This window comes from Drosophila hydei, unplaced genomic scaffold (assembly GCF_003285905.1).
Source record: "Drosophila hydei strain 15085-1641.00,03,60 unplaced genomic scaffold, DhydRS2 tig00008125-arrow-arrow-pilon, whole genome shotgun sequence".
Classification (NCBI taxonomy): domain Eukaryota; kingdom Metazoa; phylum Arthropoda; class Insecta; order Diptera; family Drosophilidae; genus Drosophila; species Drosophila hydei.
In genome coordinates, this window is record NW_022045835.1 from 697,249 (window position 1) to 829,228 (window position 131,980).

The 131,980-nt window shown below is 36.8% G+C and overlaps 4 protein-coding genes across 11 annotated transcripts; 3 read left to right on the forward strand and 1 right to left on the reverse strand.

The window, feature by feature from the left end:
- The first annotated feature begins 4,434 nt into the window (after positions 1–4,434).
- On the forward strand, positions 4,435–37,570 carry LOC111604617. Its single transcript, XM_023322733.2, has 20 exons — positions 4,435–5,333; positions 23,117–23,208; positions 27,544–27,611; positions 27,708–27,843; positions 29,332–29,403; positions 29,485–29,629; positions 29,688–29,743; positions 30,110–30,352; positions 30,411–31,035; positions 31,108–31,553; positions 31,618–32,649; positions 32,713–33,305; positions 33,371–33,484; positions 33,547–33,662; positions 33,763–33,879; positions 35,463–35,530; positions 35,597–36,363; positions 36,530–36,604; positions 37,293–37,409; positions 37,467–37,570. The coding sequence occupies exons 1-20, from the start codon at positions 4,535–4,537 to the stop codon at positions 37,516–37,518; spliced, it is 5,733 nt and encodes a 1,910-aa protein (XP_023178501.2). The 5' UTR covers positions 4,435–4,534; the 3' UTR covers positions 37,519–37,570.
- A 9,532-nt stretch (positions 37,571–47,102) lies between these two features.
- On the forward strand, positions 47,103–59,139 carry LOC111604601 (protein Wnt-2). Of its 2 annotated transcripts, none has more exons than XM_023322712.2 (5): positions 47,103–47,369; positions 57,725–57,942; positions 58,050–58,318; positions 58,391–58,578; positions 58,651–59,139. In XM_023322712.2, exons 1-5 carry the CDS (start codon positions 47,314–47,316, stop codon positions 58,952–58,954), a joined length of 1,035 nt encoding a protein of 344 aa, XP_023178480.1. In that variant the 5' UTR covers positions 47,103–47,313; the 3' UTR covers positions 58,955–59,139. The 2 variants fall into 2 exon arrangements, with proteins under 2 accessions (XP_023178480.1, XP_023178481.1); XM_023322713.2 differs by having other exon boundaries at positions 47,309–47,369; positions 57,730–57,942.
- Positions 59,140–62,006: 2,867 nt separating this feature from the next.
- LOC111604618 (plectin) lies at positions 62,007–106,334 on the forward strand. 7 transcript variants are annotated; one of them, XM_030225233.1, is made up of 22 exons: positions 62,007–62,096; positions 65,444–65,796; positions 69,126–69,242; positions 69,331–69,504; positions 70,217–70,473; positions 70,542–70,788; positions 70,851–70,906; positions 88,160–89,650; positions 93,572–93,661; positions 93,723–93,968; positions 94,025–94,513; positions 96,097–96,135; positions 97,113–97,229; positions 99,955–100,137; positions 100,249–100,569; positions 101,713–101,901; positions 102,188–103,939; positions 104,147–104,386; positions 104,446–104,888; positions 105,392–105,526; positions 105,586–105,649; positions 105,723–106,334. In XM_030225233.1, the coding sequence occupies exons 2-22, from the start codon at positions 65,664–65,666 to the stop codon at positions 105,756–105,758; spliced, it is 6,819 nt and encodes a 2,272-aa protein (XP_030081093.1). In that variant the 5' UTR covers positions 62,007–62,096; positions 65,444–65,663; the 3' UTR covers positions 105,759–106,334. The 7 variants fall into 7 exon arrangements, with proteins under 7 accessions (XP_030081093.1, XP_030081088.1, XP_030081089.1 ...); XM_030225228.1 differs by lacking the exons at positions 62,007–62,096; positions 65,444–65,796; positions 88,160–89,650 and adding exons at positions 66,957–67,155; positions 75,367–75,420; positions 98,151–98,171; XM_030225229.1 differs by lacking the exons at positions 62,007–62,096; positions 65,444–65,796; positions 88,160–89,650 and adding exons at positions 66,957–67,155; positions 98,151–98,171.
- Positions 106,335–117,322: 10,988 nt separating this feature from the next.
- LOC111604608 lies at positions 117,323–118,976 on the reverse strand. The gene is made up of 2 exons (XM_023322721.2): positions 118,371–118,976; positions 117,323–118,301 (listed from the first exon to the last, which is right to left on the reverse strand). Exons 1-2 carry the CDS (start codon positions 118,510–118,512, stop codon positions 117,463–117,465), a joined length of 981 nt encoding a protein of 326 aa, XP_023178489.1. The 5' UTR covers positions 118,513–118,976; the 3' UTR covers positions 117,323–117,462.
- Positions 118,977–131,980: the final 13,004 nt, after the last annotated feature.

Below are 131,980 nucleotides of genomic sequence, written 5' to 3' on the forward strand. Positions count from 1 at the left end.
CCAACGAACGCCGATGGTTGCCCCTGTGGGGTATGCAACGAAATTTGTATTTCGCTTCTTTCTGCTTACGTTCTGAATCTATCTGTGAGCCAGGTATTTTAGCTAAGCTCAAATATATAACTGAGTTATGGCTATGGAAAAAATGTCCTGATTTAGAAAATTAGCTTCAACTGAGCCAAATCCTTGGTGTGCTTATATTATAAAGCCTAACTGTATCAATCAAAATTAAATTATTCTGGAGCTCTCTAAGGATCAAGGTGTTATCTTTGCATAGATTAATGCTGTAGCATTACGTATCCTTTAAGTGCTTATAATGCATTTAATATTCTTTAGTTCGTTTGCGTGTTTAATGAATTTTTACAAGTCCTTCATTCTTAGAAGAGCCTCATAAGTTTTGTATTGAATTGAAGGAGCTGATCTTTTTATTTCCAAAGCCTCTCAATGCTATAGACTCGAGGTCTTTGATTTTTATTATGTTGAACATTTGGACAGATTTGTATATAGTTGAGATACTACTCTGCAGATTATGTCTTATGCATAAATAGCTTTCACTCTGCCAAGTTCTTAACTAATTTATCTATCCATAATGCTCTAACAACCCCTTGACATATTTTGTTTAATAAATCAATCAAAATATTTGTACTATATATAATAATAATATTAATTATTTTATTAATTAAAATGTGTGTTAAGTCCGCTGTACCTGGCACATGGCACCTGGCACCTGGCGTATGTGCAATATGTGCGTGCCACATATTTGCGCGTTGGCGTCTCGCTCGGCACAACATTTGATTAAAAATTCCACTTGGGCAAACAAAAGTTTTGAATGGAGGCCTTTTGCCTGTCGTTGCTGGATGAGTCCGAAAAACAGGAGCCTCCCCCCGTCGGCCCAAACTGTCATTTTGGCTGGCTGCATGCCGGCCACGTGCAGCATATAGCATTGCATTTGTTTTTATATTCTTGTTTTCTTTTTCTGTTTCGCTTTTCTTTTTGTTTGGGGTAGGCACCACTCGTTTAGGCAGTGCGCAGGATCCTGGCTAGGTGCTGGGTTCCTCTAACGCAGCCGGAAACAACCCCTAACTGCTGTCACAGTTATTGTTGTGCAATAGAAATGTAACAGCTCTACTGTGTGTGTGGGTGTATAGGAATGTGTCTGTGTGTGCGTGCATGTGTGTAGGTGCTGCTCGACCAACCCACACAGCGTTAAGCTGGAATTAGGCTAATTGTTGGCACAGCCAGCCAAACCTAACGTATACGAAACGCTGCCTGCCTAATGCTCAACTTGAGCACCACTGTGCTTACACTCACACACAGGCAAACGCTCACACTCTCGCTCACTCACACGCCCTCACACTCTCTCTCACACATTTACATTCATGTACGTGCATCTCGCTCGCACGCATTGGCTGCTGTTGGTAGCCAAACCGACGAATCCTAGCTGAATGCACAACAGCTGCCGAATGCCTTAAGCTTCGTGTCGAGCCGAAGTTGTTGTCGTGCCGAGGCTGAGGCTTCACGGACGCTGCTGCTGCCGTTGCCGTTGTCGCTGCTGCTGGCATTCAGTTTGCAGACCTTGGGCAAACGTATCGGACGTGGCTCGTGTCTTGTCGCGCAACGTGAAACGATAAACGCAACGTAGTTGTCGCCGTCGTTACGTTACGTCTTACGTACTCTTGCGTATCGCGTGCCGCGTGCTCGCACCAGCAGCAATATGCCAATATTTATTATTGTCAATATCAACAGCCAGCAAACCAACAGCTGCTGATGCTGATGCTGATCCTTGGCTCAGCAGCCATTCAGGTTCCCACGTTTGTTTATATAATTTGTTTAACTCTCTGCATATGTGTCTCTATATCTGTGTGTATGTGTGTGTTAACCTGTAATTTCCACCTCTCGTTTATTTATTTACGTTCTTGTTTCAATGTTGCCCACTGTAATTGGTGTTTTCTGCTTATTTTTGAATACCACAATTTACTTTCCCCCACCTTTCCAATTTGAATGTAATTAAATGTAATTCAATTGATGTTGTTATTAAACTATATATTAATCTTATATTGATGTTGTTATCGATGTTTTCCAATATATAAATATAAATATATAGATAAGTTTCCTTAAGTGTTAACTATATGTGTTTCTATGTGTTTCTGTGTCTAACTTTATATTTGTTGTTAACTGGGTTTGAATTTCAAGACTTCACCTGAATATTGAATAACTACGATTTCTGTGACTTAACTTAAAGTTCGTATTCTACAATTTAACTGTTAACATAAAACACAAACTATGTATCTTAATTTTAATTTAATTAACTTGTTAAAAGTGACAAAATGTATTTAAGTAAAGTGACTAAGCAAAAACTTATTATATTTGTCAGAAAAAGATCTGTACAGAAAGTTCGGTTATGTTTAAGGCATCTAGAAATTTTTTATAGGAATGATTAAAATTTCCGTAAGTTTACGAGCAACTGAAAACAAAGCTAAGAAATCTCGAAAAAATTATTAGAATTATCAATTTAGACTTCCACAAAAAGATTTTTATGTAAGACAAAAAAAATTTCATTCACTTAAGTTTCAATATTTCATTGTTAATTGTTTGTCTTTAATGTTGGAATGTATATGGAAAACTATTTTTTTCATAGCTATTTCTTATAGGACATAAATACTGATAAGAAATTTGGTCTTTAAAAGTGTATCTTCTAAGTATATGGATATCATTTAAACTATTTTACTTAAAATTATTTATATTATTTATAAATTATTGAAAAAATGTTTTTTTTTACATTTATAAAAAATATATTTAGAAATATAAAAAGCTTTGAAAAAAGTTTGAAAAAAATATTTTAATATCAAGCTGTTTTTTATAAATTGTATATTTAAATTATTTGTAGAATATAAGGAAGAGCATACACCAAATAATATTTATAAAATAAATCATAAAATAATTATAGAATTAAGGCTTTTACTAGAAAAGTGCTGAACAATTTTAAATTAAAGATCACACCTGAAGAATTATACTTACTTACTTCAAGACTACATATATGCGTTATAGAAATGAAATTGAAGTGCTTAGTGACAATATATTATAAAAAACATTGTGATAAGAGTGAAATCAAAGACTTTGTATAAAAATGTTGCGAATCAAGGAAAAACAATAGACAAAACAAATAAGATAGTTGCAGTCGTCTGTATAATACTCGTTCGCGTTAAGAAAGCAACTAAATTTTTGAAAATCTTGTTGAACTTCCAGTAGTCTTATTATTAAATCAAAAGGTCTATTCTTAGAGCTGATTAATAGTGCAAAAACTGCAAAATTTGATGAGCATAGCTTTAACACTGTGAAATATTTTATATTTATTTATTTATATTTATATTTATATATCGATTTACCACAAAGCCATAAATATAGAAATTTGAACATGGCAGTTGTATATATTAACTTACTTGAAATATAAGGGAAAGTAAAGCGGTTTATGTTTGGAAAAATATAATGTATATCTCGAACTGAAACCCTGCAGTTGATATATGATAAAAAGTTTAGCACTTTATAAGAAGAAGTCAAGAGTAGAAGAAAGTATGTCTAAAGCAAGTATAAAATACAAATATTATCAAATATTTCTAGTCACAATTGAGACGAAATCATGTGCATAGCAAGGACAGACGTAGGTAGAGGCCTTTTTATATTGCATAAAACCTATATGCTCTGCTATCATTTCGTGATGAGTATTTTGAAATAAGATATGTGGAGAAGGAATTACCAATTTGTAAGCCAAAATACATAGGTCTAAGGCAAATCTAGTAAAGTAAACTCTAGTTATATGTTAGGTATAAATATAAAATAAATATATATATCTATATATATGAGCTATATTCCACATTATCTCGACTTACTTTAATCACATGCTGTCAGTTGACAGCTTTACATGATGAAGCAAATAAACGTGAGATGCGTAGATTTTTCTGGTTGTTGTTTTTGTTGTTGAAAATGTGGACAACAAAACGTGAGTTGAACTTTAGTTCAAGGCCATTTGAAAAGTTTTATCTAACTGTCATGTAAGGTAAACATTTATAGTGAGATAAGCGCAGAGAACTCCCAGATCATAAATGTGGAAATTATTATAAGTATTATATATAGCATATATATGTATTTATTGTATGTCTCTACACGCCGGCAACAGTTGCTGTTGTGCAAAGAAAATTAAATTTTTGTCTGTGTTGTGTCGCGTGTGTCAAGATAAGGCAAACGGGAATATGTTACTTATCAGTGACATTATCTCAACTCAAGAACTAAGCCCAAAATCTCAACAAAAAATATATTACTGAGAAAATATATATGTATATATATATCTATATATATATTCAAATTCGTTAAGATTTGAATTTGCAGGAAATAACTTAAAGCGGCGAAGCGAACGCATTAGTTAACAATTAGATTGCAAGGCGCGCAGATGCCAAACAAGTGAAGTGAAAAGGAAAGACTTTAAAAGCGTTAATCAAGTGCAAATCTAGATATATATATATCTATATCTATAGCGATATTTATGGCTGGTTATCGCGCTTTGCCATTGGCGCCAGTCACGCCCACAGCGGCTGCTGCTGCCGTGCAGCCGAGCTCGACTATGGCCTACGCCCACGCACACCATCAATCGCTGACGGCGATGTCGAATAACGGTATTATCTATCAATCGGCGGTGCACGCCTCCATACATAGCTTGAATACAGTACAAAGTCAGCATCTACAACGCTCATCAACCACGCATCATCATATTTTAGCCACGGCAACGGCCACGGCGACGGCAGCAGCAGCAGCAGCGGCAGCGAACGCAGCCACAGCCGCGACAGCAACAGCAGCGGCGGCAACCGCAACGGCAGCAGCAACCGCTGCTGTAGCAGTAGCGCTGCCCACGCCAGCAGCAGCAGCCGCCTTACAGCCGACGGCAGCAGCAACTGCAAATTATGGCCAACAGCAACATATGCAGCAGCAGCAGCAGCAACAGCAACAGTTGCAGCAACATCAACAACATCAGCAGCAGCAGCAACAGCAACAGCTCATGTTGCAACATCAGCAGCAGCAACATCAGCAGCAGCAACATCAACAGCAGCAACATCAACAGCAACTGCTGCCCCATCAGCAGCAACATCTACAACAGCAGCAGCAGCAGCAACAGCAACACATGAGCTTGACGCCCGCTCTGCACCACCACCACCATCATCACCACCACCACCAGCAGCTGTCGCTGCACCAGAACCACCTGTACTTCAATGGCCTGGGCCATCATCATCATCATCATCGGCAGATCTTTAGCCACTTGCAGAGCGCTCTATTGCCGCTCAGTGTTAGTAAGTATGCATGATGTGGGGCGGGCCGTTGGGCGTGGCGCGATCAAGCCAAGTTTGTATAACGATTTTCAAGCATGCTTCAATGTCTAATTTAGCCGTTTTTAGCCATTTTCTAGCTGTTCAATGTTGTCTCTGTGTTTATATTTGTTAAATCTTTAAAGTTTTCAACTGGCCACATTAAATGTCTCCATTTGTGTTCTTCTTCGTCTTCTTCGACCCTTTTTTATCGTCTCATGCAACTCATTTTCATTTTATAAACATTTCATTAAATTTTATTTCATATCTTCCTGGTGCAATAATTCGCACGCCATTCCACAAAACGCGTACGACTTCGCGTTTATTGTTGACACAAAAGGACATGCACTAATACCAATACAATACACACACACACACACACGCACATATGCACACACTGCCTGGGCATGGACTTTAACGAGTTGCGAGCGCCTCAATCTAAACTACAAAACAATTGAAAACAAAAGACACCAAAGACTCAGGTGTTTCCAGCCTTTCAGGTGTGTGCCTGCATGTGTTTAGGTGTGTGTGAGCGTGTGTGTGTGTGTAGCTGCTTGAGAGTGCGTGAGTGTGTGCGATTTTATGCCGCTAACAATGCAAAATATGCCCAACATTTGCGTTTTTATGTCCTAAAACCCATTGAAAATCTATTTCGGGCTGGGTATTTCGGTTCTGTTTAGAAGTTTGTAACAAGCTGGCGAGCTACTAAAGCTACATGTTTTCTTTAGAATTAATTACAATGATATCTTAATTCTTAATAATTCTTAATTAGGCAACCATATTTCATACAAAAATTGGAAATCCAAATCTGATTAAATTATTTTTAATCCAGATATGCTAATCATAGCACCAGCTTGAAGCATACAAAATAAAAATAAAAATAAAAAATAATAAATAAAAATAAACAGGAATAAATGAAAAATATTAAAAATTAATAATAAAAATATATAAAAATAATTTTCACAATATTTTTATGTCTTAACGTGGTTCTTAAAATAAGAATAAATCTTAAAAAATTTCCTTTAATTCCATCGTACTCAAGTACCATCAACCAATAACATCTAATGCAAACATTGTTCAAGAATTTATATATTTATATACCTGTATTCTATATATTATATATTAAATATATATATATCTATGTATTATACCATACAGCAAATCATTTCATTTGGTTATTTGATTTTTAGATGCGTTTTACACAAAAAGAAAACTTTAGTCAAGCCTCAAAATGCAGTTTTTAAGTATATATATCAAGCATTAATCTATGATCTGCTCTCAGTATGTCTATCCTTTAGGCTTTTTAGCTATCTACATTCTTTCATCTAAGGGTATCTGCTAGTCTCATAAGGACTACACCTCACCTAACTCTGTTGTTGTCCACATTACGTTTGTCGTTTGTTTTACGTTTTTCGGTTTAGTTTTTTGTGGCTTTGGTTGTGTCTTCCTTGTCTTTTGTTGTTGCACATTGAAATATGTCAGCAATTGTGCAACGGGGTTTTTCACTGCGTGCCACACCCACTCGCCTGCTCAGCTGCCCCGTTAGCCATTGTCACATTAGATTTTGTTGGGCCCGACGGCAGCTTAACTTTATTATTTTAACTTAACGGCATTTTAAGTGTTTTTTATATGCAACAAACAATGACAATAGAGCTTTATGTGTGCGTGTGTGTGTGTGTGTGTGTATGTGCGAGTTAACATTTCATGCAACAGCAATCGCCCCCATAACAAAGTCGTTTCTCGTTTATGAGCAGCTTCATTATGCGCGTTTTGTAGCATACTTTTCAGCTGCCGCTGCCGTCTCTCTCCCTCGCTCAACTCCACTTAAACACTCCATAACCATGCTCTGGCCCGCCTCTTGCAATCACAGTCGCCGTTTTGTCACTTGGGCACGCTAAAAAGTTTTGCAACCAAAGTGCGTCAATGAAAAACCAACAAGTGTGCTGCATGTGTGTGTGTGTGTGTGTGTGTGCGTGTTTAGTTGTTGCTATATATGTTTGTTGTGGCAGTCAATTTTATTGTCTTTGGCATGCCATTGTTCTGTGTAGCAGCTAAAGTGCTCGACTCTACTCCAACTCTGTCTGTCCCCCTCTCTCTCCCATTCCTCTCACTATATCTCTATCTCTCTTGCTTGACCTCATTGACAGGCTACCTAACTCTACCTTGACAGCACACATTTAATGCCTCTGATAATTCAACTTAAGCTTCTATAGCTCTATGAAAATGATAAGCTATTTACAGTAGGCATTCGATAGGCAGAACTGCCAGTTATTGTTGTTAATTACTTTTGTTAATTACTTTTAATTGCTATTAACAGCATATTTTATATATGAGTTATATCAGTTGAAAACTTAAGGTTCTCTTCAAAAGAACTGTCTACTTAAGAAGAATTCCACAGAATCTGATTTATATAATAATTTAAATAGACTAGAATTGAATTTAGTCGACAGCTTTCAATGTTGCTTTATTTTTTGTCTAAGCCTAATTGTAAATAAAATAAATTTGGTTAAGAGTCAAAAAGTATTAAGCAAGCGATATGAGAAAGACAAAATTAGAATATTTTTCATTTTGAAAATGCAAATGGAATTAAGAAAAGAATAAAGAAAGACTCGAACCTGCACACCTTTGACAATACTAAAACTTTACAACTCCATCGCAATTTCGATTATTTGAATAGAATTTGACTACACGTTTTAAATAACAAAAAAATATTTAGGGTATAAAAAACAAGCAAAAGTGCAGTGCGAATATATTCGAACATGGATACAATTAAATTTTCCGTCTAATTTTTATGGCTAAATGCAAGCTCAACATTTATCTATGACAAAGCTTAAAGCTAAAAATGAATTTCAAACACATTTGACACATTTTACAAAAGTACTCGATACTAATGCATATAACAGTTGCATGTGCGAGTATATAACAGTTTGCAGTAGCAGCAGCAGCAGCAGCAGCAGGATAAACTTCAAGCATTTGTGACATTTTATAAATGTATAAGCCACAATGTCAGGGGAGCCCAAAGTGTGAAAAAGTAATAAAAGAAGAAAAGCTAAGAAAAAGAAGTCCAAGTCGAAGTCGAAGAAGAAGCAGAAGCAGAAACTGAAGTCGCAAGTTGACAAAATTTTAATAAGGCACTTTTGCTGGCCGCCTTTTGCATGCCAAACGAGCCACAGCCAGTTGGCCAAAGTGGGCGCACAGTGGGCGTGCCCAGCTGACCAGCGTGCCAGCAATAAAAAATTCAAAATGTTTCACATGAGGCAAAAAGTCAGGAAATGAAAAGGGATTTGTCAAAGATCACGTACTCAATAAATATTGCCCCATGAGCCGCACAGTTGGCTTCACTTTAGAAACGGACTCAACTCCTTCACCCGCTCCATGTGTGTGTGTGTTTGGTATTTTAGCTGAGCCTTTAATTTCGTATCAGTTATGGGCTACAGCTGTGGGCGTTGCTTTTTCTCTTCTATTTTTTTTGGTTTTGATGTGCGCCTATTAATTTCCATTCGCTGTCGAAGGCAATTCAATTAGTTTTGAGAGTTATCCTGGCTGTGGCTCTCTCTGTGTGTGTGTGTCACGGAAGGACTTTACGTGGCACGTAATATATACGCTCATATTACTAAAAGCTACATAAATCGTGCCTAGAAAATGTTAAGGGCTTTAAGCGTTTGCCAAATTTATGGCCAAAGTGTTTTAAAGTTAACTTTAAAGCAGGCAAGGACCTCTCTCGCCTGCCCTGTGTGTGTCTGCCTTGTTGTTTAGCCTGATCGATGGGCAAATGGTGACAAAATGCAAGGCCTACGCTTGGCATGTTTACAAGCCAACTACGTTGCCTACCAGCTGCCGGCAATGGTTGTCCTGGCTGCCGACCTGCCATGTCCTTGCTGCTGCCTCGGCCTCTGCTGTTGGGTGAAAAGTCGAAAAGTGTTTGCCAATGCCAAAATTCCAAGCAATTAAATCACTTTGATGCTAATTTGGATTAATATGTTGTTGTCTATGGCAATTTGTTTGGACCAGGCCAGAAAGCTGCTGCTGCTGCTGTTGCTGCTGCTGCTGCTCCTCTTCCTGCCAGCTCCTCTTCGAGCCTGTTGTTCTGCTGCCTTCAGTTCAGGTGTTTTCGATTAGCTCGCACGCAAATAGATTTATTGTACAATGCGCTGCTAAACGTTGGTCACACTCACACACACACACACACGCACACTACACGGCCACACACACAGCTGCATTTTTGTTGCATTGGCAGCCAGAGGCATTTGGCTGCGTTATTTATTTGGCTTATCGTCCGTCCCTTCGATTTGTGCGTAACAAAAATTTTGTGCTACATTTGTCGGTTAGACAAACAATTTGTTGGAGGCCCAAAAACCCAAAAAACACCCCACGCAGCTCTCAAACTCCCCATTTCAATTCCAATTCCAATATATTGAATGCCTCTCTCTCTCTCCCCCTCACTCTCTCTCCCTCTCTCTCTAACTCTGTGTCTGTGTGTCGCTGTCTTTATTAGCTTACACAACCATATTAATTTTGTTAGATAAATATTAGTTTTAATACCTGTACTTAATATAACATCATCAATGGGGTATATGACGTTATAATGTGAGAAGGCCAAAAGCTGTTAGCCCTCTTTTCGTATTATAGCTTATGCAGTTTGTCAGAGGTGTTTCAGAAGCTGTATTAACTGAGATAATTAAACTTATTAAAGTTATCAATGCATTATAGAGTTTTCAAGTGCTACCTAGAGAAGGCAGAGAGAAAGAGAGCTCGAAGCTAACTTAATATTATGCTTTAATTAGTATGCTAAAACTCTCTAAGGAAGATGAGCTATTTATAATGTAATATGCTTTTTTGGCAAAATATTTGATGTCTAAAAAGATTTTTTTAAATTGGTAAAACGCTTTGCTCAGTCACATTTCTGATTGAGATAAAGTTGAAACTTTTAACTACATTTTACACTCAAATGTGAGAGATGATTGGGTAAATGTTTTTCGCATTAGGAAACTACAGTTTAAATATGCTTTTAGAATCATAACAAGTGCAATAGAGACTTACAGTTGACTTAGCTGCAAAGGTTAAACGATGAACTGGCAGAGACTAGAGGGACATAGTTGTAGATAGCTAGCCAATATTTTCCTGCATAACTTTAAGGTTTCAATTACATTCCTAAAATTAATATTTAGAATATTTACTATTCACGGTGTTTGTAAAACTACAAATTTGGTTTTATTTTACTTACGCAGTTTCTGCTACAGATTCCCTTCAGGTACAGCAGTCAGGCTCAGTGTCCTGCACATTCATATAACTGAAATTAAAAGTAATTCAAATATAGAGGAAATATAATATAGATTTGTATTTTTAAAATTGTATCAATCATATATATATATTTATGATTGTATCGTATATGTCTGTTAACAGCCAAGAATAAAAAACTAGAGTAGCCCCTAGCACATCAAGTTTTTACATATTCTAAAAATTAGTTTAAACAAGAATTCGAATTTCTCTTCAGTACGTTAAAGTGTATAGTCGAAGTACATAGTATTTCCTGCATATAAAATCCTGTTAACTTGTCTTTAAGTAATTTTTAAAAATTTCTGTATAACTATATTGGGTATTTGGTTAGTCGATCATAGCCTATTTTGTGCCTGCCCTTATAGTTATTAGTTATTTCGGGGCATTTAGATTAATTTGCTTTTCGTGCAACGCAATTTGGGTTTTTATGTATTTTTAATGGAGCAGCGCTTGACTAACTGCTTCCATGTGTTTTTCGCAGCGCTAATTTCATGGCACTTTAAATGTTTAATTTGCAATTTATGTAAAAACCAAATACACAAATATATATATATAGTGAAATGTATGTAGTATATGGATATATCTATACATTTGTGTTTGCCTGCCAGGCAAATACTTGGCCACGTATTTATGACTTCTTGATAAATACTAGCATTAAAATAAATTACACCTTTCGCTGCTAAACAGACAAAAAATAGGAGAGAATGAAGTAGTCGGACGTCACCGACTGCTTAATACTCGTTCAGGAAGCTAACTGAAATTTGATGATGCAATCCAGGCCTAAAACTTGTAAGGCCAAGCTTTTATATATGGCCTTACCTTGTCACATTCAGAAGAGACAGAAATTACTATAGAGCAGAGGTATTCAATCTCTAAGTCTCTGAAAACTCTACTTAATTCCGATTCGGCAGACTCTTAGTAGGCGTGCGAGGCTGTGATGCTAACCCAAAAACTATAAAACATATATAGTATATCCTCAAGATATGCACGCTCTCAATGCGCTTATCTATAAATGAACTTCATATTTTAATGTATAATACGAAAAACCAATATACACGCTTCACTCGCTTTCTGAACGAGTATAACAAGTAGTCGTAGATAGAAGAGATATATGTGAATAAACTATGGAAAAAATATATATTTATTTTAAATAAACACAGAGGTAACCGCAGGCCGAAAAAAATGGGAAACAAATATATGTAAAGCATGAAAAAAATGCCATATTTGTGCAGAGGTGAAAGGGCAAGGCTAAGGGTTGGAGAGGTAGAGAGACTTTACTGAAATTCAGCGACTGCATATTAATATAATTTGCAGCCGCGACTGACCGTATACGAAAAAGTGCCCGCCACAAGAGTCGTAGAGCACCTTGCAAGGGGAAGTCATACGTGTACGTGTACTGCCAAGACGGACTGTAAGACAGAGACAGTTAAGCAAAAGTTTGCAAAGTGCATTACAATTTTTATGTGTAGCTTATGCCATGGGGGGGCTTTAGCTAGAGATGAATTTTTATTTGTATTCATTATGACCTGTAAAGGTCGAAACAGAATGGGGTATATATGGCTGTTAAAGAAATTTGTAGAGATAAAAATGAAGAGGTGGAAGTAGAGGAATGTTGATGGTGAGTTGGAGACATGGTGAGATGGAGAAACTGAGAGATGAAGACACTGAGAATGGAGAAATGTATGCAGAGATATATAAAAATATAAAGATAAGGAGATGTATAAATAGAGATCAATATATGGAGAGATGGAAAGATAAATATGGATAAATTCAAAGATGGAGCTGGAGAGCTAGAGATAAAGAGTTAGAGGTAGGGACAAATAGAGATAGAGAGTTAAGGAGATCAAATTAGGAAATAGCCATGATTCCCTTGATAGGTTTAGTTATGTATAAAATATAATATCTGCCAACTACAGAGTGACCATAAGGCACAGCTTTGCCATTTTTTGCCATTCATATGAAAATCATTTAGGAAATGTGAAATTTTTGCACTGATTTATACAAGGTAAAGGAACGTCAAAAAGAAAAGCGGAAAACAAATGAAATGCGCACGTAATTGCATTGAGCCACGTAGACGAGAAGGAGAGAGTGAGATAGAGAGTGAGGTGGAGAAAGAGCAGACGGGCAAAGCAGCTGCTAGAAAGAGAGAGAGAGAGAAGTGCCTAGGATAGGGCTTAGGTGCAGCTAAGCACTGTGTCTTGGCGGCTTTGACAATGCTGTCTCTGTCACTCTGCCTTGCTCGCTGCCTTTGTCACTCTCTCGCTGCCGCTGCCTCTCCCTCTGCCAAGCCCTCATAAATGTGAATAATTTATTGCATTTGAGCAGAGCTTTTGTTTGGGGGGCCTTCGCCCCTCACCTCCTCAGCTCATTTGCTTTGTTCTATGGCATTTTGGTTAGAAATTCATTAATAGCACTTTTATGACTTTTCGAGAAGCAGACGGAACTCTTGGAGTTTCATGTACTCGCGCGGAGGGAGTTCCATTTCGGCATTTTTATGTTAATCCATGACCTGCCTTGCTTTGGCTTTGGCTTTGGCTATGGCTTGCCATGAAGTCAGTTGAAATCCTTCGCTTTGGCATTTAAAGGAAAACAAAAATTGCATAGCCTTTGGGGTTATTACTAATTATTGTTTCGCTCAGTTGGCTGACACGCTTATTTGCTGTTATGTGTCTTTTAATTGCTGTTGCTGCCACATAATATGCAACATTTTGTTGTTGCTTGCCGCCCAGCAAGAGAAATGGTTCCTTGCAACGCAATCAACAACAATTTACATGAGCTAAACGCGAGTGACATGCGGGCAAAATGATTTTTATCAGCCGCAACGTATCTTTCTCTCTCTCTCAATATCTCTTTCTCTCTCTGTGTATCTTTGTATAAATCATGCCTCGCACATCTGTCATAAGTCATAGTTGTTGTAAATTTATAGAGAAGTTTACTTTGTGCTACTCAAGATAAACGAAAAACGCGTTGCGTCTCGCTTGAGTGTTTCATGAAGCGTGTTTCTATGTGTTTGTATATACGCAGTATACCCTGTAAAATGAGCCGAGTTTGTAATACAAATAGCCAATAAACTATGCCTTGTAATAAAATATATACATGCTTGTTATAAATTGTTTATATTAGCAGCTATATTTCTATTTCTAACTCTTTAATCCATTTGATATTTAGCTTAGGAAATGCTTATTGCATCTGACTTCTATCTATCTTAGATATAACTTAGACTTATTGCCCTTCTACCTTCCGTGCTGCCTCGTTCCTTTCTTCTATCTTCGATCTTCTCTCCACTATATTTTCAATCTATTTTGAACCTACTTTCTATCCATCTTCATTTCTGCCCTTCATCTATTTCTGTTTTTCGCTGTTTATATCTTTGATTTTTCTTATATATCTTCTATCTCACTGCAACACAAATCCAATATATCTTCTATCTAGGTTCTACTTATCATCGACCTATTTGTATTACGTCTTCTAAAGTCGCGACGATGTGATTTCTATCTACTTTCTTTAATTTTCTTGCCTCAAGTAACTTGTCAAGTGCAGACCAACATTAAAGTAAGCTATATTCTACTCAGGACTATTGATAATCCATATCTATTGAAAGATACTTTGTGGTCAATCACAACCTAAATTGCCAACTTCTTTTATACCTGTGTTTATCATTATAATGAATACAACACTTAAGATTGGCTCAGCTGATTTATTAAAAATAAACTTTAGGCGCTGTTTTTAGTCTCGTCTATTAATAAATTACGCCCAGAATTCCTGGAACTCTTTAATATTAGCTCACATTGCTCATCTTTATCAAAGTTGCCACACCAAAATCCCCAACCGTATATGATAATCAGAGTTCCTCATTTGTCTGTATTACTGTTATTATTATTATCTATAAAGTTTCTATAAAGTTTCCTCAACAATGACGTCTGTGGCCTTATCACTTTTTTCTATGTCTGCTTATTGGGGTTTTGGCTGCGACGTCATGTGTGTGTGTGGCATTATCTTATAAGATTCCCACTAAAACATTTCTTTCTTTTTGGTATGTTGTTTTATAAGACATTTTATTATTTTTGTGGGTTAGTTAGAAGCATGTGGCCAAGACGTCATCAAGTGAACAGCCAACAAGCTGCTGAAAGAGGTGCGTGCTGTGATTGCCTTTTTTTTCTTTCTGCCTTCTTCATTTGTTGACCAAGTTTTGTGAGAAGTGAAGTGTATATATGATGGATGAAGGCTTATACATATATGCTCATAGATATGAAATATAGATATAGAAATATAGATGTGTATGTATAGCTAGAGGAATGTTTATATACCAGTATGACCTTATATGGATCTGTTATATATATAAAGGGTGTAAATACATATACGTTTGCAAAGGCAGAGCTAACTTGTGCCTTTTCCTGATCCTGTTTGCTCTTTAGGCTGTCTTTGATTGTTGCAAGTTCTTTCATCTAGTTACAGCTGCCACCTGCAACTGCTAACTGCCACACACACACACACACACTCACACAGACCATTTTTAGCTGCTACTTTTGCTTTATACGCAGACAATTTCTAGCTTTTAATGGCTTTTAATTGTGCAAGTGGCGAGCGGCTACTGTGACAGAGCCTAAACAAAAGTAATTTCACACTCGTTGATTTTCGCGCAAACAATTTTTCTTTGCACAGACAACTAAAGCGCTGAACTTCCCTCGCTTACACACGCTCCTCATCACCCTCCCTTCCTCTTTCTCTTCCTCTCTTTATATATATATAGATAGAGATATTTTTTGGTTGTTGTTGCTGTCAGATATTTATTAGCCACAATTTGGCAGACCTCAAATTGGCAGCTCTCTCAACCGGTGTGTGTGTGTGTGTGTGTGTGACGCGTAACGCGAAATCGTAAAACGAAAATTTATTATTTATGTCAACTCTTTTGTGCTATTTGCGCTGTCAGGCCAGCCAGCCAACCACCTGACCGCCTAACAGCCCCCGGTGTGCCACCTGGCCCCCACCTGGAGATCAGCTGTGAGCTCTGCTCTGCCAACTCGCTGCAAGCTAAAGCCAAATTATGCGAGGCACAAATTCTTTTTGCGTTCTTTTTGGGATGCCAAAGCGCATTTGTCACAATTAAGCGAAGGGACTTGCAAATTATGAGAACTGCGCGTAAAATAATAAAATATCCTTTTGCCACAGCCACAGCCACCGCTCAGGTGCAGCTGTAGAGGAGGCTGAGACCGAGGTCCTTGCACGTTGACGTCGACGTCGACATGGCGCGCCTGGGACATCAGCCTATCCTCGATGGCACCTGAGCTGTAGCGCTCAATGGGGGCTTTCGAATTTTTTGGCATTGTTTTTCGAATGACCTGCAATCAGTGCAAACGGGTATATAGGTTTGTGCACAATCCATAGAGCAAATGCCTGGCATATATGTAGCTATATGTGAAGTGCTATATGTAATCTAGATCTATGCAACTTGAAGAGAGTTGAATTAGTTTATCTGTCTCTTCGAAGTTTTGCTTATATAAAGCGGTTTAACTGGAGAAATATATAAGCTACAGACATATAATGATATATAGGTATTCTAAGATATGAAATAAATTATCTTCTTCTACCAAATTTCTAATATAATTAAAAAATTGTTTTAAACCTATTTTTTTTAGCATATCTCGAGGATTATAAGAGTTAGAGTCATAAATTTTGTTATGTGACTGCTCTGCCATCATGCAAACAGTTAAAAAAGTTCCTTTCTTGGCTACCTTAACACTATTACTTAAAAAACTAGAAAACCTAGTGCTATTGCCTCTTTCCAGCGAAAAGGCAACTAACACATTTGCTATAGGGCATCTAGCAGTCGCGCATGCCCATCCAGAATAGTCACTTACTTATTTTTTGGCAGCTGTAGCTATAGCTGTAGCTGCCACGCCCCAGACCAAGCGCCCCTGGGCAGTCAGTCTATTATATGGGGGCTGTAGCCGTCAGTGCTTTTTTTGAGCGTTTGCCATGAAATATGCAAAGCGCAGTTAAAAACTTTTTATTTGTATTAATCAAACAGACTTTTTACGCGGCTTTCACAGTTTTTGACATTTTTGCCACAACAATGGCAGCGACTGCATAATAAAATATATATACAACCGATTCTTTGCACACTATATATATATACATATATATATTTACGACAATTATCGCTTTGGGGCATTTTAAAGCCGAACTCAAGGCAACTTTCACATGACAAATTAGTTGAGCAATAAAACTTGAGTGTGCTATCAAACTAAAAATATCGCCATCAATTACAAGGGCTCTCTCTCTCTCTCTCTCTCCCTCCTCCCCTCCTCTTTTTCTCTCTGTATGTGCTTGGCTGCTGGCAACGTACGGCATATAAAAAGGTCATAAACAACGCGAACGACAACAACTTGAACTACGTCTAGGACTACATTGACAACACATTTGCCAAAAAGGGGGCTGAACTACATCATCATGAGGCCCCACGCACTGTCTGTGCCACCCTGCTTACGCCCCAACCCCCCAACCCCCCAATACCCCAACCTTCACCCTTCAGCCTTTGCCATTTGCAATTTGGCAACACTTTTTCGGTTACGCGGCTGTGGGCAAACGTTGAGCACTTTATATAAATTCTACAATACTTTTCTTTCTTTTCTCTACGTTTTTTTTATGACCCTTAAGAGTGCATTCTAGAAATATATATAAAGTATATACATATATATCTGTCTATATATCGGCTTTTGATATATTCGTTTAGTTCTTCGAGTGCGCGACGCTTTATTACACATTTTTGCTAAATTACACTTTGGCCGCTAGTTTATTGCGAATAGCCCATTTGTAAGAGCAGCAACAAAGCTGTTGTTGATGTTATTCAGATACCCTGTATATGTGTAGGCAAAGGCGGGTGTATTGGAATTGGTAGGGAAGTAAATGAAAGAAAGGCTGGAACATGAAGAGTAGTATTAGGGGAATGCATGAAATTCCATTTAGTAAAATATAAATGCTAATAGACAGAGAGGTACATATAGGTAAGGACAGAGAGAGACAGACAGAGCATGAAATGAGATAGACATAGAAGAGGACACATGGAGAATATAGAAGCACAGAGCAATATAGAAAGAGAAACAGAGAGGCAGAGAGAAACAAGAAGAAAAAACTGAGAAAGAAAGTGAGTGTGAGCAAGAAGCGGGAAGAAAATGAGAAAGAGAAAAATATACAAAGAGAGAGGCAAAGACAAAAATGCAGCGTGATCTTTTCAGTAGAAGACATATACACAAAAGGATATAAGCTCTAATCAGCATAAAAGAGAGAAAGAAGTGAAGAAGAAGATAGAGGTAGAGCGAAATTATATTCCTCAAACATACAGAACATTGAGTATAGCGCCATCTATCGACCACAAGAGAGTCTTATAAGAGTGAGAGAGAGAGAGAGAGAGTCTAGATTCCAGAGTATCTGCTAGCTGAGCAGCAACAGCCTTAACTTGCAAACCTATTGACATGTTATTATTATAGTTGCGTGGCATTTTAATAAGCCAGAAGCTGAACTGCAAGTAAACCTTAAATCGATTCCAAGTTTTACAAGTTGCAAGCGTCATTAAGTGCGCGTAATTATTCAATGACTCAAAGAGCAATCGCGATCAGTCGTTCGACCTGTAAAGACGTGAATTCGAACAGCCTTCGCTTAAGCTCTACTGCTGCAGAGTTCTAAAAATAGAACTTTGCGGTGCATTCTTCAACGCAACAGCAACAAAAACCGCACACGCAGCGTTTTCTTATCGCTTGCTTCCGCGTAACTCAATTGCTTTAATTGCAATTTACGAAATTTCGTCGCTTGGCGCGAGTGCGCCTGCACTCAAAAGCACAATCCGCGATGACATCTAATGTCAATAACCTCGCTACAGCTGTAAAGGTAAATGCAGAAATGCAAGCCCAGCTTAACGTTGTGATGGCAAATAGGCAAGCCTCCATCATGCCAATAAACTCAAAAATAGATATCGCCTCCGTGCAAGGCATCACTAACAACAAAAACACGAAACGTAAACAGCCAAATTCACCAAAAACCATCAAGAAAAGGCTCATCTTCGACGAACCAAGCACCAGCAATGCAGCATTAATATCAGAAAATCGATTTTCACTGCTCGTAGAAGAAGATGAAGACTACAGCGAATCACCTGTAGCTCCAGAAGCCCCAGTATTGACCGACCAGCAAACTACTCCGAAACCTCGTCCGCCCCCCATATGGTGTCCAAACATCAAGTCTGTGGCCCTACTTCAACAGATAATAGATAAAGTAATTGATGCTAAATCATACGTAATTAAGCCAAAGAAGAATAACATAGGTGTATTAACCCAATGCAGTGAGGACTATCGCAGAGTTATAGACCACTTTACTAAGCTGGAATTGGAGTTCCACTGCTACCAGCTTAAGGAGGACAAACCATATAGAGTCGTGTTCAAAGGGCTTCACTCCAGCACTGATACAACACTAATTAAAAAGGAATTGGAAACCAAAGGCCACACAATTACAAATGTGCACAACCCACTGAGCCGTATGGACAAAACACCGCTAAATATATTTTTTGTTGACGTGGCTCAGGCCCCCAACAACAAAGAAATTTTGGACATTCGAGTTGTCTGCAGGCAACGCTGCACAGTGGAACTGCCAAGAAGATACAACGACCTGACACAATGCCATCGCTGTCAAGAATTTGGACACACACAACGCTACTGCCACAAAGCTCCCAGATGTGTGCGTTGCGCCGGGAAACACGCATCCAAAGACTGCACCCGCGAAAAGGACCAGGCACCAACTTGTGTGCACTGTGAGTTACAGCACCCAGCCAACTATAAGGGCTGCCAAGTATACAAGCGGTTGCGCAAATTGCAATCCCCAGCACAAAAAAGGAGTCCCACACAAACACCGTCTACGGGTCCGAGTACTGCTTCCGAAATTACAAGGCCCCGGAGCATTACCCAAGCCACGAGCTTTGCAACGCCTATTAGTGGTGTTTCTTACGCACAGGCCGCTAGAGGTGGACCGTCAAATAAGAATACCACAAGTGACACTTTGTTCACTGAAATGCTTCAGCAACAACAACGTCAGTTTGACGCAATTAATGCCGAGCTCAAAGCGATGCGAGAAGTACAATCCCAACAAGCAACCATGCTAAACAGTTTAATGGCCATCATAACCAAGCTTGCCTACAAATAATGGCTTTACGTGTGGGTATCTGGAACGCCAATGGCCTGAGAAACAAGACTCAGGAACTGGCTGCGTTTCTCTCACAAGAAAACATAGATATAATGTTAATAACAGAAACTCATGAGTGCCCCACTACACAAATTTTCGGATACGAACACTATCAGGCTCATGGTGAAGGAGCAAACTGCTTTGGTGGATCCTCAATCCTCATACGAGCAACAATACCGCATACACCTTTACTGCCAATTTGCAACGCAACAATGCAGGTCTCAGCCATCACCCTGCCTACGTCTATTGGAGCGATCGAAGTTGCGTCAATTTATCTTCCGCCAAACACTGGTCTGTGTGATCATCACATGGAACAGGTTCTAGGCCAAAGGTTGAATAAGACCCTCATCGGCGGCGACTGGAATGGATGGCACCCATTTTGGGGAAGCAATAGTGCGAATCGTCGCGGAGAAGTCATATTTGAGGCGATTCAAAACTTACAATTCAGCATATTGGCGACTGGAGCCCCCACCCGTTACCCAATTAATGGACACAGGCCCTCGGCAATCGACTTCGCTGTCTACAAAGGCATCTGTGACCGGCAATTGACCATTGAAGAATCCTTGGACCTATCCTCTGACCACCTGCCACTAATAGTCACAATCCACGCGCAGCCACAGCCCTTGCCCATTAGGAAACAACTACTGCCAGCAGGATCAGATTTAGGAGTCTTTAGGCGCGAGCTCCATTACTCTTTGCACATAGAAATGGAACTTAACACTCCTGAAGACGTGGACTACGCAGCAAACAAACTGCAGGAAGAAATAGTCAAAGCTGCGCACCAAGCCGCCCCACCATCTTGCCAAACAAGACAACAGTCTCCGTACAACATCCCCCTCACCTTGGAGGCCCAACACCTACTAATACACAAAAGATGGGCCAGGAGACGCTGGTTAAGATTACGCACGCCTGATGCCAAATCCATGTACAACGAAGCCACGAGGCATCTTAAAGCTGCTCTCGCCCTGCTTCAAAAGAGGTGTATCAGCGATGCGCTGGTACGAGCTGAATCGCCCACTGACGCAGAGTTTCAATTATGGAAATTTACAAGAAAGCTCAAACGGCAGCCAATACGACGTCATCCCATTCGGAGCATTTCTGGTTCCTGGCACATTGGAGACGAAGCTCAAGCTGAGGCTTTTGCAAACCACCTTCAAGACCAATTCACGCCGGTGATTACCGCAGAGGCCTCAGAAATCGAAGCAACAGAAGACATCGTTCTCTCGCCCCTCCCAGCTGAAGACCAGATAACTGGATGTACAAAAGAAGAGGTTCTTGAACACATCAGAAGAGTGAAGGCAAAAAAATCCCCTGGATATGATCTAATAAACGGCAGAGTCCTTAGAGCACTGCCTGACTCCACCATAGACTACATAACTATGGTGTACAACGCCATGCTCCGCATCCGGCACTTTCCAGCCTGCTGGAAGCGCGCCGTGATTGTGATGATTCCTAAGCCTGGCAAACCCGTGGGAGAAATTGAGTCGTACAGACCAATTAGCCTGTTGCCAGTACTCTCCAAAATATTCGAAAGAATATTTCTGGAACGAGTACTGACACATCTGGGACGCCAGGAGGCCATTCCAAACCATCAGTTTGGCTTCAGGAGACAGCATGGAACACCGGAACAGGTTCACAGAGTTGTGCACCATATCCTTGGAGCCTTTGAAGAAAAGATGTACTGCTCTGCCGTCTTTTTAGACATCAAACAGGCGTTTGATCGAGTTTGGCACCTGGGACTGCTGCAGAAAGTGAGGACCACCCTTCCAGCCCCATTTTTCGCGTTGCTATCCTCATACCTTATTGGAAGAACCTTCCAAGTGTCAAGGGGGCAAACAGTATCCTTGACTAGACCAATTATGGCTGGAGTACCACAGGGTAGTGTTCTAGGCCCAACACTTTATACTTTATTCACAGGAGATATGCCAACTCCCGAGCCAAATATAGGAAGTACAGATGCAGTACTCATAGCGACCTATGCAGATGACACCGCCATCTTATCACGTCACGTATCTGCGCAAGAAGCTTCAGACTCACTACAAAAATATCTGGACTCTTTCGGACGCTGGGCAAAACGGTGGTGTATCACCATTAATGCACAAAAGTCTGTACATACTACCTTCGCCACTAGAAGAGGAGATTGCCCAAGCGTTGCATTGGGGCCCACTATTCCCAAAGCCTCAAAAGTAAAGTACCTTGGTATCACTCTTGACAGAAGGCTGACTTTTAAAGCGCACATAAGTCAAGTAACCTCAAAATGCAAAAGCAAGCTAAAAACCCTCGACTGGATGCTGAGAGCTTCAAGCAAGTTGTCTTACAGCAGCAAGGCCGCCATCTACAAGGCAATAGTTGTCCCAACCTTCGTATATGGTATCTCTCTATGGGGCTCCTCGGCGAAGACTACAAGGAACAAAATTCAGACCCTGCAGAATAAAGCACTACGCAGATGGACTGGAGCCAGCTGGTTTGTAAGAAACTCAGTCTTACATAGGGATTTAGCAATTCCCACAGTTGCTGAACTCATTGGGCGACACAGTTCAAGATACGCGGACAGACTTGCAGCGCATCCTAACCATCTCGCAAGCAACCTGGCTATAAACAACAATAGGCGAAGACTGAAGAGATTGCATCCTCTAGACAATATTAGAACTAATTAAGATAGTAGCTACAAGTGCAGAATAATTGGCATATCTGCCCTCCCATTAGTTAAGGTTTAGAGCTAAATGCGCTATAGAGTCTAAGACAATAAGCTGCAACAAAATAAAGAAATAAAAACGAAAAAAAAAAAAAAAAAAAAAAAAAAAAAAAAAAAAAAAAAAGACTCAAAGAGCGAGAGAGAGAGAGAGGGACAGCTTCAGAAGGAGAGACACGCATTTGGCTAGAATGCATTTTCCATAAAAAGAAAAAGAAAACGCCAGCAGCAGCAGCAGCAGCAGCAGCAGACATATGCCAAAAGTTATTCCAGTGATAAATGATTGTGTAGAGTTGTTGAAGAACTGAAGCCTGAAGCCTGAAGACCTGAAGCATTATTAAGTTGACATTTAAAATTCTATAAATCATCAAGATTTACATTTTTGTCGCATTTAGCTGCACCTGTTGGGCAGCCAACGAGGTAAGAGTGGGAGTGGGCGTGGCAGCTTGACTATATGCAAAATTTTATATATATATATATATGAATTTACATTATGCAACAGGATTGTGAATTTTATAGACGTACTTACACTTTCAATGCATTTGCTACGATTTCATTCCTTGCTTTTTTCCAGATGGCGAACCTATCAAACTGCCCGACAATTTGGAGAGCCTGCCAAGAGCCGACAGTTTCCCATCGCAGCGACATCGCTGGAATACAAATGAGGTCAGTTTAACATACATGAACACAGACATATCTATAGATATCTGTATATATATATATATATATATATATTTACTATATATATTTACTATATATATATAGTTTATTTGTGTGTTTGTGCCTCGATTTGCATTTGATTGCACATAAAAAATGTCGAAACTGAAAGCAGAAAAAACAACAACTGAATAAAGTCTTGACTCGCACTTGACAGGCAGGATGAGCCTGCCAGTCCTTCTGGCTGGACACTTTGACAGCGCTAAAGGACACGCTTCCTTTGGCTATTTTTTTGGTTAGAGATTAATAAGACACGCCTCGACCTGCTGTGGACAGCTCTGGTTAGTTTGTTGGTTTATTAGGAATAGTCGCGAAGTTCTTTGACTCTTTTTTTATGCGACACAAAACTATAATACAAATAGAAATTGTTTGGCCTGCCAGGATTCGCGAGGCGCTGCTATGCCATTTGTCCTGGCCAGCGCACGTACGCGCCAAAGTTTCGTTTCGGCTCTTTGTGTTTACAATAAAACTTTTGCGTTTAAAAAAGCAGAACATTTGCCGCCCAGTCGCTGTGGCTGTTGCTGTTGCTGTTGCTGTTGCTCTGTTTTACTTGTGAATTAAACGCAACCGCAAATATTCATTTGGACAGTTGTAAAGTTTTTGCCAAAGAGTGAGAGGCGAGAGTGGGAGCGCGCAGCAGCATTCGGTAAGCGACAATTTACATACTCGTGCGACAAGCTGACTAAATTAAAAATCAAGCAAAACAATGAGATGGTAAATTTATCCTGAGGGTAAACGAGACTTTAATGCTCTAAAGAGGCAAAAGAGCGGGAACAGCTGGGAAAATTTTGGGTGAAAAGAAACAGGTTAGTAGAGATGAGAGAGAAAAGCGTGTAAAGGAGGGAAAGAACAGATAAAGGACCAAAAGAGGACAAAATATAGTGAATAAAAGAATGAAAGAAGAAGAAGAAAATGTATGATGGGCCAGAAGATTTCAAAATAGAAGTGAAGTGCTATAAAGAAGTATAAATGTGATCTATCAGCAGCGAAGCTAAGAAGAGCATAGAAAATCAGAAAAGAGAAAAATTATAGAGAAAAAAAATCCAGAAGAAACTACACCCGAACGATCAGAAGGACCTAAAGAGAAGTACAAAAAGAGAAAAAACGACAAAAGTTGCGAGGAGTTCAGAGTAAATAAATAGAGAACAGAAAAGGCAAGAATCTTTTCTTGAGAGATGGAAATTTACCAAAGAAAAGCAATAAGCAAAGAAAAATTTCTAGAATAATGAACCCAAAGGTAGAAGAAGTTCTAGATCTATATCTAATGTAGGAAAGAAGGGAATCGTAGATAAGGTAAGAAGAGAAGACATTCAATTAGTATGTAGATTATGAAACCAGAAATCTGTGTGGAAAGTTACGTACGTTACTTTTACTTAGGTATATACCTCCTATGAGCTAGTCCCTTCAGTTCCAGGGTATATAAGCAGCATATCTTGCCCATTCCCTCATTATAAAGTGCGCAGGCAGATTTTTATCTACTGAAGCATAATCAGTGTATAAAGCAGACCGTGCCACAGTTTATTAATATAAAGTTTCGCCAGAGAGGGAGGCCTGTGTGGCCAATGGCTGTCGCACTCGTAGTAACTGCTCCCCTCTATAAACCCTCTTCAGTGACCGCTTCCGTCTCCTGCTCCTGCGGTACTGCATCAGCATGCAAAAATTACAAAATGTAACCGTGTACGAAGCATAAATAAAATTACGCACGCTTATTTTAGTCTGCTTACAGGACGAGCGGCGTTGCAGGGGCGTAGAGAGGCGACGCGGGAGAGGGGGCAGCTTTTAAGTTGGTTTTCAGCATTGGGTCTGACCATTAAATGGCCTCGCTCGGGCTTTTGGCTTTAACCACACAGTTTTAATTTGGCGACGAGACTCGAAGCTCGACCATAAAGCAGCTGAGCAATGTAATACCAACTTCTGGCCATGCCACGCCCCGCTGCAAAGCCCCAATGGAAAGAATCAAAACACTTAAATTGATAATGAGACGCAAAGTTCAGTTTGGCTGAGAATAAAAGCTGTAAATAGCTAAGTCTAATTGTTTTGTGTGTTGCAAGCGCCACAAGCTGAGGCAGAAGGCGTGGCAAGGGGCTGCCATGTGTGCGTGTGTGTGTAGCAAATGCGCTGAGGTGCGCATAAATATTTAATGCGCATTTCGCGCAGCTACTCGAACTCGAACGTATGTGCCTAGAATTCATCATAAAAAAAATGAAGAGTTGCCTGTGGCAAGCCAGAGCTTTGGGGCATGCATAAATAAGCAAAAGAGCCAATGCCAAAGTCAAAGGCAATTTGGACCAAAATGCAAACGTTTGCCACTTGACAAACACGCGCCTGTGATTTCGCAACTCTCATCCTCTCACAGTTAGCAGTGCCCAATTCGTATACTACACTGAGAGAAAAGTTGCATTAGGCATTTGAATTCATAGTATTTCGATCTTAGAATTGTAGCTAAAAAGTTTAAATCTTTGATTTGCTAACTAAATCTGAATCTTAAAATTAAAGTTTGCTTTGTGGTTGCCAAACCTTATCAAATTTTGTTGACTACTGTATTTATTGCAACAATTTTCTTAGCTAATTATTATATTAAGTCTTTTAACTTAATTTATTTGAAGTTTTAAAAACTTCTTATACATATTCCAAGCCATCTATTCGCCTCGTTGCCTCTGCTTTTTCTCCAAGTGCAGCTGCTGTGCATACAATTTTTATGACACTCGCAAATGTTGCGATTTCTGACATATGAAATTGTTGCTGCACATCGTCAATGGGCTATGTATGAGGACTGTACGGACCATGGACTACGAGCATACGAAATACGGCGTATGGAAGCATACGAAGCATGAACTACGGGCGTCGCCAGCTGTGCGCGCGCGAGTTCCTTTTTTTTTTTGGCCAGTTGTTGACGGCGCAGATGAATGGGTTCTTCGTCTTTGAATGGGCCCGAATGTGCATGTGTGTGTGTGTGAGCGTATGGCTACTTTACATTATTCATGCAACGTCAAGGCTGGCAAAACAAATTGATAACTTTATCGGCAAAACATGCAATGAAATGCCAAATGGGCAAAAGCTCAGCAAACACAGCCAATGAAACTCTCAAACCCAACTCGATTTCAGTTGCCTGCTTGTGTGATTTGCATTTGAATGTTTTACTGTACTACAGAGCAGCTATCTGCTATTCTCTATTTCTTCAATGGCCTCTTGTGCTGTCACATTCCTTACGCATATTTCATAGTCTTCATAGTCTTTCTGTTACTTTTCACTTCTACTTCAAATTTCATGCATATTCCATTGACGATTGACGATTGACGATTGACGATTGACTACCCAACAGAGTTGCCACCTCATTAGGAATCTCTCTCTCTCGCTTTTTATATCGGGGTCTCTCCCCCTAAACTCTTTCCAACTTCCATAGAACACAAACTCTTGGCTGTCAAATTTTTGTCTTTTCACTCTTATTCCACTTCATATTTCACCTTTCTGTTGACTGTTTATCAAGCTAACGCATTTTAACTACTCACACAAAGACTCTCTCCCCCTCTGCCTTTGACTCTTCACTCACTTCTTTCACAGTCTCTTTCAAACGCCCATTCTGCTCATGCCCAGGTGTCAAGTGGCGACACCTGTAAATTGTGGTCACACTTGGGCATCCTGTGGCTACCTGCCTTTAGCTTTGGCTGTTGCTGTTGCTGCTGCTGCGGTCAAATGAAATTTCTAAAATGTTTTCCTTTGTTTTATGCGCAACAAACCAAAAGCAACAAAAAGGCCAAAGAGAAAAGGCAACTTTTGCCGGACAATGGGGCAGGAAATGCCGCGAGTGCTTTGGCTAGCTAAAAATTTTCCAGTAACTCGGAAATTGTTAGCACGTTCACTTAACTTGGTTAACATTCATTTGCACAGTTCAGAGAAGTTCTCATTGCTCTTGTTGTTGTTGTTGTTGTTGTTGTGCTTTAAAAATTGGTAAACACACGTGACTTGCTGATTAGGCAAACTGAAGGACGCTCGCAGCGAAGAGAAGAGCAGAACAAAATGAGACGAATACTGAATACTCTATAAGCCAAAAGCGCTGTAGACACTTGAAGTCGCGCGATAGAAGTCTTTAAATAATATTTCCTAAAAATTATTTGAAGAAAAAGCCATGCTATTATCAAACTTGACTAGATTATGCACATGGGATTTCATAAATATATATTAAACCTTTTATTAGCGTATTTATAATCGCACTGCTCCAAACATATTTAATCGCTTTTTCAACAAATATTTGTTTGCTTGTTTGTTTTTACTAAAATATTTCAGGAAATCGCAGCGATTCTTATCAGCTTTGATAAGCACAGCGAATGGCAATCAAAAGAAGTCAAAACAAGGTGAGTCACGCTGCTCGCCACCAAATGTTGGCCCACATTTAGTCTACAACGCAATAGCTCAATATTACTCCATCTCTCTCTCTCTCTCCCTTGTAGACCGAAGAGCGGCTCTCTGTTGCTCTACTCGAGAAAGAAGGTGCGCTACAGACGCGATGGCTACTGCTGGAAGAAACGCAAGGATGGGAAGACAACCCGCGAGGATCACATGAAACTTAAAGTACAAGGCACTGAGGTGAGCTATGAAACAATATGTTTTAATTTAGATAGCAGAATTACCTAAGAGCATAGCTCTATGGATTTACAATGTAATAAAACATATTTCTGAATTGGAAGAGAGAATTGAACTAGAACTAGAATTCAAATCAATATTACGCAGCTTTAATCGATATAAATAAATTATGAAAGTATAAAGTTGCCTTACGGCTTAAACTAAATATTTCAAGAAATATACAGAAATTCGAATTCTAATACGAAATCACACTAAAACTAAAAATATAAAGACAAAATCATTTCGTAAAAAATACATTCAATAACGACCAAGTGACATCAGCTTGTAGTTAGCAGAAAAACTTCGACTGAAAAAGGCTTTTCAAAGTGACAATTTCTTTTTTAAGAACTTTCATTGACGCCTGCTGGGCAATTAGTCAATTAGCCAGAAAGTCTTAAAAACTGGACAAGAGTCCCATAAAGATTACCAGATACAAAAAAAAAAACAAATAAACGGAAGGCAAAGCTTAAGTTTAACTGCCTTAACTGCTTGAGGGTTGTTAAGAACACTTTTTTTTGTTCAAAGTGAATTATGATTTTCCGGCGGAAATATAAGTATAACAGTTTCTTTTTTTTTGCCATTGTCCTTGTACTGGGCGTTTGTTTGTCTGCTAATGAAATAAGCTTTGGCTAGGGTTAAGCATATTCCTGTCTGACTGAAGTTAAAGCAAAGAGAACTCCGAACTCTTCATATGTTGTGAGATATATATATACATATATATATATATATTTATGTATATGGAAGAAGAAGAAAAACAGTTGGCAATTTCACGCCAATTTTTTCTGTTTGTTTGTTTTAATTTTTATTTTAATACCGCTTGCACTTGGCGAAGGTTTTTTGTCCAAGACAAGTAGCTGCCGCGAGATTTATGCACTTGGCAAACACACAGCAGGGGTTTTCCTTTGCTGTCTGTCTGTCCGGCTGTTCGTCTGTCTTCTTACACGATAACTAATATTTATAAACGTTGAACACTTTTAAAAAGAAAAAAAAAACAAACATAGAAAAGAAGTCAGCGGCATATCGTTCAAAGGCGACGGCCAACAAAATTTATCAGCGCCAAATAGCAAAAGAAATTGCGCAGAGAACAAAAACAAAAACAAGCAGAGGAAGTAGAAGATGAGGAGGAAGAAGCAGCAGCAGCAACACTAGCAGCAGCAGCAGCAGTAGATAATGTTGTATAAGTCATACAAAAAAGGGTTTGATTTTTGGCACTTGACTCTGAGATTTGCCCTTAGCTAGAGTCTATGCTGGCGCCCCCTAGCGTGGGCGTTTGGTAATTTAATTTGAGCTGCGTCTTTTTTATGTCTTCCAATTAAATCAAGGCGCTGCGTGTTGCTCTGGCTGTATAAATCAATATATATATATATCTCTACATCTATCTTTATCTACACATTTTTATGCTCTTGTTTGTGTTTCTTTTTTGGCTAAATTGTTTTCCCAATTGCTCCACAGTGCATCTATGGTTGTTACGTACACTCGGCCATATTGCCCACATTTCATCGCAGATGTTACTGGCTATTGCAGGTAGGTATCACAGATTGTTTGTGAGGCATACTTACTAAGCTGAACTACTTTAACTTCGTTACAACAATAACACCAAAACAGAATCCGGACATTGTTTTGGTGCATTATCTGAATGTGCCCTATCCGGACGATAATAAAATGGCCGTCATTGCGCCGAGCATAACGCTCTGGGGCGATAAGAAGGAGTGGACCAAAGAGGAGCTGGTTAGTCAACTAAAGCCTATGCGTGAGTATAACAGTTGTTGTAGTTGAAGACTATATAAAGAGACGTTCGTTGCATGCAGTGTCCACAGTGAATTCAGATGAGGACTCCGATTCGGGCAATGATATTGAGATATCGGTAAGTATAACAGTTTGTATAATAGTCTGTATAACAGTTAGTATAACAGTTTATATAACGTTTCTATAATACTTGTAAATAAAAGGTTATAAAACCAAGTAGTCGAGTTGGAATATATAGCAACTGGCAGTATAACAGCTTAGTGCTTTTATAACAATTGGTATAACAGTTGGTTGCACTACACCTATTTTAATTAGCTGACAATTGCTAGTCTAAAATCTAGTAGATCTGTTTTTATAACAGTTATTTAGCTAATATATACATGTATAACAGTTTCTTAAGCTTTCTATGTATATTGAGAACTACTCAATAAACTAGGTAGTATAACAGTTATGCCATTTACTCAATTGCAATTGTCCCCCATAGACGGCCGAAACAGTGGAGTCTATCGTATGCCAGCTGATGGAGAAGCAACGTCTCTCGCGGCAAGCCGCGCTAGTCAAACAACTCGATTGCGGCTGCGGCGATGCAACCTGTGCAGATGGCAAGACCTGCACGCATCCCGTTATGCGACGCACGGGCGGCATATTGAAGAGCGTCTCAGAGAAGCGACCCAATGATGCCTACAGCACAGCCAACGGCACACCCAACGTTGTGGTGGCCAGCAAGGTAAGTGGAGAGGCAGAAAATATGGGGCTTGGGGCTGACGAATCTTTAATACTTGCAGCTTTATTCACGCTGGTCGGAGCGACACAGACAGCGTGATGCGACGCTGCATTTGGACAATCCACACGCGCAGTTTCACAATGCAACGCAGCAGCTGCCGCAAGAGTCGGCGATCAAATTTCAAATCATTCCCCAGCAGCAACAGCAGCAGCAGCAGCAGGCCAATCACAGCGAAGGAAGCTATCAGCAGCAATATCGTGGCGCCAATCAGATGTTGGCCACAAGAAACAATCTGATAATACAGCAGCAACAGCAGCAACAACAACAGCAGCAGCAGCAGCAACAGCAACAACAATATCAACAGCAGCAGCAACATCTAAACTTGCAGCGCTTTGTAGCTAGTCACAATCAAAGCAATCAAAGTCATAATCAACACAGCAGCAACAACAGCAATAATAGCAACAGCTCAGCACATTTAAATCATCGCCTGCAAATTGCCAATACAACAATAACGGCGACAACAAGGGAGGCAGCAGCAGTAGCAGCAGCAGCAGCAGCAGCAACAACAACAGCAGCAGCAAATGTCATGGATACGGAACTAATTGAAAACCAAAGCCAGCAGCAGCAGCAGCAGCAGCAGTTGACCGCAAATAGCAACAAACTGAGCCACAATACAAATAACAGCAGCAATAAGCAATTAACAGCAGCAGCAACAACAACAGCAGCAAATCAAACAACAACAGCAGCAGGAGCAACAGCAACAGCTCACACAAACAACGAATTAAATGTCATAAACAACAACAGCAATAACTTTATATACAATCAACAGCAGCAGCAAGCCAACACTCAACAGCAGCAACATTATTATAAATTGCAACAGACATCCACCCCCAACAACAACAACAACAGTAGTAGCAGCAGCAGCAGCAGCAGCAATCAACCCCCAGTTGAGGCCATGTGCATGTCACCTGAGCATCATAGCAGCAGCAGCAGCAGCAGCAACAACAATCAGCTTGGGGCAACAGCAGCAACGTCTTCCGCTGGCAATACTCCTTCCACATCAGCAACATCATCCACCTCCAGTTCCTTACAGTCGATTATCGATGGCAATCAGCAGCAACAAATTACAACGACAACAGCAGCAACAACAACAGCAGCAACAACAACATGTGATAATTTAATGAGCGCCAATGCGCACGCTGAGGTAAGTTTCAACCGCAAATCAACTGCATTTATGCCTATTTATGTTGATTAAATTTAACTGACAGCTGGACGGCGGCAGCAGCAACAACAGCAGCGAGCAGCAGCAGCAACAGCAGCAACAGCAGCAACAGCAGCAGCAGCAGCAGGCGTCTAGCAACTATAGCGTCAACAATCAGGCAACGGATGCCCAAATTCTTAATGGTTGTGCCAACTACAGTGCTTCCAGTGATAACAGCAGCCAAATTAGTGACAGCAACAACAACAGCAGCAGTCGCAGTCGCAGCAGCAGCAACAGCAACAATAGCAACGACGATGAACCGCAAGCAGAGTCAATGAGCTTCTTTAATGAGACATTAGATCTATCGCACGAGGATATACAACGCACGCTCATAGCCAATATGCCCTACAGCAACAGCAGCAATAGTCAAGCAGCAGCAGCAGCAGGAACAACGACAACAGCAACAGCTAATTGCAATAACAACGAAACAGCTCAGCAGCAGCAACACCAACAGCAACAGCAACACTCAAACGAACGTGAAGATGAGGACACGGCAGATGTGTTTGCCAATTTGGATGCGTTTGATATGCTGGTTGAATTTCCGGAACTGGATCTGGATGATAAGCAGGCCTTGAATAACACGGCGCTCGAGCAGGTGCACAGTCAGGCAGGTAGTTCTTATCTAGCCACGCACAACAACACGACCACCCAGCGCAAGCTGCTCAACATTTGTGACTTCAGTCCGGAATGGTCTTATACAGAGGGTGGAGTCAAGGTGCTCGTGGCAGGTCCTTGGACGAGTGATGGTGGCTGCTATACGGTGCTGTTCGATGCACAGCCTGTGCCCACGGTGCTCGTCCAGGAGGGCGTCTTGCGCTGCTATTGCCCAGCACATGAGGCAGGTTTGGTTACCTTGCAGGTGGCATGTGGCGGCTTTTTGGTCTCCAATGCGGCGATGTTTGAGTACAAATTGTCGCTGCTAGCGGATGCGCCATTCGATGCCAGCAGCTCCAACGACTGTCTGTACAAATTTACGTTGTTGAATCGTTTGTCTACCATAGATGAGAAACTGCAGCTCAAGCTGGAGAATGAGCTCACAGTAAGCGAATCTCCATTTTGGCTATCGAATACATTTTCTCTTATATCAACTTTCCATTCGCAGTTCGATCAAACTTCCCTTTTTCTTGAGCCCAACTTCGAGGAGAAGTTGGTGCTCTATTGCCATCGGCTGACGAAGCACGCCTGGAGCACGCCCAGCACTTGCGCCAATTGGAGCGTTGGCTTGCGTGGCATGACCCTACTGCATCTGGCCGCCGCCTTGGGCTATGCCAAGCTGGTGGGCGCCATGCTCAACTGGCGTGCAGAGAATCCACATATCATACTCGAAACAGAGCTGGATGCACTTAGCCAGGACGTGCATGGGTTTACGCCCTTGGCTTGGGCCTGTGTTCGCGGACATTTGGAGTGCACTCTGCTGCTCTACAAATGGAATCATAATGCGCTGAAGATCAAGACGCAGGCGCAGCAAACGCCACTCGATTTGGCCAGCTTGAAGGGCCATAAGCAGCTGCTGCAGCAGTTGTGCCGGCTTGAAAAGGAACGCTGCCGCAAGCCACAGCCACGTGGTGGCCTGGCCAATCTCTCCATGAATCTGGCCGCCGAGGCGGCCACTGATGAGTCCAGCTATAGTGTCTATGAACTGGAACTGCAGCGCAGGCATGACGGAGTCTTTCTACGACCTGTGGCGCTTCATAGGTAAGCTTGACGCATATTGACTTCATCCACAAGAGGAATAATAATGATTTCCCATCAATTTGCAGCAATCAAAGTCCGCCAAACAACAACAGTCGCTACTCGAAGCGCTCTTCCATAGACAGCGGCATCAACATGGACATGCGCAGCAAATCTGGAAAGCCTTTGGCTAGGCTGCACGGGTAAGACAAATGCAGCTAAGCGAACTTTGAGTGGCAATATCGGTAAAATTTCTACTCTTCAGCAACTATGAGACACATGACAACTATGCTTTGGGCGTGGATTCCCCTTTGGATTCGCTTAGCGGCAACAATTGCTCTGGTTTGCTATCGCCGATGCGTAAAATGGATTTTGCTCTGTGTAAGTTGTGGGCAGCAAGAGTTAATGCTTACTATTAGATATCTCTTAACTGTGCGCGATTGTATATGAATGCTATAAAAATCGAAATTCTAAACACCAGGCGAGGTATCCACGGGCGAATCGAGTCCCATACACGACAAAGACATCGATTGCGATGACAATTCGACGAGCGTGACCGACGCAACTTTAAACAATGAACTCAACGATGCGGTCGTAGGTTAGTCTGAGGAAGCTCTCTCTCTCTCTATGCTAACCACTTAACGTAATCTCGTAATATTGTAACGTAACAACAAAAGGGGAGGAGGGCTGGCAATCATCCAATCTAATATGCATTTTGTGTATAGCTCGCTCGCTCGCTCGCTCGCTCTCTCTCTCTCTCTGTCTCTCTTACACTCTTATATATATGTTTCTCGCTGTCTGTCTCTCAATGTTGTTGTTGTTGGTTGCTGTTGCTAATTGTTGTTGTTGCATACATATATAGAATAATACACACACACACACACACATACACACAACTCGCTCTGAGCTGCAGCCTCTTAAATACCAAATAATTAATGTTCTTGATGTTTGTCATAGCTATGAATATGCATATGAGTGTATTCACAAATCAATTTATGATTTCGATGTTAATACTCTATGAGTGTCACACACACAGATACAGACACAATAACTATATATATGTATTTGTACTTGATTAGAACTAATCTTAAATGTGCGTTATTAACGATGTGTAACACTAACACTAACTAACTAACACTAATACATATTTATACTCACACACACATATATACACGTTGTATATATACTCAAAATGTGTTCATTCTGTAAATATTAAGTGTGTGTCTGTGTGACTATTGGAAAACTCACAAACACATACAAAACATACTCATCAACGAGGGCGGCTTGAAGAAGTAACAGACTCTTAGAAAGTGAAAGCAAAGAATTATCTGATTGATGAATTCATGTTCAGTTTAATGCAAATATCAAATATATATATATATATAAATATATATGTACAGAATATGTATCAAGTTAGCTTATATTAATGCAAAAAAAAAGGTTTTCAATAAAAAGTTCTAGCTATTAAATCAATATAATAGTTATCCAATATTGTATTCATACTAAAACACTTTATGTGATATATTTAGCCAGTATTCAGCTTATGTTTCAATATCTATGAGAAACCCAAATTTTCTAAATAAATTTTAAAATTTTAAAATTCTGTCTATTCATAGAAATATTACATGTTCCAAATACATAAAAATCCTTCCAAAATAAGTGCTATATGAATCCATATTAGTCTTGATAACAAATAGTTGCGTTAAGATCTAATGATCCAAATGATCTATCAGCTTAAAATCATATTGAATGTCAACCATGGTAACCCTAATTCAAATATTCGCCTATTTAAAAGAGTTAAAATTTAACAAAATTTAATAATAGCAATAATAAATCATGAATTCAAAATTGCTTCAAAATTAGTTTATTTCTTTTCCAGGTGCACTTTATATGAGAGATAGAAGCATATTCAAATGGTTTAAATAGACAAAAAACATTTCTAAAATCATTTTTATGCAACAGATTTTCTTATAGAGGAGCTTCAACATATTTAAAAATAAATGTCTTTCAATTAAGAATCAGCAGCGCTAACTTCTCAAGCTACCCTCGCCAACTAACTGTGGTGCTTGTCGATGTATATTTAAACACAGCATTATATGTAGACTCGTTAATTGAACTGTGTAAAGCCTAGTTAAGCAGCCCAAAGTTTAGCTCAATTCATTTTATGTGGCCTACTTTCAGGGGATTCCGATGCAAAAGTTTTAACGCTAGCGGAACATATTATAGCAGCTATGCCAGACAGAATCAAGGTGAGTGAGATATATAGAGGAGTATATAGACATTATATAAGCTAATGCATTGCCTCTATTTTACAGAACGAAGCGCACGAAATGATGGTGTTGGGCAGTCCTTTAACGGAGCCACTCACCTCGGAGTCATCGGCTCTGACAGATAGCTTTATGGATCCGCTGCTCGATTCTTTGCCCAATACGCATTTCGATAGCGATTTTAGTTTTGATTTTCATGACCACAGCTATCGATATCATGATGTGAGCACACCTTGCTCCAGTTTGAGTCCCGCCAGTTCGGGTCCTCTGCAATCGCCGGCTAGCTACTCAATTCTAGGCACAGATCCGTCAGTCAGCTCACCCAGTCCGCCGCCTTCAACAAAACAGTTGACGGAGTTTCTGCATGCCTCCAGCATTTCGCAATATCCATTCGAGGCAGATTTCTCAAAGCTAACGCTCACAGACACCGAACAGCGGGAGCTCTACGAGGCAGCCAAGTGCATACAGAAGGCATATCGTTCGTACAAGGGCCGCCAGAAGATGGAGGAGCAGAACAAGGAGCGTACCGCTGCAATTGTCATCCAAAACTATTACCGTCGCTACAAGCAATACGCTTACTACCGACAGATGACCAATGCAGCTCTAGTCATACAGCACGGCTATCGCTCGTATCGACGCAACAAGCGCTTCAAGAAGTCCCAACTGGGCACAGCCAGCGAACAGGGCAGCGTCAGCAGTAATTCCCAATGCCTCTCCAGCTTCTACGATCACTACAAGCAGGATCAACAGCAGCAGCAGGAGCTCAGCTCACAGCCCAGCACGCCCAAGGAGACGAGTCCGTCGGGTCCTCTGAAGTAAGTGACGCTTTCATTACGGCACACAACTATTTATATATATATATATATATATATATATATATATCTGTTTCTTTATCTGTATCATTATCCATATATCTACCTCATATTATCTACTCTTACTGTAACTGATCTGCATCTTTATCTATGCTCTCTCTATGCGCAGGCGTACATATTCCCAGTCTACACAAAATCAGGCTGCCAGAAAAATACAACAGTTCATGAGACAATCACGCATCAAGTAAGTTCTTATGCCCAATAACTTCTCTATGTATACCTAAGATTATATAGAACTAAGTCAAGTTTGGATACTAAAAATTGTAATTATATACAACAATTTTGCACGCTAGCATTTGGGATGGCAACTTGACGACTTTGGTAAGATCTTAATGGAGTAGTATTACAAAGCTCTCGATTAATGAGTCGATTATCGATAATTATGATTTACACGTTTCACTATTATCATTATTAATTTTTAATTTTTCTTACGACTGAAAATTTTTAGCTCCAATCTTATCGCTTATTTTGCTAGCATTGAAATAGATTAAAATGATTGAACCTGATAATAAATCGATTATTATGTGTTCAATTTTTAAATACAAAAAATAAGGACTCTTCCATGGGTCGATAATAAAAACTTAGGGACTGTCGTTATACCAATAAGTGATCGATAATGCTATTGAATCGATTAATATAAGTTTACATAAGTAAAATAATTGATAATGAAAACAAATTGATCATTATTGGGTGTAATCGATAAACGATAGGAGAGACCGTAATCGTTTTGAATGTATAGCATGATCTGTTTTTATAAAACAGGAACCCACCTAAGTTCTCTCTTGTTGGCTAGATTATTATTATTTGATTTATATTAAAAATGTTAATTTTATCTTTAACATTTATTCTAATCTCATCTTTTATCGATATAGACTACAGAGAGAGCGAGCCGAAAAAGAGAAGCTGGTGCACCAACGCAGGGCGGAATACCTTCAAAACTTGCAGTATCAAGGGCAACAGGAAATGTCAGTATGCCATAGTGAGAATAGGTAAGATTTAATTATATACACATCTTTCAAATATATAATATATATTTAATCTTACAGCAACAACACCAATAACAACAACAATCTGCAGCATATGCAATCCAATCTATGAGAGAGAAGCGATAAAAATATATTATGTATATGAAGAAAAAAACTATGTTCAATAAGAATTTATTAATAGCTTTAACAACTGAGTGAAACTTTCTACTTTCATAATTGTTTATTAAGACACGCAGCACCTCTTGTAGTGGAACTTTTCGTTTCTGACTTGATAATATACATATATAAAGAAATATATATATATAAATGATATGTAGTAGCAAGATCTGCACTTTTATTCATTTGCATAACGAATTTTAATATATATATATAGAACGATTGATTTTCTGAAACTTTGTAAAACGTAGTTTTACTATTTTATAAAACAACAACAAAAGCAACAAAAATTCTTCGCAAAAGAGATATAGAGAGCTCTACTTTTCCATTTGTCAACTCAAAAGAACTTATTAACGAAGCCTTCGAAAAACTTTTTAACTCCAAGTGTAGCAAAAGAAATTTAGTCTAAAATACTTTAAAAGCGATATAAATCAATACAAAATATAGATATAAATCTATATATATATATACGCTATATGCTATATGCCTAGTAGTTCCATTTGTATGTATATAAAATTAGCTCTAATTCGAAAACTTAAAGAACTTTAAACTATTTTATTGTAATTGTATTTAAATTTGAGCTCTGCTTGTTTCTAAAACAGCGTGTAATAATATCTAAAGCATTAATTCTCGATTTTAAAAACATATAAAAGTATAAATATATCCTAGCTATATATAGTATTATAAATTATACTTAAAGCTCAGCTCGAAAGTCCAAATGTTGTTGTTGATTTCTAAAATCGATAGAGCGAAAACAAAATATCATGTTAAAAACATTTTTTCTTTCCTTATTTCTTTATAATTTTTAATTATACTTTAAGATTAAGTATGCTCTATATACGCTACATATATATATATATATATATATTTGTTTAACGCAAGTACTTAAAGCCAAGTCTGTCAACTTTGTGACTTTTGTAGTCTAGCAATAAAAAATTAGCTATAAAATTATGAGAGAAATAATATCCTATGCATGCAATCGATAAATCGCACTATATATATATATATATATGTGCATATATATATATATAAATAACTGTTCAATCTTTAATCGAAAAAGAGCGAAAACTCGTTTTTCGCCATTCAAAACTAAATGTAACAATACAAGAATTTTTGTAAATTATTTTTGTCCGTCCACATTGTTAGCTTTCATAAACAGGCATATATATATATAAATATATATACTGTATATATATAATAGAGTTTTCTGAGCAAAACTCGTGAAACTTGACATACATACAATTTATATAGACATACCTCCAGCACGCCTCAGAAAAAGAAACAGAAGAAACATTGAAATAAATCTTGTCATATATCTATAATTAAGAATTGATACACAAACACAAATACACACACACACACACCACACTTCAATTTCTACGGCATGTGCAAAACAGAACTCATTGCATTTGGGCTGTGAGTTAATCTATATATATATATATATATATATATATATATATATATATATATATATATACTATATATATATATATATACTCTATCCCTACGCATCTTTGTTGTGGGCTTACAGCTAGAGCCAATTCTATAGATCGATTATCAATTGTTAACTATATTAAAACTTACCAAAAACAACTTCATTTTCTGCACCTACTCTTAAAACTCTTCAATTGCATTTCTTTCAATATATGTACTATATATATATATATATATATATATATATATACATATATATTTATATATATGTAACTGAACTACTTTATGTACTTAAACGAAACTAATCTGAAATGAAGACTAATTAAAGATTTTCTCTACTTAATGACTTAAATATATATAAAACAAAAGAAGAATTGCAATCAATTTTTAGAGTTAGAAAATAAAAACTATCTAAAGCTCTTTTGTTATGTTGTTGAAATGTAAAAATAAAAACCTTTGCAATATTTGCACATATATCTATATATAAATACTTAAAACTAATACAACTACTACTACTACTACATACACACAAACACACACATACACACTCTATACTAAACTCTAGTAAAAAAGAAGAAAGAAAAACTTAAAGTACCTTAAGCCAATTGGCACTAAAAACTTAAAACTAATAAACAATTTAATTTTAATTATAAAAATAAACATAAAAATTAAAAAAATCTATCCTCTAGCAATTTTAATAAGTAAATGCTAAAAATATATAAATATATATTAAAATCATAAAAAATGCCCTAAATGCTAGTTTCATAGTATCCACATTACCAAAAAAAAAGAAAAAACTGTTATATTATAAAAAGAAAACTCTTAACTCTTAAAAGGAAATCTAAACTAAACTAAACTAAACTAAAGTAAACAACACCAATTGTTGATATTCGATTAAACATTTTATACTTGCAACTTTATTCTAGCTAAAATTGTTTTGGGTATTCACATATCTGTTAAAAATGAATTGGAGGATCGAATTCTTATAGCTAGACTATATCCCTAAGAACTTTCCAAAAGTCTTTAAGAAAAAGCAAAATGATAATATAACTTTAATTGAAACACCAACTAAATTTATGTTCGCTTTATACTATATATTAATATATATATGTATATATATATATTTATATATATATATATTCTAAATTTCGCACCAGACTTTGTAGAAATCTAAAAAGAAAAATCAATTTCAAGAAGAAGCAGCAACAGTTAACTGTTAACAAAAAATCAACTTTTATGTCACATACTAAACGTATATATATATATGTATATATATATATGTATATTATATAACATACATAACTACCTTATTATGAGATATTCAACATGCAACTATATATATATATATATATATATATATATATATATATATATATAAATATACTATATATATATATATAACGACTTTCCAGTTTATGTAAAATTGTAATTAAATTCAATAAAGTTTAATTCAACACTTTAGTTGAACTGAATTACAAAGAATTTACTTTCTACAAAGGGTAAACCATCAACAAAAAAACACAATTTATGGTCGTATAGACCTGAGTCTACTGAACTCGTGCAAAAATACAAATAGGGGACGCTCTTTAAATGAAGTATACTCGTCGACGTTTGGTGACTTGAGCTCTTTAAAAGTGTATGATATGCTTAAATACATTTTGTTATAGATTTTAATCGATTTCATTGATGTGGAAAATATTATGGATGCTTGAAATAAATTTGTTGTGCTCGTACTACAGGAGAACCTACGTGGAGTGCATGCTCACTCTTATATTATTAACACTTATACTCATAATGTCGTTAACTACGTCTATACTCGGTACATACAAAGATACACATACTCTTTACTCTAATGCTCTTATATTCTTACGCTTATACTTCACTCATACTCTTACAATTTCTCTTATACTAAAAAACCCATGTGTAGTAGATACTGTTTACTTATACTCACATACTCATTCGCTCTTATATTCTAATAGCCTTATTCGATTCTACTTTCACACACGTGCACTTAACCTTTAGGATCTTATTTTTACACTCTCTTATACAGTTCTATATTGGCTCGGGGCTGTCACTTTTGGTCAAGGACATCTAGACCTCTAGGAAAGTCAGCCACACAGCCTTTAAATTATACCCTGTTTACACATTTTTTAATGGGCTCGAGGCATAAAAAGTGAACTTATCAACGTCATGTATTTCCTGTCACACCTCCCATTAAGGGCCTAGACCCTAAGATACCCTTTTTTAATTCCTGATAACTTAATAAAACCAATTAGTGAGCAATTTGTCTGGCGCCTTTAACCCTTGGCGTATCGCCAGGGTGAAAGTGAGCAGACGAGTTAAAAGACAAACCTTGCAACATGCTGTCGATAAGCGGTAGATTTTTACCTGCACCTAGTTGCAGCTGTTGCCAGATAGTTTCTTCCACTACTCCATCATTCCCTAGTTCAATTAACACCTGAGCATCTTTGAGCCTGCTTTTTGTATCTGTTGGCTGCATTGTTGTCTAATTACGTAGACAATGCCAAATGCCAAATGCATTCGCAACGTCTTGTTAATAAAAATCTGTTTGCCTGTAATTGGATGCTGACTTACGCCCGAAGCCTTCCTGCCTTGGCTCAATTTACACCTGTTTTGCTGCCAATCACTGTTTAGCCCAATTTACTTCAAATACAAACAACATATCAAATGTTCTCTCTCTCCAGTTCTATGACAAATGCGATTTGTTGCAGTCATGTGGCATTAGAGATGGCAGCGTGAGCAAGGCCATGGAATATGAGCAGAAATTTATGTGAAATAAGCTGATTAAAGATGGAGTTTGAACGACTTTGAAATACTGTGGAAGTTTCTGAGAGCTGTTATAATATGAGAGTATAAGAGTATGTTGTACTTCTAGTTTATAGACTCAAGAGGCTAGCAAAATAGAGGGTGGTTTAAAAAGTTGATTTTATTTATTCAGAATATTATGGTTTTACACTAAACTTCGCTATGGCTTGGAGGTTTCAAAGTCTTCACAATTTCTTACTCGATATACACTCTCTTGATTTATGTTAATTTAGACTTGCTTGGAGCATCAATTTACCCTTTTATCAACATAAACCGTTCGTGTTATACAACGCCTCGTTCGTGTCATGTCACGCGATCCACTCTAACAGCAATAGATGATGTGATTTGTTATCGTTACGTGTCCATTCCGGCCAATGGGTCTGCATTGTGCCTTTTAGATTGGATCGTTCCACTGGCTGTTGCCTGACACAACGGAAGCGGGAAATGTGAAACCAAGCGTTTCTCTATTGAAATTCCCGTTGCTACAAACGACGACAACAACAACAACAATAATAATCATAATACCAGCTATATATGATATAAAAAAAATATATAAAGATTTTATTACGCCCACAATTTGTTTTTTGTTTGCTATTTGAACTTAAAATTTGTTTATTAGCTGGAAATTTTGGAGTTATTATTTTATTGTTTCACGCTTCTGATTTTTCTTTTTTCATATGCCCTGAATCCATTCGAAAGAGGTTCATGGGGTATAATGTTTTTGTTGAAGTGAATGTCAGTATAAGAGAATTAAGGGAGTATATATCTATAGCTTCTCCATTTTGTGCTTGCATATAAGCTAGATTGCTGCTACACATAGAAGTTAGGGTATTTTATATTCGGTCCCTCCCACCCGCATCTATTTTTTATGTGCCCTGTGGCCAGGTTGCAGTTGCTTTTATTGCAGTTAGAGTACGATTTAAATACCCATCAATTAAATAGTTCCACAAGCTGATTCTATTGAAACACATATCAAAAGACTTAAGTTAAAAACTTGATTCAAATGATAAAAATATTTTTTCAATTTTTTAAAAATGACTTAATCATACGTCTAGAATCTATATAAGAAAGAGCTTAGTTACTGCTGAATATATTCAACAGCCATTCACATAAATAAGCTAAAATTCCTCATCAACCAGCTCTTAAAATAACTAACTAATCAAGAATCGATTGGCTGTCATAAAAAGACGTCTTTGCAATTATTTTCCCATAAAACAATTATATTGTATCTTTTTTCTTCTTCTTCACAATCTTAGCACATAATAAAAGTCATCGTAAATACTATTAGCAATAGACGCTACAATATGTGGGTCATATGACATATGATGATCAATATATCAAATTTAATTGAAAGTTTTATACGTGTGGAATGTAATCAATGGACTTGATCGAATATGCGTTAATATACCCTGTAATTAGCAGGTTTATTGTACCTTGAGTTACTTATGCCTTATGGCATTCCTCATCACTCAGTCTGCGCGAAGTTATCATAGATCTACATACATAAATCTAAATATTTTATATATGTCTGACTCAGTTCTTCAGTTATTTCTCCTTTGCAATTGGTACACACACTCGCATCACTTTGGCAGTATTTATTGAAATGCCGCGGCTGTCACGACAATGAGCTGTTAATCTAAGCACTCCATGATTACCAATACAATTGGCCATTTAATATATGGGAGAGAAGGACAGAGAAAGAGAGAGCGAGAGTGAGAGCCCCGCAGGGCTTTTGCGAATTGTTGATTTGGCTCATCTTTCTTGGAACCAAATTACAGTTAATAGCTGATAATGGGACACGTTTGCCAATACAAAAATCTCACAAGCTTACAAGCAAGTCAGCAAGTCAGACTGTTCGACTATGAGATATCCTAAACAACATGACGAGCGGCTATTATAAGCACTCGAACTTATAGCTTTATATTAAATGAGAGAGGAGGAGCCTACTCTTATATCCTTAGACCCTTATACTCTCGTTATTGTCTATATACTCTCTATATACTCTCTAAAACTGGTATAACTGTATAATATTTCTCTTATACTTGTGTAATTTCATACTTATATTGACACTTGACATTTTTTCACATTTATACTCTTATACTCCATGTACTCAAATGTTTCTGTAATCTTAAATTTGTCTTCTCTTATAGACTCATACAAGCGATCTATGTTCTATATCAAATCAGCTGTTATTACGGATAATAATTTATGTAATTGTTCAAAAATTCTAAAGCTTGTTACATGAATTTTAACAAGAACAATATACCCTGCCATCACATTTTCAAGGGTTATAAAAACGTTACTAACGTTCGAAACTAACTCGATGCCAGACAATGGGCCATGACAAACACACTACATATATCGCTGTTGTTGCTAGTACAATTGTCGTTGTTGTTGTTGGCGGCGATTTGTTGAGTTATGAACTGTGTTATTGGCTGTCAACGCTTGTGAACAAAATTGTGTATTTAAAGTTAATTACATTTAATGAGACAAACTCTGCTTAAAATGTCATCAATTACATAGACAGGCTAAGATCGCATTTATGTATATCTATGTATATATGTAAATAGAAATAATGTATGTATATGTAGCAAGAGATTTATGCAACACGAAAGCCAAGTTCAAATTTGCATAAATGGTAAATCAATTAAAAGGCGACAACTCGTATCCAAGAAATGCATTAGAGTTTAACACACACTGAGAGAGGGAGAGAGGGAGAGAGAGGGAGAGACGTTGTTACTGCAGTAGCTGTTGCAGTTGCATTTGGTTGTCTTGGACACGGCAGGTAGCATTAATTGAAGCTCCCCCAACCACTTTGCCCTCAACCTGTTGTTGTTGGCAAATGTCAAGCTGTTTTGTGACTACTGTGGCAGAAGCGCGTAGCGTGGCGTTTCACAACTAGGCAGTAAATAACCGACAATAAATCACCGCACAAATACAAAATACAAAGCAAAAACAAGAGAGAAACAAGCATTTTTGTAAAATAGTAAGCTGCTAACTGCTGTAATCTCTGAAGTGTTTGCAAATTTAAACAAGTTGTAAATTTGTAAAAACAAAAACCGAAAAGAGAAGAAAAATTATGAAAAACACTTGTAAATACACATTGATGAACATGATGTGCGAGTGTGTGTGTGCGTGTGTGAAGTACGCTGACAAATCATCTGTTGGCCATTTGATAAATGCTTGAGAGTGCCTGCCCCCTGCAGCCGCAAGCCACAAATTCTTGACATTAACCCACTGCAATGTCTTCTCAGTCTCAGTTAACACGACTTTTACCCGCATCGATAAATAATTGATTTGATTGCCGTGTCACAATTTAAGTGAGAGATAGTGAGAGAGAGATGGGAAGTGGGAAGTGGGCAGGGAGAGCGCGAGAGAAGCTTTCCCAAGCCATTATCAGCCAACAATAATGGGCTTTAATGGTACCCCGAACTGACGTCTCAGAATGCCAGACTTGGACTTAATTCACGTGCAAAGGATCCTGTAACAGAGCGCTAAGCAACGATCGCTTGCAACATGTTGCAGCTGGCAGCAAACATTGCTAAGGGCAGTTCAACAAGTTGGGCTTCAGCAGCTGCCTTCAGTTTGGCTGCGATTTATCAGTTTGATTCGAATTCATAAGGAACTTCATTTCCAAAAGTTGGATTTGTTCTAAATGAATTTTCGACTTTTATGTGAATGTATAAATACATTTAAAATGGAACAAAATATAGAATATAACTAGACATACCCCGCAGTTATTGGATTCTTCTTCAATGTCAATCTGTAAAATAGAAAAATAAAATAAGATTAGCTAATCAAAATTAAATTATATTTCTTAGAGGACTCTGTAAAAGGTAATTGATATATGCATATAAATATTTATTTATAACAAAGTAAACTGGCATTTGAGCTTATTGACTTAATTAAACATATATTGTATACGCTTCTCTTCTATGCGATTCACATAAATGCAATTATGACTTACAACTTTTCATATGTCGTTTACTCCTGCTCTCTGTTTTTCGTTTTCTCTATGTCTCTTTTTTTCTCCGCTTATATTTCTGCATTCTTTCTTCTTTCTCTCTATCGATTCAACAATTTTTCCTTCCCACAACCTCTCAATTTATTTCAAATAAGAAGCATTTTCCATTCAACTCCGCTTGAACGTTTCATTAACTCTAATAGCGAACCTCGCCCACTCGCAGCTTCCTCGAACTCAGCTCAAACATGTTCGCTGCGCCAGCTGATTGAATAGTTTTTACAAATTTCATTTCAACTGGCCGTCTGCCAGTTCTTATACGACAAGCGCGTTCAACGGTTGACCCGGCTAACCAAAAACAAAAAAAAACTCCAAAAACAAAATAGAAAGAAAAACCCCTAAAGCTGAAAAATAATATTGAAACTGAAATCGAAACCGTGTGGCGTCGCGTGTTGGGGATCGTTTTGCATTTTGTCGGCTCAGCTCTTTAATTGTGTCACTAATGAGCCGCATTTATGTTAATCTCGGCACCCGGGCCGAGCCCATCTAAGCCTTTCAAGCGGCCAAGCCGACAACGATGCCGACGACGACGCCGCTGATGCCGACTCCTGCGGCATCTTTATCGCGCGCTGTGTGAATTAACATACAACATTCGAAATACACTCACACGATACAAAGATTTCAAAGTGTCTTCCTCGCTCTCTCCGTCTCTCTCTCGCTCGCGCTCTCTCTCTCTCTTTCTACCTGTTGAATTCTTCGTTTTTGGTAGTTTTCACCTGCTGCGCCGTTTATGGTTATTGCCGCAATTTGGTTGTGACAGTCGGCAGGCGCTTTATCATAAATTAAAAAGTCGTGTAGTCGCAGAGTCGCACAAGTCTCTCTGCTGCTTGATCAGTGCGAGTGGTGCAAGTGATGCGAGTGGTGCGTGTGGTGCTGATGCTGATGCTGATGCTGCTGATGAATGATGCGCTGTTAAAGCCAAGTTATTTTGCATGAATGAAATCGCAACGAGACGAGACGGGACGTGATAAACGAGCTGCTGCTTCATCAACTCAATGCTCTCTGAACGATGACTTAATTTAAAATGCCGCTACACAGAAGGTGTTAATTAGCATATGAACAAATCCAACAACAACAACAACAGCTATTTCGGCAATCTCAAACACAAACTCAAATTCAAACTCAAACTCAAACTGAGTCTACGATCTGCAGCTTCAGTTTGTTTATTTTTGCTGTCGTCTGCTCTTTGAGCTCCATAATAATAAAAGCGATCCAATGTCTATAATTCATCAGTAAAAAATCTATATATATGTATATATATACAAACGATAATAATAAAAAAAAATATAGTGCAAAGCTCGACAAATTTTCTATGGAGAGCTCTTAAGTTTCCGAGGCGCGCATTTAGCATGAAAAGAATATGAAGAATTATTGTATTTTTATTTGTTTTCCTGTTCGTGTTCGTGTTCGTGTTCGTATTCGTGCCTGTGTTCGTGCTTGTGCCTGTTCATTTTCTTTAACGACGTAGCCATGTGGAAAATACACAACAAACTCTTAATATACTTACTCTGGATTATGGAAATAAGGTATAGTACAAACCAACCAAGAAAACGAGCAGTTAAACAAATCTTTATAATTTTTTTTTTTTTTTTGGTCATTTGGCTTCATTCCTTCAATGAAAGCCGTCTGACTATAGAAACGATCGCCGAATGTTTTGTTCTTATGCTAAATAGTTTTCAATCTTATTTGTCGACATATCGACAAAGTTGTGTTCTAAATAGCTTGAGAACTCTTTTATGGGTTTAGATAAAAGAGCGGAATTAGCGACCAGAGAACAGTGGCTAAGAACAGTGGTCTAAGCTTATGATTCTTAACATTTAAACTATTTTTTAAATCAGTTTTTTCTTAAGCAAAGCTAATATATCTTGTTTGCTTTGAGATTAGTTTATAAAATATATTCTGGAGTTTTCATTAGATTTACAGACCATATTAGAGAAGTTCTGAATATTCAGCTGTGAAACTTATATACGTTGACTTCAAGTTGGGCATAAAGCTAAGGCCATAGATCTTCATATCTTCTATATAACATGCAGCATATATATTTACCTAGATAGTTTTTATATAAGTGCATTTGTAAGGAGATAGTTAGACATATTTCTGCATCTTTATATCTCTATATATCTCTTTAAGCCTCCATCTACCTCTCTATCTCTGCCACATTCTATGTCTCAAGTTTCGTTCCCTCTATCTCTATTTATTATCATAATTGACTTCTGAAGCTCTATTTTTACTGTAATACCAAGGAAATGAAATATCTGTTTAAATTATTTTAAATTAGCTCAGCTTTCGGCAAGATCCACTATTTTTCCTATTCAAAATTGAATGAACATCACAAATAAATAATTGCTCAGAATATTGATTTGTTACTTATTAATCAAACTGAATTAAAGGGTATCCAAGGTTTAAGAAAGATATGAAATTAATAATGATAAGCAATTTTTTAACTCATAGACAATAAAAATTTGTTGTTGCTTATTCAAATTGAAATCGCATCTGTAAAAAGATCTGCTGATCTTAGTTGCACATAAATACCTCTTGAAAACCCGCTCAAAAAGTACAGGGTATTCGCTGTGTCTGAAAACACTGTCACACTCAGAGAGCTTAGCTTTTTTTTGCCTTACTGTTTTCTTTTTTCTTTATCAATATCAAATCTTGCGCCGTTGTTGACAACTGTTTCCTTTCGATCTCAACAAAGCAACAGTTAAGATCGCATCGAATCGCTAATTTTGATCTGTGTAAAAAGGCGAGAGAAATCAGAGAGCGGGAAATTACAAGGAGTTGTATGTAAATTGTTATCTATAGACGCCCAAACACAATACGCCCAATCACAGCTCAGCTGCTGATCTCGTCGATCGTCGATCGTCGCGTCGATTCTAGTGGAAAGCAGGCAATAAAAATAACAACAACGGCAACAACAACCGCAAAAGCAGCGGGAAAAACGCTGAAAAATCTCATTAAAATGGGCAATTAAATGATGGCAACAGCAACTAAAACAAACTGACAGACGGACAGCATGACAGACTGACAGACAGACGGACAGACGGACGGACGGACGGACGCGTGTGAGGCAGTAACGAATGCCATTTTCCAAAGACAAACACAGTTTGCCAATCAAAAAACTTGGCTAAAGCAGGAGCAACGGGAGCAGCAGCAACAACAACAACAACCACAGCAACGACAACTGGAAATCAATTTTTGCCATAAACTCATCAACGTGCCCGACTCTGTGTGTGCTGTGTGTGTTTCGGCTGCTATCTAATTGCCTTGGCGCAGTCAGTTGCGAATATCTAAAAGATACAGTGGGCTGGTCTTGTGGGCAGCTACGCCGCCGCCTTGGCGGCCAGCAGAACAACAATGCGCATCGGCAACAGCAGCAGCAGCAACAACATTAAGTGTACTCTACTCAAGAAAGTGCCAGGCTGGCAGATATCCTGCAGATATCTTATGGTTCCATTTATTGTAATTAAAGAACAGGATAAGATTGTGCTCAGAGTACTTTATGGGAAAATAGATCATGCTTAAGCCAACAAAATACTAGACTCAAATAATATCACGTGTGTCAAAAATGCAGCATTAGCAATCGATATTAATCGATTTGTTTTTAGAAGTATGCATGGCAAGATTCTCATCTCATTGCAAGATTCGAATCCTCAAACTTCCTTGAGCATGCACAAAAATAGCTGACTCCGATATGCCCACCTTTTGCCCAAACTTGTAATGAGTACAGGGTATATAAAGGCTTGCTGACCAGTTAACAGGTTGCCCACAAAAGGGTCTTAACCCAGAAAAACTGCAGCATCGCTTGTAATTGGGGTTACTGCACAATCTTAAAGCGCTCCAAATGGCATGTTGTACAAACAGGAAACACAGACAAACAGAGAGCGAGGCAGAGACAAGGAGAGATAGAGACAGAGAGAGAGAGAGAGAGAGAGAGAGGGGGGCTTGTTACATACCTTGAACAATTGAAGCTCATGAGCTTGCAACGTGCAGACAAACGCTCAAATTGTGATCAAGATCGTCGTAAGTCGTTGCCAGTTACAAGTCCAAAAATGGCCTTTCAAGTGGTTGCTGCAAAGCAGGCGCGGGAGCTGTTGGCGGTGGTCATTGGTTGCCTGGCGGATCGTTTTGTACTTTTAGATGAGTGATCGACTCGAGCACAAACAAAACTATCTGCGCTTGATCTGTCTGTTTGTCTGGCTAGCAGCTGGCTGGCTCTCGGTTGTGGCAGCTTGTTGTGGCTGCATTTGCCAATTGCCCATGACGAACGATACGTTTGGCCTTACCTGTTGCCATTCGGCTAGGGAGACCCTGGTCATACGTCTTTCGCGGCTCAATTACGTCGTTCGTCGTACGTCGTTTTTAGCCTTAGCTGTTCGCCAGGATTGAGCACAATTGTTGCCATTTGCTGTGGCAACGACATATATTTTTTCTCTCTTTTTCTTGGCCAAGGCTCGCTTTATGCATTGTTGTTTTTTTTTTTTTTTTTTATTTTTATTGATGGCATGTTGAACAGCTTTTATGGGTTTTCTTTTAGTTTGGGCTTGACTCTGTGTGTTGTGCTGCCAGTGCCCCGGCACCGCCCACTTTACATTGCAGCTGGACACGAGGCCACAAACTTTCAAATGCCTGGGCAAAACAAAAAACAGAAACAGCGCAGAAAACTGAGACCAACGTTGCATTTTGAACTGAACTCGGCCTCGTAGTCAGTCGCATTGTTTGAATTAATGTGGCTTTGTGGCTTCCGCCTCCAATTGGCGCTTTATTTTGGCTGCACACTCGTAAATTTTCGGCCAGCGGGCAGAGCGCCACGAACATGTCAGCGTTCCATGTAATTACCCACGGCCAACGCAAGCGCCAGGTTCAGGTCCACAACAACAAAAAGAATGCAGTTAAAGATGCAGATGCAGATGCAGATGCAGATGCAGATACAGATAGAGATGTAGATACAGATACAGATACAAGCATGACACATTTGTAACTACAGACACAGCTACAGATAATGCTACAAATGACGTTTCAGCTTTAGATATTCGAACCTAAAGAGAAAGAAGCAGCTACAGCTAGGGACATGGCTAAAGATACAGATATGGTTACATATCTATATACATCCAGATGATATATGTCCGCGCTGCACACATCATTTGAAGGCTGCAGCAGCAGCGGCTACCAGAGATACAAAATAAAACCCACCGCAGCTTTCACGACAAGGCAATTGGCACAGCGGTGGGTCGCTTAGACCTAGACGTTAAATATGCACGTGAAAAAATAAATGGGCCATCAAAATAGGTTCAAGAAAGGGGTGTAAGAGCCTGATGAGTGGTATTACCTCAAAAATATTCCATTCTACTAAAATGTGAAGTTTTAAGTAGAACTTTCTTTACATGAATTGTGAGTGAAGTAGAAAGAACGTATCTATGGCTTGGTGTACACAAGTTTGTTATACTTACAGGGTATTCCAATATAATCTGTGCACTATAAGTATGTATATGGAATGATTACTTTAATAAAAGCGTTTTGAAATACTTATAAAGCGTGTGAATCCTGTATTAATTATTTTATTCCAAGAATAATTGTTTAGCTAGTCTCTAAGGCTCTATAAATAACAACGTCCTTTTGTGAGAAAACTTGAAACAAACTATAAACAAATGTAAACAGCGTATAAACGCATCTATATATAAATTTTAGTTTTGAAGCTGAATTTTTGCTCAATTTCAATGCCTCAGTACTTAATCTTTTCTCTCAGTGTATGCCAGGCTGCCCTTTTTGGTATCGCACGTTGCGCTGCTCCTGCTCCTGGCCATAGTTCCGCCAGTTTGCAGGCCCAGTTACGCGCTTTTTTTGCGTTTGTCTGCGCGCTGCTCTGGTCTGCTCCGCAACGCCTGCGCGTGAAAATATTAAAGTCATATTTTTACGAGCCTCCGAAGTGCGCATTAAGAGTTGTTGTTGCTGTTGTTGCTGCTGTTTTTTGGCTTGTTATTGACTCGCTGAGCGCGCTTAGGCATTTATGTTTATATGCTCTGGAGACGATATATAAGTGGTTAGGCTTTGGGAGTCAGCTTCCAGCTTCAACTTCAACTCAAACTCCAGCTCCAGCTCCAGTTGCAGCTGTTGTTGTTGTTGGCGTTTGCTAATTGGCGCTGTGGCTAAATTATGCGACTGGCCTAATCCATTTTTAATGATAGCTGCCCCACGAATGCAGCAAATCACATATTCGACTCATTTCAATGATTGGCCAATGATAAACCAATGGCCCAAAAATATATATAAACGAGTCTCGAGCATTTTCGTAAATGCCATCCATGCGAAAAGTAATGGAGACAATAAAGATGAAATACCAATAATAATTATTAACTGCATGGTTAGCGCAGAGGCGGAAGCCAGCTACTGGAAAAGCGAGACGTAAAACTGGAACTACGCTTTTTAGTTTCGATGTATATGGGGTTTGCATTGCTTCTTTGTTTTCCTGACATTTTTATTTATTTATTTGCTAAACTAATATATTAAACAAGTTATTTGGCAAGCAGCATTGACATCATCTGTGCCTTAATGATTTATTATATTGAACAAATATGGCAAAAGTATCAAATGTGATATATTAAACAAGATTTTCTCTTATAATTTTATAAGCTCAATATATCACAGTCGATGATAATCTCTAGAAAAATACCATAAAAGTTTGCCACTCAACAAAATATTTTTAAATACTACAAATATTCAATTTAATGTATGCAAAACAATTGACCTCTAAATATTAGAAAACTTCCAAGATAAATGACTTAGGTTTTATACTTTATCATGAGAATGATGTCGTGAATAATGATAATATTAATGATAATAAAAATGATAATAAAAATGATAGTAAAAATGATAATGATAATGATAATGATAATGATAATGATAATGATAATGATAATGATAATGATAATGATAATGATAATGATAATGATAATGATAATGATAATGATAATGATAATGATAATGATAATGATAATGATAATGATAATAAAAATGATAATAAAAATGATAATAAAAATGATAATGATAATGATAATGATAATGATAATGATAATGATAATGATAATGATAATGATAATGATAATGATAATGATAATGATAATAAAAATGATAATAAAAATGATAATAAAATGATAATGATAATGATAATGATAATGATAATGATAATGATAATGATAATGATAATGATAATGATAATGATAATGATAATGATAATGATAATGATAATGATAATGATAATGATAATGATAATGATAATGATAATGATAATGATAATGATAATGATAATGATAATGATAATGATAATGATAATGATAATGATAATGATAATGATAATGATAATGATAATGATAATGATAATGATAATGATAATGATAATGATAATGATAATGATAATGATAATGATAATGATAATGATAATGATAATGATAATGATAATGATAATGAGAGTAACAATGACAACATTAATGCCAGTACTAATATTTTTTCTAATACTAATATGACTGGGTAATGACACGGCTAATAATAAATTAGATTGCATTAAGCGTGTAAAACAATATTCCAATTGCCAATTGAGCCTTCGTCTACCCATTTACACTTATACCTTTGTCCGCACAACCCTGGCAACTCTGGTGCAATATCATTGATATCAAGTTCATGACAGGTCCTTGCTCTCTCACGCATCACACGTTAAGCTGGGAATAAGAATCTAAATCGTCGCAACAAAGCAAAAACACAAAAACAACCAGCGGAAAAAAGGGTCACGAAATGAAGGCGTAGACCCAAACGTAAAGCCTGTGCCTCGATCTAGAGCCAAAGATAAAAGAGACGAACAGCAGCAGGAAGAGCCACATAGTTAAGGTTAGGGCAAGGTAAGGCCATCTAAAACAAAAACAGAGCAAAAAAAACCAAAAGCAAAAGCAAAAGCGGCGCAAAAACACGAAGCACAAATCAAGTACACGTGACTCGGACGTCGGTTGACGCTGCGTAAGTGCTGCAGAGGCTCGGAGGATGGGCTCGGTTTAAGTTGATGATGAAATTGTCGACGTTGACATGCAACAGGCAGCAGGCAGCCGGCAACACAGAATGGAGCAACGTGGAATGGGGCAGCAACGCGCTTCAAGTGGCAACGACAAATTAAATAAGGCACGGCGGAAAAAACAGCATTTCTGGAACAAAACTGAACAAGCTGCAAATAAAAAGCGAGGCAAAAGTGCTCGACTAGAAGATACCCTCACCTGATATTTAAAGTGAAGATGGAATTTAGCAGTGCAGAAAATGTGGTGGAAATGGAAAAAGTTTTCGATGATTTGACAAAAGTTTTAGAAAAAAACATTTGGACTCGAATACTCATACTAATACTATAATAATTTAATATTATAATACTTTAATACTCCTACGTGTGATACCCAAGACATTTATGCACCTGAACGATGATACTCTTGTATTCTTTAACTCTTATACTTTTTAATTTTAGGCGCGTAAGCTTATACTTTTATACAGTTTCTCTCTTATACTGCTGCTGTCCTATACAGTTAAGCTCATCTACTGTTCTAGTCACATACTTTTACTCATATATTTTTATGCCCTTAAGCACTTGTATATTTAAGCCGAAAACTAGACATTCTTGACTATATTGTCTCACCTGTTCATTATAATGAACCGTAGAGTATATTGTACTCTATAGAAAGTCGAAGATGCCTTCTTCTGCGTAACACTGCGTAACAATATACCCTCTTTACCCATTTCCAATAGGTTCAGGGTATATAATAAAAAAAAAAACAAAAGGCCACGATGAAAAGAGAGCGATAGCTGTTGCCCATTTGTTGTTGTTGTTTGAGTGGTGGTTGTTGTTGTTGTTATCGAGGTGGGCATGACGGTCACGCTGTGCGAACGCACGAAAAGCTATTGACTGACTGACAAACGGATGCGCTGACAGATCGATCAACGTAGTTTAACAAAGTTAAAGTTGAAGGTTGGCAACGGTGGTTTTGGTGGTTCGATGGTTTGAAGCGACGGCCACTGAAGCATTGCAACCACACAACGGCCAGTGGCTCATTGTTGTTGCTGTTGCTGTTGTTCGATCTGGTGATCGCATCCTGGCAAGCCGCGTGGTCGTGCCTGTTAAACGAGCCTAATTATTAGTTTACTACCAATTTTGGTCTTCGAGGCCTCGACTGCATGTTAACAACATGTACAACAACTCATGAGCACCAGCAACAGCAACAGCAATGAGCAAGACTGTTGCGATGATGGCTGCTAACTATGAGGATACCCTGTAGACTTATTGCAGGTATCCTGCGTCAAGCATTGCCTATGGAAATGTTTAGCTCTTGCATCAAAGAAATCTATATGGGTATAGGCTTAGAGATTTCTGTCATGAATCGATGTCTCCCAATGGTAATCGAGTCAGAAGAAACTTGTAACTGATCATAGTAGTTCTACCTCACTACACTCTCTACAGGGTATATTACTGCAGATTGAACTGAAAACGATCGTCGATTGTTGCTGTTGGCCGTTTCCAGTTTCCAGTTGCCAGTTGCCAGTTGCCAGTTGAAGGGTTAATTTGGGCGAGGACTTGGACTCGCTCTGTTCATCTGCCTTCCCTTTCTTGCTCTTGCTCTCTCTAACTTACATGTTTCTTGTGTAAGCTTGTAATTTCTGTAAATTGATTTAATTGGTCCAATTAAAAATGCGTTGTTAACATGGGCGAAAGCAATGGCCAAAACTTTTGCAGCCCATTGACAAGCCAGAAATGGAATTGGACTGACAGCAACGAGTCCATGCCCTGAGGATATAACACAGCTGTGTATCGCTTTATACTATATGTATATATATATATATATAGTGAATATGCATAGCTGTTCATGTTTTGGGCGCCTGCGCAGCTGTTTGATTGGCTTTTTTGTGTTGGCCAATCGACAAGTAGACAATTGCTCGTTATGCATCCAATGAATGCGGCTATGGAATGCTACTATATTCTATGTGAGAGTGTGATAATGTGTGTGTATGAGTGTGTGTGTGTGGGAAGTGGCTACACATGCCATTCACAAATGCTCTTCCTACGACTTCAAGAGCGTTTATTGCTTATGACTTGCTTAATCTTTAGAAAACAAGCTTCAAGAAATAGCTGTAAAGTTTTTGTTAAAAGACAGGTATTAGATAGTCAAGTCAACTTCAATGAAATTATATATAATTATACACAAAAAAACGAAATATCAGTCAGATATATATTAACTGGTTAAGTAGAGCAAGTAACTGCTTTTGAGATCAATCTCAATATGTATTTTTAACACATTTTTTTCACATTTTTTAAAAATTATAAAACTTTATAATATGTTAAAAGTAGAAGTAGAAGATTTTAGAATAATTTTTAAATCTTTGTAATTTTCCCTAATTGTAATTTAAAGTCTTTATATCATAGACTTGCTTAACATTGTTCACCGTTCTAAGAAGTTAAGAATTTAGTAATACAATTTGAATTAATTTCTACTTTCAATTCCGTTCGTAACTCTGCATTTCCGCGTGAAATTTGATATTTTATAAACAATTTTTATATTCTACTCAGCTAATTTCTGAATGCTGCAACATCAGCAGCAGCAGCTAATATTGCAACAGCAACCGCAGAAACGACGTCGCATTAAGTAAACAATAAATTAAATATGGCAAAATATATGCACAAACAAATGTGGAGCGATCAATGGCTATAGAAATAAGAAAACAAGTAAAAGCGATGGGAGTACACGGCTAGGAAATGCCCTGACCTATGTGAAAAGCTACAAAAAATATCGTAAAATATCGATAAAAAAAAAATCAAGTGTTTCTTTGTACGGCATGGAAACATATATTTTCTGTATAGTTGCACAGATCGATGAGTTCAGACAGATGCACGGACATAGAAACAGGCAAGCAAAGGGTTACAGACAAATGCAAAGATAGTTAGAAGCACAGAGGAATACGCGTACAGACGTGCAGACAGACCAACAGTATACAAGCGACTTAGCTTTTCGATCTGAGCGTGAATACATCTCTGCTCTCAAAAAGCTGTACCACGTCTCCTGCTGCCTGTTACGTACATTGTCACAAAAACATAGGACCCTCTACTACAAACATTTTTCAATAGTTTGAATGAAAAAAAAAAAAACAAAAGTCGTGCTTACTGCTCAATAAATGCCGCCAGCGATCAATTCATTTCCATTTCAGTTTGCCATTGCCAGGGAAATAGCAGCAGCAACAACAACAACAACAATTGAGAACTGGCCACGAGTCAACGTTTAAAAAAAAGTCACAATTGGCCAGTGGAAAAAGCAAATGTGCCGCATTCAAAGGCAAGATTAATGCGTTCAAATTGAAGCTGTAGTTGTAGTTGCTGTTGTTGTTGGGTTTTTTAGCAGTCAGGTGAGTGAGTGGCATGCTTTTAGGGGGCGTAGACAGTTTTACTGTCAGTTTTAGTCAAAATAATGCCGCCAGCTATATTATTAGCCATAATTACATATGCATCTCAAGCATCTAATCATGCAGAGAGAAGCTTAAGCCAAACCAAATCAAAAGCAACAACAAAAACAAAAGCCTCGCATGTCTAATCGAAGGCTTTAAATGCCAGACAGTTCAGAGCTGCTGACATAATCCACGATAATAAGCAACTCGCTTTATATAGCTAATGCCCAATTGGATTAATGGAGTGCCTAATAAATGACTTGCAAATTGCCAGCTATGCTGAGGCTGTGAAATGGAGACAAGACAAGAAAGGCTTAAGATCAAATGAGCAACATAAGTAGTAGAAGATATGGGTTATAAAAGAGTGTAAAATATAAGTTATTTACAGGGTATCATTAATATAAGAATTTATGTTCCGCTTTCTCGTCAGATTAGTATCCAGCTTTACGTCTGTCATGCTCTGCGGCCGTATACCCGGTCTGACGATGGGTCAACGTCAGCTATGCAGCGAGATGCCCGATGCGTTGATCGCACTAGGTGAGGGTCAACAGCTCGGAGCCCACGAGTGTCAGCATCAGTTTCGTGGCCATCGCTGGAACTGCTCGGAGGTGTGGCAACGCAATGTGTTTTCACATGTCATACCAATAGGTGAGTAGCAGATGAAAGAGTATGGAGTAAGGAGAGTAGAACACTGTCTGTTATGCTATCTCTGAAACTTCTCTATCTTCTATGCACTAATTTGCTCTCTGCTTTAGCTTCTAGAGAGGCTGCTTACACCTATGCAATAGCCAGCGCTGGTGCAGCCTATTCGGTGACTGCAGCCTGTGCACGAGGCAACATTTCGCTGTGCGGCTGCGATGTGCGGCACAAGACGTCGCCGCCGCCGGAGCCCTGGAAATGGGGCGGTTGCTCGGCAGATGTGGAGTTTGGTATGCGTTATACGCGTAAATTTATGGATGCACGTGAATTGGAACGAGATTCGCGTACGCTTATGAATTTGCATAATAATCGCGTAGGGCGCACGGTGCGTATGCATAATATTTCAAATATGAATCAATTTGTAGTAAATTTTATGTACCCCCACCGGCTCCATTAGCTGGTTAAGAAGCTGCTGCGCACTGATTGCAAGTGCCATGGCGTGAGCGGTTCGTGTGTCATGAAAACCTGCTGGAAAAGTCTGCCGCCTTTTCGCCTGATCGGTGAGAAGCTAATGCAAAAGTATCAAAAAGCCAAAACTGTGCAGGCCCTGAGAGGCAAACGTGGACTGAGATTAGTATTAAGCAGGTAAGTAAGGAATAAGGCCTATAAGCAAAGTGGTCCCATCTCTCTTTAACTCTCGCTCTAACTGACTTTCAGAAAGAAGCAGATGATGGCCCAGAAGCCTTCGCTGGTGGCACCCAAACGCATGGAGCTGATCTATTTGGAGGCATCGCCCAATTATTGTGAGCGTAATATTCAAACGGGCACAGTGGGTACGGTGGGTCGCATTTGCAATCACACCGGTCATGGCCCACAGAGCTGTGATCTTTTGTGTTGTGGGCGTGGCCATAATACACAGCACATACAGCGAAGTCAGCAGTGCAGATGTCAATTCCACTGGTGCTGCCAAGTGGAGTGCGAGGTGTGTGACGAGAGTTACGAAGAGTTCACATGTAAATAGAAAACAGTTTGCCTTGTTCGTTCAGACAAACAGACAGCTAAGCCAGTAAAAGATGCAAATGTTGCTAGTATTACTTAGTTACGATTAGTTCTTAATGATTCTAATGTTTCTAGTATTATGCGAAATATAATGTATTACACACACACGCGCGTACACACTCTAACTATAAGCCACACTCACACACATTCACGAATAAATAAATTTAATAATGTTAAAAATTTATATACATTTATATTTGAATTGAGGTCTTTTCAATAAAGGATTTTTATTTGCATGCGTAAGTATACAAGTATATGAAGATAGAATGATAAACAGTTGAGTAGTTACAATTGTCTAAAAAATTGTTTTCAATCTCTTATTTTAATGTCCACACACATTGAAATAACGAACCTAATAAACTATATATATCTTTAATATAGTTCAGCAAAAAATTTTGAACATTTATATTCAAATTTTATTCAAAAATTTCTGATAAAAATTATAAGTATATTAATTTCTATTTGAAATGTTTCTATTTAAAAAGTAAATATATTCAACAAATAATATTTTTATTTTTGCAATATTTATAATTGTAACAACCAATTATTTATTAATAAATTTAAAGAAATACCTTAGAACGCCACTTAAATTATTTTTACATAATAAAAAAATCATAGCATACTTTTAGGACGTTAATTTTAAGTTCAAGCATTGCCAACCTAAACAAAAAAGCATGCAAAGGAAACGTAAGAATTTGAATGCCGTTACGTTTAGTGTAACAGGACTCAGATATACGTAAGGCCAGCAGCCGAAAACGTAATGGACGCCGTTGCAAAGGAATTTCGTATTTTACTATTGGAATTTTCATTTAGCCGCACAATACAAAAAGCAAAGACAATTAACCACGAGAGAGTGTGAGAGAGAGAAAGAGAAAGAGTAAGAGAGAGAGAGAGAGAGATGGACTGTAAGAGAGTAAGTGTGAGAGTTGAGAGAGTAAGGGAAAACTGCGCGAGCGCGATAAAAATTCATTGATTGCAATCAGGAAATGCCGAGCGAACAAACGCCAAATGCCGAATCTGCTCTTCACTATAGTTGGCAGCAACAACAACAACAACAATACTACGAAATTCACCTCGCAGCAAAACGGACTACGACTACGTTTACGTTTCTGGCCACGGCTTATATGTGTCGACTATAACAGCAACTGGCACGAGCGAACAGCGCTCAGTACATTGAGGGTAGTTGTTAGTTGGACAACGGCGTTGCCGAAAAAACAAAATACCAAAAAATAAATTACATATACATACATACATATACATATGTGAAAACGGGCCCTACAAGCTGCCGCACAACAAAATTTTTTGGGTTAGATTATACACACTCACACACACGCACATCAATGCATATATGTGTGTGTGTGTATCTGTAAAAGTATCTTTTAGAAGCAATACAAAAAAAAACGAAAAAAGCTAACTTAAATGCCAAAAAAAAGGCTAAATAAAAAAGCTACATGAAATTTTGTGCGAAAAAAATGTGAAAAAAATTAAGAGAAAAATTTGTAAAAAATCACAAAAAATTAAATGTGTACATGTGTAGGTTGATATGTGTGCGTGTGTGTAGGTGTGCGTGCGTGTGTGTGCGTGTGTGCGTGTATAGTAGCAATTGTGCTTTAGGCCGCGACGGCACCCTGGATACAGAAAACTGATTTCCTGCAAAATTGTGCGAAAAGAAATGATTAAACCAAGTAAAAGCTAAAAGCATCAAACATACATCAAGCATACATCAAGCATAAATAAATCAAACATATATCAAACAGAAAATAAAGTCAAATTTATTGGCCCAGCTATCACCAATATATTATATTGGCCATGTTAAACGCATATCGATTGATAGAAGAAGAGAACGAAAAATTTATTATAAATTGCTTCAACCTACATATAAAGCATACACACACACACACACGCACAGCAATAAGCTGTATAACAGTAGACACACACACACATACAACTGTGAAGTTGGGGTTAGACGCGCGGGGGCGTGTAACATAATGTAGCTAGCGTAGGGCGAGGGGTTGGGAGCAAGCAATGGGGGGATGGGGCCTGGGGTTCTGGTAGCCCTTATGTCGTTAGCTTCGTTTAGTGGTTCGTTCGGTTCGTTACGCTAACGTTACGTAGGCGCTTACGTTACAACGTAGCGCGCGCACTCACTCCGGCAACTCCGTGGAGCGCACAACTCCCACTCTCACGCGCTCAACGCTTGGTCTCTGTGTATGTGTGAGTGTGTATGTGGGCGCAAATGTGTGTCAGTAGCTGAGAGAGAGAGAGAGAGAAAAAGAGATTGAGCGAAGTGAGTGCGTGAGTGAGAGAGAGAGAGAGAGCGTATGGCAGTGTTCTAACCAACTTCAAAAAACTTCGCACAGCCCTTACAAATCACTCGTTGAGCACGCAGCACTCAAGCAACAATGCGAGCATAAAAAATTAAATATAAAAAAAAATATATATATATATATATGAATATGTACATATATGTGTATAATAAAGTGCTTTAATTAACTGTGAATAAGGAGAGAATATATATATTTATATTGAATTAAAAAAGTTCAACAGCTTAACTCAAGTGCGGTTTGCGTGTGTTTTTTATTCCTACCTAACAGCCATGTACATACATAAAAAAATAATATATATATATATGCATTAAACAAACAAGCGGCTATTAACAAAATGCAATTAGTCAAGAAAAAATAACAGAAAGAATTTAGAAACAAATTTAAAAATCAAATATTGAAAGTGAAAAAAGTGAACAAAACCAAATTTTGAAATTCAAATTTAGCGGAAACGGAAATGCAAAAACAGCAACAACAACAACTACAGCAGCAACAACAACAACAACAGCAAAAAGCCTATATACACACGCACACACACACACACACATAGGCAATGTATGTGTGTGTTAAACATAAATTTGATAGTAGAAACAAATTGTTGAGCTAAGGGCTAAAATTGAAGCTGGATCTGGAACTGGAGCTGAAGCTGGAACTGGAACTAGAGCTAAAGCTGGAGCTGCAGCATATATATATTCATAAATCAAATATATACATAAAATAAATTTCATACGCCGCGTGGAACCTTCAAAGCATTCAAAATTCATCGTCTAAGCAAAGCGGGTAAGCAGCTATAGCAAATATATATCTATATTTATATATATGAGAAACTTTCGATCAAGTCAATACACATACACAGACAGACACACGCACACACACACACGTATGCATTGTAAGCTCTATTGATTTTCTGCGATTGTCTTGAGTAAACATAAAACAATAAAAGTTCCCTAAGATCAGCTAACTAATTTCTGCCTGTGTATAACTCTCGTATATCTCGTATATATTTCGTATGTCTCGTATGTCTGTGTATTATGTATATTGAACTTATTTTTAACATAAATTTACCTACTTTTCATAGTTTTCTAGTGTTTGTTGTGCTTAGTTTTAAGCTATTCGCTCTTAGACTTAAGTAGTTCTTAGTTTAATTACGCATACGCCCCGTAAACTGTATTTATTTTCTCTATAGACCGACATATATATATATATATGTGTATATATATGTGACAATATGCCTAGGCTCATATTTAGACTAGCTGTCAAAGTTTTTCCTCTTTTTCAATTTATTTCGATTTTAATTTGATTTTTTTATTTATTTTTATTTCACACGAAAAGCAATTTTCAAGTACTTTGCCCCCAAAAACTCGTACTGCCCTAGGTTACAAAAATGCCTGCAGTGGCATATGAATTGTCATGCGAGTATAGACACACACACACATATATATATATATAGACACGCAGACAGCGAATTGACAGCGCATATATAATAATGTATTTCGCCTTTTTTTATACATATAGAGATTGCCTACAGCCACGCCTACTTGCAAGGCTGTGTGTTTGTTTTAATGCTTAAGCGAGGGTTTATGGGTTAGGTGTATTTGTGTGTGTGTGTGTGTAGGGTTGCTTGGCATTGCTTTGGTTTTAGTTACAAGTCGTCATATCGTCATTTGCTGCTTGCCTTTTGTCTTAGGCTTTCTGTTCTAATTTTAGACGGGTGGAATAATTTTTATTGATTTCAAATTTTAACCTTATTTTATGTGGCTGCGTGTGTGTGCGTGCGTGTGTGTATGCCTGTGTGTATGTCTCGCAGCATAGACCACAAAAAAAAAAAAACGAAAAGAAACCAAATGTAAGAAAGCTAAAGAAACGCCGCCAAATGCGGCAAATGCTTTACGATGACGCTATTGTTGAATCGTCACATGTGTGCGTGCGTAGCGTGTATGTGTGTATGTGTGTGTGTGACGTGTGTGTGTGTGCTCGCGTCTCTTGCTGAGCGCCGCAGCTGCGCAAGCGAGTGTGGTGAATAAGCTAAGACGAAGCTGCAAGCTGCGAGCCCACACACAGTTTCCACATGTTTATGTGAAGGGGCAACTGGCGAGAGGGGGGACGGGGCTGCATGCCACACGCAGCGATAACTCGCAAGCTCTGCCTGCTGATAACACCTAGCTAGTGTCGACTGTAATAGCCGCAAACAATTGCACACGAATTCGCCAGCAAATGCAAGCCGGAAGTGGGAAAGAAAAAATGCGAGCGCCTGAAAGTAGGCAGCAAAAAGCATCTAAAGAGCTGCATAGCTAAACAGATGCAAATGCAGTTGCAGATAGATATTGATATAGATACAGATATGGGTAAACAGATATAGATATAGATAGCTACAGTTGTGCGCTTTGTTTGCTTAGCAAAGTGCTGAGCCAGGCTGAGCAGATGTGTAATCGAAGACGAGGTCCAGCTACAGCTATGACCTCATCTTGATAGCTGCTTCTGTGTGCCATGTGGCATGTGGCATGTGGCACGTTGTTGTTGCTGCTGTCACGTAAATGGGCACTCAGGCGACACACACACGCACACATACACAAAAACACTTTTGCTGCATTTGCTCAGGCATGCAAGTAAACATTTGAATGGTCTTCCGGTCTGCTGATTCGTTTAGCTTTTATTTAGCCGCTGTCGCCATTGCAACCCAACAACCCTTCAATCCTCCCTCCTTCCACTGGTTTCCTTTTAAGCCATTGCTTTAGCCCATTCATAAAGCGGCGCTGCCTGTGCGCGTCTGCACTTCATTTCTGAGCCCTTCCGCATTTGAGCCTGGCAAAAACGTGCAACTTGTCTTCTACCTTCAATGCAATGGCGACTATCTTGTGGCTAACGAGGGCTGCTTAAAACGTTTTTATAAATAATTAAAAATACTAAATTCATTTCTTTACCAATATATCTCTAGTTTTATCAAGAGTGCTTAACCACCTAGTGTTATGCTGAGGGTTATGAATAGAGGTCTATATATACAGAATGCTATATATACTTAAGAATACTTTGGCGTGATAATGACTCTAAGAGGAGTAGCTAATGTATCTAATACTTTTTATAATAAGTTCTTGAATTTGGCCATTCGCTGTCTGAACATGGGTTTAGAAGCAAGATCAAATGCCACTGATTCAGCGTCTTATTAATATAGATATTTTTGAGGAAATATATTAAGTTCATTTCTCTATTTAATAATATTATTTATGCTATTAATATTTGAACATCAAGGAGAGCATAGAACATAAAAGAAGAGCTAAAAGATGAATGAAAAGTGGATTTACTGAATATATATCATCTAAAGTTAAAGGAATACGTTTGCCAGTCTGAACGTTCTTGTTTCTTTATATTAATTTATAATAATTAAAATTCTAAATTTCCTATAAATCAAAAGTTTTGATGCATTTATGCATCTAATCTAATCCACCTCAAATTAATCCAAAGCATCTCTTTATACATAACTTTAGTATGCCAAAGGTTCTTTGTTGATTTTGACTATAGTTGCCCCATGAATATACTTATATAATCTATATAAGATCACCAGAGTCTATAAGAAAAGAGTGTATCACTGCTAAATACAAAAATCTTGGTTCATTGAATACCAAAAGCTAAATATCCTTTAGTAAAGTCACCCTCGTTGTCATTCATATGAAGCTCTAGCTGGGTGCAGGTGTGTGCACATACAGCTGAGTGCGACTCCTCTTGGCAGAGACTTGGTCGAGTGGCAATTTGCATGCAATTTGTTTTTGTCTAAATAGAAAACAAAAAAGGAAATTTGCATAGAAAGCAAACAGGAGCTGCCATAATGCAAAAGCCACTCAACATTTTTCTTCTCCTCACTCTTCGCTCAGAGAGGCTGAGATTTAGGTAAAAAGGTTAAGGATATGCTAGTTGATGTAGTCTAATTTAAATGCAAAAAGAATCACGCTAAATGCTAAATGCTTAAAGTTTACAAACGCAAGATGAGGCGTATGCGTAATATATGTATGACCCGAGGAGGCGTATGCTCAATATGATATGTTTATGTGTGTGTGTGTGTGTGTGTATGCTCTCTCTCTGTTCTATCTTTATTTTGTACCATGTTTGTTCTCTTCCACTTCTTACACTTGCAGATGCAGCCAATTGAAAGAATTTAACATAGAACCAAAAATAAAACAAAATAAAACGAACAAAAAGCCAATCAAAACGTGCATATCAAACGAAAAACAAATAAAACCAATCAAACGAAGCATTTAACAGGACAACAGGACAGCTACAACAATAACAACAACAATAGCAACAACAACAACAACAACAACTGCGTGGGTGCATGCCGCGGATCAGCCGCGGATTATGTCACGCGACGATTATAATCCAGTGAATAGCTCTGGTGTTCGCAGTCCGGGTCGCGTGCGTCGACTGCAGGAATTGCCAACGGTCGATCGATCACCATCAAGGGATTACGGCGCACGCGGAAGTCCACTAGGTGAACAAACAAATAAACAAAACAAAAAACCAAAAATATCTATTATAGTTTGCTTAAAATTAGTGGCAAAGACTAAGCACAAACGTAGCCAAGCACCCCAAAGCTAAAAATCAATTTGTCTATCTGAAAGATACAAAAAAACCAAGTACAACAACAACAACACAGCTGCTCACGTTTGTGCCAGAAAAAGAAAGAGAAAGAGAAAGCTAGTGCAACTCGAAAATTTATTTTATTTTTTAATATAACTTCAATTGGCTTTTAAAACTTATTCAAAATTTATCTACAACACAAAAATTTCTTGTCTGCATAAAAACGAATTGATAAACATTAATAAATATAAAAAATTCAATATATATATAAAAAAAAGAAATTAAATACAAAAATTATATTGAAATTTCAAAAATATAAATATAATATATACAAATTAAATATATATATAAATATCACAAATATAAGTACCGAATAAATAAAATATATTTTCAAAATAGATAACTTTCTAAAATATAAAAATGTAAAAAACATATATAAATTATAAAACAAATACATTTTAGGAACTGAGTAAATACAAAAACAAATATAAAAAATATTTAAAATAATATTATATACATATAAACAAATATAAAATTATATATACTTTAATTTAATAAATAGCTTATATAAAAATACTACAAATTTGTTAGTAATAGTAATAAAAATTTCGTTTTTATGCAGCTTAACAGAAAAAATGAATTGGCTCAAGCATATTTATCGAAATTGTCATTTGTAAAGAATATCATGAAATGCTTTTTAGTTTGTGCTCTTCTTCTTCTACTTGTAGTTCTTAAATACAACAAATACTAATCAACAAAAATTGTATACTAAAATCTATAATTTCTGTCGTTAACATCACACGCATGCGCATGTTACATTTTGATTTTACGTTTTCGCTTAACGCATCTGCAAAACAACAAATTGAAATTCTGTAAACATTTCAAATTATTTCTTACCTTAACAACCAACAACTACACAACACACACATCTAACACTCACACACACACACACGATGAATTGAAATGGAATTGCATTAAATGTAAACGCATTTGCATACTGAACTTTGCAAAAATGAAAAAAAAAACTCAAACGAAATCAATTTTTTTATTAAATTAACTCGAGCTGCAGATTCAGCTGACTTGTAAATTGCATTGACCTGGCAACTCTAGCAAAAACATGGCCAGCAGTTGGCATTAGCTGCCCCGACACCCTTCTGCATCGCACCACGTTGCCCACCAGCATCAGCATCAGCATCAGCCACAAATCAAATTTTTAATTCCTGCTGAAGCGTTACACTAAATCAAAGCCTCAAACTGGATTACAATTATGGTTAGCAAGCAAATTCACTTTATTTTCCACGACATGTTCACATTCCCAACATGACAGCTCACAAAGTCTTTAACTAACTTAGCATTATGATTAGCTAGCAAACAGTTTAGCGCATTTGCTTACCCACGTCGTGCGAGTTTACATAAATGTAATAAAAATTACGAACTTTGCTACGACTGCGTAATACTTGTTCATGATTCGAATAACAGATACACTTAAAAAAATTTATGAATATATGAATCTGAGCAGACTATATAATATAGATTCTAATTCAATGCTACGATCTACAGTATAATCTTTGATCTATAAAAACAGAGATTATCGCGGAAGAACAATAAAAGCCATAGTTAAACAAGCTCTAAGTGGTCAACAGGCAAGTCAAGACCAACTAGCAGTACCTGGCTAAAGCTTGTCAAATTCGTAGAGACGCAAACCGGATATACTCTCTCTGCAGCTCGCTGAACGAGTGTTACAAAAAACCTTGACGGCAGAGAAAAGTTCTCCAACCAGCTTCAATTTATGGTCAGCGCAACATTCACTTTGTAAACCTCCGTCTCATCGCTGTCCAACTTTTCAACAAGCAAAGTTTTTCTATAGTTTTTATTCACTTTATTTAATAGAAAACTGCTTAATTGACCATCATTTTTCACACATGCTTAAATAATATAAAAGTTGCTAATTAGCGTTTTAGCTTGGCTTAAATTGATGGCCATTATTGGCCTCCGCACCTCGAGCTGTGGGCAACTCACTATAAATAGTTTTTATTTTAGAATTTATTACTTAATAATGTCAAGCTAAAGAGCTGGCAGCTACGAATTATAGCAGTTGGTGGCCTATAGGAGATATGGAATTGTTATAATAAATTATAGAATGCATAAATATATATAAAGATATATTGTTGGGTCATGTTAGGTAAAAGATTTCTATTAATAACAATTTTACATTAATCGTATTTAATAATAATGTATTAATATTTAAGGCTTATCTGGCTGCAGTATTCTTATATTTCGCAATTTACTAGAGTTTTTGACTATTAACTATTAACTACTAAATACCTACAGCTCGAAAAAATCATTTGCAGCAGATAACGCTGCAATACAAGTCAACATTTTTCCCAATAAATATTTGACTTTAGCTATAAAACCGCTAAATGCTAAAAAAGCCAACAAAAAATTTCAATTTGAGTTTACAACTATGTCAATCAAAGTTGAGTTCTATATGCATTGAAGAATTCATAATTATACGCATATAATATATGCTAAATAGTTAGCTATCAAATAGCTAAAAAGCTGAAACCTCAACACTCAAGCGCAAGGACACTGCACAGCAACAAAAGAGCCACAAATTAAGTTTTCGTGTGGCTTAGCTTGGCTTGGTTACGTGCAGAATGTGCAGCTCGTGTGGTTGGCGAAAAAGTTTAGTTTATGCGCTGCACAAATCACACAACGTGGCTAAATGTAGCAGGTAACAGTTGGTAAGAGAAACGGAGAATAGTCCACAAAGTAGCTACTTTATGAGCCATTTTATATGGCAATATGAGGGAGGAGCTTAGCCACGGGCTGTGCAAAACACGACAAAAACAAATTTTTCGTTGCAGCTTTAAGCATTTTTAGTTTCTTGCGTTCCTTTACTACTAACCCGTACTTTTTCTACATCTTTAGTAACTGCATAATTCAGTATGAGCGACACAAACGTTAGATTTAGTGCAATAAGAAGATGTAAAAGTCAAAAGAAAAAAACAACAACAGAAATCTTTCACTGCACTAGTTTTCACCCAAAAACAAAAAATTGAATAAAAGAAAAACTAGTTCAAGCTCTTTGGTTTAACATGTGAACCAGTTCATTTATGATTTTGCTTATCATTTCTATTCTCATTCAAACCACAAAAAATGAAAAGAGAAACAAACCGAAAACGAACCCAAAACCTCATCCTCATTTGATCATCGTCATGAATTCTATGTGAATTTCAGCAATGGGCAGTCCATACTACCGCGACATGGATGAGCCAACAAGTCCCGCTGGAGCGGGACATCATCGCAGCCGCAGCGCCAGCAGACCACCGATGTCACATGCCATGGACTATCCAAGTAATAACCAAAGTCGAGCTAGCAAACATCACCAAATCAACGCCTAGTTATCGCCCATATTAATTGATTATCTATGCATTAACTTTAGGAACCCGCTATCAGTCGCTCGATCGTGGTGGACTTGTGGATCCGCATGATCGTGAATTTATACCTATACGAGAGCCGCGTGATCGCTCCAGGGACAGATCCTTGGAAAGGGGCCTGTACCTGGAGGACGAACTCTATGGCCGCTCGGCGCGACAAAGTCCCAGTGCGCTAGGAGGTAAGTCTATCGAAACTAAAAAGTCTAGAATATGACTAAAACTTTCTTTACATTCGTTCTCAAAGGGGCAAAGTAAACTTAAGAGTTTACGCGTAGTAAATTTAATTTAGAAGAAAAAACTCTTTTCAAAAATTTAAAAGTTTCTTTAATGGCACATGAGATAGAAGTTTTCAATTGGGAAACTTGCGCAAATTTCACTTTACGGTTAAATATAAATCGACTCTTGTTAGAAGATAACTTTTCTGTTAGTTAGTGCTATTGGACATAGTAGGAAGCAATTTTTGAGTTAGTAGACTATGTCATTTGTATAAAAAAAATAAGTAAATTTAAATGTTCATTTTAAATTGGCTTTAAATTCAAACAATAAGAAACTAGAATTAGAAACACAAAATATATAAATGACAAAGCTTACCAGATTTAATGCTTTTCACGCCTGAAAAGGAATGAAAATTTGGTATTAAAAATGTGATTTAAATACAAATAATAAAACTATATAATAAATAAAAAATATATAGTATTTATAACTTTTGAGACTAAATTTCCAATTGAAATTTAATATTTACATACATGATTAAGAACTTAAAAAATTAATAGAATTTTATAATAACTGGAATAAAATTCAATAACATTTAAATAGCTCCAAAGTAGCTGTGCTGACAATACTGTCTTCAATTTTAACCAACTTTACATACTACCCCTAATCTATAAATAGGCTATAATACGGGCATGCCAACATCGGATCGTGCCTATTTAGGTGACTTGCAGCATCAGAATACGGATTTGCAGCGTGAGCTAGGGAATTTGAAACGTGAACTGGAGCTGACGAATCAGAAATTGGGCAGCTCGATGCACAGCATCAAAACCTTTTGGTCGCCGGAGTTGAAGAAAGAGCGAGCGCTGCGCAAAGAGGAGAGTGCCAAGTACAGTATGATCAATGATCAGCTAAAGCTCCTTAGCACAGAGAATCAGGTAAGGCAAAGGAGCACTGGACAGCCACAGTAGATACCAGCTATAACGAGCTCCAATTGTGTATGTAGAAACAAGCGATGCTCGTGCGCCAGCTGGAGGAAGAGTTGCGTCTGCGAATGCGTCAACCCAATCTAGAGATGCAACAGCAAATGGAGGCCATCTACGCGGAGAACGATCATCTACAGCGTGAGATTAGCATCTTGAGGGAGACCATCAAAGATCTCGAGTGTCGAGTAGAGACACAGAAGCAAACGCTAATTGCACGCGATGAGAGCATCAAAAAGTTGTTGGAAATGCTGCAAGCCAAGGGCATGGGTAAGTCGAACTCACTCTCCCTGTCTCTCTCTCTAATTGAGGGTATATGCGTTCACATGCAGGCAAAGAGGAGGAACGGCAAATGTTTCAGCAAATGCAGGCGATGGCACAAAAACAGGTAAGTCCTCCGACAAAACCCCTCTCTAACCCCCAACCACAAAACCCCACACACACTTATCTTGAGTCAGCCTAAAATAAAAAATACCAGGCCTAACTCAAAACACAAAAAAAAAGAAAAAGAAAAAGAAAAAACAACTCTAACTTTCGTTTTGCGGCAAACAAAATGCTCTAGTGACAATGATTTCGAAAAAAAACAGAAAAATACCAACGTTAAATACCACAACAACAAAAGAATATACAAAAAAAAAATAGCAATTTCTTTAAATCAATTTTAATTCATTTATAATTTTTTCCGAACTTTTGCGACTGCAACTGCTTTAATTTTCGTTTAACTGTTACATTTACTAAGTACCAAAATAATACTAAACACACACACAAACACACGCATATATGCTCTATAATGTAGTGCCTAGCATTGATCGAAAAATAAAAAACAAAAAACAAATTTTTGCTTCGTTTTTTTTTTGCTTTTAAACTTAACTGCCAGTTAAAACAAATTTAACGTGAACTTAAATCTTAAATATTAAAACTCTTAGCATTGCAGTTTGTTTGTAGTATTTTGTTTACGAGTTTTTTATTGACATGCCAAAATATACACACACCAACACACGCACACACACATTCTCTACTTTTCTATCTCTCTCTCTCTCTCTCTATCGTTTGACATGTTTTTGCTAGCTAGTTTCTTGTTGTTGTTTAATTAATTTGAAACGTTTTTCACTTCGGTCCCATGCCAAAGAGATAAAACACTGTACGTATTGCAAATGAGTCAGATATAAACGTTCTTTAATACACTCACACACACACACACACACAGACACTTATGCTTACACTCACTTATTGTTAGTCATTTCATCAGTTGCAATGTCTTTTGTATCTGATAATTCCCTTTTCCCCTCTTTCTCCCTCTCTCTCACTGTATCTTTCGCAACTTAATGTGGGGCAAGCAATAAAATTCAATTTGTTGCATACAATATTCGTACATCTCACAGACAGTTGCCATTGTTTTTGGCAATACCCCCGGCATTATGTCGCCCATAAGTTTCTCTATTTCTTCCATGTATCCCCACCCGTTGACCCTGTTTTTATGGCACTTTATTGCTAGCACAGTTATGCAACAAGCAAAATGCATTCGATTTGCATCATATTTCACACTTATTGACACCCTAAAAACTCGACTAATGGATACGCTATAAGTTTGTAGGAAGCGTAAATGTTTAACCTAGAATCTTTAATGTCGTAGCTATTAAGAGATATATATTTACTAGTAGATACCCTTTAGCGCTCAGAGCTGGCAAGCATTGTGCAGCTTCTTAAATCTTCTATTACATATCTCTTGCTCTTATAAGCCAGGCATAGAAATGAAGAATACTCGACTAGTAACACCCTATAGTTAGATATTTAACAGAAGTACCAGACAAAACTTGAGCTGTACTTGTATTTTAATGCACATACAGGGCATAAAAATACCCCAAACTGTGAGAATAAAACTTTAAATCACTCGACTGCATCACGCAGTGCATACAAAATTGCAAACTGGGTGATTTATATAAAGACCCCATAAAATGTGATATATAGGGTATACATAAAAAAGGAGCTCAAACCGTGCAAGGAGGCCAGTTGTCTAGCCCCCATTCAGGATAGATGTGTCGTGCCTCTCATGGGAAATCTAACTGAAAATTTGCCCTAACCAGTTTGACAACAATTTCTGACTCATCTGTCCCCAAGGACGTACCAAACGGGGCAGCTGCTTATTATACTCACACACACACACGCACACACTCTATAATTACTCGCATGCCTGGCCATAGATAACATGCGTATACATAATGCCATGTATTAAAAGGCAGACACTCTCTCATTTACCTCACTTCGGCTTGTTCGTCCTACTTCGTGTATAAAGGCTAGCCATAGTCCGGGGCATGTCAACAAAAGCGTCGGACCGTATAAAAAGACTGCACAGCACGCACACACACACACACACACATACACACAAATATATATATATAACCTTGATGCCATATGATATGCTACTTATTTAAGTCAGCTCCACATTCGAACCAATTCCATTGCTCTTGGCTAGCTGCCCACTTGGCAATTTATTCACATTTTATTCACGCATCAACTGGAAGCTTGAATGCTTCCATTCAAACTATTTCAATTATATATATATATGTATATATATACATCTATCTATCCCTATATATGCACATATATATTTTCTTTTTGCGAAAATAAAATACAATAACGAAACGCTATTGAAAGTCGGCCACGCCTTGGGGCGGCATTTGACGTTGCTCGAAATGAATTTGTCTCCGGTTTGGTTTTTTTACCAACACCAAAAACGAGCGAACTAACCAGAGACAGTTGTAATTAAAAGTCCTCAGTTCAAAACAACAATGAACAGGCAACAGGAAAGTACTGGAGTGCTCGACTAGAAGTTATCCAGTAGTTGGCAAATAAAGCAGTTAGCAAAATGTCTGAAGCTGCCTATCGATAGTTATCGATTTGGTGATAAGAAATGCTGTTATTAATATTATTATGCATTCCATGAGCTTGGTAGAATGCAATGTATGCTGCTAGTTAACACTGTATAAGATAAAATAAAGTTCTCAATATAGATATTTATCGATTGTTGTAGAAAAAGTATTTATCAATAATATCAATACATCAAATTAACTCTGAGAAGCATAAAAATTCATTCTCATTCAATCTTTAATCAATATTTATATTGATCATGTATAATTAGTTCAGAGAAGCAACACCAAATACTTAACAGTTACTTATCTTAGCCCTTTTAAGCCTGACACTTATAAGCCAAACAATCGTTTATTAAAGAGGAAAGTTATCGATCTTAGTATTATTATTTTATTATTTTATAAGACATAAAACATAACAAAATTCTTGCCTTTTCAATTCATATACCCTATGTTCTTCTGCGATTCTATACGATTTGTTTAATCTAGCTAAAAACGTTGCCAAAGATAAACAGATTATTTCGATTGCAAAGGCCCAACACAGGAAAGAAAAAACATAGAAAACTAGGAAAATCCTAAAAAATTGCACCACAGTTTTTCTGGGTGTTTGGCTTTTTTTTTGGTTTTGATGTCGAACGAGTGGGCGAGCAATTAAAAAAGTTGACGTTGCGTATACGACGCGTGCAACAGCGGCAAAAGCGAGCAATCAGCGCTGTTAGCTGGGTCGAGGTCAGTTTTTGCTTTTGATGTTGTTGTTGCTGCTGTTGTCTCGATTCCAATTGCATTTGCCATATGCACATGTTCAGTCTTTTCAGCCTAACACAAAAAAGTGAAAAAACCTGTGTCAACTTTAATTAATAGTTTTTATCTAGTACAAAAAGTTTGATGCACAACTCTTAGCCAAGGCTGTCACAACTTTAATGCGCTGTTTGAATATGCATCAAGTGTTGCGAGTACTTAATAAACAAAAAGTGAGCCAAGTAAACGGGGATAAGCAAACGAGAAACTTTGCCTCGTTTATCCAACGAGCAAGCAAATTGATTTGAAGGAGACGCTTTAAACTAGACTATCTAGAAACTATGGAAACTATATATTTGATATAACAAAAGATAAATAAAAATATAATTATGAGTATGAGTATCAGTATAAGCAAGACTATTAGTATGGGTATGAGCATACGTATGAATATGAATATGAATATGAGTATCTATATAAATATGTATATGAATATGTACAAGAACATATAGATTATATATATATTATGATGAAAGTGGTATATGTATCTGTAGTCTACTGTTATCGCATTTCTCATGTTTCTAGTCTGTATCTATTCATTCATATATCACGTATTAACTATCTATAATTTGATTACTTAAAAATTTAAAAAATTTCCATTGCCTTTATATTATTTTATATTTTGAATACAAAATATATCAAGAATATAAAATTTTATAAAACTGATATAAAAAAGAACGAATTTTTAGCTCTTTAGTATTTTTATAGTATTTTTTTCTTGAACCTATCCTAATATCATACTTTGGTAAACTACTATCTACCGATTTCCATAAGCATTCGCAACTTTTGTTACTTTACTTACTTTATATCATATTAAAGCCCTTGCTAAGACTTTCCTCAACTGCGCGTTATCCTTAGACTTTATCTAATATATTTAAAGCCACCTCATACATAGTTACGAACATTTGCTAACTAGTTCCAAGTTCTCCGCTCAAGTGGTTCCGTTTGCCAAGAGCCTTACATAACTAAAGCGTGCGCATATTTTAGCTATGCTCTCTATGTGTGTGTGCGTGTGCGTGTATCTGTATGTGTGTGAATTTGATATTAACAACATTTATGGACATTCAACTGGCGCCGCTTTGTCTGTGGCATACATTTGCCCTCTGGAGCAAGCCAACATCTGAACATCTGAAATACAAAAAAATTTCTCAATTTCTCAATTTCTCTGGGCCAACAACAACAACAGCTTGATTTGGAGCGTGAAATCAAGAAATACGCTCAGGAGGAGCAGGGGGTGAGGGTGAGTTGTTGTTGTTTTAATACCCTGTTTCATACAATGCTCGTTCATGATACAGCAAATATGGGGTATAATGATTTTGTAAACTAGAGAGTTGATATAGTTTAGTCTATGCTTAGTGTCAAACTTAAAACTCAAAAAGAGCCTAACGAACGAGTTCCCTTAAGCTCTAGTGAAAGAATATTTCTTAAGAAATTGATCTCCCCAAGGCATCAATCTCTTCTAAAGTCCTATTTCAAAGCTCAAATTCCTTCCAAGGACGACATGCATTATAGATCAATCTACATTATCAGAAAGAAAGAAGCCTACAATAAAGATCGATTTTATTTAAAGTTCGAACTTTTAAACAAATTATATATACATAAACATATATATGCTTTTCATTCGTGAACGAGTATTAAGCAGTCGGCTACACCCGATTGGAAGTATTTGCCTTTGTTCTGTGCTATTTCTCTTCCCCTATCTCTCCCTCTCTCTCTCTCTCTCTCTGTCTGTTGCTAGCGCCTTAGCCAAACATTATCCAAAGACATTAGCCCACGAAGCTAAAACCGACCCAACCACTGCACCACACCGAAAACCAACCCCCAACCACCTGGCATAGTTGCACGTAGTTGGCCTAAACTGTCGATGAATGGCAGCCACATTCAAATATTCATGCTGTTTGGCCCTGGCCAAAGCAAATTACGTAGCTATGCAAAGCGATGCCAATGCCTGAATTTTAATTAGCAAGCACAAGAGGGGGCGGAAGTTGGAGCAGTGGATGAGGGCATAAGTCCATGCATACGCATAAATAATAATGGGGGTGTGTGGGTGTGTATATGTGTGTGTGCATGTATGTGTGGGTGTGTGGGTGTGGATGGCTGTAGCTCGTTTATAAACATGAAACGTTTTGCCTCAACTCTTGATGTATTGTGGCAGGACAAGGCGCCGGAGCTGTGGCAGCTCCTATGGCAGTTCCTCCGGCATAGCCGGTGCGCTTTGTTTGGCCACAGGGCATAAAATAATTACTCGGCTTAACGCAAAAAAAATTGAAATTCATTTTGCTGTCAAAAACTGAGAGAGTGAGAGAGACAGAGAGGTCCTTGTCGTTGTGCCGCAATTACTAGCTGCGAAATACATTTACTTCGAGTTGCTGCTTGCAAATGAAATGAATAAAGCCGGAAACGGAAATGCGCAGTGAACAACGGCAGCAGCAGCAGCAGCCCACTAACTGGCACAGTGACAAACAAAAGTAAACACACAAACTCAAGCAGACTGCCAGGCACTGGCATGTCCTGCGCATCCTTTTATGCACAGCCTCATCATTGGTCATGCCACTCTCCACTCGCCACTCGAAATGTCAGACTCTAAATTGATTTATCGATTTACATGCAATTGCATTTCAATTTTATATGAACAAACACACAAGCAGCAGACCTCTGCTCTGCTGCTCCCACACCTATCTTCCCCTCCCCACTCGCTCTCTCTCTCTCTCTGTCTTCCTCTCTCTAATGGAGTGCATTGCTTTTACTGCAGTTGTTCGGATGTTGTCCTAGTGATTGCGGCTTGTACTTTGTGTGCCAGTCCATAACCTAATACAAATACAAATACAAACACAAACACACACAGACACATATATCTGTATAGATATATATAGACACATGTGCACACTAAACTAATAAGCTAAACTAGGACACTACGAAGAGAGTTAGTAGAAGTTTAATTTAAGCTTTAATAGGGCAGGAAGTTAGAATAAAGATATTAAAATAAACTTAAAGCTAAAACTAAATTTAGGGTTTATATTTCCATAATATATATATGTATATATATAATAATATTAAACAAAAGAGATATAAATATATAAATAAATTTTCATTTAATACATAAATCAAAGAAATCCAAATTTTATACTAAAATTGCGTTTGCTTTCATAGAAATGACCAGTGCTCAAATAGACTCAGCTTCTTGTCCTGAGGGTCTGATATGAAAAATGTAAATTATCTAACCATATATGTCTTAACATCTATAACAATATTTCTAAGTAAAATTATAAAACTAGAATAAAACAAGGAAATCTAAAACACTCCACATCATGTACCTGCAAGATATAATAGACACTGGCCAATCAACCAGCCCCTTATATTTTAGATACTTCACTAGAGGATACAGACTGTCTTCAGTATTAATATACTACTTTTGAGTTTATCAAAGACTTATCCCACTTGCAGGCTTTCTAATAGTTCAGTAATTTAATGTGTATATATTAGACAAATTCCCTACTTTTAATCTGCTTAAAGTCCTACTAAGACAAAGGGTATCTAATTGTCGGCCCTACGAGTATTTGCCTATATCTATTCTTACATAGATTATGCATAAAAATAGAGTTGCCTACTTTTAAGCGCATTGCTGCTTTGGCAGATAATAAACCTAAAAAAAATCAACATAGAATATTTGGTACGTGTTGCAAGTACTAATCGAAAGGACGGCTCACTTGCGCTTTCATTTGCAACGGCACAAAATCAGCTGCTGAACGGCGACGGCGACGTCGACTGCAGAGCTGCATTCATGTCAGACGCAGGCGCTGCTGCTGCGTACATCAAATGCAGCAGCCGCTGCAGCACCAGCTGCAGCTGCCACTGCAGGCCTAACGGTAAATCACGAAACTTTTATTTGACTGCTTAGCGACATGCTAAGCACGAATTCAGCTCACGACGCCGACGCCAATCAATAAAATGGCAAAAGCAGCGACCGCGTGTCCCACAGCTTTTGAGCGTAAAACGTAAAAGCTTTTCCCCGTGCGCTAGCAACGGAGCCAAAAGTTGTAAAGCTTCAGCCGAGTGACAAAATGCCGAAAGCCGAATGCCCCGAGTGCCGAGTCTGCGAACACGACGTCCCACAGAGCCACACGAATGCAGCCAACCACATGACGCCTCAATTTTATTGTTGTTCTTTTTTGCCTGCGTTTGAGCTAAACCGAGGCTGAGCCGAATTCGACAGCTCAAACGAAGCTTTGCTGCTGCGACTGCGGCTGCTGCTGCCAAATCGTCTCAATGGTCGCTGGCCTCGTGGTCGCGAAAGCTTTGCAGGCGCGTTTAGTTGTATACGCAACGTTTCAGCTAACAAAACACGAGACACGGAACGAAGTGCAGAAAGCAAAAAAGAAAAGCTAATAAAAAATAATACAAAAAGCGCGACGCGTACGGAAATTGTGGCAGAAATAAATAAAATACAACAAATTAATATATAAAGCATATATATAAATACAAAATATATATATGTACACATATATATATATATATATTATTATTAAAATAGAAAGTGCAAACGCTTAAAGAGCGCGAATCATTGAGCAAAAAAAAGAAAGAAAGAGAAAGCAAGAGCAGCAGCAAGAAAAATCCTTCAAAAGGATGTAAAGCATTTCAAATTGTGCCTTTATATTAACTAAAACTGTGTGTGTGTAAGAAAATTACAAAAAAAATAAGAAAATATATATAAAGAAATAATAATAATAATAAATGGCGGAGCAAAAGTGCATTTGCCGTAGCAAAAAGTCAGCCTCTGCAAAAAATCAATAAAATTTTGCCAAAAAAGAAGGAAATCTCCGACAGCAGCAGCAGCAGCAACATTAACTAGCAACAACAACAACAACAACGAACAACAAACCAAGCAGCAGCAGCAGCAACTTTTTTTCTTATAGCCTACGCTGACGTCGCAGTCAACGCCGCCGTCGCCGTCGCCGTCGTCGTCGCCCAACGTCTTGTACTGTATTTTTATAATATATACACACACATACGAAAGTGCCTGTTTATGCGTGTATGCATGTGTGCGTGTGTGAGCAGCAAATTTACATTAAGCAGACAGCTAAGAAGCAGGAAACAGCGTCTGGCAGACACCAGCAGCAGAGGCAGCGACAGCAGTAACTAGGAAGTCACAGCTAGCGGTTTATTATTGTATTACTAAAACATACACACACATACGCACGCACACACACATACACACACATAAAACTTGGAAGCCAACTCAAATTACATAAATAGCAATAAGGCCTCAAGCCGCGGCCGACTCAGTACAACGAACTGCAGCTGCAGCACAATTTTGCATAGCAGCAGCAGCAGCAACAATAACAACAACAACGAAGCTACGAACAACAACAACAGCAACAACAATTGCAACATTTAAAAGTTCAGGCATTTAGCAACAGCGACACAGAGCAAAGCCACAAACCTATGGACAATGCCTATGTCTACTATAAGGTATTGTAGTTGACTGCAACAACAGCAACAATCGCAACAGCAACAACAATAACAACAATCAAAATGCGCCCACTCAGTCAATCAAATAGTCAATTCATCAATCCATCAATCAACTTCAAGTCGAAGCAACAACAAATCAAAACAACTAAATGTCAGTTACATCAATCTAACAGACAAGCACAGGCGCACTTACACATATGTTTGTACTCATACACAAACACACACACACACTTCTACACTTCATCAAACACAGTCCATCAAACCGGTTTTGTCATTACATCATTACAAAGCAAATCAAAAAACGAACTTCATATGAAAGTCCATCAACAACTGGCAACTGCAAAATGTATCCCGACAACAAATACACTAACTCTAACTCTGTCTCTGTCTGTCTTTCACTAAACATAAAACTCTCGAACTCAAGCATAGTCTCTGTTGCCCCTGCCCCATCTATTAATTGCCCTTCAATCAAATAACAAAAAAAGCAAACGCAGCAACGCCTGCATAATATATGCGATGCGTTAAAAGAGAGCGGAAGAATAGTGGCGACAGAGTGGGAGAGAGAGAGAGAGAGAGGACTCTACGCGTAACGGTTGGGCAGGCAAGTGCAACCCTTTTGGAAGCGCAGCTGCTGAACTAGACTAACAGATGCCCTTTAAGAACTTTTTGGTGCTTACTAAAATAAGCTTTCAATGATATGAATATATATTTTGTTTAGTCTGTTTTAAATTTTGGTTTAATTCTTTATATGAAATATAGTAGCAACCCTATTAATTGATTGCCTTTATCACATTCATAACTGCGTTGGAAGTAGAGTTTTAGGATCTGCTCATTTTTAGAAATAGAAAATCATAGCTCTATATATGAGATCAAAGACTTAAAACAGGACAATATATATATCAAGATCATAACTATTTACTGATTTGACAGTTGAAACTTCTGATCATATATTATATGATATATATATATATAACTTCTAGACTCGATGGAACCTATTTTCATAGGTATATTTTACTTTTTGTTGCTTATGAAGCCCGTATACATATAGAATCATTCACTCTGAGAAGCCTGCTTTTATTAAGCTAATCTACCCCTTCAATGATACTTAAAGTATAGGGAATGCAGTTTCCTTTGAAGTATATATGGCATATATTTATACCAGATAAATGTTGACCTTTTAACTGCCTAATAGACACCTTCACGAACTGTTTTAGTACAGGGCATAAGCTTAATCGGAATTTCGAGAATATACGGCTTCTTATCAAGCATATATATGTATATATCTTATATATACTATAGATTCTTAAGAACCTGCTTTTAATCTTTCAAGTTACGCCCATAGTAAACTTTTACTGTAGGGTATATTCAACAGCGGAAGACTCTGCACTTGCCTTAAAGGCAACTGCGAGTTAAACAATTATTTATGAGCCTTTTTTTAGCAGTGCACGCAGCGGCGCCATAGCAGAAGAAGGAAAGAAAGAGAGAAAGGCAAAGGGGCGTAAGAAGTGCAAGCATTAAAGTTGCGTTTTTGCTAGTTAGCCATAAATTGTGTTTCAATTTGTGGCCAGAAGAAAAGGCCAAAAAACCATAGCATACTTTTATGCTAATCGAGTCGTAAAACGATAAGCAGCAAAGTGCCTGTGTGTGGGCGACGGCATATGTGTGTGTTTGTGTGTGCGAGTGTGGGCAGTTAACTGTATGTGGGTTTTGCCTTTTAAAGGTCAGCGTGCGTAATTAGTGAAATTTGGCATCGAGGCTTAACAAATGAAGGAAAGAACGTATAAACGAATGAGCTCAAGTGCATGCTCAGCAGGCACACAACACACACCAATAGAGCGTGTGTTTGCCTGTGTGTATGTGTGTGTGTCTATTCAAAATGAGAAACGTGCAGACATGCACAGCGCTCAACACAATGCAAGTCGTCCGTGACGTACGACCATCCGCTCATTAGCAAAAAGCCAAACCCCTCCTCAATTGTTCTAAATGCGACAGACACAACTGAATGGATGGAAGTGTATGTGTGTGTGTGTGTATTTGTGAAAATGAGCTTCTAATGAAAGAAGACACCTTGATACCCAGCACTTTGTTAGCTGCAATTGAAGGAATGCGTTTATAATCAAAGGAAACTTTGATTTTGTTGGGCTGGGCATAGGAATAGTGCGACTTAAAGCTAGATATGGAGAGAAAGGAAGAAAGGGAGAGAGACAGAGAGTATATATATAGATATCAGAGTTAAAATTTATAAATGTTAACTTAACATAGCTATGTTAGCTCAACACAGAATGCCCAGCAGAGCTGTTTACTAAAATAAAACTTATATACCCTAAAGCTTAAGTTATTTTTATCGTTTATAGGTATACGTAGGTACTATATTACAGATATTTTTGAGCACATTAAAGAAGAGATAATCTTTAAGCCAAGTGCAGGTCTAAGCCTAGTTACTTTTAGGTGTATTAATAAATACCCTTTGGTAACAAAGTCTTTTAAAGACAATGCAGACAACCCTTTTATATATAGCCCAATTAAGTAAGCAATGAAAATTGCTGGCTAGCATAACAAACTCAATTACAGGGTATACGTTAAGCAGCACACAGTCATGACTTGTAAATGCCAACACTCCAAATGTGCTCTGCACTTCATAAACAACACTTGAAATACTTTCATGTCGGGGCAGAACACACACAGACAAAGGCAACTGCAATCGCACGTGCGTGAGATGCGACAATTGTGAGAATGTGACATTAGGGTATAGGATATATAGTATGTGGAATGAAGAGAGAGTGAGAGTAGAGAGCAGAGAGTAGGGAGTAAAGACTGGAGTAGCACAACTCAAATGAGATTTCGTCTGGCCTGCTCAGCGCGCTCGAAACGTGATTATTTTGTGTTAATTGCAAAAAATAAAGGGAGCTGGAATATATAAATTTATATTTCTATATATCCTTATATGTATGTATATACTTAGAGCTTGCCAAATGGCATGGGCGTGTCCTTTAGGGCGGCAGTCATAAAAAGCGTCTGCTTGAGCCTTGTTTTACAATCTCATTTTATGTGTTTATTTTTAATTTTCATGATTTGAGCCAAACACGCAGGCAAATGAAAATAGCAAAAACACAGAGGCACACACTAACACCAACACTAACACCCACACGCACACATTTCTACTCTCCATATACTCTACTACATGTGTACTTTTGCACTTAACACACTTATTGTTTGGCATTTTTTGTTCTTTTTCTCGCGCTCTCTTTCTTGCCTTTAGCTACTTCGCTTATTTTCGTTTTGTTTTTTTTTTGCCCGTTTTCATCTTCTTCTTTTCCATTTGCTTTGCCATTTTTTTGCTTTGTCTTTGTGTTTCATTTCATTTGTATTCAAGCAGCGCCCCCTTGTCTGGCCACAAAGTGTATGCCGACTCTCTCTCGCTTTCTCTCTCTGTCTCTTTCTCGCTCTTGCTAACATCCCCCTTGAGCCTTAACAGTGAGACTTCGTTATTGTGTTCTCTGTATACACACATACACACATAGGGAGAGAGACGCCCACAAACAACACTTACTGTTAAGCTCACACACACACACACACACATTGCGACACACATGACGTATACGTAATAACCTTGTAACCAAAAATGCTGTTATTTCGGGCTGCATGTGGGTGTGTGTTGGTTTTTTATTTTGCTATGTGTGTGAGTGCGGGTTCTTGGCATTATTTGAAGTGTGCAAGTCACTTTACTTGCTCACCTGCTCTACCTGCCTACCTACCTACCTGCCTTCCCCTCGCTCTTCCACGTATGCTGTGTGTGGGCTGGCATAATTTCTAAATTTATACTTTAATACTCGCAATTCTAAAACGTGCCTTTAGTATAATACCTGACAGACATACACACACCTATACACACAAATATATACATATTTATATATATATAAATTCTTACATATTTTTTCTAAATGTTGGTGTTTATTGTCGTGTGTTTCAAATTATATGCTCTTTATATATATATATATATATATTATATATATATATATATATTTCTTTTTTGTTATTTTTTATTGAGAATACTTTTTCTATTGCATATATACAATATAATTCGCAAGTCTTACGATCACCCAGGCAAAGTTTCGTTTTATTTGTTTTTTTCGCTTTTAGCTTAAAGCGAGAAACTTGAATTAAATTACTATAAATTAAATTTTTAAAGTATTTTAGTATTTTTCTATATAGTTTTCAAATATAAAATGTAGCTATCCTATAGCCATTTTATTTTATAAAGAACATAATAAAGACAAATATATACGACAGAATGTTACTCTACTCAAAACCTCCGATTACTGATATTTAATAATTAGAAGCAAGACATACATTTACCAGTGTTAATATTTACGAATCTGATAAAACACCTTTAATAATTAGATAAGCTTTTATCTAATAAAAATCCTTCAAAATTTACAAAATAAAGCTTTAATCTTTTATTATTAGTTAGCAATAAAGGCACAGTTCAAAACTAAATTTTAATATAATAAATACAGCTTAGAAGAAATATCTAGATTAGTTTGTAAATTTAACATTCAGAGATGAAGTTTGAAGTTTAAATTAGCATTTAACTTAAAAAGAAAAAAAAATAGGAAAAACTCGAAGCAAAGATAAAATTAATATCACTTATAAAGTCACTTTTCAATGAGTTAGACGAGAGATGCGAACAAATTTCAATAATTTAGTAACTGCGCATAAAATTTAGTTATACAGCTGAACAAGAAGAAATCTTTTGCTTTAACAATGCTTTTAGAAAAATATTTAATTGCCATACGCTTTTTTATTTTCTTCAAACCTTTTTCTTTTTCCTTAGCTAAATGTAGAGCTATATATAAACATCAAATTTCAAATCAGTTTGCAACCTTTGTTCAATTTTTAATTAGCATTTGTTGGAACGTTTTTTGAATTTCTTTTCTTGCTGTTTAATCCTAAACCAAGAGTAACATATATATACATATTTATATATATACATATATATTTATATATATATTATATATGCATATATATATCTAAACTTAAATACACAAATACACACAAAAAGCAATCTAAACAATAACCAAACAAAAACCAAAAAAATATATAAAAAATATATATATATCAAAAATTTAATACTAAAATTTTAAAAAATTATTTAAAGGAAAAAAAAACAAATTAGTGAACTGTAATTTATTTATATAGCATACAAGTATAATTCTTTTGTCATTTTATTGCCAAAAGATACAGATTTTTTCACGAAACTTATCGATTGTAATGGCTCCAATAATTGGCTTTTTTATATATACCAAAAAAATACTAAAAACAAGAAATGAAAAAAAATCAAGAAAAATAATAAATATTGAACGCATTTGTTTCCAGAATCGAACAAATTTTCAATTTCAAATATCAACTATAAAACTGAAAAAGAAAAAAACACATATTTTGTTGTTGTTCTAAAAGCAAACACAAAACGAAGCAAAAACCAAAAAAAAAAAAGAAAACAAAAATTTGAAAACAAATTAAAAAAAACCGTATGCAACTATTTACAATATGCTTTTGTAATAATTTTCGCACCTAAAAAAAAAAACAAAAATAAGAAAAAAGTCAAAAGCTAGACGAAAGGAAAAAACGAATTTTATTAATATATATATATTTATATATATATAGGAAAGATATCCACTGACAAATCTCTTTGACGATAAAATGATAAAACAATTAAGACGTGTATATATACTATACTCCAAATAGGTACCTATTCTAACTTTATCTTTATATATATAAATATATATATATATTTATATATACATCTATATATATATATGATTATATAAACACTTTCTATCTTTATCTCTCTCTCTGTCTCGCTCTCTCTATATATGTTATATATATATACATATATATAATCAATAATATATATAATTTACTCAAGTTTGTTGTTTTTATTGCGTTACTTTGCTTATCAAACAACAATAACAAGAAAGACGTCTAACCGCTGTCTAAACTACACTTCTAACCCCCTTCAAAATACCCCTACGAAATAATATATATTTTACTTTATTTTTTACTATTTTTTTTTTTGTAAATATGCAATACAAATTGTACAACAAATTGTTATTTGAAACAGACCACAACACTCAGAAACACACACACAGAAACACTAACACACACTCGTTGGGTTCTCGCACACTCACACAGCTACAAAAGTTTCTGCATTTCATGTTGAAACTCAGCCGCAAATTCTCTTAAGAACAAACGTCTCTCTAACACTCACACTCTTGCTGTCTCTCTCTCTCTAACTATCTCTCTCTCTCTCTCTCTGTCTTTGTCACACTCACTCTGTCTGTCCAACAAACAACTCAACTTATTCAACTATATATATATACATATATATATATATATCTATTTTTTTCACAAAACAATACCAAAATATACATATATACGTACATATACATATATATATATATATATACATATTTATATATATATATTTATATGTATATATATATATATATACATACATACAGAAACAATTGTTTACAATATACTTTTGCACGTTATTTCTATAATGCATCTGAACTATATATTGTTATAAGTAATTTATGTTTCTTTCCTGCGTACAAGAGTAAACCAACATTAAAAAGAAATAAATATATATATATATATATATATATATATATATATATATATATATATCTATACATGTATATATATACACCACAAAAAAAAATAAAAAAATATAATACCGAAAAAAAAGAAAAACGAAATCAGAATCCAAGCGCATTTGTCTGCCACGTCAAACATGTCGTATACGCAATATTCATACAAAAATAAACCCCAACAACAAATTGAATCAACAGCGGCCACACACAGACACACGCAGACGCCCACTAAAAGGGACGTAATGCACGTGACAAACGTGTGACAGACACAAACATAGATACTCTACACACACACATACACCTACAGCCGCCAGGCTCTCTCTCTCTCCGTCTTGCTCTCTCGCTCTCTTTCTCTCTGTCTCTCTCTCTTACTCACACAAATGTGACACACATTTCATACACCCACGCCACGCCCTCTCAACACGCCGCCCTAAAACACACACACTCCATCTATACAAACAAAAAACCTTGTTGAACTTTTAGGTGCAATTTGCCAAAAAAAATACCAGAATTCCAAAACTATCTATTGAAAAGCAAAACCAACAGAAAGTCTTTTAAAAACTTAAGTCAAGCTCAACTAAACTCAGAGAGTTCATATAGAAAATATACTGAAAAAAAAATACTTAAATACTGAAAAAATTAATGCTATTACAAAACCTTATTGTAAATTAAGCGCAAAGTGTTGAATTAAGTAAACTTGTAGAAAAACAACAAAAAATACAAACTATATATATGTATATATATATTTATATATATATATATATATATATATATATATATATATATATATGCATACATATATATAAGTATCGATATCTATATATATATATATGGGGCCAAAATAGTCCGTAAGTGTTCGGGCAAAAATCGCTTTGGTTGCAAAAATGTTTAACAAAAAAATGTACAAAATGAATTGTTACTATCTTTATATAATATCCATTTTACATAATATTTTAGATATATATGACTATATAAAAACTAAAAAAAGTGCCTAATTTGTAGAGAACTTATGAGAAAAACACGCCTTAACAGTTATAAAATACCAAAAACATACCAACAAATTTTAAAAACTTAAACAAAATAATAAAAAAATACCTAAACAACAATTAAAACAAATATTTATCAAAAATTTATATACTACAAAAATGCCATAACTTTACTATAATTATTACAGAAAAATAAAATAAATATCAAAAATAATACTATATATACATAAAATATTTATATTTTAATAATAGTAAAATAAATAAAAAAATATAGTAAACTCAAATAAAAAATTAAAAAGAGCTTAAATAAGTTAACTTAATAAGTTAAAGTTGAAATAAAATAAAAAAGAATCAAGTAATATTTAATAACTGAATAGTAAACAAATTTGATCATATATAATTTCATATTATAACAATATTCAACAAATTATACAAAAGCTTAACATTAAATAAATATTTAAGATATAATATACAAGCGTTCAAGCTTGCAATAAAAATATAAAACTATATCTAAGAAATAATAAAAATATTTATATAACAAAAATACACTATAAACATAAAAATACTAATAAAATTAAAACAAAACAACTAAAAATATTAAATATAAAATAAATGTTAAGTAAAAAAATAACAACAGAATAAATAAAATGTTAATGAAATAAAAATAATAATAATAATACAAATAAATACGAAAGTATAAAATTCCAATTATACAAAAATCTACAACAACAAATACAAACACAAAACGTTACAGTTACAGTTAGAAAAAAATCAATCACAACAACAACAACAAACAAACAACAAAAAACCAACAACAACAAACAAAAAACAGAAAACAACAACAAAATCTCGCAATCGCCCATTTCAGATGTACAATAACTACTCGGGCATCAGCGGAAGCAGCCCCCCATTACCAGATATCATTGGACAATATTACGGAAATTTAGGTCCCAGCTCCGGTTATTTACCAACAGCATCAACATTGAACGGTCATTTGGGCTATAGCAATGCCGGCTATGATCTCTACGGTCCATCGAGCTCAACGGGCTATCTATATGATCCAGCAGCAGCAGCCGCTGCCGCCGCCGCCGCCGCAGCACAATTCTATGGACAAACAACGTCGCCAATACGCCGACGACGCTACAGCATTGCCGGTCTGCCATCGGCGACAATGTATAACGATATTTATGGTTATCCGGCGCCGCCATTGCAACAGACAAGCTCATCGAACATTGTCAATTTGCTGAACGAGGCACATAAATCGATATCGCGTTCATCACAAATCTTAAATCTGAGCCATCAGGCCAGGCAGCTGGGCCAACCGACGTTGGTAACAACACCGCTGTCCGGTCGTGTGGTCTCTAGCTATCCAACGCTACATCCGGGCGACAGTACGTCGCCGACATCATATTTAAACGATAACCTGCTGCAAATGTCGACGAGCTTCTCATCCCAACCGAACATGTACTTCCAGCCGCAAACGCAGCCGACGCAGCTGACGGCAGCGCAAAGCGCCGCTGCGGCAGCTGCGCGCTTACGTCCTGCCTATTCCGTATCGAATCTTATGGCTGGCTATCCATCAACAGCCAGCTGCAAGTACGGCACAACAGGCTATGCGAATCCCTATCAGAGTGATTTAGGCGGCTATGGCATGGGCTTGGGCCTGGGTTTAGGCTCTAGTTTGGGCCTAGGCATGGGCCTGGGCCTGCCGCCATCGTCGTCATCGTCGGCGGCTCTTGCGCAGCAGCGTCTCATGTCACATTCACTGCATGCCTCAAATCCCGCCATATCGCAGTATTATCAGCAACAGCAGCATTCGATGCCACCGCCGGCCAGCTCGGCGCTATCTTACAATTTGCAACAGCAATTCGCAGGCACGCAACAACAACAACAAGCACAACAACAATCGCAACAACCACAATCACACATACAGGCCTCGGTGCAACAGCAGATGAATCCGCAGTATCAATATCATGTGCACTCGCACCAAAATCATCTGCAAACCCATCCGCTGGCAGCGTTGGCAAATACTAGCGGCCCATTTGGTGGTACGCTAGCGAGCAGTGCTCGAGATGTCCTTGGCGCTGGCTACGATACGCTGCAGCATCCGCATACGCATCCGCATTCGCATCTACATTCACTACAACAACAGCATCATCTACCGATCGGACTGCATGCTACGTCATATCCGCACACGCACCACCACCACAACCACAACCATCACAACCACCATCACCACCAAAGCCATCAACAGCAGCTGCAACAACAACAACAACAGCATCATCATCATCTACATCATTTGCCATATTCGAAACTAGACTTAGATTATCCGAAACTGCCGCAAGAGCATAAGCGACAAGTAAGTTTTAAATTTGACGTAGACACGCTATCCCTAGATTCCTAGATATTTAACGATATTTATCGACATTAATCGATACTATCTACTCGTTACTACCCGTTACAACAGCCACATTCAAAACTATCGTATACATGCCCATCAAAGTGAAAAACCAAAAACGTAATCTGAAAAAAAAACTAAATCTGAACAATTCTGCAAATATGTATATATATATATATAAATATATATATTATATATATATTTATATATTTGAAAATAAAATTTTATAAACTAAATGATGCATTTTACGCTTTTCCTCCAACGCCTCCCCCTATTAACAAAAAAAGCCCCCGACATTTGCAGCCTACGGTTCTCGAAGCGTTCAGAACTAAAAAAAATACCAAAAAATAAAAAAACACCAAGTATTAGACATACAATATACATATATAAAATATATACACATAGATATATATGACTTAAGCATTAGTTATAGCCTAAGCAAAAGTTCATCAACGCAAGAAGAAGAAGCAACAGCAACAGAACTTTTGTTTCATGTGCCATTTTAAAGTAGCGAAAAAAGAATTTAGAATAATACAAAAAAAAATTTAAAAAAAACCTAAAGAGCTGTAAAACTTTTGATTTAACCGTTTAAAAATTTAGCTTAGCTGATATTCTTGTTTAGTATTTTTTTTAGCAAAACAACTTAAAGTTAAAAGAGCTGAAAAAATATTTGCTATTATAAAATAACTATTTGTTATTTATTAATATTTTTATAAAGTATTTTCATTTATATTTTTTAAAATTTTTTTTCATTGATAATTTTTTAACATTTTGATATTTTAAATATTTTTTAACAAAAAATTAATGTAAAAAAAAAAAAAACAAATATAAACCTTATCAATTTAGCTTCATGGTATATATTTTAGTATTTTTGTTAGTATTTTATTAAGTTATGCATAGAGCACTCAGGGCAACTTTTCAGTAAAGAAAATTGTTAAAGAAAAAAAGAAAAAAGCAAGCAAGCGAAGTTTATATTTATAAAAAAACAGTTTGTTTAAAATTTGAACCACTTTGCTCTTGACTCTCAAAAGTAAAAGACTGTAAATAAACAAGAACAACAAAAAGAAAGTGAAACTAAATGATATTTACTCATGAAAAAGAAAAATAAAACAACAATTTAAAACCATTTATACAATATATATATATGTATATATATATATATATATATATAAAGAAAATATATATAGTTATAAATGAATATTAAGAGAGAAGATTTACTTTACTTTATTTGGTGTACTCCCTGATAAGAAAAATAAAGCATAGAAATGATGAACCTTCAAAAGTTATTATGAAATATAATAAAAAAAATACCTATAAAGTACTCAAACCTAGTCTTAGATAAACAAAATTGTTAGTGCAACTCGCTCTCGCTCTTTGAGGCATGGCATAAAAAAGAAAAATACCTAAATACATGTATAACTAACGTATGTATATTTATATGTATAAGTGAACTTTGCATAGTAAAGAGTAAGAGCTACCTTCTCTTCCAGCCCAGACCCCTTCCAGTTTTAGCCAACCCAAGCAAGCCCTATATGCAAGGACCTCTATAATCAACCTACTAACTACCTAACAACTAGAAAATTACCTAAACTAAATGAACCTATTTGCATACTAGATTGTGTCTCTCAATTACTTTAAAAGCCCAATCTTGTTTTGGTTACGATTTAGTTCATGAACTGTATACCTATATACCTATATATATATATATATATACCAGTACTCGTATTACCCGTTAAGGTACTAGCGTGTGTGATTAGAAATGAAGGTCAATTATATGTAAAGATGAAATTTATATGCAAATCCAAGCGGGATGGATTGTAAATGAAACGAATGTTGAATGAATTATGATATATATACTATATATATAGAACATATGGAAATGTCGTGGTAAACTGGGTATATATTATTAACATCTGGCAATGTGTTTAACACAGCATTTGGTTGCAATTTAAAAAAGCAAACGATTTGAATCGAAATGAAACGAAACGAAAAAGCATTCAAAATGTGTCTATGCAAATATTATATACAAAAAAAAAGAAGAATAAAAACGAAGTTCTTATATACATCTATAAACTATACTTGAAACTAAAAACCTACTTATATACATCTATATACTATATATATATATACCTTTATATATACATGTATCTAGGTGCTTTTTTATTATATAAAAAAACTTGATTCGTCTTCAAAACTCTTATTATGGTAGTTCGCGAAAGAAAAATTGAAAAAAAAAAAAACCAAAAATGGTTCGGCTTACAAAATTGAAACTTTTTCGACTTTTTTCGAATAGAATTTTTTCTTAAAGAAAGTAAAACCCAACATGTTTGTTACAGCCTATATAGTAGTCTAATCAAAACTAAAATTAACTGGAGTTACTCTAATTTTGTCTTATATATGGTATATATATCTATATATATATATACATCTAGTAGTTGTGCACGCTCATCCCCAAATCGGAGCTAGTTCTTTGGTGAGCGTGTGTATTTACGTATAAAATACGTTAAGAGCAATAAAAGCTTGCGTTGTGTTCAGTAGATAAACTTTAAAAATAAATCAAATGCAATCTAAAAGAAAAGTTTAATTTAATATTTACGAAATTTCTGAAATTCTTTGATTTCGCCTTTTGTCCTTGGCCTACGAAAAGTGTGTAATCGCGCTCTCTCTCTCTCTCTCACTCACTCTCTAACTAGACATAAGAAATGATAATAAGTATATATTAAGTATAATAAGCTTAACACTAGCCAATTGAAAGCATTTATGACAGCAGTTGCTGTCTCTATGTAAAGGACATACATTACATAAGACAAAGATTAATATACGTAGTTAACTACGCTACAGATAATAAACTATATAACTAACATTAGATAGTTTTTCCTATTTTCCTTTTCTTTTATTCATTTTGGACTATTTCTTGTGTTTGGTCATTCTTTGTGAGTACATCAATAAGCAGGCATTTACTTATAATATAATTCTTATATTATATTATATTCATAGTTCTTGAAATATTTATACTTATATATACAATAACAACAACAACAACAACAAATATACTTATTATTAATTAAATTACTACTCCGATATACTATATTATACATATATATATATTTATACACTGATTTGTAACTTAATTAAGATTACTTCAGATGAAAAAACTAATTCTTGAGCTCGAACTCTGAAACTCGATTTCTGTTAAACTTTAAAAAGAAAGCAACAAAACAAAAACAAAATAAACCTAACTCTTAAGCATTATAAATGAAACATTTTCGAAAGCAAACAATAAAAATTTAACATGCGACAAAAACCGAAATGGATAAGCTATGCCTATCGTCTATAGCTATAGCACAGGTTAACAGTATTCAAATCAAACACCCAAAAACCAACCAACCAACCAACCAACCAACCACGCCCTCTCTCCGCCCCCTTTCTCTCTCTCTCTTGCTCTCTACCCACTTTTATAACAATCTGTACACACACACAGTTACACTTTTACACAGTTTTGACCCCCAGCTTTACAGTGGGTCAACGACTTTTGCAGCCTTCATCATTCTATTCATCCTCTAACACTAACCACGCCCTCCCCTACACCTACAAGCCGTCCACTTCTATCGCTCATCTCTATATATAAACTACAATTCACACATTGCGCCGCAATTTGCACTCAACGTAAACATTTTGACACCAAAAGTACTACTTAAAAAATACTGAAAAAATACTTTAAAAAAAGTAAAACACAAAAAGAAATCCCTCCAATTTGTAGTCAAGGCAGCTGCATTTGCTTTGCAGTTGTGTTTAATGCATTTGTTTTTTAAAAATCTGCTATGTCTTGTATCTTATCCTCCTTCCACCCATATTCCATTCACGAATCCACACGAAAAACAGTTGGACGAATTCCGTCTTGAAATACAAAGAAGGGATCAAGAGATACTGGCGATGGCGGCCAAAATGAAAACGCTCGAGGAGCAGCATCAGGTAATTTGACTCGTTCACAACTTTCCCCAATCTAAATTCACAATGAAAACCCATAAATTAGGACTATCAGCGGCACATAGCGGTACTTAAGGAATCGCTATGTGCCAAAGAAGAGCACTACAACATGCTGCAGACGGACGTTGAGGAGATGCGCGCCCGGCTCGAGGAGAAGAATCGTTTGATCGAGAAGAAGACGCAGGGTACATTGCAAACGGTTCAGGAGCGAAATCGTTTAACCAGCGAACTAACTGAACTCAAGGATCACATGGACATCAAGGATCGCAAAATTAGTGTGCTGCAGCGCAAGGTCAGAGATGATAAAGCAGCAATGATTAACATTACCTAACAAACGCTTCCACACAGATCGAAAACCTGGAGGATTTGCTGAAGGAGAAGGACAACCAGGTGGATATGGCGCGGGCACGTCTCTCAGCCATGCAGGCGCATCACAGCAGCTCAGAGGGCGCCCTGACCAGTTTGGAGGAGGCCATCGGTGACAAGGAGAAGCAAATGGCGCAGCTGCGCGAACAACGCGATCGAGCCGAGCATGAAAAGCAAGAGGAGCGCGATCTACATGAACGCGAAGTTGCTGACTACAAAATGAAACTGCGCGCGGCCGAAAGTGACGTGGAGAAGCTGCAGACGCGCCTGGAACGTGCCGTCAATGAGCGAGAGCGTCTGGAGATCAAGCTGGAGGCATCACAGAGTGAACTAGGCAAATCGAAAGCAGAGCTGGACAAGGCCACGTGTGAGATGGGCCGCAGCAGCGCCGATTGGGAATCGACGAAGCAGCGCATAGCAAGACTCGAGCTGGAGAATGAGCGACTTAAACACGATCTGGAACGTTCGCAGGTACTCGTGCATTATCACCAGTTTATCGGAAAGTTATCGAACTTGCATTATACCATTTATCATAAATATATATATAGCGATATACCATATACCTATGTACCCATTATGTTCCTCTGTGTGCAGTGTACATATATATATTGAAACAAAAAAAGAGAAACTTAACTATTATTCAAATATTTAAATATCGATAACGATAACGATAACCTACTCAATACTCTCACTATTATTACATGTTACTATAAAAATATGCCTCTATGTGTGCCTATATATTTACATGTACACTTAACAACAACAACTATGTACTACAACAACAACAACAACATCTCGCATCCCAACAACAACTTTATATATATATAAAAATCGTTAATCGATTATACATTAACCAACAAATAGCTGCAGCTAGAAGAACAGACCACACTACACAAAGTAAGCCGAATGCTAAACCTACCTATACCAACCAACCCATCTATACTTTGTAGTACTACTCGTTTTCTTTTCGTTTCGTAGTGCCCTCAAATGTTACTAAGCATAAACACCCTGTAGTGAAACTTATACACCCAGTATACACACTTGAGTTTCTTTTATTTTGCATCTAGAGCCAGCAGTTCGTTGTTTGTTTATTTATAGTTTTAGCTTTAAGCTTAAAGACAAGCAAAAAGGCAAACCCAAAGAAAGTCTTAATAATATAATATATATTTTCTTAAAAAACTTATTTTGTGACTTTAGACCCAGTAGAGCTGAACGGATATATTATTTATTTATAGTCGAATATATCAAGTTTGTTTAACCTTTTTTGGGAAATGAAAATCTTATTGACTGATGGTGCCTATATATAACTTATTTAGAAAACCGATAAATATACAGAATATATTTTGTAGGAGAACTTTAGAGTTTGAAGAGTAGCATACATATCAAACAGACAGACGATCAGCCTGAATTAGCTATGCGACACAGATCCAGAGTATACTTTTCTTTACACTGGAGAAACATCTAGTAACCTATTCGTATCTTTAGCTACTCTATTTTATGAGTTCAGAGATGGTTTCTAAGCATTTAATAGCAGTAATAACTTCGTCAAAAGTTTTATATTAAACAGGCAAACAGTCATTAAAGAAGGAAACTATAACTATCTTTCCAACTTCAACGTACTTATTATGTACTCTAATATGTATGTAGCTAGGAAATTGTCGAACCACTCATTAATATTTAAAATTTAATAATAGCTTGTTTATTGTTTACGTTAACTTTGGCTAACTGAAAACTTATTCAGGGTCTGCCTATTTGCATATTAAATGCGTTGAGCTGCCACGATTATATTAAACACGCGCACTCACAGCTAGCAAGCCGCACCTCTCTTTAGTCTGGTCAAAGCACGAAGCACAACCAACTCCACACACACACACACACGCCTTCACATATACACGCCTTAGTTAGTTACAAGGATTACAAATTGTTTGTACATAATTCAAGTGGCTACAATTACAATTACAATTATCATCGCCTTTCAATTAAGTGTGCCTCATGCAATGTCTATTAATTATTGCTGAACATGCATATATATATATAAATATTGTACTTTACAGAATGTACAAAAGTTAATGTTCGAATCGGGCAAAATATCGGTAAGTTGGCCAACAAAGCCAGCCACAAAATAGCGATAGCTCACAATGTTATGAAAGCTAATTGCTCGACATAAAGTATACGCCTCGTAGTCACGTCTTAAAGCGCTTCGTTAGGCAAATCAATTCAGGCTCAGCTATGTTACTTTACAACACTGAAATATGCACAACTTTTAAGTGCAGTGTTGGGTAGTGAATTGTAAATATATATATTTTAGTAAATACAAATACAAATGTAGCTAAGTCCTTGAATTATAAGAACTGAATTTGTGAGAGCTTAGAGCAAGGCTGCAAAATAATATTTTATCGAAATTCGTATATATTTTTATTAGAATTAGAATTTATTAGATATTCCGTTGTATTCAGAGACGAGACTTTAGGAATTTGCAGCCTTGGTCTATACACACATATACAGACATATATGTACATATATATGAATTATTAAGCAAATACTCTGGTGTACACAGAACAAATGTTAAAAGCGTTAAATGCACCCATTACCAAAATCCCAACCAAGCTTGACACAAAATCCCCCAAATCAAAACTCATGTTCATTTAAACACACTATATTGAAGTTGTCGGGTATTTGATATATATTATATATTATATATTATATATTATATATTATATATTATATATTATATATTATATATTATATATTATATATTATATATTATATATTATATATTATATATTATATATTATATATTATTTACTATATATTATATATTAATTATTAACTATTAGCCTAATCAAATACCCGTACAAATTTAATAAAAACTAACTTAATACACATTACGTATACGCATCGTATGCCTTATAAATTGCTTTGCTGCTGGACAATGTTTTGCTAATGTTTTAAATTTCTGTAAATGCTAACTTTAACTGTAGTTGCACAAATATATTCATGTATATATATATAAAGGTATCTCCGTCATAACTATATACTAATTATCTTGTTTCGCCTCTCGCAACTGAAGACCACATTTGGCCGCACTACAATGACCACATCCCAGGAGCTGGATCGAGCGCAGGAGCGCGCTGACAAGGCATCCGCCGAACTGCGACGCACGCAGGCCGAGCTGCGAGTGACACAGGTACAGTTAAATGTTCATATAACTCACAAGCGCTGCATACATAATACTACTACTACTACTACTACAATATACTATTTTATATATATATTAAAACATATTCGTATCTATAACTGTGCATACGAGCTCTGTTAGCTAGTTGTCTGTGCGTCATGAATTTTCTCGCAACAAAAGTCTAAAACTAAAATACTATATTTCATGTCAATGTGTGCGTGTGCTACAAGAACAACAACAATAACAATTCTTATTAACTCTATGATTCATGAATGAATATTTTCTACTATATAATCGTACACACTCTCTATCTACTTTCAACACTTGCTGAACTATTCACACATTCAGCTGTCATTCAACTGCAAAAGCAACTATACTATATATATACACACACATATACATATGTATACACACGCACAACAACAACACACACACATGCAAACACACACTAACACACTTTTGCACCTGCAAATCAAAAACAAATTTGATCGTGTGTCTTCCAAATACAACGGATATATTCAAAGAGTTTTAAATAACAAAAAAACATCTTCTTGAAAAGAAATACTAAAAAATAGCTTGAAAAAATATAATTTTTAAACTAGCTAAGTTTGAAAAATATTAAAACATATAAAATATATTTTAAATTTAAATTTAAGAATTTTTTGAAAAAAATTTGATTAAAGTTCTGTATATACACAGATTCATGTAAACGCTAGCTAAATTTGTGAACTGTTAAATATTGCTTAAAAGTTTTAACAACTGCCAAAAACTTAGCATTAACGTAAAAGTAAAGAAAAATAATAGAAGATTTTAACATAATACCTATAAATAATTGTTTTTTTTTGAGTTAATTTAAATGCTATTGTTTAATGTAATACTAAAACCCAAACTCTATCTAAATCGTTGTGCTTACATTCATTTTCTATATAGGGCGAAACTGAAAAACGTTTTGTGAGTAAAATGCTTATAAACAAACAAACAAACAAAAAATACCACCAAAAGATAGTCGTACAAATTTTGTAGTAATAGTAAATAAAACATACGAAAAAAGAGATAAAACAGCCAAATGGCTGCTTTTATATCAAAAAAGTTTTACTTACGATTGCTATTTTTAAAAATACTAAAAAAATACTATACATAACTCGCATTGCCTCACATACTAACTAACTAACTAACCAACCTACATATGAAATACTACATGCTTAACACATTTATATATATAATATATATGCTACTACATATATAAAGACATTTGTTCAACTGTTCAACCTTCGACCTATGTATATTCGCCTTGATCCATCTCTCATCGATTGGATTTTTGTGTGTGTCTTGAGTGCGTCTCCTGCATGAGTTGTGCATAATTGTTGTCTAGACTACAACTGAACATCATATATGTGATCATTCGTCTATCATACATAAACTCATGAGGGATTTAGAAATATAATCAACAGCAGATCAAAGTCTAGATAGGTGTGCGTCGTTTGATCAAGGAATAATGACATTAAAAGTTCTAGGCATCTCTCTTAAGTTAAGAAGTTAAGACTGGGAACATTTAATATGCTGATAAGTCCTTTTTATTATAGAAATTTATATAGTAAACAATTTATAAATATAAATATATATATTCACATTGAGATTTGAATTTAATTTCGCAGACTGATGTTGAAGCTGAAAAGTACTTAGCATACTACCTTTTTACAGGCCAACCACATTTAAGTTACTTCAACTAATATAATTACAACCCATTCAAAAATATATATACACACATGTAACATTAAAAGGATTTAGCGACAACAGCAGACCTTTTCATGGCACTTTTCTCAAATCTCTCGTGCATAAAGGACAATCTTAAGTACAAAAGTAGCAGCAAGTACATCACGCATAACCCAAGAGTATTAAGCTAGGTAGCTATTGCATAAACAAAGCCACACACACATATACATACACACATACACACACTCACTTTTATATACAATAGCTCCATCAAGACGTTAAGCCATTTTGCAACGTGACTTTGGCAGTTGTTTTTGTGATGTGAAGAGCTGCTGGGAAAGTTGCAAAAAGTTGCGCTTGATTTAGCTAAGCTGTTAATTACGCACATACACATAGCCACAGTCACTCACTCATACACACACTGGCACACTCGCACAGTTGGCTGTACACTTAAAAGTCTTAAACTTACTTTTGCCTTAATGCTCATAGCTTTAAACTCTTCAAGTACACACGCTCTCACATCTTTGCTGCACTCGAGCGCCATCTATTGCTGTTCTTTTGCAGCCTCATTGCCTGCTCTATCTCTCTCTTTCGCTCTCTCTCTCTCTCTATTTCCGACATTTATCAGTCACTAATGTTGAAATTTGCTTTTGTGCTCAGCCTCGAAGCATAAAAATCGCTCGCTGTAGAGTTTGTTACAGTAATCGTAATCGTAATCGTAATCGTAATCGTAATCGTAATCGTAATTCTAAGTACTACTTGATGTTTACCTATGTTTTGTGTCTGACAAAACAGACAACCAATCAATCAACCAGTCAATCAATAACGCAGACAGTCAATCAGTCAGTCAGTCAGACAATCAGTCAGTCAGTCAGTCATTCATTTAAGAACCATCCTTTCACATGGTGCCTGTAAATAATATCCGTATCCACATCCAATTTACCCCCGCCTTTGCCCACCGAAAACATTTAACCACCGATAACCGATAACCGATAACAACAATGCCAACGATAACGTGCAGTCTGATGCGGAACGTGCACGCGAAGAAGCCGCCGCCCTGCAAGAGAAGCTGGAAAAGAGTCAAGGTGAAGTCTATCGACTCAAAGCGAAACTGGAGAATGCCCAAGGCGAACAGGAAAGTCTGCGCCAGGAGCTGGAGAAAGCGCAGAGCGGTGTCTCCCGTATACACGCCGATCGCGATAGGGTAGGCAAAACAAAAGAAAACAAAAAAAAAAACAAAGTTTTAGCTAGCTAAATATCCTGTACATCCATCATGCACTCACACACTCCCACATCAACCGATCCTCCTCCTTAGGCATTCTCTGAGGTGGAGAAGATCAAGGAGGAAATGGAACGCACTCAGGCAACATTAGGCAAGGCGCAGCTGCAGCATGAGAAGCTGCAGAATACGCTGGACAAGGCACAGAACGAGGTTGATCATCTGCAGGATAAACTGGACAAGGCTGGCACTGAAAATCGTCGTTTGGTACTCGAAAAGGAGAAGCTGACCTACGACTACGATAACCTGCAATCCCAACTGGACAAGGCGCTCGGACAGGCGGCGCGCATGCAAAAGGAGCGAGAAACTCTAACCCTGGATACGGATCGCATACGCGAAAAGTTGGAGAAGACGCAGGTATGCGATCTACACTATCAAGGGTGCCACAATACATACGCAAACACATATACAAATGCACTGACACTCTCAAACACATACGCACACACACGACAGCCAAAAGACATGCAAGAAACGTAGAAATTGTTAAAACTGTGCCTAAACGTTGTAACTGTAAATGTGTTGTGTGAGATACTTGAAACTTAAAATCGAAACTCTTAACATACTAAACGTAACCCCAAACCCTTTCCTCATCAACTAACTGTACATAGCTAACAAGTTATATGGACATTAGATCTTTGGAAAATATCTTCATGAAATCTTAGACTCAGTTGAGCATACTTCAATTTGATGAACAAGTATTTCTATTATCTTTTTTTTTATTATATAGACACTTTACGAACTAGTTCATGAACTAGCTTAAAAACTAATTTTCTAATCAGGAACTATAGCTTTACTTGATAAGCCTTTTCAGTGATTTTTTGAACTAGTTCATTTAACTTTACATTTCATAAACAATACGTTAAGAATTCAAAAATGTTCAAAATATTGTAATGAATCAATTTTATTCAATTTCGTTAGTTCATCAAGTAAAAGATAATTATATAACTTCATAACATAAAAGCTGAACAACTCAGTAGAGGGAATAGTTCTTAATCAGCTAAATATCTCATTGGAACGCATCGTTCACAAGCGATTGAACAGCTAAGTAAAGTGTATCGATCATCAGCGATCGATCATTACCTGAATAAGCTTATTAATTGATTTTAGTTAACTTGTAGATAAACTTAGACACTACGACGATGAAAAATCAAAAAAATATTTCTTTAAATATTTTTTTAAGATTTTTTTATTTTATTTTAATAAAAATTCCCAAGCTGTTTTCCAAAAAAATATTTTTATTATTTTTTTCCAAAAAAAAAGATTAGAACTATTGCGAATTGTTCTTTTTTCATGCCTGCTAATGCCCATATACATAGATCATCTAAGACATATTAAACATCAGTCATCATGCCCTGTATCATACAAATATATATCTATAAATATCCTTATATGTACTGCCTACGCATATATATCTATCTTTCAACTATCTATATGCTATGTGTATGTAACAAACACACAAACACTTTAAATACACTGAAAAAAAAACAACAACAACAACAGCAACAACTAGCGCGCATACAAAAGGAACGGGATCAGTTCTCGGATGAACTGGAAACGCTCAAGGAGCGCTCGGAATCCTCACAGACGCTACTGATGAAGGCCGCCAGGGATCGTGAGGCGATGCAAACAGATCTTGAAGTGCTTAAAGAACGCTATGAGAAATCACATGCTATTCAGCAGAAATTGCAGGTAATTTTTCACAAAAAAAAACTGAGACAGAGAGAAGTACACAAAATTAAAACAAATTGGCTCTATAAAAATATATATATACCATATATTCAGATATATATACACTAATCGTAACTAATCCAAAAACGCATGAGAACTGAGAAGTACGAGTGAATTGGCTGTTTGTAAATTTGTAGCTTCCTAAAAACACTGCTTGGCCCAGCTGAAAATAAAAACTAAACCAAATCAGATCCTTCGATTCAATCATAAATAATAATGTCTAACATAAACCCTTTTCCTCTTGCAGATGGAGCGTGATGATGCTGTCACTGAGGTGGAAATACTTAAGGAGAAGCTGGACAAGGCTTTGTATGCCAGTCAGAAGCTCATCGATGAGAAGGACACTTCGAACAAGGAGTTCGAGAAGATGTTGGAGAAATATGATCGCGCTCAAAATGAAATTTATCGATTGCAATCACGTTGCGACACGGCTGAAGCGGATCGCGCACGACTCGAAGTTGAGGCGGAACGTTCAGGCCTGGCCGCATCGAAAGCGCGCGAGGATCTGCGTAAGCTACAAGATGAGAGCACACGCCTGCAGGAGGCTTGTGATCGTGCCGCCCTACAGCTCAGTCGCGCCAAGGAGTGCGAGGATAATGCACGCAGTGAACTGGAACACAATCGAGATCGTTTCGACAAGATGCAAACGGACATCCGACGTGCTCAGGGTGAAAAGGAACACTTCCAATCCGAGCTGGAGCGTGTCACCTACGAGCTGGAGCGTGCCCATGCGGCACAGACCAAGGCGAGCGCCACCGTAGAGGCGGCTAAGGAGGAGGCTGCTCACTATGCTGTAGAGCTGGAGAAGCTGCGTGAACGCTACGAGAAGAATCAAGTGGAGCTTAGAAAGCTACAAGACACGGACACCTTTGGCCGTGAGACGCGTCGCTTGAAAGAGGAGAATGAAAGGCTGCGCGAGAAGTTAGACAAGACGCTCATGGAATTGGAGACGATACGCGGCAAGTCGCAATACGAATCCGAATCCTTTGAAAAGTACAAGGACAAATACGAAAAGATCGAGAATGAAATACAAAATATGGAGTCGAAACTGCATGAGACGAGTCTGCAGCTGGAATTATCGAAGGGAGAGGTGGCCAAGTTGCTGGCCAATCAGGACAAACAGCGCAGCGAACTGGAGCGTGCGCACATTGAGCGTGAGAAGGCGCGCGATAAGCATGAGAAACTGCTGAAGGAGGTCGATCGTTTGCGCCTGCAACAGTCCTCGGTGAGCCCCGGCGAACCGGTTCGTGCATCCGCCTCGTCGCTGTCGATGACGGCGGGCGAGCGACAGGAGATCGATCGGCTGCGTGATCGCCTCGAAAAGGCGCTGCAGTCGCGCGATGCCACCGAACTGGAGGCCGGTCGCTTGGCCAAGGAACTGGAGAAGGCACAAATGCATTTGGCCAAACAGCAGGAAAATACCGAATCGACGCGCATAGAATTCGAACGCATGGGCGCTGAACTGGGTCGTCTGCACGATCGTCTCGAGAAATCGGAAGCCGAAAAGGAATCCTTAAGACAGAGCAGTCGAGGCGGCGCTCAGGCTGCAGCTGCTGGCCCCAATCCACAGTTGGAGAAGCATGTGCAGAAGCTAGAGAACGATGTCAAGCAGCTGGCCATGGAGCGAGAACAACTGGTGCTGCAGCTGGAGAAGAGTCAAGAGATTTTGATGAACTTCCAGAAGGAGCTGCAAAACGCCGAACAGGAATTGCAAAAGACGCGCGAGGAGAATCGCAAACTGCGCAACGGCCATCCCGTGGCTCCAGCCGCACCCGCCGAAATCCAGGCCATGCAAAAGGAGATCCAAACACTGCAACAGAAGCTCCAGGAGTCGGAGCGAGCGCTGGCAGCAGCAGGTCCTCAACAGCAGCAAGCGGCAGCGGCGGCTGCAGGTGCGAGTCGCGAGGAGATCGAACAGTGGCGCAAGGTAATCGAGCAAGAGAAAAATCGCGCCGATATGGCAGACAAAGCTGCCCAGGAGATGCACAAGCGCATACAGGTGAGTGGAAAGGAGAGCAACGAGGCCATAGTTATCATAAAGCCATTTATTCATACCAAAGAAGGTTTAATTATAACCTAATTCCCAGCATCACTACGAATCTCATCTAAAAATCGAAACTTAATCGAAATTATCTAGCTAATCAAAGCTACTAATTCATTATATTCCTTTCTCTCTGTCTCTCTCTCTCTCTCTCCTTACGCCCAGCTAATGGACCAACACATCAAGGATCAGCATGCCCAGATGCAAAAGATGCAGCAGCAAATGACACAGCAGCAGCAACAAGCGGCTGCAGCGCAGCAAACAGCCGCAGCCAGCGCTGCTGGCAGCGGCGTCGATGCCAAGGAGCTGGAAAAGGTCAAGGGCGAGCTGCAGGCGGCCTGTACAGAGCGAGATCGTTTCCAGCAGCAGCTGGAGCTGCTGGTGCAGGAGCTGGAGAAGAGTCAGGTAAGCAAGAAGATGAAATAACAGGATATCTATAAGTCACCTCCCCATCCCCCAAATAGATGTCCAATCAGGAACAGGCAAAGCAGCTGCAAGCGGCGCAGCAGCAAGTGCAACAGATGCAACAGCAAATTCAAACGCTTCAACAGCAAATGCAACAGCTGCAACAGGCGGGTACCGCCGGCGCCGCTGCCACCGATGTGCAGCGGCAGCAGCTGGAGCAGCAGCGACTGCAGCTGGAGGAGGTGCGCAAGCAGATCGACAACCAAGCCAAGGCGACCGAAGGCGAGCGTAAGATCATCGACGAGCAGCGTAAACAAATCGATGCGAAGCGCAAAGATATCGAGGATAAGGAAAAGAAAATGGCCGAATTTGATGTGCAGCTGCGCAAACGCAAGGAACAAATGGATCAGCTAGAAAAATCACTGCAAACGCAAGGCGGCGGCGCAGCAGCAGCGGGAGAGCTTAACAAAAAACTTATGGATACGCAGCGACAGCTCGAAGCGTAAGTAATAATAGTCCAAGCACTTACCTTAAACAAATTTTACTTTATTTCCAAGCAGTTAAAACACTTAACACTTAAAAAAATATACATTCGCAATTTGTTCACAATTATGGTGGTGCGGCGCCATTTTTTAACAATGTGGCCAAATTTGATAAATGTTAAAATGTAGCGATAAAATGCTAAGCTTAACAGAATAAATTTAGCTTAATATAACAGCAGCAAATGTCTTAACAACGCTCAGCTATGATTAGCAGCACAAAATGAGCTTAACATATGTTAAGCAGCTTTTTAATATCCTAAGCTAAGATGAACATCACAACACGATTTTAAAAGCGGCTGCTCAAGATAATAGCATAACATAATAACTTAACATAACTCAAGCTACAACTCGTGCCTTTGTGTAGTACGACATCGCTTTACATAGCAAAATGAGTTGAACACATTTTTGATAGTCTTAACTCTTAACTGTTACTTATATTCCTGTCTTATAATTGTCATTACAGCTGCGTCAAGGAACTGCAAAACACAAAAGAAGAGCACAAGAAGGCGGCAACCGAAACGGAGCGACTGCTGCAACTGGTACAAATGTCACAGGAGGAGCAAAACGCCAAAGAGAAGACAATTATGGATTTGCAACAGTAAGTTTAACATTTAATAAAGAAAAAACTCGTCTAATCATACTCTTCTACATACGCAGAGCCTTAAAGATCGCTCAAGCCAAAGTCAAACAAGCACAAACACAACAACAGCAGCAACAGGATGTAAGTACAATATGATAACTAACATAGCCAAACTCTGTTAACACTATCTCTCCCCTCTTTCATTCTCTTTTAGGCTGGGCCCGCTGGCTTCTTGAAGAGCTTTTTCTAAGCCACAGTATATGCGTATAAGTACTTGTATAAGTACAAGCCTAACATAACAAATAACAGCACTGTCTACTATTTTGTATACTACCGATTACCGTTACCGACTATGCAGTATTTCTTCTACTAATACACACACACATTTGTAAATGACATATGTAAATGCAAGAAAATTATTTGATATTTTATTATATTGTAATTAGGTTGCCGCTATACTCAAATTATGAATGCATTTATGTAAATGTCTCTATCTCTTTCTGTCTATCTCTCTTGAAACTTGAACTCAAAACTTTTAAATTAATCTAAAGCTCACTACACTTCGCCCTCTCCCGTTTTCTCACACACACACGTTCTCTCGCTGTCTAGTTAACTGTTGAAGTTTGAATCTTTCGTCTCAAACGCTGTAAAGTAGGCAACACTTACCCTTAATTGTACTCGAACTGAGCTTACGTGACGCTGAGATACCCTGTAAATGGATGCAAAAGTTTTTTATAAAATTTCAGCGTCAACTCAAAATTGAGTTCATTTCTCTCTCGTTCTCTCTCTCTAACTACGTACGTTTCTTAGTTTTTCTTTTGCATACGGCGCGAATGTGATTCACAAAACAAATATGAGAAAAAAAATATACTAAAAGCAAAACAAATAAATAATAATAATTATTAAATATACAAATTAATATATATATATTAATACATATATGTATATATATATATATATATATATATATACATATATACATATATATTTATTTATATACTACGTATAAATTGTTAGGCAAAGTATCATAATAATATATATATATATATATATATATATATATCAGACACTGTATATACAGCATCTATTGATATGACGAAGCATAAACAAAACTAAAGAGTAGAGCAATAAATTTATATAATCCCTATATATACAAATATATATATATATATATATATATATATATATATATATATATAAATATCGTATATATGCGTAGCCTTTAGCCGTGTACCAAAGAAAAAATACCAAAAAAATATGCCTAGAAAAAACAAATGCAAACTCAATAAAAAGCAAAAATTGAATACAAAAATATCGATAAATCGGAGCTCTATATATATATTTTAAATTAGTTCAAATATACATCTATGGCATCTATTCCATACAAGAATATCCCTTATGCAAGATCCAGCATCTAGTTAAATTTCCAGCGGAATAACCCTACTATTCACTTAAATCATAATTTAAGAAGACATTAGATAAACTCAAGATGCTGTTATTGTTATCGATATATATATATATATATATATATATATATATATATATACCTAACGTATATCGTCTATATATATTTATATATATATGTATATATATATATATATATATATATATATATATATATCTAATAATTTGCTTTGTTTCCCCAAAATTTTATTTAAAGCCATGATAAAGAATTTTTAACACTGCCAATATTTCGATTAACCTTAATTTAATTGTGCGATAAATCGATAAATAGAATTCTGTTTAAATTGGAAATTAAAAAATAAATACGAAAAATACCATAATAGCGGTATTTTTTAATTTTAAGTTTTTATTGCTGCTGCAAGAAAAACACACGTAATTATTTGCTGTTTATCGTTAGGCGGGAATATCCTTGTTGTACATTCAACAAAGCCCATGACATTCAGTATATAAACAAATAATCATATCATACAACTAAATATCATAAAAACCACTGCGAAACATGACTAAGAGTTGAATTTAATAATATGCTACCGACACATTCTATAGTTATCGATAACAAATCGAAATTTAGTGGAAAAGTGCACTGAAAAAACCCGTTTCAATTTGATTTTCCCGCTTAAGCATGTCACATGCCACATTAAGCGAGACAAACATCGCATTCGATCAAGATTTACAAAATCGATAAATCGATAACACAGTCAAATCATAAATTAGGCATTGTCTATATAATTAAGATCAGGGATTCAATACAGCATTATATTTCCATACATATTTTCCCGATAAATTCGCACATTGTCATGATATACATAATCGATAAGTCGATAACATACTTAAATGAGAGATTGCAGTTACTTTCACTATTGATTTGATGAATTTAATCGATAAATAAGCATACGAACATGATTCACATAATCGGCTAATCGATAACCTATTTAAAAGAGCAATTGCATTTACTTTCTATATTATTTTGAGCAGAATCCAGCAAAGTATAGCAAAGCGATATATTTTCTGTCAATATATTAGCAAAATATCAAGATTTGCTTAATCGATAAATCGATAACAAGCAATTTTCGATTATTTTGATACCCGAATGTAATATTTCTTCATTGTTATCGATAATACTCAAACATTACGTTAATCATTATTGCTGTTTATCGTTAGGGCGGCATGTCTATCGAATATATATATATACTTATTCGATAGGCCGTCGCTTTGTGTACATAAGCAAACCCCAAAAAGTTCCTAAACTGGGAACGACGGGTAAAATAACAAAATAAATAAAAACGAGTTACAAGTCAAGTAAATCTTTTGGTAAACATTGTCAAATGTGTATATAAGTAGAGGTCAATGAGGTCAAGAGTTCAGGAGGTTAGGAAGTCAAGAGGTTAAGCATAACACAAGCTGTAATATACTAATATATATATAAATATATATATATACATACTATATAATTAACTAAACTAAATACTTACTTAGCATCGATATTTACATAATTATAAAACCAAAAATAAGTACACTGAGAGAAAACAGAAGAAGTAAATAACCGTTAAACAAGCAATTAAGGACAAATCAACAGAGAAACAGAACAAAGATATGAATTGTTGGAACACTTTGCGTATACACAACATTTGACAATATATATATACATATATATACGACACAAACATACACTGAAAAAAATTTGAATTTGAAATTTTGTGTTGAAGTACAACATATCCCCGAATATATAGCACCAAACGAGAAGATATAGAACATGTACATGAAACACACACACAAAGCAGAAACTAAAATCTATATAAATCATATATAAATCACATATATATAAATTAATATGTTGCTGGTCCAGCGATGAACTAGGCGTCGGTGGCAGGTCCAGCGTTGATCGGGTATTTATAGTCTTAATCAATAAGTTGCTGGTCCAGCTATGAGCTAGGCGTCGGTGGCAGGTCCAGCGTTGATCGGGTAATTATAATCTTCTTATGATGATTATGTTGGAGGGTTTGACTTCACCCCCTTTTCTATTAACTGGCCTTGTGGCTCAGCAATGATCAGAAATATAACAATTTGATTACGGCGGTGTGCCGGAGTAGTGCGGGTTTATTCTTCAAACTTCAATGCAAAACTGATTTTTAGCTACATAGAATATTTCACTTAAGCTAAGCCAAAACTCGCATCACACCACAATGTCATGGTCGGCAAGCCGACTCAGCAATCTTAGGCAATAACGGAAACTCTTGCAGTAAACAAAAGTATCTGGTTACCGCCGCTGACCATTGCAGTTATAGCGCGCTGATACAAAGTATGCAGTGTCGCAATTGCGAGGGCTGTTTCTTAACTTACGAAACACGCGATAGCGAGGGTTGGTTATAAACTTATGAAATACCCTATATTAAATGTTATGTGTTAACTACTCCCCCTTCAAGTGTAAGGCCGCCCTCGGCCGACCCAATTCCGGCGACGACTTCTCGTAATTGCTTCGCAGACTTCCTTGCGTCGATGAACCGCCAAAGGGTGAGGCCAATGCAGATTAAAGCACAGCATATACCTCCAATGATGAATGCCACACGATAAGCTTGATCAGTTCCGGCGTCTTTCTTGAATTGCTGTATCTCCTCCAAATTACGTTCATTTAAACGATGAAGATAAGGGAGGCTGAGGACATCTTGGCTGGCAGTGATGTTCAGCAAGGGAGAGTTGGCAATGCCCGGGACTCTATTGCGTACGTTGTTGTGGTTGTAAAACAGAGTCCCGTTGATCGCGACTCGGTCCCCGAACGTAATGAGATGCGTGCCGTGTACTTGGATTTCAGTGCCGTTATCCACCTGGATCCTTGCGGACCCGTCGTTAAGAATGATGATTCCATCATCTACGTGGGTGATTATTTCCAGGTTGCTCGGCTGGATTTCACAGTGTGCCGTGCCACCTGCATGGAGCTCTTTGGCACATGAACTCTCTAATGCCAGACGACAAAAGGTGGCTCCAGGTGAAGCGGTGCAACTCTGCAGTGTGTGGGTTTTTCCATCGCATTCGGCTATGACGTTGTCAGGCAATCGCAATATGAAATTATGATTTAAATTCCAAAAAAAAAAAAAAAAAATTTTTTTTTTTTTTTTTTTTTTTTTTTTTTTTACGTTGGGCGCCAATTAATATGTTGCTGGTCCAGCGATGAACTAGGCGTCGGTGGCAGGTCCAGCGTTGATCGGGTATTTATAGTCTTAATCAATAAGTTGCTGGTCCAGCTATGAGCTAGGCGTCGGTGGCAGGTCCAGCGTTGATCGGGTAATTATAATCTTCTTATGATGATTATGTTGGAGGGTTTGACTTCACCCCCTTTTCTATTAACTGGCCTTGTGGCTCAGCAATGATCAGAAATATAACAATTTGATTACGGCGGTGTGCCGGAGTAGTGCGGGTTTATTCTTCAAACTTCAATGCAAAACTGATTTTTAGCTACATAGAATATTTCACTTAAGCTAAGCCAAAACTCGCATCACACCACAATGTCATGGTCGGCAAGCCGACTCAGCAATCTTAGGCAATAACGGAAACTCTTGCAGTAAACAAAAGTATCTGGTTACCGCCGCTGACCATTGCAGTTATAGCGCGCTGATACAAAGTATGCAGTGTCGCAATTGCGAGGGCTGTTTCTTAACTTACGAAACACGCGATAGCGAGGGTTGGTTATAAACTTATGAAATACCCTATATTAAATGTTATGTGTTAACTTATATATATATATATATATATATATATATATATATATATATATATATATATATATATGTCTATCTCTTTCTGTAAACAGTTATTCAAGCAGAAGAAAGCAAAAACTCTTTGCCTTTAAAGTATCAAACAGAACAAATTTCTTATTATAAATATTATTATTAATAAATAAATTAGTTTAGATAGTTGAAACAAAAGTAAAGTAAACTAAATATAAATAACAAAAAATAATAAAATATGAACAAAACTAATGGTACATTGTCTATATACATATACATATATAATAATTTAACTTTAGCAAAATAAAAACAAAAACAAAAAATAAAAAATCAATTTAAAAATAATAATAAAAAAACACTTTAATCATATTATCCCCGCCGTCGTGTACCCAAAATTACAAAAATCGTACAATTAATACAAAAAAAAAATAATAATAAATTATACATAATAATAAATAATAAAATAAAATATGACAAAAAAAAAACAGCTTCAAATTTTTCTATACAAAAAAAAATAAATATGATAAAAAACTAGAAATTCGAAAATATGTAATTAGGAAAATTTGTAAAACTCAAATATTATATAGACCTACACTCACAAACAGACATACGTTTCGTTTCTAGCTTAGTTATGGTCACCCTAGAAACAAAAGCTAACACTTCACATTAATGGTACATTTTATATTACTGTTCACTCACTTTCTCTGCGCTCATTTGCTTTTATAGGTATATAGAAAAGTTTTTTAAATTATTTTTACTGTACTTGTTTTCATATTTGTTACAGCTGGTCACCCTACGAAACAGGTACACCAACTTACAAAATAAAATACAAGACAAATTGAGCTTTACAGATTCCTTAAATTTTGAATTTCTTAACAGATGGTCACCCTAATAGATTGTTGTGAGGAAATATACACAGAAAACTTTATTTTGTTTATTTGTTTCTCTTTCTCCAATTTCTGAAATTTCTGTCTCGTGATATGGTCACCCTGACAAACATTTAAACAAAAACTTTCACACAGAAGGGAATTACTAAAAGAGCTTTATTTGCTATATTCTTTCGTTGTCCTCGTTTAATGGCTTTTTCGGCAAATGGTCAACCTAAAAATCAGTTACAACACGCAATAGCTAAGCGTATAACAAAGTATAGAAAAATAATAACAATAAAATCCTAGCGCAAATTATATAAATATTTATACAAATATGAAGATGAGATGAAAAACCAATAGCAGAGTACAGTGGGTCAAGAAAGTCAAATAAGCGATACAAAAGAAAAGGACAAGAAACAACAACAGGCAACAGTTAACTTTCTTTTAGGAGAGCAGCATAAAAACAGTTTTAAATATACTAGAAAAATCAACAACAACAAAAACCACAAACAAAAAGCAAGCATTAAAAAAATACCATAAAATACCACAGAAAAATACCAAGCAAACATTTTTTAAAAAACAAATGAAAAAAACAAGTTTTGGTGATCTACGATATTGATTATTGAATAAACAAATACGTATATATATATAAATATATATATATATATATATATTATATATTATATATATATAGTTAAGCCATGATATATATATATATATATATATATATATATATATATATATATATATATATATACATATACATACATATATATACATATAGATATATATGAACTAAATAAGTTTACAAGGTATATGCATTAAATAAAAAAAAACCAACTGCAGCAACTAAATATAAAACAAATTAAAGAAAACATAAATAAAAAGCGATATGAGTAACAACAAAATAAAAATAAATAAATTTATTATATACATACATAGAGAAATATTAAAGAAAAAAAAACAAACAAATATGAAAATGAGATTGAAAATGGTATGAAAAATGAAATGATTATTTGAAACATGTTCATTATATATAAATGTCATTACAAATGTTCTTCAAAACTGCCTACCAATAAAATATATTTCAAATAATATGCAATTTGAAGTGTTATTTGCCAAACAGAGGTTTCACTGTATTTGATATTGTGGTCATTTAAGCGAAGTTAAATTTCCCACTTTTTAGCAGCAAGCGCAGCTAACTTCACGACACGCAACAGTGCGTTAGCATAAGACAAGCTGCTCATTTTTGCGCCAAGCCAGTTCATGGAACTAAATTGCGTTAACATAACACTAGCTAACTGATTGCTCAGTTTTGCGTTTGCTCACTGGTGGGCGCTTAAATTTGAATTCGAATAATATTATCTACTCAAATTACCTAATATATTGATTGCCTTAACTTAATGTAATTTAACAAATAGCTGACCTTTACATTTTAAGGCCTTTTGCGTTCAAATATAACTCAGCATAAAAGTTGATATTCCTTTTCGCATTAGAATCCTGTCAAGTTAAACTGCTTGCAGCGCATAATACACAAGCGTACAGTCTACACTTTAAGAACATGCAAGAAGTGGTTTATAAATTCCAATTAGAACCTTTAACTGAAACGTACATTTATTTTAAAAATTAACTATTATATGAAATGCAATTGAAGCAAATAATTCTCTTGAGTTTTTTATTAATAGCTTTTGTTCTGTGTAATGTATGTGCTATGGGTAGCCTCTGCCTATGGCATCTTATAACTTAGCATCCAATTAGATTTCTTTTTATGTTGCCTTCAAATTGCAAAGCAACAGCAACAGCAGCCAACGCAATTGGAATCGCAGTGCCAGCTGCCCTATTAAATATTAAAAGTCACACACACGCACATACACATCCATATATGATGTAATCATACATATACCTATATATACATATATAAGAGTTGGGTCAAATCTCTGGTTTATATAGTCTTATATACATTTGTTTGCATGTATTCGTATATACAGTTAGTTATTACTGTCCAATTGGATTACTGCTTGGGATCTGCAAAGAGAGCTTTCAGCGAAAGCTTTGCCACCCCCTATTTGGAATGCTTGTCCCCTTTGCGCTGAGCGCATGTGCTGCGCAGTCAACGGCGACGTCGCTGCTGCGGCTGCTGCTGCCTTTTTATCGATTGACCCAATTCTTGGATACATATTTCTACATAGTTGAATTTTCTTATCGCTTCGTTTCCTTTTTCGCTGTTATAAATTCGTTCTGGTTTTGTTCTCTCATTTTTTGTGGCTTCGTCCTTTCAACGTCCTTTCCACAGCTTGAAAGCTTTTTGCAAAAAGCCTTGGGATATATATAAAAGTATATATGTATTTTTCTTATTGGAGGTGTGGCTTTTCTGTGTTTTTGGGGCTTGGTTATGCCTGCATGTTCCTATTAGAATCTCCCCACTTGCTATTAATATGCTCATTATGTCATCAACAAATATCTGCGAAATGGGATATTAATGTAACTAACGAGCCAATAAGAATACGCAAGCATGCTGATATCCAATTGGCAGCCAAATGTAAAACAAATAAGTAAGTGCTGACTTAGTGAGCAAAATAATGAACGAATGAAATGAAGAACAAAATAGATTCTAAATATCTTTCAAAATTAAATTCACCTCACAAATTAATGAGAATCTTTAAAACTTCAATAAACAAAATAATGTGTCAATTTCAATTGAAGTTGTATATCTATCCACATAATACAAAATAGTTGTTTTAAAAGCTAAGTAGACTACCAATAATAAAATTTCCCAGAAAAAACCAACTTGTATCCAATCAGATTCGCATAGTTCACATTGAAGTCTTTGCTGATTGCTGTTTCGTATGTTTTCTAATAGGATTTGGCCCTAAGCTACGAACCTAGTTAGACTTACCGTAAGCTGATAGATAATTTCCCTCAGGGTAGATCTAGTTGGAGTCATACTTAGTCTCATAAAACTTTACCTTAAGGCATATTTATGAGTTAATGAGACTCGGTCTCATAGAAAATGAACCTAAAACTAGTTAGACTTTAACCTAATCTTATAGAGCACTTCCAAAAGGGATATTTATTGCTTAAGCCTATATGTATATGATTTTACTTCGACTCACCTTCATATAAAGTGTTCCTAAAAATATATTCAAAATAATTTCAATCTGCAATCCATTTACATTTTCAACATACTCCAGTTATATGCGTATATTTTCCCAAAACGAACCGTTTCTTTTTGTACCAAAGACAAATGGTGGCCCATTTAACAAACACTTCAGACAATTCAAGTGTTTGTGTGTAAATTTAATGTGTGTGTGTATTTGTTTATTTTCTATGTTTGTTTTATTTGAGAGCGCATAAACAAACGATTATCCGGTCGACCCAGAAACATATTTGTGCATAAAAGAGTATCCAAAAAAGAAAAATGAGCGGCAGAAGAGGTTTTTCGGTTTTTTTCCTTACCTCTCCACAAAAAAATAATGAAGCAAGCATAAAGTGAGGTTATGTGCGCATAGATAAATGGACAAACATACACTCACCCATAACACACATGCATACATACATAGACTGGTTGGTATACAAGTACTCGTATATGACACGTGTAATTGACCTACTTTCCCTATTCGACAAAAGCAGCGCGCAGTAAATGTACAAACAAAACACACACATACGTATAGCATAGTTACGCATAGAGCAAAAGTGAGAGAGAGAGTTATACATATATATACAGCAAGCCTGTTTGAGCCCACAAATATACATACATAGCTATATAACAGCTGTGCAAGACTGTGCTTGCATAGCTGTGTATGTGTACGTGTGACTGCATTGATCAATGTTCTGTGCTATTGACATGTTAATAGCTCACAATTTGTTTTCATTTAACGATCAAAATTATGCTATCGTACACACATACACACACGAGATATATGTACGCATATGCCTGAGCAAAGCTTTTCAACAACTGCAAAGCTCGCTCTCGCTCGCTTGCGCACTTTGGCTGCCTGTATAAAGACAAAGTTATGTAGCTTTGTCGCCGCGGCAAATAGTTTTTTGTTTTTTTTTTTTTCTGTAGCCGACGACCTATTTATTGATGGCGTTGCCACACATTCAGCAGTTATACATACTTACAAGCGAAAAGCGAAGATGGCTTGAAAAAATAATAATATATATACACAAGCCCACACACACTCATGCATACGCCCCTTTTGTGCAATGGAATGCATAGCAAAAAGACCGCCCTATTTTGATGTTCTTTTTATCAGTTATACACATATATACACACACTCTTACACACACACACATACAAACAATGCGTATCTGGCTGATAGTTTTGTTTGCTCAGCGATAAAGTCAATTAGCAAAAAACAACTCAAGTGCAAAAGAGTTCGGAAAAAACTGAAAAAAAGTTGAAAAGAGTAATTAATTAGCTAAAGAACTACCTCCCCTACCCCCCTCTCTTCCCGTTTTCTCCTTAGATTGTTCACAAATTTTCAAATATTTTGTTTCTTTGCCTTTTCAATTAGGTTTTTTACTCAACTACATTTACAGTTATTCGCGTTTTGTAATCTAATCGATCGATATATGAAAACTTGGCGAACTGCCTATTTTACCAGCGATGATGCAATCAGAAATGAAGGGCCAAAAGTACAAAACGTATCTGCAAAAAAAATACAAAAAGTATCTGCAAGATACGCTATACTAGTCATAGATACAAATGTATCTATAAGATATAAGGAAGTTGAGAAAATTACAATAAGCATGCATGGATACGAAACTATTTATGATACACAGAGCCCGTAAGTATAGCCCAAAGTATCTTTAACATATAACACTCTAGAAGCCTAAGCACATAGGTATCTATGAGATATAAAACTTATAGATACAAGACATACAGAGTCTCTATTAGTAACATTGTTGACTTAAGCCCTCCCCACCTTGAAATCTTTGACATGCCAAAACACTCGGCCAATTGTTCGCTAAGGCGATTTATCTACCGTCTCTCTCGCACGCTACGTGACGCCCAGCTCACCGCAAAATTGTGTCCAACTGTCAGTCGTATCTCTGATTTATTTCTGTACGTGTTGCAAATCTCAGCTGACAGAACCGAATTACAAATACTCTGCAGATACTGTATGGGAGATGACTAATGCATACCTTGAGAGACTTAAGACATCCTACGAGTGGAGTAACTTAAAAAGTTATTCATTTTTCTAACAGATATCCTATACGGAAAAACCAAAAAGATACTCTGTATGTATGTATGAAAACGTTGAGTCGAGTGTGGTATAAGCATAATGTAGTATAACTTTTGAGCATAAAAAGTGAATATAGCGTTGAGGATGAGCATAACAGTTGAGTTTTGTATAAAGTAGTATAAGTATAACAGTATTAGAACACTTTTCATTTAAGAAGTTGTGAAATTATATAGAAGACTTTTAAGAATTAAAAATATTTACATTTTTCGGCAGAATGTACGATGTATGTATATATTTATTAGATATATATAAATATATATATATATATATATATAGAGGATATATATATTTATTAGCTTAGTTAGGAATAAGCTACACACATAAACTTTGATATAGCTAGACTAGCTTAAATTGCAGTAAAGACCAATAAAGTAGTTTAAAAAGAAAATGGATGAGCTTACATGAAATATGGAATACGAGTCATGCGATCGATAAATAATCATAAAATAATCGATATACATATATAATATATAATATATATACATATAAATATAGTTTAAAACAGTTGGCGAACTCTCGAAACTAAAAAAAAATTATATAATTCAAGTTGATATAAACTTTTGCTTAGTTAACTTTAAGATAAGTTAAGAATAAGTTAAAATAGTTAAAAGCTAATTGACTTAAGAGTAAACTTAGCTTATAGCCATATATCAATCTGATCTCTCGGGACTGGACATGGGGTCCCCGCCAAAGGTCACCTCCTTCGGGACAAACGAACTGGGCGGTGCCATCGATTCCTCACGTCTTCGCTTCTGTTCACGCAGCGTGCCAAAGCGTTTGTTTCGCTTCATATTGGTAAATCTAACATAGATCTTGCCCCTGCGTTCGGTGCGATAGAAGCACAGTTGCTCCTTGGGAAAGAGCTGGAGGATTTCGCGTTCTAGCAAATGACTTCGCTGCAATGTCAAATGCAATCGATTATCCTCATAGTAACTGCAAATGAGCTGGATCAATAGCAATCGCTGCACGGCATCCAACTGTTCATTTTGTCCGATCCTCTCGAGCAACGACTGAGCCTTAACTGGCGACGCTTGTAATATGGCAAGCACTGTGACGCCGCTCTCTTCACTACCATCCGGATCGGTCATTATTTCCGGCTTTATCAGATCCGCTGTAACCAGTTCCGTATGAACTAGCTCACTGTGGTCGCCCAGTGGCAAGGGCACATTGAATGTCCCTCCGTCTGTCATCTCATTGAGCGAAACAAAGGGTTCAGCGGGCAATTGTTTCGCTCTTTCATCGCACAAATCGGGCTTGGAATGACTTTTCGTTAAGTTCGTCGAACAGTTACAGCCCCTGCAATGTACACTGCCGCTGCCGCTGCTGCCGCCGTAGTGCTGCTCATCCTGCAACGGTACATTGAGCCAACGACGCCAACGTTCCAAATGATGTTCAAAGCGAATTCGCGTGCCGTAACGAAAGTTGCGCAGCAGCTCATTCACATGATGACGCTTGAGCATCTGCAGCTCCTGTGTATTGATTGCCTCTTCTAAAATCGTTTGGTATAAGTAGAGTATAAGAGTATAACATTCGCACATTTCTCATCATTTTTGTTTACCTTGCAAATATGGCAACAGCTCGCTGACGTTCCAAGATTTTAACAGTTGCGACAGCTCCTCGTACTCATTGCTCTTTGGCATATTATCCGCATACATGTGTGTGTGCATATCGAAGCTGTGCATGTTTATGCCTATGAACATGTATATGTAACTGTATGTATGTATGTATGTACAGCCTACAACCGGCCGTACATCCTTTCGTCACGAACGAAACAGCGGCACTGAATTTTGCAACAGGCGCGAAGCGCGTACATACCCTCCGCTATACCTGCATGCCATACACACATACTAATGCAACACTCACTCTATGTCCGTGTGTGTGTGCTTGGCTGTTGTTGTCGCTGTTTGGTATACACGCTGCTATGTATGTAGTTACATACATACATAGTACAGTCATGCCATCGTTTGTTTCATCGTTTCGTCGTTTCGTTGCTTGTTCGCGCTTCGTCGTCGTCGCTGTCGTCGTCGACATCGCCTCAACGTACTTATGTATGTATGCATACCAGGGGCGTAGTTAGAGGAATTGTTTTAGGCTGTCAAAAACTGTGTCTAATTTTTTTTGTAACTATTTTCTTACTTTGTGAAAATTTCCATTAAATATTTTAGATTTTATTATTTAAACATTTTATTTTTAGTTTTGCAAAATTGTTTTAATTTCTACTTCGTCATTTTAAATTCTCTGAAAGCATGAATTATTCATAAAATTTGTTAATATTTTTATTATATATTAAAAAGAATTTGAAAATAAAAATATATTCTGCATAATAAATGAATTTCCTTTATTTCATTCATATGTGCTATTCGAAAAGTTGTTTGACTACGCCACTGCCACTGCACGAATGTAAGTATGTTTACATAATATTCAAACATATGTATACATAATACACACGTGCATTACATACATACATATACACACATATATATATTTATATATACATACAGCCCTATCCATTAGTGTTGTTGTTATGTAAATACATACATACAGACATGCATAAATGCAAGCAAACACACACGCACACTCGCACGTATTGTTGATAAAACGCTGTTTAAATATTCGCACTAAGTATTTGAAAAAGAAAACGAAGTCTGGCAGGCAGAAAACAAAACTCCGGTAACGCTGGCAACAGTTAAACAGTTGTTGCTGCTGCTTCGTCGATCGCTTATGCGTGGCGGCGAATTGAACTGTACTCTCTTTCTTTTTATGTGGCTACCACCTTTCAGCGCTGACTACTGTGCGCCCCGCCCCCTGACCAGAAAACGCCCTTTTGTTCTAATGCAATGCCGTTGCATTTAGCCTGTTGCAGCTGTGCAGCTGTGCGCGCTCTCTCTCTCTTCGCTTCTCGCTCTTCGCCGTAACTCAAAACAAAATCAACTTGAAGACGTTCGGAATTGGAGTTGGGCAAAGGGAACGGCCATTGGAGTGGGAGAGGAGACATGTAAGAGGGCGGGGTAGGGACAGCATAGCCGGTTGCTGCTTGTAAAGTAGCCAAGCGCTACGCAGGTTCAACGAACTTCTTTTGTAAATGTTTTTTCTTGCTTTTCCTTTTCTTTTTTTTAGTTTTTTTTTTTGGTTACTTGGCCCGCTTTTTTTTTGGTCGCAGTTGTTGTTATTGTTGATTGGGCTACAAAAGACTTTGTAGTTGCTTCATCCAGCTTTGTTGTTGTTCGTTTTGTTGTTTTTCGTCGTCTTCTTGTGTTTGCTTATGGGCTTGGTTCTAATGACGAGACGCTCCGGCAAAGCGCGTTCAAATGATTTCATTATCTTACGATGCAAACACATGTATGTAAATATATACATATATACACATATATTATATATATATATATATATATATATATATATATATATATATATATATATATGTGTGTGTGTGTGTTCTTGCTTGCATTATTATGAATGTATGCATGGCAAAGCGCAAAAAATCGTTACGAGGAAATTCCCTACGACTCACTTTCGAATTACAAATTTCCCTTTGGAATTAGGCAAGCAAAAACAATTCCCTGCTAATCAAACAAAATTTCCTGCAAATTAATTTTTGTTCTTTTTACAGTGGAAACATGACTTTTGGTTGCTTGCTCTTTTCTCTTCTTTCAATTAGAAATGGAACAGTTTTACCTGATGCACACCCTACCCTACTCTCTCATTAAAGTACATACAATATCTCTTTTCCTTTTCCCTGTATAAAACACTAATGAGGTAATTTTTTCTATTTTGAAAATCTTTCTAGTTGAAATTCAAGCGCTGCTCATTAATTGTTGCTTCAATGCGTTGGCATCTTTTTATCAGACACTGTATTCGGTTACCAATTAAAAGAATATCGTGGAAAATTGTGAAAAATTGTGCAAATGAATGGAAAATCAAGTCAAAGGCAAGTTAAAAGCTGCTAAGATACTAATTAAGCTTTTAAATAGGTATTCGAAATATCAATTTCGTTGATTAATCAGAAAAGAAAACAATGCCAAGGGGAAGCTCTAAGTAATGAAAAATTGATGAAGAGCTGAATAAATAAGCTGTTTAAATTGAAAAGAAACCGAGGTTCAAATCCCAATCAACTATACAGATGTATGCATAGCTGAAGGTCCAGCTTCCAGCTAGCTTCACAATTAATACCTATAACACATAATTAAGATGCACTCAATCCATCCCAAACTACATTAATGAATTAGTGATTTAATTAAGTTATATACGTATGCGAGTATAACTCATATTCCGCAAATGGACGTTTGAAGTAATCCCTTACAAGTTGAACCTAGTCAAGGTTTTCTTCTTTCCTACTAGTTCGTAGCATAACAATGTAATATATGTAATATATTATAAGAGTACGAATCAGTTAAGCGGATCCTATAATATAACAGTTTTTGTAACACAATAGAACAGATTTTTCAGTTACAAATCAGTTCATTATAATATATAATATTCATCATTTATTATAATATAACAGTATATTACAGTTACAAACTGTCTTCAATTATGCTACAGTATAATAGTTGTCAACATGTAATTTAACAGTTTATTTTAGCAACGAGTCGCTTCGATTAGGGTCATAGTATAACAGCTGTTGTATTCTAATATAGAAGTGAATTCTGAATTAGTATTCGAATTAGTTCGGTTTATGCCGTAGTATAATAGTTATATTTCAAATATTTAACAGTTTATTCAATTTATGCTCTATATATATTTATGCTATAGAACAGTTTAAATTAAATAAGTATAACTGCATATTCTATTAAGTAAATATGACATCTACAATAAATCAAGCATAATCAAATGTAAACAATGCAATGACTTAATAAATCAGAATAGCTCAACTGATTTCGAGTGGAAATGGTCATGAAAATATATCAAGTAACATAGGAAAGCATAATCGCACCTTTGTATAATTTGTTTGCAAACTGGTTTTGCGTGTGCTTAAGATTCATACACATAGATACTTTTGCCCACCCTCCCTAGATACATTGCGTGTGACGCATAAACCAAACGCGATTGCGCTTCTGTTTGGCATTTCGTTGCAGGCAATAAGACGCAATATTTATATGGAAAAATAACTTCAGGTAGCATCGGAAAATGAGACAAAGACATAACAAAGACACACATGGAAATGTTGCTGCTAAAAACATGCGCAGTAGAAGTAGCTAGGAGAGGGTTGCAACAGGGTGGCAAAAAAAACAAGGAAAGTAGAAGAGGAGTCAAGAACTTGCAATTAGGATGCATGGGAATTTTTTTTAAATCAGCACACTGGGTCGTTCGCTTGGCAACAGCAAGAGAGTGTGAGAGAGAGAGAGAGAAAGGAGGAGGCAGAGTCAATGCAGCCAAACTCGGCATTTGAAATTTTGCATAGCTGATAACATGCCGAAGTTGCTAAACATACGCTTAACAAACACAATGGGAGAGGGAGTGAGCGTACAATCAAATTCGCTAAGCGAAATAACCGATAACGGCTCGAGGCGAGTTCCCTAATCAAATTTATTACGGAAATAAGCAGCGCAGTATAATAAGCCACCCACACATACATACATACATACACACGTAAAATATATATACTTATTTATACACATACATATATTATGCATATGTGTACATAGAGGAAACTACATTGGCTGCCCCTTGAGTTTTGTTACATTATCAAAAACGCTAACTGCGCAGCTTTTTTGCTTTTCCGCAGCAACAGCAACAGCAGCAGCGTCGCAATTTTTTTCCTTTTTTTGGTCACTTCCAAGCAAAATTTGCTTCCAGCGTACTGATAACGGCACATTCCCAACGCCAAACGCTTGCGTTGCGGCTTAGTCCAATAAGCGTGACATGATGCGACTGCAGACATTTTTGGGGCGGCTTAGTGAGCTTAAAAGCTGCGTGACGGCGAAGACGACGTCGACGACGACAGTGACGGCAACAACGACGATGGCAACGGCGACGTCGAAGGCATTGTGTGTCGCTGTTTGTCTCTCTGGGTGACCTACACTGGCTTCCCCTACGGCAGCATACACAAACACCAACACTCATACACAGTGAGTATGTATATGCATATATGTATGTACGACAACTGCATATAAAAAGCACATATGTATGTTTGTATGTTTATATGTAACGCATTTTTCGGTTGAAAACTGGATGGTCGCAGAGCGAAAGGCAAAAACTGTGCGCACCATTCGGCAATGATTATTCGCTGGCATTAGACGACGCGCATATTCCAACAGCTGGAACGGAACGAAACGAATAGTTAGCCAGTCAGCCAGCCAGCCCAACTGGCAATTGTTTTGTGGGGTCAGTCATAAAATCATTCCCAACAAGGCAAAGCGGTAAATGTTCAGCGAAAAGGTTTTAAAAAATACTAAGACAAATACATATATATATAAATTACTAAACAAAAAAGTGCTATAACAAAATACAGGAAAAAAAGTTCTGATACGTTTATGAGAAAATCCCTAATCGTGATAAATAATTAAATTATGAATTATGAAAGAAAAAAATATTTTTATAAAATAACGGGACTGTTACGACATTGAGATATAAAAAAAACTGTTTACTGTTTAAGAATATATATATATATATATGTATATATATATATATATATATATATATATATATATATATATATATATATATATATATCACGATTTAGGAATTTCACATAAAAGTATGAATTGATGAAAGGCTACAAAATTCTGTAAGTATAATTGTGTTATACACTGGAATGATCAAGAATGTTTAATGATATTTACAGACAAACCCAGACAAAGCTGAGTGCTATACACCGTGCAAATAGTTGAAAATTAAACTTGTATATTTAGTTTTACTCTTGGGTATAACAGTTTCGTTAAAATACTGGTAACACAGTTTATCACGCCTTGACTTTAGACGAACATCACTAGCTGATCAATTTTCTATTATAATTATTTTGGTATTTCCCTTTTATGCAACAAAGTTTCCTATTATCAAACAAATACAATATTAAAACTTGTAATTGGAATTTGAACCTGAACTGAGCTTCTCAGCAGTCCGTCCAATTAGTCACTCGTGCACATTTCAAGGTTTTCCAGTTGTTAACTATATAGGGGCGTATATACACATGTATGTATATATATATTTACCTATACGATAGTCAAACGCTAACTGAGAATTTTAAAGTTCAACAGCGCAAAGCTGGGGCTTCAATGTAAACCCAGTTCCAAACTTCCCCAACTACAAATTACATAGCTATATATATATACATATATATTTATATATGTATATATGTATATATGTATATATATATATATATATTAACGCACACATTCGAGCAGAACTAGAGAAGCTCAATTAAAACGAACGGACGTGCACGAAAACATGTTTTCAGTTGTTTTTTTATCACAGTGCCCTCTTATTATACCCTGTAAGCCATATTAAGGCAGGCTATATGTTTCTATGTTAAAAAAGCTGAATAATAGGCTTCTGATTGTCGGCTAATAAAATGTACTATTAAATATTATATTATTAATAATAATAATATTATTATTATTTCATATATATATTTATATATATATATATATATATATATATATATACAACTATGAAATCTGTCCACCGTAACTTACGTAGGCTGTAAATGACATATATAGTTTAAAAAAAAAAAAATAATTGCAGGGTAGAGACTAGCCGACAACGCAGCTCAAACACTTAATGGCTGCTGCTGCCTGATGACAGTTATCATTGGGGAAAACTCAACTGGGCAGCTGTATACATGTATGTCCAACACATATATATATATATATATACAAACATATGTATGTCTGCAGATACATATCACATCTGATGAATAGCATTAACTTTGCACTGACAGCTGATGGAACAACCCGAATTGACAAACAAAGAATGTTCGAAAGAAAAAACTTTCTAAAAATACGCTAGCTGTTTTTTATGGTTTAATAGTTAGAAACAGGAAATATTAGAATATATTGCATATAGGTCAAGTAAAGAGTCAGAGATAAACAAAAGCTTGACATCATCATTCATTGTTAGTGAGTAAGAGAAACAGAGAGAGATAGAGATAGAGATAGATAGAGAGAGAGAGAGAGAGAGAGAGAGAGACAGACAGAGAGAGAGAAAGGAAGCTAACAATATTCATAGTTATTTATAGCGTACCCATAATTCAAATAACTGCTAAAGCTAAGATTTTTATAGCAATACTTATCATACATCAAAATTTTTTTCTTCAAATATTCCCATTCGAATGCCTTAAATCCATTTACTGCATTTCATACGCTGCATTTGCGTAGAGAGCTTTCAAACGGTGCATTAAAAAATTACCACGCACAAAACAAACGGTTGCTATATGAGGGGAATGGAATGGGTGAGGGGGAGGAAACGCGGCACTAAGTGTAGAATTGTAAGTGAAGAGAAAGATAGCTGAGGATACACACAAATGCGAGATCGTGCTTGCAGCGCATTAACTTTTAACCCAAAAAATACACACAAACACACATATTTCTTTGTCTTTGCATTTGGTCAGCTTGTGGAAATGTAAACTAAATGAAATCACATGCAATACACGTTTCACTCGTAAAGGCGGCAAAAGACTAAAAGAATAAACGAACAACGAAAATGGGATTGGGGGAAGTAGCAAAACGCAAGCAGAGCCATAAAACATGCACATAGGCGTTGTAGAAAGGGCATGGATGGATCAAAGAGGGGAATGTAGGGGTCAGCTTTCATTCGTTTAACGAGCGTGCGTGGCTTTTAATTCTGGGCATAAAATATAAAACGCAATAAAAGCAACAACAAAAACAACAAAATATAATAATAATGGCAACTGTAGCGTCATCGCCAAAAATTGTTTGTTTCGTCCCTTGGAACTGGTTTGATTTGATTTCGCTTCAGATTTATTGCCGTCATCATTAAGCAAAACGTAGATCAAGACCTAACAGTAGCAAGAAGAAGAACAATGAAATTAGTCATTTGATGCAATTTCCGCCCACTTGATTTTAGCAGCAGCTGCTGCAGCTGCTGACAAGTGCAACCAACAACACCAACTGCTTAACGAAGACGAAGTTAATATGCAGCAGAGAGGGGTGGCAACACAGAGAGAGAGAGAGACCAAAGCAGGTTGTAGAAGAAATAAAAAAGAAAAACGCGCGCGCATTTGCACCAATAACCCAGTTTCAGTTTCTAGTTTGCACTTAGCGAGCATACAAAAGCTTTGTCTCTGTAAGTGTGTGTGTGTTTGTATAACATGTGCAATGTGGTAGGCACAAGAAGTGAACACGAAACTGAGAAGAAGCAGAGAGAATTGCAATATAGCGAAAAAGCAAAGTTGTTATTGTTGCCTTTCGTTGAGTTTGCTGTTGTAAATAACAAGTTTTCTAGTAGTTGTGCAAAGTGATGACACACTTTTTACAAACACTCACACATACGCTAACTGGCAACTAGACATATGTACAAATATATATATATATATATATATACATATATATATACGTGTAAATGTATAAGTAAGTTTAGTACTTCCTGCGGTCAGCCATTAAACTAATCAGAGCCGCTGACACACTTTCTACCATACACAACTGCACGTTTTCTAATTAGATTTTGTTTTCATCTAAGTTTTTTTGCATACGCCCACACTGCGGTCTTATCTTTGCAATTTATCTAAGCATAAAGTAAGCATTTTTTCCTTTCATGACTCTACTTTGATCAAATCTTTTCATTGCGTTTCAATGGAAAACGTCGAAGACGGAAAATTTTTGTTAACCAAGTGGTGCGTCAAAGCTACAAGCTACAAAGCTACAAAGCTGTAATAACAAGAAGAAAAACATAAAAAAGAGCAGCAGCAGCAACAACCACAAATTGAATGTGTGTCAACGACAAAACTACACTAATACATACACATATATATAACATACATATATATTCTCTCTTATATACGATTGCAAAAAGCTTTCACGAAGCTTGAAGCGCTACTCGCATATACACACATATCTATATGCATGCATACTCACACACAATATAACACATACATAGCTTATATTTACTGTACTTACGCGGGCTTATATAAAACTGGTTTGTCGCCGTGTTGCTGTCGCTGGCGTCGCTGTCGATTCATTCGTGCGTTGAACGTTGGACTGTGCGGTTCGTTGTGCGCTTGTAGCGCCTTAACCAAAAATACAAAACCAAGTGCAAAAGAATTAAAAAGCAAAAAGGAGAGCACCAACACAATACAACACAAAAATTTACTCAAAGAATATGTTGTTGCTAACGTCGAAAATAGTCAAATAGTGGCGCGGCGGTTGGTGGTGGCTTTGTTGGTGGTGGTTTTTTTTCAAAAGAACTTTGCCTCAACAGACTTTCATGTACCATGTGTATGCATATGTGTGTGTGTACGTATGATTTACACCATGTGTATCATGTGAGAAAAAATAATAATGAAAAAAGGAAAACGTTAAACGTTTACAAATAAAACTCAACAATGAGAAAAAAATCCCGCGTATTACGTAAAGTCGCGCGCATTTTGGTAGCAAAAAAATAAATAAAATAAGAGAAATAGAAAAATGGAAGACAAAAGAGAGGTGCCGAAAAAGCTGCTGCAAAAAGAACCAGGAACTTGAATGACACATTTTTCAATCGACCCGACAATTACGCAACTTGCAAATGGCGCAGAGTGAAGGGAAGAAAACAGAAAATGAGGACTGCTATCTCGCTCTAATGTCAGCAGCGTTTGCTCGTTGATTAAACACATTTCGACATGGTTTGAATGGCCTTTGCATGTGCTTTTTATTATCGGATGACGGCAAGTCTGAAAATATATACATGTGTGTCTCTGCGTGTGTATGTGTGTATGTACTTGATTACATATTTCTTCACCTAAATTCGAAAGAGAAAAAGCTCCGGGCAACGTCATAATTTATAAAACTACACACACACTCAGTCACACAAACATAACACACATATATACGCGAATTCTAACGAAGCGCTTTCGGTTCGTTAAGTTGGCTTTTCGTCGAGTTTCGCTCGTGCGCGCTGCTGCTTTCGGTAGTTGCTTTGTGTTTCCTCGCGCCATTTGCAGCTGCACAGCGAACAAAGTTGGCCGCGTTTTTGGTATCGGCTACAGCGCCTAGCTAGCTACACACATTGAGCGAACGTTACAAAAATCTAATGGAATTTTTTTGTATTCCACTCGCCTCACTCTCGTTTCGTGTATATTTGCTTTACAAGTTTTCCACACAATTGCCAAGCGTGTCTGTCAGCTATCTTCTAGTTGGCGAACTGCTAGCGGTTTATTATTTTTATTTTTTGGTTATATCAACAACGTACTGCAACCTATGTGGGAGCGAGACGGGGACTCACTGTGCTTTTTATATAGTCAGTCTTTTTCTCTCTCCTATACAAATTGCGGGCGTATCAACATGTAAAATCTCAAAACTTGGAATTGTGTCAAAAAGTTAAAAATATGTGCTACTAGTAATTAAACAATAAAATAACAACTACCTTAACTTAAGCTGGAATATGTTTGTAAACTTTGATGTTGCTCAGTCCAAATTAAAATAATAAAAAAATAAATCCTATTAAAATATTTTCTTTTATTACACACACATTTTATCATTCCACCAAAAAGCGCGCACACACAGGCACTCATACAAACGCATGCATATTTCTAGCTCTGTCACACGCATACGCTTTAATCAAATATGTGTGTACGCTTTTTCCACGAACAAGAAGGCGAGAGAGGCAGCGTTGAAACCGTTACGACGCGACGACTGAACAGAACAAACGGTCGCAGTCTGTTTCTGTTGCTGTTGATTTTTCTTGTTGCTAAGTCTGCCAATGAAATAGCACACCAACGCTCACGTATGCGCGTGTGTGTGTGTGTGACGCATAAAAACTGTACAATGGGTAGAAATAGGAAATAATTTTTTCTAGTTCCAAAGAGAGCGACACATTAGGCCGTAAAAAGAGAGAAATGTAGAGTGTGGGAGAGGAGGTAAGCGACTGTATAGCTATGTATGAGTATTTTATCTCTGACGAAAGTTGATTAAGAAATCAATTGGAGAAAGCTTTTTTATTTCATTTGGGGAAGTTGATCTTAACACCTGGCACAGTGTCCAATTAGCAAAATGCTGCTAAAACCAATTCGAATTAGAAATTGAAGCAATCTTTCCGATCTTTCAATTAAAAATAAACAAGTTTTACAACATTCACACACACACACTCTCAGTCAAGGGCTCGTGGACAGGTGAGATGTGTGAACAGGGAAATTTGTGTTTCGTGGGGTGTGTTTTTTTCTCATTGATCATGTGGCCAAAAGGCGAACAGCTATTATAGGGAAATTAAATTATATATATGTATCATTTATTCCCAGCAATTGTTAAAATGACTAAGAAAACGCAATTGAATAGATTTTTATTGTTGTTGGTGATGCAATTTTCCTGTTTGCAAATTATTTATATATTATATAAAAGTGCTTTGTTTAGATTTTGATTTGTGCTTTTACCTGTGAGTTAAGCAAAAGGGGACAAATGTAGACACGGGCTGATCATTAAATAAAGCATTCACATAGAACCGATTTGTGCAATGTGTGGGAAAGAGAAAGAGCGAGAGAATGTCGATTGTGTTGTGGGCTTTGGTATTAGCATAGAATATGCCAGGAGTTAAGGGAGATGAGCTTAACGTATGCTAGCTTACACGTGTAGGCTTTTATAATACTTGGAAATATGGTTAGGTAACTGTAAACTAGTGCCATGTGGTGCGCAGATCCAACTGATGTTCTGCTTTGACAGTCAATTTAAGGAAACAAGGTGTTCTGATAAATCTATATATATAGACATCAATATATATATATATATATATATATATATCAATCAATAATAATATCAATAATCAATAATAATACAATTTAGCATAGATATTACTATTGATAAAAGTCAAGCAGAAAATATGAAAAATTAGCAAGCAAAGTGCATTGAGTGGAAAAGTGGAATCGGGAAATATGAAGTCTGTAAGGCAGTGTTGAAGAATTTACAATGCAGCATCAATTTGGTCCAAGTTGTAAAATAACATTCAAAAGTAGTGTTGCAATATGCGCATAGAGATATAGATTTCCCTGGCAGATGTTAAATGGTATAGAAATAGAATTAGTGTTGAAAAAGGCACAAACGTTTACTAAATTGAATGTAAGTGTTGCCAGTGCTGGTTAACCAAAAAAAATGTAATCAGCGGGAAAGATCAAGTTTTATGCATTTTAAACAATTAATTCATGGTAAAAAAAAAATAATTGAAAAAATATTACAAACAAACAATTAATTCATGGGAATTGCTAGAAATGCAGTCAGATAAATTTAATTGCCTCTCAGTATATATATATATAGAGAGATATGTGTATGTGTGTGTATATGAGCCATACGATATGTTAGATATAGACTTGCATTTGATTTGAATTATTATACAAGTTTTGCAGTTGAGAGAACAGCAAACAAGTTGCCCTCAAAGCACGTACATTGCTTATATATATTTTGCATTGAAACTCGAAGTTTACTGAATTGTTCAGAGATTAACGGGCATGTATCTAAGGCCTTCAAATAACATTATATATACATATATAAATGTATATATGTGCATAAAAAACCCACACACACACAGGGGGCCCTGACTAACAGCGACAACAGCCAAACAGTTTCTCAGACCCAGGCAGCTGACCTTGGCGGCAGCAACTTTAGTTAGACAACGGCAACGACTCTGAATACAAACAGACAGAGAGACAGATCTGTCTATATGCATAGCTACACACACATACACACACGCATATATAGCACAGCTATAGACATTCAGTTACTCATTAGCAAAACGCGTTCGACTCCAAAGTACGTTCTGCAAGTAAATATACAACATATTGGCTAACAGATGACGCCATTTTGTAGCTGTAGCTGCAAAAAATGTATCTGTGCCAGGTAAATTTGCCTTAGAGAATGTATCTACATATGCCACATGAAAGTATCTAAAACTAAGCTGTGTATATGGACTTGTTGCGGCATATGAAAGTTTATTTCAAACTGTATCTGAGAATGTATCTGTCTAGGCACATGTATCTCAGATAGCATCTGCAAGTACGTTTGCATAGCTATGAGAAAAGATACATTATCTTATACAGTTTGAAATAGTTTCATCTGCCACTATGCCTGCGTATGTAAAAGTATCTTTATCCCATTTAGTATGGTATATGTATTTGTATCTATAACTTTGTATCTGTAACTCATAGTGTAAGGGTAAGTATTTGTATCGGCGGTTCTCTCAGCTTCTGCATCTAAACAAGTGCTAAGATTTATGTATGTAGCAGGTTTGTATCTATCTCCTATGAATTTGTGTATTTCTAATGATTTAAAATCTATCTAAGACTATTATCGATGAATATCTATTAGCTAAAATGTATCTGTAAATGAATCAGCGTGAGTATTTGGATCTGTGTGAATACCTACGAATGTATCTTAATCTAACAATGAATACTTAAACATAAATAAAGAATAAAAATGTCCATGTAGAACCCAGAACGTTTGTATAGCTCCACGTGCATCAATCTGTATCTTTAACAGTATCAGTCTCAGTATCTGTCTTAGTATCTGTAATTATCTCAGTACCTGTAACTGCATCAATTAGTAGCTTAGTAAATATATTTTAATCTAGCTGTATCTTTGTCTGTGAGTGATAATAAATCTCTAAACGTACCTCCAACTGTATCTGTAGTTGCCATGCCTCTTTCTATGTCTGTATCTGTATCTATATCTGTATCCAGATGTCTATCTCTGTCTATATCACGACTTTCAAATCAACATACACAGTTTTATAGGCATTCCAATCAGACACTTAAAACCACGAAGCTCTCGCTCAGCCAAATTGTTTCACTCGCTGCCTGCTGTAATTATAATCCTGCTCTCTGAGCTCAGTTTTCTGTTGGCTCAAAGCTGAGGCCTCAAGCACAAGCTGCGTATCTCTTGTAGCTTGAGCTTGAGCTTTAGCTGTTGCTGTCGCCTGTATCTGTATCTTGTAGTTTCTCTATTCTATACAAACGCTCACATTTTGGCATTTAATAAGAAGTTGGCCTTGAAGCGACGAGCTCTGTGCTTGTGTGTGTGTGTGCGGCTTCAAGTGCCT

Bases quoted from the DNA above. Each gene is read 5' to 3' on its own strand.
- LOC111604618 (XM_030225233.1), top strand. From the start codon at position 65,664: ATGTCACGCGACGATTATAATCCAGTGAATAGCTCTGGTGTTCGCAGT. The intron at 70,474-70,541 runs GTAAGGCAAAGG...TTGTGTATGTAG, and splicing joins TCCTTAGCACAGAGAATCAG to AAACAAGCGATGCTCGTGCG. The intron at 100,570-101,712 runs GTATGCGATCTA...CAACAACAACAG, and splicing joins AAAAGTTGGAGAAGACGCAG to CAACAACTAGCGCGCATACA.
- LOC111604608 (XM_023322721.2), bottom strand. From the start codon at position 118,512: ATGTTCATAGGCATAAACATGCACAGCTTCGATATGCACACACACATG. The intron at 118,302-118,370 runs GTAAACAAAAAT...AAACGATTTTAG, and splicing joins GCTGTTGCCATATTTGCAAG to AAGAGGCAATCAATACACAG.
- LOC111604617 (XM_023322733.2), top strand. From the start codon at position 4,535: ATGGCTGGTTATCGCGCTTTGCCATTGGCGCCAGTCACGCCCACAGCG. The intron at 33,663-33,762 runs GTAAGTTGTGGG...TCTAAACACCAG, and splicing joins TAAAATGGATTTTGCTCTGT to GCGAGGTATCCACGGGCGAA. The intron at 36,364-36,529 runs GTAAGTGACGCT...CTCTATGCGCAG, and splicing joins AGTCCGTCGGGTCCTCTGAA to GCGTACATATTCCCAGTCTA.
- LOC111604601 (XM_023322712.2), top strand. From the start codon at position 47,314: ATGTGGAAAATACACAACAAACTCTTAATATACTTACTCTGGATTATG. The intron at 47,370-57,724 runs GTATAGTACAAA...CTTTCTCGTCAG, and splicing joins CTCTGGATTATGGAAATAAG to ATTAGTATCCAGCTTTACGT. The intron at 58,319-58,390 runs GTGCGTATGCAT...CGGCTCCATTAG, and splicing joins ATAATCGCGTAGGGCGCACG to CTGGTTAAGAAGCTGCTGCG.